General features: G+C 40.7%; 1 protein-coding gene, 1 long non-coding RNA gene and 2 pseudogenes across 5 annotated transcripts; 1 reads left to right on the top strand and 3 right to left on the bottom strand.

Moving 5' to 3' along the window:
* Positions 1-21,104: 21,104 nt before the first annotated feature.
* LOC123332928 lies at positions 21,105-22,796 on the bottom strand. Its single transcript, XR_006550101.2, has 2 exons — positions 22,693-22,796; positions 21,105-22,379 (listed from the first exon to the last, which is right to left on the bottom strand). It is a non-coding gene; the product is annotated as an uncharacterized LOC123332928 (long non-coding RNA).
* Positions 22,744-103,488, top strand: SPIN1 (spindlin 1). 4 transcript variants are annotated; one of them, XM_025282126.3, is made up of 7 exons: positions 22,884-23,024; positions 55,910-56,129; positions 62,820-62,898; positions 77,448-77,496; positions 90,733-90,986; positions 95,729-95,962; positions 99,950-103,488. In XM_025282126.3, the coding sequence occupies exons 2-7, from the start codon at positions 56,124-56,126 to the stop codon at positions 100,147-100,149; spliced, it is 822 nt and encodes a 273-aa protein (XP_025137911.1). In that variant the 5' UTR covers positions 22,884-23,024; positions 55,910-56,123; the 3' UTR covers positions 100,150-103,488. The 4 variants fall into 4 exon arrangements, with proteins under 4 accessions (XP_025137914.1, XP_025137911.1, XP_025137913.1 ...); XM_025282127.3 differs by lacking the exon at positions 22,884-23,024 and adding an exon at positions 25,798-25,986; XM_025282128.3 differs by lacking the exon at positions 62,820-62,898 and having other exon boundaries at positions 22,886-23,024.
* On the bottom strand, positions 37,838-38,317 carry LOC102414820 (annotated as a pseudogene).
* LOC102409980 lies at positions 74,798-75,471 on the bottom strand (annotated as a pseudogene).
* Positions 103,489-135,728: the final 32,240 nt, after the last annotated feature.

Here is a 135,728-nt window from a genome sequence, read left to right as displayed (position 1 = left end):
ACTCCAAGGCCAAACTTGCCTGTTATTCCAGGTATCTCTTGACTTCTTACTGTTGTATTCCAATCCACTATGATGAAAAGGACATCTTTTTTTTGGTGTTCATTTTAGATGGTTTTGTAGGTCTTCACAGAACTGCTCAACTTCAGCTTCTTTGGCATTAGTGGTTGGGACTTAAACTTGGAGTACTGTGATACTGAATGGTTTACCTTGGAAACCAACAGAGATCATTCTGTCATTTTTGAGATTGCACCTAAGTACTGCATTTCAGTTTTAATGTCTGAAAATTAATTTTCTGTTAGGTCCATACCATTACTGTCCCTTATTTCGATAAAGGACAGAAATGGTATTGACCTAACAGAAGCAGAAGATATTAAGAAGAGATGGCAAGAATACACAGAAGAACTGTACAAAAAAGATCTTCACGACCCAGATAATCATGATGGTGTGATCACTGACCTAGAACCAGACAAGCTGGAATGTGAAGTCAAGTGGGCCTTAGAAAGCATCACTACGAACAAAGCTAGTGGAGGTGATGGAATTCCAGCTGAGCTATTCCAAATCCTGAAAGATGATGCTGTGAAAGTGCTGCACTCAATATGCCAGCAAATTTGGAAAACTCAGCAGTGGCCACAGGACTGGAAAAGGTCAGTTTTCATTCCAATCCATAAGAAAGGCAATGCCAAAGAATGCTCAAACTACTGCACAATTGCACTCATCTCACATGCTAGTAAAGTAATGCTCAAAATTCTCCAAGCCAGGCTTCAGCAATATGTGAACCGTGAACTTCCTGATGTTCAAGCTGGTTTTAGAAAAGGCAGAGGAACCAGAGAGCAAATTGCCAACATCCACTGGATCATGGAAAAAGCAAGAGAGTTCCAGAAAAGCATCTATTTCTGCTTTATTGACTATGCCAAAGCCTTTGACTGTGTGGATCACAATAAACTGTGGAAAATTCTCAAAGAGATGGGAATACCAGACCACCTGACCTGCCTCTTGAGAAGCCTATATGCAGGTCAGGAAGCAACAGTTAGAACTGGACATGGAACAACAGACTGGTTCCAAATAGGAAAAGGAGTTCGTCAAGGCTGTATATTGTCACCCTGTTTATTTAACTTCTATGCAGAGTACATCATGAGAAACGCTGGACTGGAGGAAGCACAAGCTGGAATCAAGATTGCCGGGAGAAATATCAATAACCTCAGATATGCAGATGACACCACCCTTATGGCAGAAAGTGAAGAGGAACTCAAAAGCCTCTTGATGAAAGTGAAAGTGGAGAGTGAAAAAGTTGGCTTAAAGCTCAACATTCAGAAAACGAAGATCATGGCATCCGGTCCCACCACTTCATGGGAAATAGATGGGGAAATAGTGGAAACAGTGTCAGACTTTATTTTTCTGGGCTCCAAAATCACTACAGATGGTGACTGCAGCCATGAAATTAAAAGACGCTTACTCCTTGGAAGGAAAGTTATGACCAACCTAGATAGCATATTGAAAAGCAGAGACATTACTTTGCCAACAAAGGTTTGTCTAGTCAAGGCTATGGTTTCTCCTGTGATCATGTATGGATGTGAGAGTTGGACTGTGAAGAAGGCTGAGCGCCAAAGAATTGATGCTTTTGAACTGTGGTGTTGGAGAAGACTCTTGAGAGTCCCTTGGATGGCAAGGAGATCCAACCAGTCCATTCTGAAGGAGATCAGCCCTGGGATCTCTTTGGAAGGAATGATGCTAAAGCTGAAACTCCAGTACTTTGGCCACCTCATGCGAAGAGTTGACCTATTGGAAAAGACTGATGCTGGGAGGGATTGGGGGCAAAAGGAGAAGGGGACAACAGAGGATGAGATGGCTGGATGGCATCACTGACTCGATGGACGTGAGTCTGAGTGAATTCTGGGAATTGGTGATAGACAGGGAGGCCTGGCGTGCTGCGATTCATGGGGTCGCAAAGAGTCGGACACGACTGAGCGACTGATCTGATCTGACTGCATTTCAGACTGTTTTTGTTGACTATGAGGGTTACTCCACTTTTTCTAAGGTATTCTTGCCCACAGTAGTAGATATAATGGTCATTTGAATTAAATTCACCCCTTCCTGTCTATTTTAATTCACTGATTCCTAAAATGTCAATGTTCACTCTTGCCATCTCCTGTTTGACCACTTCCAATTTGCCTTGATTCATGGACCTGACATTCCAGGTTCCTATGTAATATTGCTCTTTAAAGCTTCGGACTTTGCTTCCATCACCAGTCCACATCCACAGCTGGGTGTTGTTTTTGCTTTGGCTCCATCTCTTCATTCTTTCTGGAGTTATTTCTCCACTGATCTCCAGTAGCATATTGGGCACCTACCGACCTGGGGAGTGCATCTTTCAGTGTCATATCTTTGCCTTTTCATACTGGTAAAGCAAATATTGACTTAAAAAAACAAAGTTTGCTCCACAGAGTAGGTAAAATGTGTATGAACAGCTATTCTCAAGGATATCTTTTCTTTGAAAAGAACGAACTTTTCCAATAAGAGAGGTGCTCTGTAGGGTCAATAAGTACCTTCCCTGAACAGTAAAGGGGCAGGTGGAGCTCATTTTATACATTTCAGGCATTCTTTGTATCTTTTACAACATGTATGCATCAACTTTCTGATAAGAAAGTGTTTCAACTAGAAAAACAATTCTTTATCTTTCCTTTGTGCCCAAGGATGACCTATCACTCATGTTGACTTACAAAAATCACACACAATGTGAGATCCATGAGTTGAGTATGTTCAGGGTCTTACTGAAGATTATAGCCTGGGAGACAGTCTTTCAGCTCTGAGAAACTGTTCTGAAGCAGTAGGGGAGAAGCCAGGATATATATGAGGTTTTTGCTGGAAAACAAAACCAAGCAAAAAATGAATCATCATGGAGTTGACATCAGATTACTGCTAATCCTAAAGAATAAACATCTCAAGTTAATGATTTTAGTGCTTTTCTGTATATGAAAAGAAGCAAGAATTTGGGGTCATTGAAAGTTTTCCTTAGATATGCATCTTAGCTATTTAGGGATGGGTACCCAAAGCACAGACTGCTTCCGGTTTTTCTCCATTCTGAATTTCCCCTCAGGTGCACTGTCTTTGAGCAGCTGCAGTGACTAATGTCTTGATCTTTGTAGAACTGGAAGAGCAGGTAACATTTTATTTTCTTTACACTCAGAAGTCTAACTCTTCATCTGCAATGATGGAGGAGGGGTCTGGAGCCTGCTGAGGAGCCTGCTCACTGCTTGGAACATAAAAGGTGAACAAGGGTAATAATGGAATGATTTGTGAATTACTCCTACAAGAAGAGCTTCCAAGGGCCAGTTGATGTGACATTTTTCCTTGAGAACCAGAAATCATCTCTCCTGGAATTAAAAATTCTTCACCTCCTATTAGCACAAGCAGGTAGATTCTTTACTGTCTGAGCCTTCAGGGAAGCTCACCTATTATCTCAGCATTATCATTAGCACAGAGTCACTGCAAATACTCTAGCTGGGTGAACTTATACTGAATTTAATTGACATCCAAGGCAGAGAAGCAAAAGCTACGCTTTGCCAATTTTTTATATATAGATTAGCAGTAGTATATATGGACACACATTAGGAGCACATTCACTCATGGAATACTTGCTCAAAAGGTTTTCAACTTTGAGATCAACTTTGGTTAGACTGATGCTGAAGCTGAAGCTCCAATACTTTGGCCACCTGATGGGAAGAGATGACTCATTGGAAAAGACCTTGATCCTGGGAAAGACTGAAGGCAGAAGTGAAGAGGAAAAGTTAAAACTTGACATAACCTCCTTCTCCTTCTGCCTCTGTAACTCAGCATGCTCCTTACAAAGTCTGGATCATGTAGGTCACATAGTCTCAGAAAGTGGGGACTCACAATACTAGGAACTGGAGCTTATCTCCCTCACCCTTGTCCTGCTCTTTGCAATTGCCCAGCCCCTGCAAACCCACTTAAACATGCCTGTCCATGTATAAAAACTCTGCAACCCCTTTGTTCAGGGCTCAGAGCTTAGAGTGTTAACTCCTCTGGGCCCACTGGCATAATAAACCTGAGTTCTCCAACTGTCTGAGTGTGGTGCTTGGTTTCTCGAGTACTGGTTTCTGCAACATTTCTGGAGGCCCCAGAGAGATTCCAGCCATACAGGCCCCTTGAGCCACCAGACTGGTGGGTCTGCTGGGCTGGAGTGAAGGAACCCAGAGAGGAATGAGGAGGTGCACCACCTGATGGTATTCTGGGTTCTCTTTCGGACCAGTGTTCTGACTCCTGAATGGCCGAGCCCCAACCATACTCATTGGAGGGTCGGACCACCTCACCAGGAATGGCCACAGGATCAGGTAAGGCCCCGGAGCCAGTCCCCAGTTAGGTCCTATCCCAACGGGTAGGAGAAGAAACTGATCATCTTCTTGAAGTTCCCAGGAAGGGAGCATCAGATAGGGAGGCATTGTGACTGATAACTTCCTTGGAGCTCCCAGGACAGGAGCAACAGTTAAGGAAAACTGGAGACTTGGAAGAAAGGAGGCATTGTGATAGCCTCTGAGTGATTGTGATTGTGTGATTGCTGATTGAATAGAGTGAGAGAAATTTTTCTTTTGGAAACTGCAAAACCAATTCTTTTTGCATATGCAATTAAAAACAACTAGCTTGTTAAAAGGCCTGCCTAGGGAAAAGCTTGATGTTAACCCTTTCCATGTCCTTGAAATACACAGCCCACTTTGCCTGAGACCTCAGCCTTGGGCAAATTAGAAGTTCAAGCAAGGAAAAAACAAGGGGGTCAAAGAGATATTTTAAATCTCAAACAGAAAACTATAAGATTTCTGTCTATCTGTCTGGATTTATGTATGTCTCAGTGTATGTCTTTTTCTGATAATATTGTTAAAGTTAAATGAGTTCTAATTTAATTGGCCTAACAATGTAAGCTGGAGAAGGCAATGGCCACCCATTCCAGTACTCTTGCCTGGAAAATCCCATGGATGGAGGAGCCTGGTGGGCTTCAGTCCATGGGGTCGCTGGAAGTCGGGCATGATGGAACAACTTCACTTTCACTTTTCCCTTTCATGCATTGGAGAAGGAAATGGCAACCCACTCCAGTGTTCTTGCCTGGAGAATTCCATGGACGGAGGAGCCTGGTGGGCTGCCGTCTATGGGGTCGCACAGAATCGGACATGACTGAAGTGACTTAGCAGCAGCAGCAGCAGCAACAATGTAAGCACTTACAAAGCAAACAATTCTAAATACAAGAAAAGTTAACCTAAATGAATTTCAGATTCACGTGAACTGGGAAATATTCAATATTAAATATCTAGTATTAATGTTTGTTTGCTAATCTAATAAGGAAAATAGGATGTATGTTTTTAATAAAAAAGGTACAAAAAATAAAATTACATTTTATGAAGGGAAAAGAAAGTAGGTCTGACTTACAGGTGGTTGTTACAAAAAGTGATTAGAAGGTTTGTGGAAAGTGAACCCTGAAAAAAAAGTTTTGTGTATGGTTAGGATTGACTAAGTTTAAAATATGTTTAATTAAGTTTACCTAAATAAGTTTAAAGTAAGCTGGTGCAAAAACTTGAATTTGGCCTTTCTCTCGGTTAAGAGGACATATTTTCTTCAGATGCTGAACTGCTCTTAATAATAGATTTAAGTTTCTTTACCTCTTAATTGATCTGTTCTATATTTACCTTTGAAATCTTTGTTAACTTTGGCAAAGTGAGTAACTCTTATTTCAAAGTAACTTATATGATCCTCCCTGACTGAATGTTATAAACCCTTTTGACATTTATTGACAAAACTTCCAATATAACTTGACTTCTAGCTAACTTTGGGATGCTTCAGAGGGACCCTGAGACATTCCAAAGAGCTATTAAGCTACCTTGGTTCATTGGACATGTTAAATTACATAAGAAGTACTTTTAAAGGGGTGATAAATCTTTTCAGGTTATACTGTATGGTTGATATTACTAATATAGATATCCTAAAATTATGTAAAATTCCTATAGATCTGATATGCCCTGATAGAATATGGTTAATTATAATTCTAGTTATCATATTAAAGTGTTACCTATCACAATGACCAGGTTTCTTTGTCAATTGCAATAGAATCAGATTTTAAACATGCCTTCTATGATTTTACTCTCATGCCTTTAGAAGAATACTGCTAAGAGAACTGCTAGAAGAACTGCTAGTTCTTCAAGATTTATGGAAAAGACTTTCTAAGATTAAACAGATAAACAAATTTTGTTATTAACAGTAAGCTGGTGAGAGGGTAACAGGCAGGAAGGCCTGCTGCTGCTGCTACTGCTGCTAAGTCACTCCAGTCGTGTCCAACTCTGTGCGACCCCATAGCCGGCAGCCCACCAGACTCCCCCATCCCTGGGATTCTCCAGGCAAGAACATTGAAATGGGTTGTCATTTCCTTCTCCAATGCATGAAAGTGAAAGGTGAAAGTGAAGTCGCTCAGTCGTGTCCTACTCTTAGCGACCCCATGGAGTGCAGCCTACCAGGCTCCTCTGTCCATGGGATTTTCCAGGCAAGAGTACTAGAGTGGGTTGCCATTGCCCTCTCTGGGCAGGAAGGCCAGGGGTCTCCAAATGGAGGAAATAGGCTGCAAGTGTCAGACATTTTCCCACTCCAGTACTCTTGCCTGGAAAATCCCATGGATGGAGGGGCCTGGTGGGCTGCAGTCCATGGGGTCGCTAAGAGTCGGACACAACTGAGCGACCTGACTTTCACTTTTCACTTTCATGCATTGGAGAAGGAAATGGCAACCCACTCCAGTGTTCTTGCCTGGAGAATCCCAGGGATGGGGGAGCCTGGTGGGCTGCCGTCTATGGGGTCGCACAGAGTCGGACACGACTGAAGTGACTTAGCAGCAGCAGCAGCAGCAGTCAGACATTTTTATCTCTCTTAAGCGTCAGGAGGAAACAAACTAGTGATATTTTTTTTCCTTCTCTATACAAATTTAAAGGAGGTTTCTCTTAAAATACTGTGTTGCCATAATGACACCTGGTTTCACCTAAAGCTAACTATTCTCAAACCTTGAGTTAACCAATGCATTTTTCTTATGGAAATGTTTGTCTTAAGCTATGTTAATGTACTATGCATTTACCCCAAACTCTGTCTTTAAGTCAGTTCTGCCTAATGGCTCAGAACCTACTTGACAAACCAGTATGTTATACTCAGATATTGTTCCCTTAATCTATGTAAACGAAACTATTTGTATGGTAATCTGCCCTCCTACAAGATTCAGGTCAATCATTTTATGGCCCAGGATGAATCATCCGGTGCCAAGATTATCCCAAAATGCATCTTATGGATGAGGGGCCTGGTGCCATTCTGAGTTTTAAGACATTCCTTTGTTTCATTAACAGACTACTAGATCAGTCCTGGGTGTTCATTGGAAGGACTGATGCTAAAACTGAAACTCCAATACTTTGGCCACCTCATGCAAAGAGTTGACTCATTGGAAAAGACTCTGATGCTGGGAGGGATTGGGGGCAGGAGGAGAAGGAGACGACAGAGGATGAGATGGCTGGATGGTATCACTGACTCACTGGATATGAGTTTGAGTGAACTCTGGGAGTTGGTAATGGACGGGGGGCCTGGTGTGGTGCGATTCATGGGGTCACAAAGAGTCAGACACGACTGAGCGACTGAGCTGAACTGAGTGACTATATAACATCCAGCTGAAGACTAGCAGGGAGGTACGCTTTCTGCCCCTTTCTGATGCCTATGTCAGAAGCTTTCTGTATCTCCTTTATACTTTAATAAAACTTTATTACACAAAAGCTCTGAGCGATCAAGCCTCATCTCTGGCCCCGGATTGAATTCTTCTCCTCGGAGGCCAAGAATCCTGGTGTCTTTTTGTTCAGCAACAACCTTTTACTGGTACCAGACTGGAATTTGGTCTTCTCTCTGTTTAGAGACGAGAACGCAATGGCACCCCACTCCAGTGCTCTTGCCTGGAAAATCCCAAGGATGGGGGAGCCTGATGGGCTGCAGTCCATGGGGTCGCTGAGGGTCAGACACGACTGAGCGACTTCACTTTCACTTTTCACTTTCATGCATGGGAGAAGGAAATGGCAACCCACTCCTGTGTTCTTGCCTGGAGACTCCCTGGGACGGGGGAGCCTGGTGGGCTGCCGTCTGTGGGGTCACACAGAGTCGGACACGACTGAAGTGACTTGGCAGCAGCTGTTTAGAGAACAAAGTCTTCTTAGAATGCAGCTTTCAATAACAGATTATGAATTTCTTTGCCGTTAAGTGATTTTTATTTGTTTTTAAAATCTTTTTGTTACTTTGGTAAAGTATATAAACATTATTTAAGATTATGGTACATGTAGATGAAGCTCATTCTGCTTCTACAAAAAATAACTCCTCATGGTTAGACTTTTGCTATCCTGATGTCCTTTTAAAACATGGCAATAGTCTGCTCCTAAATCAGGAAATTAAAAATGGGTAAACAACAGCTAAAAATCAACGAGCCAGGGCTATGGGAAATCCAAGACTGTTGCTTGGCTTTTCCTAGCTCCCGGACAGACCTCATTTTTATTTGATAGGTTAAAGCCTCCCCTGGCTCCAGTGTTAATACCCTCACAGTGAGTTTTCCAAAAAAGAAAAAAATTACATTTCATTGAATATTAAGTACTAGTTCTGTTCATTAAAGTCTGTGCTTACTAAGACTCACTTCTGAGACAGTTCCTTGTTATGTTATATTACTAAAAGATTTAATTAAGTTATTAAAAGGACACTCTAGGATTGTTTCTAAAGCTTATCTCAGTAAACAATCTTTGAATAAAGGTCAGATGCTCTATGATGTACAACCAGGAGATTAGCACTTGGCTATAATCATTTAACTGAGTCAGATGACCTAGGGTATACCAGGCTATACCTAATAAAAGTTCTTGACTTAAATTCTTGCTTGTGACCTTATTAATATTTGCTGCTGCTGCTGCTGCTGCTAAATCGCTTCAGTCGTGTCTGACTCTGTGCGACCCCATAGACGGCAGCCCACCAGGCTCCCCCGTCCCTGGGATTCTCCAGGCAAGAACGCTGGAGTGGGTTGCCATTTCCTTCTCCAATGCATGAAAGTGAAAATTGAAAGTGAAGTTGCTCAGTCGTGCCCGACTTCCAGCGACTCCATGGACTGCAGCCCACCAGGCTCCTCCGTCCACCGGACTTTCCAGGCAAGAGTATTGGTAGCTATATTCTTTTCTATGTAGGTTGCTTCAGAAGATTATTTCTTACGTTACCAAATGTGTGACGAAGCCTGTGATAAAATGCTAATACGCAGTTCCTTATGAGATCAATAATTGTAATAATGTAACACTAGATATGAAAAGAAGGAATAAGAGGAAATATTTTCCTGGACCAACAGGCTAGTAAGACAGGTATGGTCCCGAGATGTTTGCTACTTACAAGGCCTGGTCTAGTGACAACACATTGAGTGGCTTGTCAATGGAATCTTTGTTAGACCTGGGAAAGACCCTTCCCAGCACTGTGGGACACAATGACCATGAAATGCCCCCAAAACATGGTCAAATATGTGGCTTTGAAGAAGCCCTGCTGACTGGAATTTGGCCCTTGCCAGCTGCCTCTAACAAAGATTAAGTTAAGACCACTATAAGATGTTGACTTTCAACACCCCCTTCAAAGGAGTTCAGGGTGGAGACAAAAAAGTAAGGCACTCTGTGCTCTAGGAAAAACCTGGAAAAACAGGCCTTCGGATAGTCAGAGGTTTTCAGGTAAAGATTTTTATAAGTCCAAATTCTTGCATCTTCTCATGCTTAGAGAAACACTAATGTCATGAACCAATGTCTGGACCTGGTTTTCCTGGCTAGCCACACAACAGCTTTCCTACTTCTATTAATCTTTGGGCCATATATCTAACTTTCTTGTTAAGTTTGTTTCTCCAAGTAGCAGTACGACAAGAATATCCCCCAGCCAAGACCCAGACAATGCTGAAACAAACTGCCTTATCATTCTGTGAACTGTCGTCTCCCTCTGTAAATGCATCCCGAGGTCCTCAGGCTATTCTCCCTTAGAGATCTTATAAGGGAGACCATTCGCAGTGATAGAAAAGCTCAAGAGAGACCACCAACAACCAGCTGACCTGAAAATGTCCCAACACCTCCAGGCCCTGGGAAAAGTCTTCTGTCATATTGCCCGATAAATCTCAGAAAGGACATCCATTCTTTTGGAAAATTGGGTTCATCCCTATCAGCCAGGAGATATGGTATGGGTTAAAGATTAGGAGGAAAAAAAGAAAAAACTTCAGCCAGTTTGGACAGGTCCTCACACAGTTGTCCTGGTAATCCCTACTGCTATTAGAGTTATAGGTGTCATCCCTTGGATCCACCACTCCAGAGTCAAGAAGGCACTAACTTCCTGTGATGAAGACACCTGGAAAGCAATTTGGGTCCCCCAAAACCTTCTCAAGGTCCAGTTCCAAGGACAACAGCCCTCACCCACGAAGGATGCTGAGCCCTGCTCCAGTCACTCCGGAAGCTGACTAGTCAATGCATGGCAGAAGCTTGAGGATACTTCAGCCTTACTCCAGCCACACTCTTGCAGCTGGCTGGTCAATGCACGTTGGAAGCTTGAGGATCTGGCTATCAAAATATTGATAGATTTTCATTGTCAACCCTGGCTTCTATCCCTAATTGGTATTATTGCTGTACTCTTCATTACAGGACCAGCTAGACTCCCTGGCTGAGGTGGTTTTACAGAATAGGAGAGGGCTAGACCTACTGACAGCTGAAAAGGGAGGACTCTGCCTCTTCTTTAAGGAAGAATGCTGCTTTTATGTAAACCAATCAGAAATAGTCAGGGACATAGCCCAACAGCTAAGGGAACAAATCATAAAAAAAGAGAGAGAAATTAGCTAATTCCTAGGGTAACTGGAACAATATCTGAAGCTGAGTATCATGGCTTCTCTCTTTAACCAGTCCTCTCTTCATGTTCTTTGGGGCGCTCTTGTTTGGTCCTCGTATTCTTAATGCTATTATCCAGTTCATAACCTCTCAAATTGAATCCATAATATTACAAATGGTAACAGCTCCATATAGCCCTCTAAACAATGGGGAGCTCTGAATCTCCCACCAAAACATGAGATGATGCTTTCTACAATGAGTGATAGAAGCATCAAGATGGAGGAATGAAGAGGAAAAGTTAAAATTTTACACAACCTCCTGCTCTTTCTGCCTCTGTAACTCAGCTTTCTCCTTGCAAAGTCTGGATCATGTAGGTCACATAGTCTCAGAAAGTGGGGACTCACAATACTAGGAACTGGAGCTTATCTCCCTCACCCTTGTCCTGCTCTTTGCAATTGCCCAGCCCCTGCAAAACCACTTAAACATGCCTGTCCGTGTATAAAAACTCTGCAACCCCTTTGTTCAGGGCTCAGAGCTTAGAGTGTTAACTCCTCTGGGCCCACTGGTGTAATAAACCTGAGTTCTCCAACTCTCCGAGTGTGGTGCTTGGTTTCTTGAGTACTGGTTTCTTCAACAGGAAGAGAAGTGGACAACAGAGGATAAGATGGCTGGATGGCATCACTAACTCATGGACATGAGTTTTGGCAAACTCTGGGAGATGATGAAGGACAGGGAAGCCTGGCATGCTGCAGTCCATGGGGTCACAAAGAGTCAGACACAAGTGAGCAGCTGAACAACAGGATGCCAATGCCCATTGTATGTGTTCCAGACTTTGCTCAGTCCTCTGAATCATCCTCACACCCAGAGGAGGTGCGGAGGGACCCAGCACTTACACAAGGCTGAAGTTGGCAGAAGACTCAGTCCTGAAGGCAAATTGTGAAAACCACTCAGGGTCATTGTTCACATGCATGGTGACTTCACAGATTAAATAGCTTCCATTTTATGCTAATTTTTTCTAATTTACAAAGCAGTGAGCTTTTATGCTCTTAGGCAAATCTGGACAGGAGAAGAGGGGGTTGGGTTCTTTATTATAGCCTCCTAAGCAAGGACATCCTGTCCCATTACTTCATGGCAAATAGAGGGAGAAAAGCTGGAACTGGTGACAGATTTCCTATTCTTGATCTCTAAAATCACTGCGGATGGTGATGGCAACCATGAAATCAGAAGATTAGTTTCTTGGGAGGAAAGCTATGACAAACCTAGACAGTGTGTTGAAAAGCAGAGACATTACTCTGCTGACAAATGTCTGTATAGTCAAGGCTATGATCTTCCCAGTGGCCACGTATGGTTGTGAGAGCTGGATGGTAAAGAAGGGGAGCGCCAAAGAATTAATGCCTTCAAGTTGTGGTGTTGGAGAAGACTCCTGAGAATCCCTTGCTGTCCTGAGACAGCAAGATCTAACCAGTCAGTCTTGAGGGAAATCAACTCTGAATACTCATTGGAAGGACCGATGCTGAAGTTGAAACTCCAGTATTTGGGTCATCTGATGCAAACAGTTGATCCATTGGAAAAGTCCCTGATGCTGGCAAAGATTGAGGGCTGAAGGAGAAGAGGGTGTCAGAGGATGAGAAGGCTGGATGGCATCACCAATGCAATGGACATGAACTTGGGCAAACTTTAGGAGATGGTGAGGGACAGAGAGGCCTGGCATGCTGCAGTCCATGGGGTCTCAAAGAGTTAGACATGACTGAAGAGACTTATTGTGCATGCACACAAGCAAGGTGTACACCCTCGGAACGAGGAAAACCACACACAACACACACACAGCCAAAAGTGGACATTCATAAACACATATAGACCCAGAACAAGTGACCCCCAGGAAAGTTTGTCTTTGATTTCTAGGGAAGTCATCTGTGGATGATAGAATATTTAAACATGATAGACAATGAAAGTGGAAGATTTTGACTATTTGACAATGTCAGCCACATTAAAAACATAGAAAAATATTTAAAGACAAAATAAAATTTATCTTTTCCAGTGCTTAAAGTTATATCTATAATTTTAAGTTTTTAAAGAACAAAAAATGTTTCTGAACATCAAAGGAGAAAGAATGCACTGTTTCAGTATAGGGAAGACCTTTCTAAACATGTTAAAATAAAGAAGCAATATAAGAAAAGAGTGACAAATTTGTTAACATAATTTTTTTTTTTTTTTTTTTTTTGGCTATGGCATGTGGGATATTTGCTCCTGGATTAGAAGTTCTAACTACTGAACTGCCAGGGAAGTCCTCTACATAACATTTTTAAACTATGAAAAATTTCTTGACTGAAAAAATGTACAACCTAAAAGTTAACAATTGTATTGTATTTGGTGACTTCCTGAGGACTTATCCTGGGAAGCAGCCTCTCAGATAGGCAGTAGTGAGGATACATAGGAGTTTTTGCAACAAAAACCAGGTAGCAGAATTAAAGAAAACTAATTAAAGAAAACCAGACATCTCAAGGTAGCACTTTTCTATGTACATGAAGATGCAAGAGTCTGGGCTCATCCAAAGTGTTCCTTTTATGCACACCTTAATTTCTAGTATCCTGCTTTTCTCCATCCATCCTGAATTTCTTAATGGTGAACAATCCTGGGCAGCTGCAGTGGCTGAGGACTTGATGGCTACAACACCCATTATTTGCTGGTATATTGTTCCTTCCCTTAATGAAGGGTTGTTCAGTCACTAAGTTGTGTCTGACTTTGCATCCCCATGGACTGCAGCATGCCAGGCTTCCCTGTCCTTTACTATCTCTCAGAGTTTGCTCAAACGCATGTTCATTGAGTCGGTGATGCCATCCAACCATTCCATCCTCTGTTGCCCCCTTCTCCTCTTGCCCTCAATCTTTCCCAGCATCAAGGGCTTTTCCTGTGAGTCAGCTCTTGGCATCAGGTGACCAAAGTATTGGAGCTTAGCTTCAGCATCAGTCCTTTCAATGAATATTCAGGATTGATTTTTTTTTTTTTAATTTTCTTTAGGATTGATTCGTTTGATCTCCTTTCTGGCCAAGGGACTCTCAAGAGTCTTCTGCAGCACCACAGTTCAAAAGCATACATTCTTCAGCGCTTTTTTTATGGTCCAACTCTCACATCCCTGCATAACTACTGGAAAAAACATATCTTTATCTATATGGACCTTTGTCAGCAAAGTGGTGTCTGCTTTTTAATGAAGGGAAACCTCACTAAAATAGATTTGGGAGGGCAGAAAGGGGAGCTCTCATACATGTACCCCTTGAAGTCAATAAGATCCCACTGGATGAGCAGGAGGAAGACAGATTTTCTTTTTGCCTGGCCATAGCTCAGACAATGAGAGACTGTCACAATTTAGCCAATGAAAGGTTACTATAACTTGAACTCCCAGTTTCCTTTAGTGGACTTTTTATTTACAGCAGCCCATCCCAACTTTTCCTTCTTCTCAACAAAAACTTTCCTTTCTTTGCTGGACTTGCGTGTGTCATAGTTGTATGTCTCAAATTGCACTTGTTTTATAGTCCCAAATAGATTTGCTTCATTGGTAAAATAACTGGCTGTTTTATTGCCTTGGGCTAACAAAGCGTTTGCAGGGGGAAAAAAAATACTACAAACAAAATAAAAACCCAAATTAAAAAAATTGGGTAAAATTAAAAAAAAAAATTGGGTAAAATTTTTGCTACACCTGTAACAAAAGAGTAGTATTCTTCAATGTGCAGAGTTCCTACAAATAAGGAGAAAAATATGACAAAAATCCAAATAGAAGAATTCACCAAGGATATAGACAATTCACAAGAAATAAATATCAAACGATCTTTTTTTTCATTTTTGAACAGCTTTTCCTGAGATTAAATTCATTAACCAGATAATTCAACCATTTCAAGTGTAAAATTTCATGGTTTTTAGTATATTCCCAAAGTTATGATTCTATTATCATAATTACTTTTAGAACATTTTCATTACTCTCAAAAGAAACTCTGCACCCCTTAGTCATCACCCCTCAATCTTCCTATTCCCCAGCTCCAGGCAATAACTAATCTACTTTCTGTCTTTACAGATTTGCCTCTTTGGGACATTTCATATGTAGCACTGCTGCTGTGCTGCTAATTGCTTTAGTCACGTCCAACTTTTTGTTACCGTATGTACTGTAACCCACCAGGCTCCTCTGTCAATGAGAAGCCTGCACATTTCAACTAGAGAGTAGCCTCTGTTCACTGCTACTAGAAAAGGTTTGTACTGCTCACTGCTACTTACAGCAATGAAGACCCAGTGCAGAGAGGAAAAAAAAATCGAGAAGGGTGATTCCTCAAATTTTATTCTTCTTTTTCAGTATTGTTTTGGTTATTTTGGATCCCTTAAATTTGTACGCAAATTTAAGAATCAGCTCTTCAAATTCTGTGAAACAGTCATCAGGATTTTGATAAGGGTTGCATTGAATCTGTATATCAGTTTGGAGAGTACTGCCATCTGTAAACACTCTTCCCATTTGTGAACATGAGATACTTGCAAACTTATCTAGTTCTTTATTTTGTGTGTGTGTGTGTAATAAAGTTTTATTAAAGTATAAAGGAGATAGAGAAAGCTTCTGACATAGGCATCAGAAGGGGGCAGAAAGAGTACCCACTTGCTAGTGTTAACAATGAAGTTATATAATCCAAAGAATGTCTGGAGGTTGTAAAAACCTCACCAGACTTAAAATTTACATTTTAAGATAACAGAATTAGCCAGAAGGTTTAATTCAGAGACTGTCCTCAGGCAGGATACATTATTGTTATATAATCCTAAGGAATGTAGAGAAGGAACAAAAGTTTGTCCTTTCTTCCTCCTTGAGAATTCCAGACCCCTCTCTCCTTGGGGACCCCTAGACTCCTTATCAACCTGCCTAGGAAATGACTCTCTCATTCCCCCCCCCTTTTCTTTTAGGAGAATTATGTTGCCTAGGGAAAAGGGGCGTCATTCTCATTCCATAATTGCTTCTGAGCTGACAAGGGGCATTGTCCCTAAATTGGTGAGGCAACATATTCTCCTAATCCTCATATTGAGGATATCTGATCCAGGGGCCCCAAATAGTAGTTGGAGGAAGCTAGAGCAGTAGCAGGAGTTTGAGCAATCATTTGTAACTTAAAAGGTTTCATGTGGCTAGAAACAAATCTAGTTATACAGTTACAGATGCAGGCAACATAGTCATTAAAACAAAATCAAAATTAAAAGTCACATTATGTCGATAGTTAAAGTGCAACGAGTTGCACCAGTCCATTTTAGGGTTGGTAGATGTCATCAGATGAAGAAGTGGCATCGCATGTGATTGTTGTCGAAGGTATTCACAGACTTGGAGAAAGTCTTTTCCTTGAACTGGAGATGTCCACCTCTGGAAGCCTTCCACTGATGAAGAGGGGAGAGCTCCACAGACCCAGCAGTTAGACCGCCTTACTTGCTTCACGTAGGGCCTGTCATTCATTCACACAAGCACACGGTAGAGTTAGTAAAGCACAGCAGAAAACGTGTTCGCTAACAGAACAAAGAACTAAAGCTCCAAGCATCCTTACCTTGTCCTGAAGGATCCCAGACGAGCCCCCAAGATGAAAGGTTCTTGTTGAATCATGCGAAGACACCGGGATTCTTGGCTCCTGGAGGAGAAGAATTCAATCCGGGGCCAGAGACGAGGCTTGATCACTCAGAGCTTTTGTGTAATAAAGTTTTATTAAAGTATAAAGGAGATACAGAAAGCTTCTGACATAGGCATCAGAAGGGGGCAGAAAGAGTACCCTTAGTTCTTTAATTTCTTTCATCGTTGTTTGGTAATTTTCAGAGTATAAATTTTGTACTTTTGTTAAATTCATTCTTAATTTATTCTTTTGAAATCTATAATAAAAGGAAATTGTTTTCTAAATTCCACTTTTGGTTTGCCCACTGCTACTGTATAGAAATACGATTGATTTTTGTATATTGATTTTATATCCTACAACCTTGCTGAACTTATTTATTTATTTTTTAACTTGTTTATTACTTCCAATAGTTTTTAGTGGATTTCATAGGCTCAAATGACTTTTAAATATATGAAAAGCAAACAATCTCTCTTAAAATAAAATAAATGCAAACAAAAACTATCATGGGATATGGTTTTGTTCACCTACTGCACTGGTAAAGATCTAAAGTGTTCACATCATTATATGAATGTGGTACCTATTAATAGTCATATTATTTATTCAGCAATTTCTCTTCTAGGAGTATATCCAAGAGCAGCTATCTTCCAGTTCACGTGCAGTATCCCTCAGTTCAGTTCAGACGCTCAGTCGTGTCCGACTTTTTGTGACCCTATGAGTCGCAGCACGCCAGGCCTCCCTGTCCAACACCAACTCCCAGAGTTCACTCAAATTCACGTCTATCGAGTTGGTGATGCCATCCAGCCATCTCACCTTCTGTCGTCCCCTTCTCCTCCTGCCCCCAATCCCTCCCAGCATCAGAGTCTTTTCCAATGAGTCAACTCTTCGCATGAGGTGGCCAAAGTATTGGAGTTTCAGCTTTGGCATCATTCCTTCCAAAGAAATCCCAGGGCTGATCTCCTTCAGAATGGACTGGTTGGATCTCCTGGCAGTTCAAGGGACTCTCAAGAGTCTTCTCCAACACCACAGTTCAAAAGCATCAATTCTTTGGTGCTTAGTTTTCTTCACAGTCCAACTCTCACATCTATACATGACTACTGGAAAAACCATAGCCTTGACTAGACGGACCTTTGTTGGCAAAGTAATGTCTCTGCTTTTCAATATGCTATCTAGGTTGGTCATAACTTTCCTTCCAAGGAGTAAGTGTCTTTTAATTTCACGGCTGCAGTTACCATCTGCAGTGATTTTGGAGCCCAGAAAAATAAAGTCTCATACTGTTTCCACTGTTTCCCCATCTATTTCCCATGAAGTGATGGGACCGGATGCCATGATCTTCATTTTCTGAATGCTGAGCTTTAAGCCCACTTTTTCACTCTCCACTTTCACTTTCATCAAGAGGCTTTTGAGTTCCTCTTCACTTTCTGCCATAAGGGTGGTGTCATCTGCATATCTGAGGTGATTGGTATTTCTCCCGGCAATCTTGATTCCAGCTTGTGCTTCTTCCAGCCCAGCATTTCTCATGATGTACTCTGCATAGAAGTTAAATAAGCAGGGTGACAATATACAGCCTTGACATGCTCATTTTCCTATTTGGAACCAGTCAGTTGTTCCATGTCCAGTTCTAACTGTTGCTTCCTGACCTGCATATAGGTTTCTCAAGAGGCAGGTCAGGTGGTCTGGTATTCCCATCTCTTTCAGAATTCTCCACAGTTTATTGTGATCCACACAATCAAAGGGATGCATAAATAGTATTCAGGTGTCATGTGATATATAGGTATGTCACTGTTTGATTCCATTTATATAAAGTTCAAAACCAGGCAAAACTAATCTGTTGAGAGAAATCAGCATGACAACATCATCATATCATTTAATTAAAACTTTTCAGGATATTTCTTTAAATCATAAGGAGTTCTTCCTTCTTAGACTAACCAAAATGCCACCATCATCCCCCTCTTCAATAACATAACTCCCCTCTATCATGGAGTTGGATGCTTGCTCTTTAAAAGTTATTATATTATCCTTTTCATAAGCACTGTATCCAGTTCAAATTCTGTCCCCCGAAATTATTACAGTAGCCTCCTACATGGTCTCCTTTATGTCATAATTCCAACTGTAAATTCTCTTCTAGATAGCACCTGATTGTTTTTAAAAAGTCACCCCACAAACCTGACTGAACATCTTCAATTATTTCCCATGGGATGGAGAAACTCGCTCACATGTGCATAGGTCTGTATAGAGTTTCTGTTGAACCTTGATATAACTCTGTGAGTAGGTAAGAGTTTAAATTCCCCAGTATCTTGGCACTTGGGGCTCTTCCTAAACCCTATGTTAACAAAGCCACATGATCCAGTATTCAGACAAGTCATCTATTCATTTATAATAAATAGTTGTTGAGCCCTTACAGTCCTCTGCAAGGTATAAAGGAAATCAGATATTGGCTCTGGCCTTTGGACTTTATAATGGGGTGGGTGGTGACTTAACAAGTCAGTTCAGTTCAGTTCAGTTGCTCAGTCGTGTCCGACTCTTTGAGACCCCATGAATCGCAGCATGCCAGGCCTCCCTGTCCATCACCAACTCCTGGAGTTAACTCAGACTCACGTTCATCGAGTCAGTGATGCCATCCAGCCATCTCATTCTCTGTCGTCCCCTTCTCCTCCTGCCCCCAATCCCTCCCAGCATCAGAGTCTTTTCCAATGAGTCAACTCTTCGCATGAGGTGGCCAACAGTCACCTCATATGTAGGTAATTACAAGAGAATCAGTGCTACAAAGAAAAATAAACAAGGATGACAGTTAAAGAGAACAGAGGGCAATCTACTTGTGTAGGTGGTCAGAAGAGGCTTCTCTGAGAAGGTATCATTTTGAAGCATATATTTGGCTGCTGTGTAGAGAATGACCTGCAGAAAGGTGGGAATGAGCCAGGGAGGAAGCTGTATAGTTGGCCAGATGGCCGAACTCTCCTCCTGCTGTTTTTTCTTGGAGTCATCCATTCAGTAAATTTTTTTTCAGTACCATGTGATGTTCCCTTCATGAAGTGTAAACATTCTTGTGTATGTAGACCTAGTGTCCCCTCCAGAGGCAAATGCAGTGCCCTGTGCCTGGTAGGGTCCAGTTGATATATGTTGAGCCAGGTAGTGTGAAAGACTCTTCTGGTTCTCTTTTTCATCTAGCAGTGATAGTTTCAAACTGTTGGAAAGAAGCCTGGAAGGGGCATAGTACTCTAACTGATGATTTTCCTGTGGTTTCAGAAGCAAGTTAAGCCAAGAATGAGCATGGAAAGGGAGTACCTTTTGAGAAACAGGATTCTTGAGATGAAAGTGGTCCTCTTTGGTTCTTCAGGTCCCACTTCCAAAGAAAGAGTATTGCAACAATCCGGCTCCCTCCCCACTAATAGGAAGACACTTTAGTGTGTGGTCTACTGAAGCTTCCTGGGAAGCAAGATGGCCAGACCTCTCTATTCAGAATGGGAAAGGAAGGGACTCACAGCCTTCTGGTTGAGGTTGTTGGGGCACCCAGTGGACTGCCTCCAAATGTGCTTCAATGGAACATTAATTATTTTGTTGAAGTTACTTACAGGTTTCCCACGTGGCATTAGTGGTAAAGAACACACCTGACAATGAAGGAGACATAAGAGACTGGGGTTCAATCCCTGGATTGGGAAGATCCCTTGGAGGAGAGCACAGCAACCCACACCAGTATTCTTGCCTGGAGAATCCCATGGACAGAGGGGCCTAGTGGGCTTCAGTCCATAGGGTCGCAAAGAGTCAGACCTGACTGAAGTGACTTAGCATGCATGCACAGTCACGTAAGAAAGGGTCAATGCAAGAGGGACACTCTGACCTTCCCCTCTGTCTCCTTAAAAATAGGAAAAAATCTCCCATGTGAAAATTGCTGAAACCATGCAACTCAGATTGGGACTTGAACTCAGTTTTAACTGAGATCACACACATGGTCTCAGGACTTAATGAAACTCAGGTTCTTGATGTCTCATCACAGAAAGAATTCAGCGAGAGACAAAGTGATGGATAAGAAGTGGATCTACTTAGAAACATTCCACTGACTTGTCAATTTTTACAGGGGTGGGTAATTTCATAAGCTAATGAGTGGGAGGAGTATTTTAGTTCTTTTGGGGAAAGGGTGGGGATTTCCAGGAATTGGGACCACCACCCATTTCTTGACCTTTATGGTTCGCCCTTGAACTGTTATGGCACCTGTGGGTATGTCATTTAGCTTGCTGATGTGTTACAGTGAGCATATAATGAAGCTCAAGGTCTAGTGGAAGTCAACTCATCTGCCATCTTGGACCTATTTGGTTGTGTCCTTGGGCTACCTCATTCTTTCAAAGGTTTCGATACCTTTCTCAGGGTGGCTTAGCAGTAAAGAATTTGCCTCTGAAGGAAATGGCAACCCACTCCAGTACTCTTGCCTGGGACATCCCATGGACAGAGGAGTGTGGGGAGCAACAGTCCATGGAGGGTTGAAAAAGAGTCAGGCAGGACTGAGTGACTGAACAATAAATACCTTTCTTGTACCAGAAGGTACAGAGAGATCCTTATCACCAGAAACAAGGAAATCGGGCTGTAAAGCCTGTATAAACAAACCTTGTTAATTTTAAATTTACTATCCTAAGCCCAAATTCTGTTTAGATTTTTCACTAATTGAGCATCCCAACCCTATCTTGTCAACTCCTCACAAATTTATTTTTTGTCTAAAAAGTATAAAATCTGCCTGCTTTGGCCACCTCATAGATCCAATTTCTATGAGACCTATATGTGCATGCATTCAAATTTGTTTTTCTCCTGCTAATCTGTCCTGTGTCAATTTTGTCATTAGTCCACTGCATAAGAACTCAAGAGGGAAATTTCTCCCTTCCCACTACTGTCTGGGTTATAAACATTGAACATTGTGGACAGTTAATTTCCCGACGCTTTCTCATTGGTAAGTACAGTGACACACTTTTGTATATCTGTATCTAAATTGGTCCTCTAGTTGGCCTGTGAACTTGCAGTTCTTGCCAAGTGTGTCATCTGAGATGAGCACTTTGTTTCAACAGGCACGTATCACTCTTACTTGGAAGAAAAAGGTGCCAGCAAAATCCCACAGAGCAATGCTAAGCGACAATTGGGCTGCAGGTTACGGTGTAGAGAGCGCTTTCCAATAATACGACTGTCATTTGACCCGACAACATTCGGGCAGGCGGTTTATTACGAAGCTTTTCGCATTCTAGGAACCACGTCCGTCAAGTGACTCTCTGGAGGACGCCCGGGTGGTGGTGGGGTTGGGGAAGGGACGGCACCGGGCCAGTGGGGGAGGGAAATGCTGGGCGAGAGTTGAGGGGGTATGAGGACGAGGGGACAGGCGATAGCCAGTCTTGGGACTGAAGCAGATAGAGCTCCAGGATGGCGTGCGGGGTAGGGATTCAGACTCCGGGTACAGCCTGCGGGTATTGCACTCCGAAGGAGTCAAAATTGTTCCGGACTCTTCCTTCCTCTCCCCCTCTTCCTGCAAACAACCAACCTGACACGCAAAGGGCGTCTTGGGTGAAACAGAAGGCAAACAAGTTAGCGAGTGACCGTGAGAATGCCTGGCTCCTGACTTCTGCGGAAGGCCGAGCGAGTTGGCCAGTTTGTGGAGGGGGCGGAATACGGACAAGGAGGGAGTGTGTTGTCAAGCGCTGCAAAGCTCGTCCTCCCCCGCCAGGTAGGGCAGGTGAGTGGGCGAGACCCGAATTTCGGTCGCGGTGGCGCAGTGCGGCGGCGGGGCCCGATTGGGAAGCCCTCAGCGCTGAGTGCTGCGTTTCCTCGGCCACCACAGCTCTGTCAGCGGATGGCCGTGTCACTGTATTCCGCTTCTTCCAAAAGGGCGGCGCGTGCAACGCAGGTCAACTTGCTGCTTAAATTCAAGGACAGGGAGGATCTGTCAGTCGGTGAAAACCCTCCCACCGCGCGAAAACGAAACTTCTAAGGATGCCAGACTTCCGGCGCAATTGGCGCCGTCCCCGGCCCCCCTGCCTCTGGGCCCTTAATGCCGCCTCTCGGAGCGCAGCTGGGACCCAGCCAGGCCCCGCCCCCAGGTGAGAGCCGCGCCTGGCCCCTCCCAGCTTCCAGGCCCCACCCCGGCGCCAGGCCCTAGTCCGCTGTGCTTGGCTACCAGGTGAGTGGTGCCAGGGCCCTCCTTGCTGCACCACCAAGCCCCGCCCCACCTCCAGGCCCTCCTTTAGTCGGTCCCGCCCCGCCGCCAGGTGAGCAGTCTCAAGCCGAGTCCTGCCGCCAGGCCCCGCCCTCTGTCCTCTAGGCCCCGCCCTCCAGCTGGAGCGCCTGCGCAATACGGCCCGTCGGGCCGGGGCCGGGCGGCGCTGCCGGTGCAGTCGGCGGGCGCAGTGCGCGTGCGCCGTGCGGTCGGGGGCGGGCGGCGGCGGCCGCGGAGCGGAGCGGGGGCGGGGCGGCGCCGTCTGGCTCGGTCGGGCCGGGGCGGGATCGCGGCGCGGGACGGCAGGGCCCAAGGGCTGCAGACGGCGGCCTAGGAGGCCAGCAGGTGAGGCCTGTGCAGCGCCGGGGAGCGGGCGCCGCAGCGGGGCCGCGGGCGGGGCGCGTTGAGGGGCGGTGGCGCCCAGGGAGCAGCGGGCCGCGGCGCATTGTCCGGGTGGCGGGCGGCGCCTGTACAGCGCCCCCTGCCGGCCGGGCTTCGGGCGGGGGCCTCGGGCTCGGGCCGCGCGCCTTTGTTCGCCGCCCCCGCCAACATGGCCGCCGCCCCCGGCCCGGCCGGCCAGCCCCGCGCGCTTTGTTCGGGAGGCCTCGGCACTCGAGCGGGCGGGGGGCGCGGGGTGGCTGGGCCCGGGGAGGGGGGGCAATGCGGCGGGCGCTGGCGGGGGGCGGGGCGGGTGAGTGTTGCATAACCCGGCCTGGGCGGGGGAGGAAGGAATGAGACCCTCGGGGCCTGAGGGGGGCGGTGTAGGAGTCCCCTGGGGCGGGGGTGGGGGCTGGACCCCCGGGTGGTGGGAGGGGATGTGAAGGGGGAGGGGAACGGCCCTCGGGGCGTGGGAGGGGCTGGGGCGGAGGGTGGAAGGAGGTGGGGGTGGGAAGGAGGACTGGTCTTCGTAGCTCGAGGGGCGCTGGAACCGGACCACTGAAAGGGGAGGGGGTTCTCCAAGATCGGGACCCTCCGGAGGCCTGGCGTTGCTCTCCTACCCAGGGCTGTGTACCTACGACGGCGTAACCTCCCGGGTGGCTGCCCGGGGTTCTGCAGCAGTGGGCTTGGCGGAGAAGGTGGTTTTTCGGGGATCTCGGTAACCCCCCCCCCCAATTCCCCCGCCCCCTTGGCTGCCTGTCCACGCGCCCTGGGCAGCTCTGCGCGGGACTAGCCGACGGCGGGCGTTTCTGCACACGCACACTCAAACACACACACACACTTTTCTTTTTCATCACGAGTGACCTTGAGCGCATTCCGCAAGCATTTGCTGAGATTAATCGCACGGCGCGGAAACTGCGCAGTGCCTACGGTTTGGCTCTGTTCATCTTTCCTGTTGGGGATGCGTTGTCGACTTTGTCGGATTGAATTTTAGTGATGGCCTCAGCCATAAATGCCACGAAATAAGCACCCCATATCTGTTTACGCAGTTGCTTCACGCTTATTTGCTTTTTTTTTTTTTATGATTTGTGGGTTGGGATTCCTGGTTTTGGAGAGGGTTTTCCATGCACGTTTAAGTAGCAAATACAGATCTGCTGTACGTCAGAAAGCAACCCTCAATGCTTTTAAGTGTTAAAGGATTGCGCTGTATAACATGACTTCTGCCAGAGACGACATACCTCCCCAAATGCGAATTCCTATATAACTTCTGTTGGAATTTTCTGGAAGGAACTCTGCGGTCTGAAGGGATTGATGGAGAGTACAGTAATTGCTTTCTACATACCTTTGTTAGGAAATGAAAACTAAACCTGTACTTGAGGGTGTATATACCAGGACAGATTGAGTCTGTTAACGTTCTTAGAGGTTGTGAACTTTTAAGAGGCTGTGAAATTGCAGATGAGGGTCAAGTGAGATGAGGAAGCTTCTGCCCTTCCCCCAATCCTTGGGTAAGAGGCAAATAACCAAAAAATTGTAGCTAACAATTTATAGAACCTTTATCATCAGACTTGGTTTGTTGTTGAGCAGCTAAGTCGAGTCCGACTCTTTTTGTGACCTCATGGGCTAACCTACCAGGCCTCTGTGTTCATGGGACTTGACTTGATAATTGCATGTAAAGGTCGTTAAATGTTTGTCAGAATCGTCGATAGTAGGTGTGTGTTTCTTGTGAGAAAATAGAATTTCTTTGAGTAGCAAAATGGTTACTTCAAAATTCTGTGAAATGAGTTAAGGAAAGAGACCTTCAGTCAATCTCTATGATTAACTTAGAGGTTTTTTTTTTATTTTTTAAGATTTTAGATGATCCCCAGAGTTTTGATAGTACTGTTTCTTTATTTACTGGTTTAGAACCCAGTCATAATATTTACTTTGTTTTGAGTATATATATGAATTAGCGTTTAAGGTGATATTCTTTGTGACGCTCATGCTAAGAAATGCTACAGGAAAATCAAAGGAGTCCTTGGTCACCTTAGTTTGGGAAACAATGCTATGTTCTTTTCCTTTTCCCCCAGGATAACAATTCACAGTATCCGGTTAGTGGTGCTGAGACATAGTACCAACATTGTTTTCCATATTTGACCTTATATAGTTTGTTGTTTTTAGTGTAGTAACACTCATGAAATCTAGGGACCTTATAGTTTGTTGTTTTTAGTGTAGTAACACTCATGAAATCTAGGTAATGGCGAAATGTTGGTCATTGGTGTCCTTACAGGTAATGGTACCACTCTTGTAAATCATGGAGTGGGAGGTTGATGTGATTTTTGTTTGCCTGTGCATCCTGTGGGAAAGAGTACCTCAGATTTGACTCTTAACGGTATTGATATGATACAATTATGAGCTATTAATTTGAAATCTTAACTAGAAGAAATTTAATTATGCAGTGTTCTCTCTTCCCAATGACTTATCTGATTGTATACAGATAAACTCCATTGGCTGTACTCCTTAATTGTTAGCATTTTTTCCTGTGGTATGTTAGAAACACATAAAAAGGATACTGCTGTTTTGGAAGAATTATGGTGGATTATTGCAGAGATTAAAAATAACAGTGTTGTTGGATATTTCTTTTGAATTAGCAGAATTGTAATTTGTTGAGAAAAATATATGTCATGGAAATACTCCCTTATATTTATTAGATGTTTAATTGTGTGTTTTTTTTTTCTTTCCTTTGAACAAAAAGAAATTGGAAATGGGGAATCCATTGTGAAAAAGATGTGAGCTCTGGAGTTGGACTTGGAGATCGAATGGCCTTCAACTCTGAAGAGTCTGGGTTGAAATCCAACCCCACTCCTTACTGGTCCAAAGCCACATACCTGGTTGATCACATAGCCCTTCTAAGTGCTATTCCTCAACTGTAAACTGGGATGAAGCCTATCATGTAAGGCTATTACAATAGTTAAATGAAATGGATGTGTAGAGTTCCCAGTACAGTTCCTGAAATGCAGCAGCTGGTGCCAGTCATTGTTGATTTCCTTCTTCTTCATGCTTTTGAACTTTGCTATAGTTACTAGCATTCTTTTTTCAACAATAGGTTGCTTAGTTGTGCTTGTCGTCTACTAAATTTTTAATTAAATCTTTATTGGGTGCTTATTTTTTGGCTTTAAAATTGCCATAAGTCAGATGTGGGCATGATACATGAAGATGTGCCCTTAGAGACCTTACAGCTTGGTAGGGAAGATACCCAGGCATGTGGAGAGAAGGTGATGTTCCTGCAGGGTTAAGAATATAGGTTAGAGGAAAGCAGTCTAGATGAAGGAACAACAGGAGCAGAGTCATGAAGACTGTCAGACCATTACAATCAAAAGTTTTCCTGTGTTATCTGTTACTCCCATGTGAGTGATTCCTAGGGCTTCTGGATGTCATAAGTTCCCTGTGTTATTGATCATACAACTGCTGACACACTTAAGTTTGACATGATCAGTCTGTCTAGGAATGAATTTGGGGCCAGATTTTAAATGATTGAACATATCACATTAAGGTGGTTGCTGTTTTATTCAAAGGGTGGTGGTGGTGGACGGGTGCGGGGAGCCATTGAAAGGCATTAAACCTTCTGAAAGATGGATTGAAGGAATCTACCAGTGTTCCAGCTCAAATTTACAAGAGTCTAACCTGTTGAATAAGGATAAAGTAATTTGAAGCAAAAGCAATTTGTCTGGAGACACTAAAATGTTAAATGTGTTGACTTTTTTTGGGGTGGGGTGGTTGATAGAGAAAGGATCAACTCATCATAGATATTGTTTTATCCATATGTTGAGAGAGTAAATAAAGAGACTAATGAAGTATTTGAATACCACTTGAAATGTTTTTAGATTGTAGTAATAAAAGGCAGGACAACTTTTTAAACTTAGATTATATTTGTTTGCTTGTATTTAGTGTTCAGCTTGCTTATAGTTACATCCATATAACTTAGGTTTAATATTTGGTCCTGTCTGCAAATGATCTACATATTTATTTATAGATGGTCTATATAATTACAGACATGTATGTTTATATGACCTCAGTTCAGTCGCTCAGTCCTGTCCATGAATCACAGCACGCCTCCCTGTCCATCACCAACTCCTGGAGTCCACCCAAACCCATGTCCATCGAGTCGGTGATGCCATCCAACCATCTCATCCTCTGTCGTCCCTTTCTCCTCCTGCCCACAATCCCTCCCAGCATCAGGGTCTTTTCCAATGAATCAACTCTTCGCATGAGGTAGCCAAAGTATTGGAGTTTCAGCTTCAGCATCAGTCCTTCCAATGAACACCCAGGACTGATCTCCTTTAGGATGGACTGGTTGGATCTCCTTGCAGTCCAACGGACTCTCAAGAGTCTTCTCCAGCACCACAGTTCAAAAGCATCAACACCACAGTTCAAAAGCATCAATTCTTCGGCGCTCAGCTTTCTTCACAGTCCAACTCTCATCCATACACGACCACGAGAAAAACCCTAGCCTTGACTAGACAGACCTTTGTTGGCAAAGTAATGTCTCTGCTTTTCAATAAGCTATCTAGGTTGGTCATAACTTTCCTTCCAAGGAGTAAGCGTCTTTTAATTTCATGGCTGCAGTCACCATCTGCAGTGATTTTGGAGCCCCCAAAATTAAAGTCTGACACTGTTTCCACTGTTTCTCCATCTATCTGCCATGAAGTGATGGGACCAGATGCCATGATCTTCATTTTCTGAATGTTGAGCTTTAAGCCAACTTTTTCACTCTCCTCTTTCACTTTCATCAAGAGGTTTTTTAGTTCCTCTTCACTTTCTGCCATAAAGGTGGTGTCATCTGCATATCTGCTGCTGCTGCTGCTAAGTTGCTTCAGTTGTGTCTGACTCTGTGCAACCCCATAGATGGCAGCCCACCAGGCTCCCCCGTCCCTGGGATTCTCCAGGCAAGAACACTGGAGTGGGTTGCCATTGCCTTCTCCAGTGCATGAAAGTGAAAAGTGAAAGTGAAGTCGCTCAGTCGTGTCTGACTCTTTAGCGACCCCATGGACTGCAGCCCACCAGGCTCCTCTGTCCATGGGATTTTCCAGGCAAGAGTACTGGAGTGGGGTGCCATTGCCTTCTCCGGCATGTCTGAGGTTATTGATATTTCTCCCGGCAATCTTGATTCCAGCTTGTACTTTTTCCAGCCCAGTGTTTCTTATGATGTACTCTGCATACAAGTTAAATAAGCAGGGTGACAATATACAGCCTTGACATACTCCTTTTCCTATTTGGAACCAGTCAGTTGTTCCATGTCCAGTTCTAACTGCTGCTTCCTGACCTGCATATAGGTTTCTCAAGAGGCAGGTCAGGTGGTCTGGTACTTCCATCTCTTTCAGAATTTTCCACAGTTTATTGTGATCCACACAGTCAAAGGCTTTGGCATAGTCAATAAAGCAGAAATAGGTGTTTTTCTGGAACTCTCTTGCTTTTTCAGTGATCCAGTGGATGTTGGCCATTTGATCTCTGGTTCCTCTGCCTTTTCTAAAACCAGCTTGAACATCTGAAATTCCACAGTTCATGTACTGTTGAAGCCTGGCTTGGAGATTTTTGAGCATTACTTTACTAGCGTATGAGATGAATGCAAATTGTGTGGTAGTTTGAGCATTCTTTGGCATTGCCTTTCTTATGGATTGGAATGACAACTGACCTTTTCCAGTCCTGTGGCCATTGCTGAGCTTTCCAAATTTGCTGGCATATTGAGTGCAGCACTTTCACAGCATCGTCTTTCAGGATTTGAAATAGCTCAATTGGAATTCCATCACCTCCACTAGCTTTTTTCATAGTGATGCTTTCTAAGGCCCACTTGACTTCCCATTCCAGCTTGTCTGGCTCTAGGTGAGTGATCATACCATCGTGATTATCTTAGTTGTGAAGCTCTTTTTTGTACAGTTCTTCTGTGTATTCTTGCAACCTCTTCTTAATATCTTCTGCTAGGTCCATCCCATTTCTGTCCTTTATCGAGCCCATCTTTGCATGAAATGTTCCCTTGGTATCTCCAATTTTCTTGAAGAGATCTCTAGTCTTTCCCATTCTGTTGTTTTCCTCTATTTCTTTGCATTGATCCCTGAGGAAGGCTTTCTTATCCCTTGCTATTCTTTGGAACTCTGCATTCAGATGCTTATATCTTTCCTTTTTTCCTTTGCTTTTTGCTTCTCTTTTCACAGCTATTTGTAAGCCCTCCTCAGGCCTTCATTTTGCTTTTTTGCGTTTCTTTTTCATGGAGATGGTCTTGATCCTTGTCTCCTGTACAATGTCAGGAACCTCTGTCTATCAGATCTAGTCCCTTAAATCTATTTCTCACTTCACTGTAATCATAAGGAATTTGATTTAGGTCATGCCTGAATGGCCTAGTGGTTTCCCCCACTTTCTTCAATTTAAGTCTGTATGACCTACTTATCCGTATATTAACTAATCATATCTAAATTAATATTCCTAGTATGAGTTTTAGGTCTTGACACAAGGCTAAGAATGTTCTTTTCCCTGTGTACAGGGTTGATTTGTTATTGTGTATTTCCTTTTGCTTTCTCTCCTTTAGGATCACTGTGGACCTATGGAATTTTATGTATTGTGTGTCTTAATCAAGTAGTCATCATTCTTTTTCCTCACCTTGTCCTTGTTTGGTCATGGCTTGGTGCTTTCAAACTAGTTTTCTTGCCTTGGATGTGACCCTGTTAACCTTTGAACTGTTTCTTGCTCATGTTACACGATGTCTGAGACTCACTTTGTGCTTTTCCTGCCCCATATCTATCAACCAGTTCTTTCAGCTCTTCTTAGCAGGCAGTGGAGTTTAGATAACAAAATCTAGTGCTGTGTGTCCTTATTGCCATTGAGATGCCCTTGCTGTCATTGGCCAGACTTGGGAAATACTAATGATTTTGTGTTGCTAGTTCCAGTTCACATTTAACTTCATAGGGTTTTTACTTTGAGTTTATCCTTCTCTAATGTTAAAAATTTGCATTCTTATCAACTTTAATTACTTTCCTTTATCCTACAGTATAAGCATAGTAGTTCGAAAACTTTTTAACAGTTGAATGATTGTAGGTTTTCTATTTTATTCCCTTTGTTATAAAAATGTTTACATTCTGAATTATGGAATTATTTGAAGACATTTTCTTTCTGATTTTGTAATCAATTTATTAGTTTGGTTTATTTGAATGAAATCCCTAACATTTAAGGATTGCTTTAATGTTCTTCTAAACGTATTTTTTTCAGTGTGTAAAACATTTATATAGTTCCAGAGTCAAAGCTGCATTATAAAGGTGTGTTCACATTCTGCCTTCTTTTCCTATCTCTAAACTCTTCTCCTCATGCTCTATTTTTATTTCTGGTTTATTTTTCCACTTATTTTTGCAATATAAGGAAACATTTTTTTACCTGCTTTTCTTAAAAAAAGTTTGTATGTGCTTTTGTTTCCAAAAAGCTTGAATACACTGTTGTTTCTTCCTTTTTACCTAATGTATTCTGGAGATCACTTCATATACACTTCTATATTCTTGGTATGTACTCTTTTGTGCTTGTATTTCATTTCCTAAATATATATATAATGTTTATATTCTGCTGTTAAAAAATTATTGCAATGAATAACGTTTGATATATTGTTTTGTATTTGATCAGGTATAGTCATCTCTGCCATTAGGGAGCCTGGCCATTGTTCTTTCCCTCTTCCTGGAATGCTTTTCTGTCCAAATTTCAGTTCTTCTTAGTCTGCTTTCCTTGTCTCAAGCATCACTTTCTGATGAAAGCTGTTTTAATGAAAGTGTTTGTAAATTTTATAATAAAGGTAGAATAGAGAATCTCAATATATCCATCACTTGCTTGCAGTAACCATCAATTTTCTGAAGATTTTGAAGTTTTTTCTTGACTTTCGTCAAGTCCTTACATTAGAGACATTGCTGTCCTTCCCAAGTGCTTATCAAAATTACAGGGTTACATTTGTTCACATGATTTAACGAGTTTTTGTTTTCTCAGAAAGGCTGAGCTTCATGAGAGCAGAGATTCTTAATTGCTTTTGTCCATCAATACTTTTCTGGTCCTTAGCTCAGTTCTTGGGTTCTGAGTGCTCACATCCCCTGGGACCTAGCTAGCATTGTCCAAAGGCAGATTGAGGCTGTGTGGTTAAATGTGTGGTTTTCTCTCCAGGAGTCTGTCAGATAGTCTTATTCAGAGATCTCAGTTAATACAGTGTAGGAGCTGGCGATGCGGCTTGTGTGCCTCATGCTAGAGTTGGAGTCCATAGGACAAGAATTTGAGGAAGAAAGGTGGAAGTGCCTTGGGGGAGAAGACAGACTGGAAGCCACAGCAAGACAGATGGGAAGCTGTGTCAGTTGTGTTGCTTCTGACACTGGTGTGTGGGCATCCAGGAAGAGCTGGGCCCTTGTCTTGGAGCTGACCACACACATTGGCCCAGGAGACAGAGACTCAGGGAGCCTGGGGGAAGGTAGAGAAGCTGTTGCAGCCTCGCATCAGTGAGGCAGATGGGGAGTTAGTGAGTGCAGATGTCCTGCCAGATGTGCCCTCCGTCTGAGGCATGGTAGTCTCTCTGTGGCCCACCCAGTCCTGAAGCAAATACAAGGGAAAGCCTGGGAATGCAGTTTAGCCTAGCCAAGTTAAAACATTACAAAGCAAAATGATGAGCTCAGGGTTTTAAATTCCCAGTGAAGGTTCCCATAAGGGACCTGAAAGTTTCTGTGACTGCCCTAAAACTGCACATTGAATTCCCTGTGAGTAGGTGAGAACTTGGATTGGTTAGGAGTGGAATCCTGAAAATTGGATTAGAGACATATGGTCAGTTTCTGATTTAGCTGGAGATCTTGAAGACCTAAATTCTGTTGGGTTACCTTTGCCAGTAGAAGCAGCCTTTTCATCCCCTGTCTGAACTTAATCTCTGTTTGCCTGAAAAGCCTGCATTTGGCTTCACCTAGAATCCTCCCAGAAGGCCCCAAAGGATGAGGTGCAAAGTGCGATTCATGATGAGGTAGACCTGGGGAATAATTGTGGGAATGGATGTTAAGGGTGTGAGATGATGCTGGCGGGAATGTAAAGTTGGGTTAGGCCAAATTTACTGATGTGGACAGGACACTGACCTGGGATCCGCAGGTGCTGTGGTGACAGCTCCGTCTTGGGCTGGAAGGTCTGTTAAATGGTCTTTTTTATTTAGAAAATTAATCATTGGGTTATAATAGGTAATTTTTGGTGACTCTGGTATTTTTGTATAATCTTAAAAATTTTTCTTTAAATGGACTCAGTTCAATTCAGTTGCTCAGTTGTGTCCGACTCTGCGACCTCATGGACTGTAGCACGCCAGGCCTCCCTGTCCATCACTAACTCCCGGAGTTTACTCAAACTCATGTCCGTTGAGTCGGTGATGCCATCCAACCATCTCACCCTCTGTCATCTCCTTCTCCTCCCGCCTTCAACCATTCACAGCATCAGGGTCTTTTCAAACGAGTCAGTTCTTCACATCAGGTGGCCAAAGTATTGGAGTTTCAGCTTCAACATCAGTCCTTCCAATGAATATTCAGGACTGATTTCCGTTAGGATGGACTGGTTGGATCTCCTTGCAGTCCAAGGGACTCTCAAGAGTCTTCTCCAACACCACAGTTCAAAAGCATCAATTCTTTGGTGCTCAGCTTTCTTTATAGTCCCAACTCTCACATCCATACATGACAACTGGAAAAACCATAGCTTTGACTAGATGGATCTTTGTTGGCAAAGTAATGTCTCTGCTTTTTAATATGCTATCTAGGTTGGTCATAACTTTTCTTCCAAGAAGTAAGCATCTTTTAATTTCATGGCTGCAGTCACCATCTGCAGTGATTTTGCAGCCCAGAAAAATAAAGTCTGACACTGTTGCTCTATCGGTTTGCCATCAAGTGATGGAACCGGATGCCATAATCTTAGTTTTCTGAATGTTAAGCTTTAAGCCAACTTTTTCACTCTCCTCTTTCACTTCATTAAGAGGCTCTAATTCTTCTTTACTTTCTGCCATAAGGGTGGTGTCATCTGCATATCTGAGGTTATTGATATTTCTCCTGGCAATCTTGATTCCAGCTTGTGCTTCCTCTAGCCCAGCATTTCTCATGATGTACTCTGCATATACGTTAAATAAGCAGGGTGACAATATACAGCCTTGACATACTCCTTTTCCTATTTGGAACCATCTGTTGTTCCATGCCCATTTCTAACTGTTGCTTCCTGACCTGCATGCAGATTTTTCAAGAGGCAGGTCAGGTGCTCTGGTACTTCCATCTCTTTCAGAATTTTCCACAGTTTGTTGTGATCCACACAGTCAATGGCTTTGGCATAGTCAGTAAAGCAGAAATAGATGTTTATCTGGAACTCTCTTGCTTTTTTGATGATCCAGCGGATGATGGCAATTTGATCTCTGGTTCCTCTGCCTTTTTTAAAACCAGCTTGAACATCTGAAATTTCACGGATCATGCGGTACTGTTCAAGTCTGGCTTGGAGAATTCTCCAAGCATTACTTTACTAGCGTGTGAGATGAGTGCAATTGTGGGGTAGTTTGAGCATTCTTTGGCCTTGCCTTTCTAAAGTATTGGAATGAAAACTGACCTTTTCCAGTCCTGTGACCACTGCTGAGTTTTCCAAATTTGCTAGCATATTGCATGCAGCATTTTCACAGCATCATCTTTTAGAATTTGAAATAGCTCAACTGGAATTCCATCACCTCCACTAACTTTGTTCATAGTGATGATTCCTAAGGCCCACTTGACTTCACATTCCAGGATGTCTGGCTCTAGGTGAGTAATCACACCATCCTGATTATCTGGGTTGTAAAGATCTTTTTTGTACAGTTCTTCTGTGTATTCTTGCCACCTCTTCTTAGTATCTTCTGCTCCTGTTAGGTCCATGACATGTCTGTCTTTTATTGAGTCCATCTTTGCATGAAATGTTCCCTTGGTATCTAATTTTCTTGAAGAGATCTTTCGTCTTTCCCATTCTGTTGTCTTCCTCTGTTTCTTTGCACTGATCACTGAGGAAGGCTTTCTTATCTCTCCTTGCTGTTCTTTGGAACTCTGCATTCAAATGGATATATCTTTCCTTTTCTCCTTTGCTTTTTTGCTTCTCTTGTTTTCACAGCTATTTGTAAGGCGTCCTCAGACAGCCAGTTTGCCTTTTTGCATTTCTTTTTCTTGGGGATGGTCTTGATCCCTGCCTCCTGTACAGTGCCACAAACCTCTGTCCATAGTTCATCAGGCACTCTATCAGATCTAATCTCATGAATCTTTTAAATGTACTCAGTAAAAGATAAAAGCAATCTTATGTGCTTTCTCTTTATAAATAGTCTTCACCACAAGTTTTAGTCCATAAAGTAGTGTTCACCTAAAATGCATTACCTTTAAATAAATAAATAATTTACATAACTGTGGGACTATAATTTGGTAGAATCTTTTTGGAAAGTGGCTTCACTGAAGAAATATAAATTGCCTATACTCTTTTTATTTTATTATTTTTTAATTGGAGTATAGTTGCTTTACACTGTTGTGTTTCTGCTATGCAAAAGCGTGCCTCAGCTATAACTATGCATACATCCGCTCTCTCTTGAGCCTCCCTCCCATCCCCTGCGTCCCACCCATCTAGGTCATCCCAGAGCTCAAAGACAAGCTTCCTGTGCTCTGCGGAAGCCTCTCAGTAGCTAGCTATTTTACAGATGGTAGTGTGTATATGTCAGCGCGACTCTCTCAATCCACCCCCACCCCCCACCCAAAGTCCATCCTCTATATCTGCATCTTTGTTCCTGTTCTGCAATTTGGTTCCTCAGTACCATTTTTCTAGATTGCATATATATTCCATGTATACATGATATTTGTTTTTCTAACTTCCCTCTGCTGTATGACAGATTCTAGGTTCATCCACATCACTACAAATGACCCAATTTTGTTCCTTTCTATGGCTGCTGAGTAATATTCTATTGTACATATGCACCACGTCTTTATCCATTCATCTGTCAACAGACATCAAAATTGCTTCCACATCCTTGCTGTTGTAAACAGTGCTGCTGTGAACATTGGGGTACATGTGTCCTTTTGAATTATGGTTTTCTCGGGGAGTATGCCCAGTAGTGGGATTGCTGAGTCATATATGGTAGTTTTGAGAGTTGTATTGATGTCTTTACTCAAATGAATACTAAGGTGAAGGTAAGAAGCGGGAGAGAGAGAGGGAGAAAAAGAGGAAGGAATTATTTTTTCCTTTGGCCCTCATCACCCTCAGCATCACCTTTGGGCTTCCCACGTGGCTCTGTGGTAAAGAATCTGCCTACTAAAGTGGGAAACTCAGGAAACACTGGTTTGATCTCTGGGTCAGGAAGATCCTCTGGAGGAGGAAATGGCAACCCACTCGGATATTTTTGCCTGGAAAATTTCATGGATAGAGGAGCCTGGTGGGCTGCAGTCCATGGGGGTGCAAGGAGTCAGGCGCGACTGAGCACACACGGATGATACTTTTATTCTTAGTTATTTAAGGATCTTCCACACTGTTCTCCATAGGGGTTGTATCTGATTAATAGTAAGTAGCCAATTCCTGTTTTGGTTTAAGGACAGTTGACTTTTCAGAGTCTTGCCTTTTTTTTTTTTTTTCAGTGAAATATACTGAAAGTACAGAAGTAATTACAAATCTGTGGTTTGTGACACATTACCCATGCAATTGTTACTCATTTTTGTCATTCATTTCATTCACAAGGTCATGTATAGTTGTGGTTTGTTTATGCATGTAATGATTTACTCATGTATTATCCACGGCTGTTCATTCTCCTGCTGTAAAATATTAGGTTGTTCCCACTTTGAAACTGTTCAGTTCCTCCCAAGGACAAGAAAGGAAGTTCGGATTAGATTTTGCAGTATTGGGAGAAATACTTGTGAGAGAGTGAACAGCCCCTTGCAGGTCTGATGCATGTGGAGGAGGAAGAAATTGAAGAGAATGTCTGGTAACTTGGGACTTAAGTGCTGTTCTAAGAAAGTTTTAGCAAGGCCAGTGACATGTCCTCTAGCCAAAGATGGGACCAGAGGAGTTCCTTGTCCTGCTGAAATGGCCATTCTTTAGCATCCTGCCTATGGCCAGTCATTGGCTAGAACACCCTGTGGGAAGTATTGGTCTGGGGCAAGGGCCGTGATGGATTTAGAACCGAGCAGCTTCCCATATTAAGTCATCCAGGAGGCTCATTTCATGAGTGTCACGGGGCTTGTGTAAGTGGATGTGCTCTGAACATTCAGGTTTCTTGATTGCTTTTCTGTTGGGTAGACTTAGGAGTAGAATTGTTGGGTCTTTTATGCGTATGTTCAGTATTAGATAATGACAAACATCCAGTGTGGGTATACCTATCAGTTTCTTTTCTGGTGAATGCATTCTTGTGACTCCACATCATCACCAGTATTAAGTTTAAATCTTTTCTGAGAGCGTGTGGCAGTGTTTTTGCTTTTAGTTTCTGCCTCCGAAGTTAAGTAGTCATGTGATTTGTCCTGGCCAGTGCAATGTGAGCTGAAGAGACTTGTCACAGGCTTTAAGAGCAGTGGTGAGATTTGCCGTGTTCCCTCCCTTTCGCCAGTGACCGTGTTTACAAGCGGAGCTTCTTGCAGCCCAGGTCTTTTTATGTGTCTAGAGGAAACTGAGAGCTGGGGTGGGGGCGGGCAAGAGTGGAGAAAAGAGGGAGAAGGCAGAAGTGGGAATTTCTTTGGTCTTAAGCAACTAAGATTTTGAGAGTTGTTTGCAATCATAGCATACTCATTAACCTAGCCTGCCAGGTAAACTTTTTTTTTCCTTATTTCCAAATACACTTTTATTTTTAAGGGCAGCTTTAGGTTCACAGCAATACTGAGTAGAAAGTAGAAAGTACAGAGTTCCCTGTACCCCCTGATCCCACACAAGCACAGCCTCTCCTGTTAGCAACATCCTGTACCAGATTGTACATTTGTTAGAGTGGATGAACCTACGTTGACATCATTGTCATCCAAGGTCACATAGGGTTCACTCTTCTTTTTAAAATATACTTGTTTGTTTATTGGGCTGTGCGAGGTTTTAGTTGTGGCATGCAGGACCTTCCATTCTCAGTGATGCGTGCGTGGTCTTTAGTTGTGTCATGCTAACTCTCAGTCGTGGCATGTGGGATCTATCACTAGTTCCCTGACTTGGAACCAAAGCTGGGCCGTGTGTGTTGGGAACATGGAGTATTAGTCACTGGACCACCAGGGTTCACTCTTGGTTTTATATAGTCTGTGAGCCTTTACATTTGTAATGTGTATCCACCATTATAATTACATACAGAATAGTTTCTTTGCTCTAAGAATCTTCTGTATTCTGTGTGCTTTTTTCTGATTGCTGTTTTGATTCCTTTGTGGTCAGAATACTATGGAGAAGGCAATGGCACCCCACTCCAGTACTTTTGCCTAGAAAATCCCATGGACGGAGGAGCCTGGTAGGCTGCAGTCCATGGGGTCGCTAGAGTCGGACACGACTGAGTGATTTCACTTTCACTTTTCACTTTCATGCGTTGGAGAAGGAAATGGCAACCCACTCCAGTGTTCTTGCCTGGAGAATCCCAGGGACGGGTAAGCCTGGTGGGCTGCCGTCAGTGGGGTCGCACAGAGTCGGACACGACTGAAGCGACTTAGCAGCAGCAGCAGCAGAATACTATATAATTAAAAGCTTATGACATTTTTTGAAGCTTGCTTTATGGCCTAACATACAATCTGGTCAGGTTCTTTTTTTTTTTTTTTTTTTTTTAATGATTGGGCTAAGTGGCTTTATTAGAGAAAGCCAAGGTTATGGAGGACTTGAGAGTTGGCACTGTGGCCCTTCTTGCCCAAAGTGGGCACAACACTGACAAAGTGCTGGTTCTACTGCATGGGCTTCTTGGCCCAGTCTGTCTTCTTTTCCTCTTGTTTGGCACCTTTGGAGTCTGACCCTTACTTTCCCAGCAGGGGCCAGGGAACCATGGACCAAGCATGAGGCTGGCTACTTCCAGAGTGCCCAGAACCTCTAACCCACACTGGCCCAGGGTAGCCTCATCCTCTCGGGGCATGCCTGACAGGAGCAGGACTTGATCCTTTGGAGCAGTGCTCTCCAGTGAGACTACATACATGAGCCTTGATCTGGGCGACTGTCTCCTGGCTGCTCACCTGGAGAGTGTGTAGCTCCTGCGCGCTGACAGAGAGCTCCTTTTTGGCAACTAGGTCATGGACGCTGCTGCTGCTACCACAGATGTGGAGTAGTGTGGGTGAGCACATCCTTTCTGCTGCTGTGCGCCATGCCACTGCTCTGATCAGTTTTTGTAGATGACCTGTGTGTGCTTGGAAATAACGTGCTTGAACTTTGTTGGATGCAGTGTTTTATATTTGTTAGTTCAGCTTTGCTAGTTGTGTTAAATTCTTCTTGTCCTTTTATCCCTTTGGTTTGCTGGTTGTATTGGTTATCAAGAGAAATGTATTGGTATGCTTATTTTGCATTTGTCTGTTTCTCCTTAATGATAATTTTTGCTTTATCTATTTTGTGGTTATGTTACTAGGTGCATACATGTTTAGCATTGTATATTTTCCTCACCACTGAGTCTTTTAAAATAATGTGTCCTTTAAGGCAAAAGTAGTATGAGGTAAAGTTCGATTAGCTTAATATTAATGTAATTGCATTATCTTTTCTCTGATTAGTAGGTATAGTGTGTGCCTTTTAATTTTTTTAACTTGTATTTGCAGTCTTTCTGCATACTTTCTATGGATTTTTCTGTTGTCAACAATACATAGCTGGGATTTAAAAAATCTAGTCTGACAATATTTCTTGTAACTGGAGTGTTTGGTCTTGATATTTAACAAAATGACTAACGTGAAAGTGAAGTTGCTCAGTCGTGTCCGACTCTTTGCGACCCCGTGGACTGTAGCCCACCAGGCTCCTCTGTCCATGGGATTCTCCAGACAAGAATACTGGAGTGGGTTGCCATTTCCTTCTCCAGTGGGTTTAAATATGTTCTTGTGTTTTCTGTTTATTGTACCTGTTCTATGTCTTTTCCTCATTTCTTTGGATGTCTTTTTTTTTTTTTTTTTTTTAACTCTGCTAACCTCAAGGTTACTTAAAACGTGGATCTTTGACTTGTCAAAATCTAATGTTTGGTTATTCCCCCCCCTTTGTGGACGCTGAAACTCCATTTATTTTATTTTCACTTATGTAGCTCAGTTGATGCTATTTTAACTGTGTATATTTTATCTTATACATTATTAATTTGTACAGTAATCACCATTTATTTATTGTTTTTAAAAACCCCTCATTTGACTATCTCAGATTTTGGTTGCGGCATGTGGAATCTTTGCTGCCGCAGGTGGGCTCTTCATAACTGCCTGTGGACTTTTTCTCCACTTGGGCATGCAGCCTCACTAGTTCCAGCGAGTGGTGGGATCTTAGTTCAGTGACCAGGGATCAACGCATGTCCCCTGCATTGGAGGGCAAAGTCCTGACCCCTGGGCCTCCAGGGAGTCCCCTAGTACTAGCCATTTACCTTAACCCTTTTCATTGCTCTTCATTCCTTGCTGTAATTCCAGTCAGTCCAATTCCAGTTTCATTTTCCTTCTGCCTGAAGAGCACTCTTTGTTTCTCCCCTGTTGTGTGACTCCTAATAGTGAATTCTATGAGTTTGTGTTAGTTTAAAAATATCTCAAATTGATTTTTCTTTTTGAAGGATATTTTTGATATGTATAGAGTTTTAACTTGTTGGTTTTCTTGTAAGGTGTTGAAAGAAGTTACTGAATTACATTTTCAACTTTTATTTATTTTTTTTTTATTAAGTAAACTGTCAGTTTAGTATTTGCTGTCATGGATAGAATCTTTTTTTACTTCATGCTTTTTATTTATTTATTTGGTCTTTTGTTTTGAACAGTTTTTGTGATTTTTTTTTTTAAATTTATATTTTGTGTGTTTATATTTTGTAATTTTTGTATTTATATTTTGTATTTTATGTATTTTTTAATTTATATTTTGAGTTTACAGGTCTTACTGAATCTATGGTAATGCTTTTTATTCTTTTGAGACGTTTGCAGTCATTGTCTTTTAATGTATTTCTGCTGCCCTGTCTCCCAACCCTCCATGCCATTAAAATACTTGTGAGATTTTCCTGATGTTTTATTTACCCTTTGCATGCTTCATTCTTGATATTTTTTCTGATCTCCCTTTGTTCACTAATTTTTAATGAAATTAGCTTACTGATAATCTGTCCATTGAGTTTACTGTGTTTTTTCACTTCTGGAAAATCTGATTCTGTGGTAGTTTTCTACTAGTTTTATATCTCATTTTTAATCACTTTGAATGTGATAGTTGCAGATGTTTTTTCATTTAGTTATTTATTCCTGTAGCCTTCCTCCCATAACTTACTTTAAAGGATAATTTTGTAACTGCAATAGCCAGCAGCCCAGTTTAGTTCAGTTTAGTCGTGTCCAACTCTTTGCGACCCCATGAATTGCAGCACGCCAGGCCTCCCTGTCCATCACCAACTCCCGGAGTTCACTCAAACTCACGTCCATCGAGTCGGTGATGCTATCCAACCATCTCATCCTCTGTCGTTCCCTTCTCCTCCTTCCCTCAATCTTTCTCAACGTCAGGGTCTTTTCAAATGAGTCAGCTCTTCTTAACAGGTGGCTGATGAGAAGTATTGGAGTTTCAAAACTCAAAGTATTGGCGTTTCAGCTCCAACATCAGTCCCACCAGTGAACACCCAGGACTGATCTCCTTTAGGATGGACTGGTTGGATCCCCTTGCAGTCCAAGAGACTCTCAAGAGTCTTCTCCAACACCACGGTTCAAAAGCATCAATTCTTCGGCGCTCTGCCTTCTTTATAGTCGAACTCTCACATCCATACATGACCATTGGAAAAACCATAGCCTTGACTAGACGGACCTTTGTTGGCAAAGCTTTTTATTATGCTGTCTAGGTAGGTCATAACTTTCCTTCCAAGGAGCAAGTGTTTTTTAATTTCATGGCTGCAGTCACCATCTGCAGTGATTTTGGAGCCAGAAAAATAAAGTCAGACAGTGTGTCCACTGTCTCCCCATCTATTTCCCATGAAGTGATGGGACTGGATGCTATGATCTTCGTTTTCTGAATGTTGAGCTTTAAGCCAACTTTTTCATTCTCCTCTTTCACTTTCATCAAGAGGCTCTTTAAACGTTAGTGGGTCTTGCTTTTTTTGGTTGTTGTTATTTGTTGTTGCAGCTTGTTTTTATTTTGTCTCTTTGTGGTTTAACTTACATGGTTGCACATGTATTAGATTATATTTTTTAAATTGTTTGAGATAATTTGGGCTCTGGGATGGTATTCCTGGAGAGGATTTATGCTTGCTCTGCCAGACATCTGAGGGATTAGGTGGTTTAGGATAATTTTTAAGGTAGAGATGAGTTGCAGCTAGGTCTCTTACCTACCATTCCCTCAGATCCCAAGAGCAGTTCAGGATTTCGTCTTACAAAGAGATGGATATACTAGCCCCCTCCTTCCTTTGGTGGTCCCTGGGTTCTGGCCTTTGGCCCCTCACCTTGCAAAGTTGTTACCTTTAGCTGCCCCAAACACTTGGCTGTTACCCTCAGGAATAAAAGTGGTTGCAAATTTGGGGTTTACCTCTCAAGGCCCTACCTCTGGAAGCACTATCTTCAAATTCTTTGATACCTGCAAGCATGTGATTAGGGTATGTGTCAGTGTATGTGTTCAAGCTTTGGCCTGTGGACATTTTCAGTCATAAACAGTTGTACCTCAGTATCTGCGGGGGATTGATTCTAGAATCCCCTGAAGAAAGCCATGGATGCTCAAGTCTCTTCCATAAAATGACATAGTTTTTGCATGTAACCTCTGCACATCCTCCCATATACTTTGTCATTTCTAGATTATTTATAATACCAAATGCAACATAAGTACTGCATAAATGGTTGCAATTGCAACATAAATGCTGTGTAAGTAGTTACCAGTGCTATGGGGGAACTTTCTGAAATTTTTTTCCCTTGAATATTCTTTATCTAAGGTAGGTTGAATCTGTGGATGTGGAACTTAGATACAGAGGGTGAACAATTTAACAGTCAAGAAAATAATGTAAAAGAACCCCCTTTGTCTCTGTGACACCACTCCAGTGATACCTTCTTAAGTTGGATAACTTCCTGGCTTCTGGTATGCGCAAGATGTTCCAAGCTCTTCATGTATTTCCTCCCCTTTACCTGGAATTAACCGTTCCTATAAGAAACCCTGGTTCCCAATAGTTTTTGTTAGTGTTGTTCTTTCAGATTTTATTTTAATATTCTAGCTTTCAGGTGAGTGGTCTAAATTACCAGTCCATCACCAGTGATGGTAGTCCGTCACTACCAGGACTGTCTGTTCCTTATAGTGATTCCTGTGTGTATCCTTGTAAAGACACACCAAAGATTCGGAGTTGTTTTTTTGCCAGTGGTTTTAGGCAGGAGTGGTTTTGTCATGGGTCTTTTGGCAGTCTGGCAAAACCTATGGATACCTTCTCAGAATGTTTCTGAATATAGTAAGCTAAATACAAGGGAGCAAAGGGGAAATAAATTGAAACATTTAAATAGTTAACTAAAATATTAAAACTTTAATTTAGTAATAGTGCTTTTTTGTTTCTGTATTATGTGGCAGATAAGACATATAGGTAAACAATTTTTATATTTTAAGGTACTGAAATGGTAGTTCTTGATGTTCATCAGAGAGTGAATTGAGGTGGCCTTTGACCTTTCACATTTGTTGTTCGTTGTTCAGTCATTCAGTCGGGTCTGACTCTGCCACCCCATGGACTGTAGCATATTGAGCCATAAATAATTTATGATAGGGAATACAGGAGAGCATTAGAGATCTGTGGGTCAGTGCATATAATCCTAAGATGCTGGCTGCTCAGAGTGAGGCTACACTTTACAGGCTGAAGCATTGTCCTCCATAAAACTGCCCTCACTGCAGACACCAGCAATAAACTTGGGGTCCACAAGCCATCCACATTTCTGACCACCTGGGTTACAAAATCAGGGATTCCCATGACCACCTCAGATTTGAGAATTTACTAGAAGAACTCATAGAACTCAGGAAAATGCTACAGTTTCATTATAGCAGAAAAGGATCCAAATCCCCATGACCACCCAAAAGAAGAAACACACAGGACGAGGTCTATAATAATCTGGGTGGGGATCATCCAGTTTTCTTTGGTGGAGTCAGGAGTATCACTGTCCTGCACATGGATATGTAATGGTGTGTAGGGCTGGAGTATTGCTGACCAGGGAAGCTTGGCTGTCCAAACTGTTTATTGGGGCTTTGTTATGTAAGCATGGCTGATTGAATCATTGGCCGTAAGGTTGAGCTCAATCTTTAGCTTCTCTCCTTGAAAATGACTGCTGTCAGGGGATTCAAAATCCCAATTCTCTAATCCCCTAGTTGATCTTTTTGGTGAGTCATCTTGTTAGCACAAACTGTCTAGGGGATCATAAATCAAAAGCACTCCTGTTACTAAGTACATTCCAAGGATTTAGAAGGTACTTCCTAGGAACTGGGACGAAGGCCAGCCAAACTCTTTGTTTTACAACAGTCACCAATTCTGTTTTCATAGTTTGATGACTAATACCCTGATGGCTCTGGTCATGTCTGTTCTGTGGCAGGGCATGTAACTTAATTTAGAAGTAGTGGATGAGCTTTAAAGCTATTTTGAGATCTGTAACATATGCAGTGGGGGTTGGAAAGATCTGTGATTTCTATTGTTTGAGAAAGTCAGGGATATTCAAATAATATTGTGGTTTCATACACATGATGGAAGTCAAAGGAAAATGAAGATAGAATTTTTCCCTTGTCCAAGTTCATGGTACTTGTGAAGTTTGTCCATGCTTAAGAGCTCTTATATTAGAACTTGGTGTTTAGATGTCTAGTGATTTAGATTGTTTAATGGTTTTGTTTATATTGATAGTTTGGGGCTCTGAAGGCCTTCCAAGTATACTCTTGGTATATACTGTAGCCAAACACTGGGTAGTTAATGATGTTGTGTTCAAATTGCGCCCTTCATTTTATTATTATTTTTTTTAAATTTTATTTTATTTTTTAACTTTACAATATTGTATTGGTTTTGCCATATATCAAAATGAATCCACCACAGGTATACATGTGTTCCCCATCCTGAACCCTTCTCCCTCCTTCCTCCTCCCTCCCCATACCATCCTTCTGGGTCGTCCCAGTGCACCAGCCCCAAGCATCCAGTATCATGCATTGAACCTGGACTGGCAACTTGTTTCATATATGATATTATACATGTTTCAATGCCATTCTCCCAAATCATCCCACCCTCTCCCTCTCCCACAGAGTCCAAAAGACTGTTCTATACATCAGTGTCTCTTTTGCTGTCTCGTACACAGGGTTATTGTTACCATCTTTCTAAATTCCATAAATATGTGTTAGTATACTGTGTTGGTGTTTTTCTTTCTGTCTTACTTCACTCTGTATAATAGGCTCCAGTTTCATCCACCTCATTAGAACTGATTCAAATGTATTCTTTTTAATGGCTGAGTAATACTCCATTGTGTATATGTACCACAGCTTTCTTATCCATTCATCTGCTGATGGACATCTAGGTTGCTTCCATGTCCTGGCTATTATAAACAGTGCTGAGATGAACATTGGGGTACACGTGTCTCTTTCCCTTCTGGTTTCCTCAGTGTGTATGCCCAGCAGTGGGATTGCTGGGTCATAAGGCAGTTCTAGTTCCAGTTTTTTAAGGAATCTCCACACTGTTCTCCACAGTGGCTGTACTAGTTTGCACTCCCACCAACAGTGTTGGAGGGTTCCCTTTTCTCCACACCCTCTCCAGCATTTATTGCTTTTAGACTTTTGGATCGCGGCCATTCTGTCTGGCGTGAAATGGTACCTCATAGTGGTTTTGATTTGGATATCTCTGATAATGAGTGATGTTGAGCATCTTTTCATGTGCTTGTTAGCCATCTGTATGTCTTCTTTGGAGAAATGTCTATTTAGTTCTTTGGTGCATTTTTTGATTGGGTCATTTATTTTTCTGGAGTTGAGCTGTAGGAGTTGCTTGTATATTTTTGAGATGAGTTGTTTGTCAGTTGCTTCATTTGCTATTATTTTCTCCCATTCTGAAGGCTGTCTTTTCACCTTGCTTATAGTTTTCCTTTGTTGTGCAGAAGCTTTTAAGTTTAATTAGGTCCCATTTGTTTATTTTTGCTTTGATTTCCAATATTCTGGGAGGTGGGTCATAGAGGATCCTGCTGTGATGTATGTCGGAGAGTGTTTTGCCTATGTTCTCCTCTAGGAGTTTTATAGTTTCTGGTCTTAGGTTTAGATCTTTAATCCATTGAGCCCTTCATTTTAACCTTTAAGTTTTAGCCAAAGGGATGTCAGCACCGGAGACCTAGAGTGCTGGTTTTACTTGCCATCCATTGAAAGATTTGTGACTGGACTTTCTAGTAAATTCTTTTAGGTACTTAGGAAGGTTCTAAGTTGTAAACCGATGCTTTTTCTTTCCAGATTTATAAAATCTGAAACTATTGACTCTTTTTCTCTCTTACCATTTTATTGTGAAAATTTTCAAACATATAGAAAAGTTGAAACAGGCATTTGAACATTTGTATACTTGCCATCCAGATTTAGGAGTTGCAAATATTTTGCCACCTTTTCTTAATCTATTAAAAAAAAGAAAATCTCATCTTAGAAAATAAGCTACGGACTGTTGAGTACATGTAGTAATCTGTGCTGTTGCCACTAGTTCCAAACTTTGCTGTTCTCTCTCTGCTGTTCCCCATCCCCCAAGCTTTTAAAATGAAATTTCCTCTGCATTGAAAGGTTAAAACTATAGCTTAATTATGCCTGTATGTTCTCCATTGAGATTTCATTTGCTAACATTTTGCTCTACTAATACTTTTTGTTGAACCATTTGAAAGTTGCAGTAAATTGCAGGCATCATAACACTTTTAAGATTTGGGTGTTTTTCTTTGTATCTGCAATATCTTAAGAAAATTATTTTTTGTTTAATGTTTAGGTCCTATTCGGATTTTAGCCATGTGTCATTTTTCATATAAATATTTGTGTTGACATAAATCCCCCCCCCCCCCCCCCCCCCCCACACACACACACTCTGAACCCTCTATGATGACAACTTTAAGACCCTTGTCGGCAGCCTAAACTTCAGCTTACACGTGATGTGTTTGGCCTTTAGTGTTCCTGTGTTTTTTGCATTGGTGTTGAGACTTCTTTGGAACATGGCACTTTTGCTTAAGCAGCTTTAGGAATTTATAAATAGCACTGTTTGGTGATAGCAGCTGGCAGCAAATATTTTGATATGTAACTTCTGCTTTGTGTTTATTACTTAATTTTACATCTGAAAATTTGAAACATTAATTTCTTAACCTTTTGGAGACAACAGCGCTGTGTCATTGATTTTTTTTTTTTTTTTTTTGCCGTGTCCTTTTCCTTTATGGGCACCATCTATGTTTTTAATTTTTGTTTGGTTTGTGGGCCACACCGTGTGGCATGTGGGATCTTAGTTCACCTACCAGAGATTGAACCCATGCCCCCTGCAGTGGAAGTGCAGAATTTTAACCACTGGACCACCAGGGAAGTCCCTGTGTTTATTTTTAAAATAAGAAATATATCTCAGTAATACTTCTTGCAGCCCACTTGCGAGCTGTTTTAATTTCGGTGCCGTAGGTTTTTAATTTCCAAAATGGAACAGCTATAGTGTGTGCGCCTCATGGTGGCTGTATAGGGTCTGAGTTGTTACATGTATATCAGTGAGTGAGACATAGCATGTGCTTGAGGACAAACAACCTTTGAGATGATTATCGAAGAATTTTGAGCTCTAAAACTAAATTCATGACATTTTAAAAGTTGTGTAGCAAAATTGCATACCTGGATAGCTAGCTATATTTAATACAGATGGATTTAACAAAGGGAAATCCAAGATCATCTTTTCTCCAAATTTTATTATAAAAATTTTTATTTATTTATTTTTAAAATTTAAATTGAAGTAGGAATTTGGAGAATAACATTAGTATGTTCTTTGTTTAGATTCAGAAATTAATATTTTGTCATTTTCACTGGATTGTTTGTTGTATGTATTGCTTTCTTCCCCTGAATGTTTGAAATTCACTTGCAGACATTATGTCACCCTACCTGTAGAAATTTCAGTATGCGTTTCTTAAAAATAAGTGTATTCTTGTGCATAACTATAATGTCATCGTGCTTTTAAAGGTTAATGATAATGTCATAATGTGTTATCTATTATATAGTCCCTATTTAAATTTCCCCATTTGTCTTGAGTGTCTTCTACAGCTTTTCCCCCTCCGAACCATTCATTTAGGATTTACTTGTCTGCTTTTAGTCTCTTAATCTAGATCAGTATGTCTACCTTTTTTTCTTATGACATTGAACTTTTATAGAATATAACCCATTTGTGTTGTAGAAGCTTCTTACCTGCTCTAATGCATTGTGTGCTTTGCATTACATCATGTCTGGAAGACTCCGAAGTGTGGTTGGCTCATAATTAGTGGTGTTGAATGGTTTGGTCCCTCCACTGTCAACCACCGTTCATAATCAGTGGGTAATTTGGGGTGATTCTTTGGTACTATGCTCTTTGGTACTATGCAACATTATTCTCTAGAAGCCTTTCGCCTCATGAGGTTAGCAGTCTGCTGGGTTTAATCCTGAATACAGGGCTATCTTTTTTATGGCCATCAAATTAAGCTTCACTTGATAACATTTTCTGTGATATTTGAAAAAAATTGTGACTCCTGCTATCTTAGAAATGAGATTTTGCTATATCATTTCTAAGATAAAATCAGGCAGTTTGGAATAGTAATTGCAACTCAAAAATGGAGAAGGACTTTTGTATTATTAAAAAACCTCCTGTATCCTTTCCTGCTGCAGCTCTTCAATCTGTGTGTTTTACTTTCTGTGAAAGTATTGTAACAAGTTTAACCTGAAAATTTTAATGCAGTGGTAAGCAATAGAAAATCATACAAAGACAAGCTTATATCTGCTAGTGAGAAGGGTGCCTTTAGATCATCAGTAGCCAAATTTTTTATGTTATAGAACCAAGTTGATTTATTAAGTTAGGGAACATTGGTACTTGTGTAGGTTAAAATATTCTTTGGTCTTTGAAGTAGCTTTGTAAAGAATGTCAGAAAAGGAACAGAGTCGTAAGATGTTTTTAAAATTGGAAAATACTACATCCTTTGTTAGGTGCTGTTGAGAATATTTTAGTGGTAAGGGAAATTGATACAGAAGATGGGATTTGCAAAACATATGAAAGGGTTGAATTGAAACAGTTCGTCTGTTACTATAGTAGGAGAAGGTACCGGTCAGCTAATAAATTTGGTAGTGGGAAAATGAGTAGTTCTCTTTTGTTTGCTTCCATCTGACTAGCAAAAAGGAAACTTACCTGCTGAGGGTGGGCATGGTATTGTCAAAAGCTCACTTGAGATATAAGATTATAAGTTTGAAGTTTTTCAGCCATGCTTAATGGCTCAAATTGTGGTTGTAGTAAACAAGAAGTTGGTTTTGGCAGAAAGTGCCAGAGGCAAGCAACGGAGTCACTATGTAGTTGACCATCTGTGGAATCTAAGCTGAGTAATGAGGGCGGTTAGGACCCAAGGAGATAAAAATCAAGCCGTAGTTTGGAGGTGGTGGTTGTGTAAAGTAATTGTTGGCAGTAGGATGGCTGGTGTAAGAAAAGTGCAGTGACTAGAGGTTGTTTTGAGTGTGAGATGCTTAAAATAAAGATTCCAGAGGTATTGGAGTGATTGGTAATGAGAAGCTTGAGGTTGTGACTGTGGAGATAGTTGGCTGGAGTTGGGTAGATTGAAGTTAGAACCAAGGGGGCATTTTGTTCAAAGGATCTTATGTTGCCAAAAATGTAATGGAAAACAAGCAAACCAGGAACAAAATTTTCAAAAATGTGTGCAGATGACTAGAGGGTTAATAGGTAGATAGAGATCTGAAACAAAAAGTTCAGTTTAGTTGCTCTGTTGTGTCCAACTCTTTGCGACCCCATGGACTGCAGCACACCAGGCTTCCCTGTCCATCACTAACTTCCGGAACTTGCCCAAACTCATATACATCGAGTTGGTGATGCCATCCAACCATCTCATCCTCTCTCATCCCCTTTTCCTCCTGCCTTCAATCTTTACCAGCATCAGCGTCTTCTAATGAGTGGACCCTTCGCATCAGGTGACCAAAGTATTGGAGTTTCCGCTTCAGCATCAGTCCTTCCAGTGAATATTCAGGACTGATTCCCTTTATGATTGACTGGTTTGATCTCCTTGCAGTCCACAGGATTCTGAAGAGCGTTCTCCAGCACCACAGTTCAAAAGCATCAATTCTTTTGAAGAAAAAGGGAGGCCTGTTATTACTAGTGAGTGCTGTGGCACGTGCCTCCACAAGAGGGTGTGGGGGGAAAGACAGTGGAGAACACGAACAACCACTTTGGAGGGAGCTACTGGATGGCGTGGACTGCCTTTCAGAAGGCAGTGGAGAGGTTTGGACAATTGGAGGTTAAGGGCTGTAGGGTTCCAGTAGGGAAAGCTACAGCAGCGTGGGAAGAGTTGAATGTGGAAGCTGAGATTTCTGGTGTGAAAGAGGTAGAGCTGTGCAAGGCTTGCATGGCTTTTGGGTGGACTCTTGGGAAAGGTGGATGTCTGTCTTTGTTGTCATGACACCTAGACTGATTTCCTCAGCTCAATGTGGGAGAGCCCCAAGGAACAGCTTGGGAACCTTGCGTGGGGGAAAAGTCACCTTTAGAGAAGGTGCTGCTGCTTCTACAGAGACCAGCCAATTCTGATTCCATGTTGGACCTGTTTCTTCAACTTGCTTTTTCTTAATGTTATTGTGATCTTACTTAATCAGTTCAGTTCAGTTCAGTCATTCAGTTCAGTTCAGTCTCTCAGTCGTGTCTGACTCTTTGCGACCCCATGGACTGCAGCACGCCAGGCCTTCCTGTTCATCACCAACTCCCAGAGCCTACTCAGACTCATGTCCCATTGAGTTGGTGATGCTATCCAAACATCTCATCTTCTGTTGTCCCCTTCTCCTGCCTTCAATCTTTCCCATCATCAGGGTGTTTTCAAATGAGTCAGTTCTTCGCATCAGGTGGCCAGAGTATTGGAGTTTCAGCTTCAGCATCAATTCTTCCAGTGAATACTCAGGATTGATCTTCTTTAGGATGGACTGGTTGGATCTCCTTGCTGTCCAAGGGACTCTCAAGACATCTCCAGCACATTTCAAAAGCATCAGTTCTTTGGTTCTCAGTTTTCTTTATATTCCAACTCTCACATCCATACATGACTATTGGAAAAACCATAGCTTTGACTAGACGGACCTTTGTTGGCAAAGTAATGTCTTTGCTATTTAACATGCTGTCTAGGTTGGTTATAACTTTTCTTCCAAGGAGCAAGCATCTTTTAATTTCATCTGCATATGATGCAGTCATCATATGCAGTGATTTTGGAGCCCCCCAAAATAAAGGCTTTCACTGTTTCTATTGTTTGCCCATCTATTTGCCATGAAGTGATGGGACGGGATCTTTGTTTTCTGAATGTTGAGCTTTAAGCCAACTTTCTCACTCACCTCTTTCACTTTCATCAAGAGGCTATTTAGTTCTTTCGCTTTCTGCTGTAAGGGTGGTGTCATCTGCCTATCTGAGGTTATTGATATTTCTCCCAGCAATCTTGATTCCAGCTTGTGTTTCATTCAGCCCAGATGAACTCTGGATGAACTCTCTTCATGACGTACACTGCATATAAGTTAAATAAGCTGGGTGACAATATACAGCCTTGACATTCTCCTTTCCCGATTTGGAACCAGTCTGTTGTTCCATGTCCAGTTATAACTGTTGCTGCTTGGCCTGCATACAGATTTCTCAGGAGACAGGTCAGATGGTCCGGTATTCCCATCTCTTGAAGAATTTTTTCCACAGTTTGTTGTGATCCACACAGTCAAAATCTTTGGCATAGTCAATAAAGCAGAAATAGATGTTTTTCGGGAACTCTCTTGCTTTTTCGATGATCCAGTGGATGTTGGTAATTTGATCCCTGGTTCCTCTTCATTTTCTAAATCCAGCTTGAACATCTGGAAGTTCATGGTTCACGTGGATGTTGGCAATTTGATCCCTGGTTCTTCTGCCTTCTAAATCCAGCTTGAACATCTGGAAGTTCATGGTTCACGTACTGTTGAAGCCTGGCTTGGTGAATTTTGAGCATTACTTTGCTAGTGTGTGAGATGAGTGCAGTTGTGCGGTAGTTTGAGCATTCTTTGGCACTGCCTTTCTTAGGGATTGGAATGAAAACTGACCTTTTCCAGTCCTGTGGCCACTGCTGAGTTTTCCCAATTAGCTAGCATATTGAGTGCAGCACTTTCACAGCATCATCTTTCAGGATTTGAAATAGCTCCACTGGAATTCCATCACTTCCACTAGCTTTGTTCATAGTGATGCTTCCTAAGGCCCACTTGACTTTGCATTCCAGGATGTCTGGCTCTAGGTGAGTGATCACACCATCATGATTATCTGGGTTGTGAAGATCTTTTTTGTACAGTTCTTCTGGGTATTCTTGTCATCTCTTCTTAATATCTTCTGCTTCTGTTAGGCCCATGCCACTTCTGTCCTTTATTGAGTCCATCTTTGCATGAAATGTTCCTTTGGTATCTCTAATATTGAAGAGATCTCTAGTCTTTCCCATTCTGTTGTTTTCCTTTATTTCTCTGCAGTGATCACTGAGGAAGGCTTTCTTATCTCTCCTTGCTATTCTTTGGAACTGTGCATTCAAATGGATATCTCTCTCCTTTTCTCCTTTGCTTTTTGCTTCTCTTCTTTTCACAGCTATTTGTAAGGCCTTCTCAGACAACCATTTTGCCTTTCAAATCTTACTTAATGGCCTGCCTTAAAGGACCCTGCCTCTCTGCCTCTTGTTCAGTCGCCAAGTACTCTTCGTGACCGCATGAACTGCAGCACACTAGGCTTCCCTGTTTCTCATCATCTCCCAGAGTTTGCCCAAGTTCATGCCCATTGAATCCTTGATGCCATCCAGCCATCTCATCCTCTGTCTCCCTCTTCTTCTTCTTTCCATCTTTCCCAGCATGAGGGTCTTTGCCAATGAGTTAGCTGTTTTGCATTGTGCGTGTGTGCAAAGTCGCTTCATTTGTGTCCAACTCTGTGACCCCATGGACTGTAACCTGCCAGGCTCCTCTGTTCCATGGGTTCTCCGACAAGACTACTGGAGTGGGTTGCCATGCCCTTCTCCAAGGGATCATCCAACCCAGTGATTGAACCCATGTCACCTGCAGCCCTTGTACTGCAGGCAGAATCTTTACCACTGAGCCACTGGGGAAGTAGCCCAGCTCTTTGCATTAGGTGACCAAAGTATTGGAGCTTCAGCTTCAGTCCTTCCAAAGAGTATATTCAGGGTTGATTTCCTTTAAGACTGACTGGTTTGATCTCCTTGCTTTCCAAGGTACTCTCATGGGTCTCCTCCAGCATCACATTTCAAAAGCATCAGTTCTACCTTGCTCTGTTTCTTTAATGTCCAGCTCTAACATCCATACGTGACTACTGGAAAGACCATAGCCTTGATTATATAGACCTTAGTCGGCAAAATGAAGTCCTTGCTTTTTAACACACAAAGTTTGTCATAGCTTTCCTGCTTAGAAGCAGCGGTCTTCTAATTTCATGGCTGCAGTCAACCCATCTGTGATTTTTAGAGCCCAAGAAGAGGAAATCTGTCACTGCCTACACCTTTTCCCCTTCTATTTGCCATGAAGTGATGGGACCGAATGCATCATCTTTGTTTTTTTGATATTGAGTTTTAAGCTGGCTTTTTCACTCTCCTACCTTCACCCTCATCAAGAAGTTCTTTAGTTTCTCTTCAGTTAGAGTGGGATTGTCTGCATATCTGAAGTTTTGATGTTTCTCTTGGACTAGCTTGTGAGTCATTCGGCCCAGCATTTCTCATCGTGTGCTTTGCATATAAGTTAAATAAACAGAGTGACAATAACAGCCTTGTATTCCTTTCTCAATCCTGAACCAGTCAGTTGTTCCATACAGAGTTCTAACTTGATTCTTGACCTGCATACAGATTTCTCAGGAGGCAGGTAATGGTCTGGTATTCCCATCTCTTTAAGAGTTTTCCACAGATTGCTGTGAACCACACAGTCAAAGGCCTTAGTGTAGTCAGTGAAACAGGCAGATGTTTTTCTGGAATTCCCTTGCTTTCTCTATGATCCAGCAAATGTTGGCGATTTGATCTCTGATTCCTCTTCTTTTTCCTAAACCCAGGTTGAACATCTGGAAGTTCTCTGTTCACGTAATGCTGAAGCTTAGCTTGGAGGATTTTGAACGTAACCTTGCTAGAATGGGAGATGAGTGCAACTGTCCTGTTTGACCATTCTTTAGTACTGCTCTTCTTGGGAATTGGGATGAGGATTGACCTTTTCCAGTCCTGTGGCCACTGCTGGGTTTTCCAGATTTGCTGACATATTGAGTGCAGCACTTCACTAGCATCATCTTTTAGGATTTTAAATAGCTCTGCTGGAATTCCATCACTTCCACAAACTTTATTGTTTGCCTGTTAAACTAAAATAAAATGCCTTGCTCAGCTCATAGATAATCTGACCCTACCCATCTGTGAATGGCTGCAAAGAAAAGATTTACACATTCTTTCCAGAGGCTTGGCCATTCCCGGAGGTATTTGCAAGACTGAAAACCCTTTTTACTTTACTTCCTCACTGCCTCCCTCTCTATTCTGCCTTTTGACTGTGGTTCCTCATTGCTTCTCTCTTGGGTTCTATAAAAGAACCTGGCATCCAGACCCAGACAGGATGGTTATTTTGAGACGTTAGTCTGCCATCTCCTTGGTCAGCTGGCTTGTCTCTACCTTGTCTCTTGGATTCACTGCCCTGTTGTGCGGCAAGCAGAATGAGCATGGACTTGGTAGTACTGCTTCCAATTTTTTTTCATTATAGGCATACCTCGTTTTATTGAAAGTTTGTGGCAGCTTGGCATTGGCAGATGATGGTTAGCTTTTTTAGCAATAGAATCTTTTAAAATCAAGATATGTACATAGTTTTCTTCAGGTATAATGCTACTGCATACTTAATAGACAACAGTATAATGTGAACATAACTTTTATATGCATTGGAAACCAAAAAATTCATGTGACTCATTTTATTGTGTCGACTTAAAAACAACATGAGAGTTGTGAGTTAAGTTTTATTTGGGACAGAATGAGGACTGCAGCCAGGGAGACAGCATCTCATACAGCTCTGAGAGACTGCTCCAAAGAGGTAGTGAGGGAAAGTGAATATAAAGATTTTGTGAAGGGGGACTTCAGTGCGATCAAGCTCTTAACCTAATAAGAGGTTTTCTGCTAGTCATGAGGAGCTGATGTCTTCATGAAGGGATTTAGTGCTTTTCTAGATATGAGGACATATAAAGATTGGGGTAATGAAATCAGTTCTTGAAAATATCTAACTGTCTAAAGACCTGTTCTACCAGATTCTGTGGAGCAGAGTGCCTTATTCTCTACCCTGAACTCCCTCAGGGGGTGTTGAAGGTCAACAGCTGCAGCAGCCCAGTGTTCAGTCTCCACAGAGGCAGATGGCAAATGCCCTTGGCAAAAACCAGTTTGTAGTTGACAGTTGACAATAATCGCTTTGTTGTGGTAGTCTGGAACTGAACCCACCATATCTCTGAGGGATGCCCTATAACTTACTGCCACTTGAGATACTATCTCCTTTGCTTACTTACTTGTGTAATGTCTCTCCCCTTCTACCTTAGCTTCAAACAGTAGTCGTTCTGAATATTCATTGAATTATATAGTCCATTTGATTTTAAATTTCCCTTGAGGTTTTCTGAAGTTTTATTTGTGTAGTTAAGAATTTTTTACCAGTTAAAATGATTCCTTTTCCCCTTGTTATTTAGACTTTTAAATTATTTTAACTATTATGTTACATTTTAGTCTCTAGAAAATGCATTCCCTTCAGTTCTTAAACCTGTGAACACATGGCTATAAGTTGTAGATAGGTAACTAATACATGAGAACTGAATGTAGTCAGGTGGTTCAGTTTGTGAACTGAAATTTGTGGGAGATATTTTTGTGTTTTATGAGAATATGTTTCCATAGATGTTTTACTACATGGACTGTAAACTGGACCCAAATTTGGTTTAAAGGATAAACCATTTTTATAAGATGATTTAACTTTTTGCATGGGAATGATTGAAAATTGCTTTAAGGCTCCTCCAGAGTTACTGGATCTTTCCCTCTGGTTCTGGAATCTTGGGAGCAGAAAGGGAACTGCTAGGTCTTACTGACTGTAATCCCTTATCTTGGTTCACCGACCTTCCACCCAGCAGTGGCTCAGGCTTGAAGTGGATTCCAGTGTTGCCTCATCCTCCAGCAGTTGTTCCACTGTGTACCTGCTGCACCTGTTTCTCACTCCTGGTCTTGCTGGGTCTTTTTGTGTCCCGTCAAGAAGATGGGCTGTGCCAGTCTAAATCTTTTTTGACATACCAGTGTCTGCCCTTTTCTGCCAGCAAAATGGATTGGGATACAGCGTGGGAAGCCCAAGGCTGTATAATGTTCAACTGACCGCCAAGGAACTACCCTTTTCTTTGTTGAAGGGTCTAGTACTTCCTTTTCTCTTGCTTCTCTGTGCAGTCCTTGGCACCGAGGACTGAGAAATTAAAGTTAATTGCTTCTGGGCAAAATGCATTTTCACTGATGTTACATTTAAAATAATGTCATGTTTGATGGCTTACTTGGAGAAGTTTGCTCTTGTGTGATGCTCTAGTAATGAACTGTTATTTCACTGTTTTACAGAGTACTTAAGATTTCACGTATTTTTGCTGAACTTGTTAAAAAAAAAAAAAAAGCGCTTGGGATGATGGATTAACAAGAACATTGAAATTCTGTGAAAAGTTTCAAATTGGAGCGTATTGAATTTTCACCCTAGTCCAGCAGCTGTGCTGCTCACTTAAATACAGATGAATGAAGACCCCATTCGGAAAGACACCTGGCCAGCGGTCCAGAGCTGATGCAGGTAGGCAGTGCAGTTCTACACTTACTTTAGTACAATAAATTTGAAACAGTTGTAAAAATGGGGAATGCTCTCATGTAATTCCTAGTGGTTGCTATTCTTAAAGCTTTGTGTGATTTCTAGTATTTTATACATGTGAAAAACACAGGTTTAGGTTTTTGAAAGGTAGGGAATCATATTAATTTTTCCTGTGGTTTTTTGCAGTAAGTTATGGATGTCCAGTAAATTTAGCGAGTGAATTGTAAATACTTAAGAGGTTTCTAGTAAGTAAAGGTTTTATCATTGGTTTTTGAAAGAAGTGAAAGTGAGATGACTAGATGAGTATTAGATTTAGTGAGATTTAGAGTATTTAATAGGAAAAAAGGTAAACTCAGCTTTTTGTGTATTTACTTGAAGGAACTGAAATGTAATGTATGGAAATGAAATGAATATTTAATAGAAATTCTTATTTTTGTGGCATACAGCTGATACTAGAAGTTTAGACTTTGCATGGTTTTTGTCTACCCTAGAAAACTAAAAGGTAAAAATCCTATAGGCTACAGAATAAAATAGGTAAGTAATAAATACATTCTTTTGTTGTTGTTGTTTTTTCACTAAGTTGTGTCTGATTCTTTTTCGACCCCATGGACTGTAGCCCTGCAGACTCCTCTGTCCATGGAATTTCCCAGGCAAGAATACTGGAGTGGGTTGCCATTTTTTTCGTTTAGGGATCTTCCTGACCCAGGGATCAACTTATGTCTCCTGCGTTGGTAGGCAGATTCTTTACCGCTGAGCCATTAGGGAAGCCCAGTGTTCTCTTCTGGACTTTTATTTTTCTCCATTCCAGAAATACATTTGAATATTGAAAACATCTGTCAAATATAAGTGAATCTGAGAATTCAGCTAGCAAAATTACTAGTAATCTTAAAATGGTTGCTGTGTGCTTTAGAATTTATTCTATTTATTCGCTATGGAGTTTGTAATTCCTTTGTAGAGGAGCCACAGGGATTAAGATTTTAAGTTGCTTTTATCTCTTTGATTTTAGTGCCTCTCTTGTAAACATTGATTCAGCTGTTAAATTTGTCTATAAGATTAACTTGCAGTCATGGTGACAGACTGGAGTGTAAGTCAGCTTAGGGTTTACTATTCTGATTCCAACTCTCTCATCAGTTCTATCCTGCTCTTTTTTTATTTACTTCTTAAAATTTTTTAATAATTTGTTTATTTATTTTTGTTTACACTAGGTCTCTGTTACCGCGTACAGGTTCTCCAGTTTCTCGTAGCGGGGGCTGCTCTTTGTGGTGCATTGCCGTGACTTCTTGGTGTCTAAGCACAAGCTTAGACACACTGGCTTCAGCAGTTGCCCCATGCGGGCTCTAGAGCGCAGGCTCAGTTGCCACATGTGGGCTCTAGAGCACAGGTTCAGTTGCCCCATGCGGGCTCTAGAGTGCAGGTTCAGTTGCCACATGTGGGCTCTAGAGCGCAGGTTCAGTTGCCACATGCGGGCTCTAGAGCACAGGTTCAAGTTGCACACAGGCTTAAATTGCTCTGCGACATGTGGAATCTTCTCAGACCAGGGATCAAACTTGTGTCCCCTGCATTGGCAGGCAGATTCTTATCCACTGCACCACCAGGGAAGTCCTGTTCTGCTCTTTTACTAGCTGTGTAAACATTGGTGCATTTTGTATCTTCTTAAGCCTTGTTTTTCCTTATCTAAACAATAGTACTGTTATGTATCTACTGGGGTTATTATGAAGAAATAAATGTGTTTTTGTGTATGAGGTGCTTAGCTATATGCCTAGCTGCTCTGCAAAACGCATTGTTTTTGTTGATCATACTATTTTAACAAAATGTTTATTTCATCTCATTTGGTTCAAAAATTGCTGTCAACAAGTTTTTGTTGATCGGTGAACCCCTCATGTTTCTGTAGCTTGAAATAGTAATTGTACCCCAAGTTTTTTTAGGCACACCATTCTGAATTCATCACTCCTATTTTCTTCATTGATTTAAAGTCATATTCTTAGTTAGGAGAGAGAACTGATTAAAGTGATGTGTAGTATGGTATAAGTAATTGAAGGAGCTAAACCAGGAGATGTTACTGTTAAGGGAGAGATTATCTAATCCTAGCCAATACTTTGATTTTATATTTTCTTATCCTTTGATAATTCTTAGAGCATGTGGCATAGCACTAAAGACAGAATGGGTACTCTGTAAATTCCAGTTGGCCTATTGTTTAATATTTTAATGTGTAAGATCCTGGGGTCATTTATTTTTCACTGTTACGTATTATACTTTTAGGTCAATGATCCCTTTGGTCAGTATTATTTATAAAATTATTTTAATCATTTTTCCTGTTAACATAAATGGAGGCTCTGTTACTTTTAAATCCTTATATCAGTAACAAATGTGCCCATTAACAAATAAAATTCACCTAGAAAGGGGTTTCTTATTTTCATGCATCAAGAAACCTAGACAGACATTCCAGAGCTGCTCTGGATGTGCTGTGGTGGCTCAGATGTGCCCTTAGTCTGGTGCCATCTCAAAACTGAAGCGGGGAGCCTGCACTGTGTAGGGCTCCTAGGATATTTCTCTTCCACTGTGGGCCATTGGATATCTGGACTTACTACTTAAGGCTCCCAGAGCAAGTACCTGAAGAGAAACAGGCACAGATGCATGGTGTCTTCTATTGGGGGTCTTGAAAGTTATATGGGTTCACTTTTGTTGCATTTTGTTCATTGACGCAGTCTCAAAGGTCTGCTCAGGTTCAAGGGAGTGTGCATGTACTCTGCTCTATGGGAGAAGTGTCAGAGAATTATGGTCATGTTTTAAAACCACCACAGTGGGCAAATCCTAATACCTGACAGTGTTTATCATTAGGGCATGTGTAATCAATAAAAATTTGAAAATTGAATATTTGCATTATCTCTATATACATAGTTCAACATAATAGGGATTTCTGTTTTTTAAATAACTTAGATTTATTTGTGTAATTATGTTGCATTTTAATTGGTTTCTACAGTGGTAGTTTATATATATACCTAATGATGTTGAGCCGCAAGTCCTTTTACCTGATAAAATTTTTCATGTTTTCCTCCCATAGAGTTAGCCTCCATTTTTACTAGTTTATCAAATATAAATTTTCTCCCTTTATGACATTTTAATCATACTGATAAGTACAGGGAATGGTAATAATAGATGGATGTGCCTGCTGCTGCTGCTGCTAAGTCGCTTCAGTCGTGTCCGACTCTGTGTGACCCCATAGATGGCAGCCCACCAGGCTCCCCCGTCCCTGGGATTCTCCAGGCATGAACACTGGAGTGGGTTGCCATTTCCTTCTCCAATGCATGAAAGTGAAAAGTGAAAGTGAAGTCGCTCAGTCGTGTCCGACTCTAGCGACCCCATGGACTGCAGCCTTCCAGGCTCCTCCGTCCATGGGATTTTCCAGGCAAGAGTACTGGAGTGGGGTGCCATTGCCTTAATACTCAGATTAACAACTGTTTTTACTATATTCAGATGTTTTTAAAACCTCGATTTTTATGTTTACCAATCAATAGAAATTCATGAGTGAAATGTCAAATAGTGCCAAAGATTTTATCAAAAAGTAGGCATTCTATTCATTTTGATTTTTGCCTTCAGTATTTGTAAATAATGAATATACAGATTTTTCTTTATTAGTTATTGAAACCTGTTGAGGATTCTTTTTCACATAACATCTTTTTCTCTCATTAGCCTTTTTGTTGTTTTTTTTTTTAAATGAAGTCTATTTAATTTTTTAATTGAAATACAGCTAATTTGCAATGTTGAGTTAGTTTCAGGTATACAGCAAAGTGATTCAGTTGTATATGTGTTGCCACTACTGCTGCTAAGTTGCTTCAGTCGTGTCCAACTCTTTGCAACTCTGTAGACTGTAGCCCATGAGGTTCCTCTGTCCATGGGAGTTTCCAGGCAAGAATACTGCAGCGGGTTGCCATTTTCTTCTCTCAGGGATTTTCCCGACCCAGAGATTGAACCTGCGTCTCTTACATCTCCTGCATTGGCAGGCAGGTTCTTTACCACTAGCGCCACCTGCGTATACATGTCTGTTTTTCAGATTCTTTTCCATGATAGGATATTACAAGATATTGAGTATTGTTCCCTCCACTATATGGTAGGTCCTTGTTTACCTGTTCTATGTATGATAATGTGTTTAGGTTAATCAGAAACTCCTAATTTATCCCCTCCCCCCATTATATCTCTTCTGGTAACTATAAGTTTGTCTTCTGTGTCTGTGAGTCTATTTCTGTTGTGTAAATAAGTTCGTTTGTATTATTTTTTTAAATTTCGCATGTAGGTGATAGCATGTGATAGTTTTCCTTGACTGCAGTTAATATGATAATCTCGAGGTCTCTACAGTAGCTGCAGTGCCATTATTTCATGTTTTTATGGCTGAGTAATAGTCTGTTGTATAAGTGTACCACATCTTTATCCATTCATCTGTTGATGGTTACTTCTAGGTCTTAGCTGTTGTAATTAGTGCTGTTATGAACATTGGGATGCATGGATTCCAGTATCATATGGTAGCTCTGTTTTTAGTTTTTACGGAACCTCTGTTCTGTTCTCCATAGTAGCTGTACCAGTTTATGTGCTCCAACCGTGTAGAAGAGTACCACACTCTGTGTAGCATTTATTGTTTATTGACTTTTTAAAGACAGCCATTCTGACTCGTGTCTGTCAGTCAGATACCTCATTGTTTGTACTTTTGATTTGCATTTCTTTAATAATTAGCAATGTTGAGCTTATTTTCATATGCCTGTTACCCATTTGTGTGTCATCTTTGGAGAAATGTCTGTTTAGATCTTCTGTCCTTTTTTGATTGGGTTGTTTGTTTTTTGATACTAAGCTGTATGAAGTTTGTATATTTTGAAAATTAATCTCTGTTGGTAGCATCATTTGCAAATATTTTCTCCCAGTCTGTAGATTGACTTTTTGCTTTGTTATGGTTTTCTTTGCTGTACAAAAATTTTTAAAGTTTAATTAGATACCATTTGTAAAATTTTTGCTTTTATTTCCATTACTGTAAGAGACAGAGCCAGCCACCCCGCCCCCACCTGCTCCCCCCACCTCCCCAAATATTGCTGTGATTTATGTCGGAGTGTTCTGTTTTCCTCTAGGAGTTTTATAATACACAGTCTTACATTTAAGTCTAGTTCCTTTTGAGTTTATTTTTGTATATGGTGTTAAGAGAATGTTCTAATTTCATCCGTTTACATGTAGCTGTCCAGTTTTCCCAGCAGTACTAACTGAAGAGACTGTCTTTTCTCTATTCTGTGTTTTTGCCTCCCCACAAACTCTCAATTGTATATTCTTGCCACTCAGAAACTCAAAGTGTGTGAGTTTATTTCTAGGCTTTCTATCCTGTCCATTGATCTCTATGTCTGTTTTTGTGCCAGTATCATACTGTCTGATTACTGTGTCTCTGTAGTATAATCTGAAGTCAGGGAGCATGATTCCTCAGGTGTGTTCTTTCTCAAGATTGTTCTGGCTATTTGGATTCTTTTGTGCTTCCATACAAATAAAATTTTTTGTTCTAGTTCTATGAAAAATACCATTGGTAATTTGAAAGGAATTGCATTGACTGTAGATTGCTTTGGGTAGTGTGGCCATTTTAACATTATTGGTTCTTCCATTCCAAGAACACAGTATATCATCATTTTCTTTTCATCAGTGTTTTATAGTTTTTGAAGTTCTGGTATTCTGCTTCCTTAGGCTTTATTTATAGATAAATTATCTTTCTTAATGCTTTATTATTATTTTTTGATATTTATTTATTAATTTGGCTCCTGTTCATGGATCACAGCCTTCTCGTGGTGAAGAGGCTTGTGTAACTAGAGATCTCTTCAAGACAACTGGAGATATCAAGGGAATATTTCATGTAAGGAGGGGCATGATAAAGGACAGAAATGGTAAGGACCTATCAGAAGCAGAGTAAGAAGGGTGGCAAGAATACACAGAAGAACTATACAGAAAAGGTCTTAATGACTTGAATAACCACGATTTTGTGGTCACTCACCTAGAGTCAGAAATCCTGGAGTGTAAAGTCAAGTGGGTCTTAGCATTTACTACCAACAAAGCTAGTGGAGAGGTGGTAGAATTCCAGCTGAGCTATTTACAATCCTAGAAGATGATGCTGTTAAAGTGCTGCACTTAATACGTCAGCAAATTTGGAAAACTCAGCAATGGTCACAGCACTGGAAAAGGTCAGTTTTCATTCCAGTTTCAAAGAAAGGCAGTGCCAAAGAGTGTTCAAATTACTGTAGAATTGTACTCATTTCACTTGCTAGCAGGGTTATGCCCAAAATCCTTCAAGCAAGGCTTCAGGAGTTTGTGAACCGAGAACTTCCGAATGTACAGACTGGTTTAAAAAAAGGCAGAGGAACGAGAGATCAGATTGCCAACATTTGTTGGATCATAGAGAAAGCCAGGGAATTCCAGAAAATCATTTACTTCTGCATCATTGACTATGCTAAAGCCTTTGACTTTGTGGATCACAACAAACTGTGGAAAATTCTTAAAGAGATAAGAATACCAGACTACCTTACTTGTCTCCTGAGAAACCTGTATGCAGGTCAAGAAGCAACAATTAGAGTGGGACATGGAACAACTGACTGGTTCCAAATTGGGAAAGGAATATGACAAGCTGTATATTGTCACCCTGTTTATTTAACTTCTATGCAGAGTACATCATGTGAAATGCTGGGCTGGATAACTCACAAGCTGGAGTCAAGATTGCCGAGAGAAATATCAACAACCTCAGGTATGTAGATGATACCACTCTAATGGCAGAAAGTGAAGAGCAACTAAAGAGCTTCTTGGTGAGAGTGAAAGAGAAGAGTAAAAAAGCCGGCTTAAAACTCGATACTCAAGAAACTAAGGTGGTATCCGGTCCCCTCACTTCATGGCAAATAGATGGGGGAAAGTGGAAGCAGTGACAGACTTTATTTTCTTGGGTTCCAAAATCAACGCGGACAGTGACTACAGCCACAAAATTAAGACACTTGCTCCTTGGAAGAAAAGCTGTTTCAACCCTAGACAGTATATTCAAAAGCAGAGACATCGCTTTGCTAACAAAAGTCTGTCTAGTTAAGCTATAGTTTCTCCAGTAGTTATGTATGGATCTGAGAATTGGACCATAAAGAAGGCTGAGTGACGAAGAATTGATGTTTTTTAATTATGGTGCTGGAGAAGACTCTTGAGAGTCCCTTGGACTGCAAGGAAGTGAAAGTGGTCAATCCTAAAGGAAATCAACCCTGAATATTCATTGGAAGGCTTGATGCTGAAGCTCTAGTACTTTGCCTACCTGTTGTGAAGAGCAGACTCATTGGAAAAGACCCTGATGCTGGGAAAGATTGAGGGCACGAGGAGAAGGGGGCGACAGAGGTGAGATAGTTAGATAGCATCACCAACTCAAGGGACATAAATCTGAGCAAATTCCTGGAGACGGTGAACGACTGGGGGCCTGGTGTGCTGCCGTCCTTGGGGTCACAAAGAGTCACTTAGCGACTGAACAGAAACAACAGTGAATTTATTTGGCTGCACCAGGTCTTAGATGTGGCCCACAGGATCTTCGATCTTCATTGCAGCATAGGAGATCTTTTAACTGTGGCATGTGAACCCTTATTTGCAGCATATGGATCTAGTTCCATGAGCAGGGATTGAATGCAGGCCCTCTGCATTGGGAGCATGGACTCTTAGCCACTGAACCCCAGTGAAGTCCTTAGAGTCTTTTTGATGCAGTGATAAATAAACTAGTTTCCTTAATCTCTCTTTCTGATACTTCATTGTTAGTATACAGAAATACAAATGATTTCTGTATATTAATTTTATATCCAGCAACTTTATCAAATTCATTGATGAGCTCTAGTAGTTTTCTGATAACATCTTTTAGGATTTTTTATGTGAAGAAAGCTGAGCGCTGAAGAACTGATGCTTTTGAACAGTGTTTTGGAGAAGACTCTTGAGAGTCCCTTGGACTGCAAGGAGATCCAACCAGTCCATTCTAAAGGGGATCAGTCCTGGGTGTTCTTTGGAAGGACTGATGCTAAAGCTGAAACTCCAGTACTTTGGCCACCTCATGCGAAGAGTTGACTCATTGGAAAAGACTCTGATGCTGGGAGGGATTGGGGGCAGGAGGAGAAGGGGACGACAGAGAATGAGATGGCTGGATGGTATCACCAACTTGATGGGCGTGAGTTTGAGTGAACTCTGGAAGTTGGTGATGGATAGGGAGGCCTGGTGTGCTGCAATTCATGAGGTCGCAAAGAGTCGGACACGACTGAGCAACTGAACTGAACTTACGCATAGCATTATGTCATCTTGACAGTTTTACTACTTCTTTAAACTTCTAAAAAAGCTTTGGCTAGAAATGTATTTATTGTTTCTGTCATGATTACTACATAAATATTGAACATTTGAGCCAAGTAATGCAGTATGGTTACTTTTTTTTGATACATTATGTTTTTCTTGGAGTTTTGTGATTGCTTTATTTTTTTCTATTTGTTTAAGTTTCTTTGCAAGTTGGAGTCTTCTAGAACCTCTAACAGCTTTATGAAACTCCTCTCAATATAATTTCCTGCATGCCGAATGTAATAGATAATCCATCTGTCCTTGTTTTTCTTAAGAGAGTCTTTTTCTAGCACCTTCTGTCATTTTCTATTTTGTTGATTATTGTCTCGATCTGATACAACCTTGTCATCCTTGGAGTTTCTTTTTCCTCTTTTGTATGTTAGATTCTCCTTTTTCTTGGTTGCTGTGCCTTTGTTTCTTAGTGTGTACTCTTGCCTAGCTAAAGCGTGTACATCTTTAAAAGTTTCATGAATAGGCAGTGGATGAATTGATTGTTAGAAAGCTACAGGTGTAATGTATAGTGATTCATTCATATTCTTTTCGGTTCTCAGATTTACTGAAATTGTCTCTTAATAACAATTTTCAAAAATGCACATAAAAAGGGCTTCCTTGGTGGCTCAGTGATAAAGAATCCGCCTGTCAATGCAGGAGACACGGGAAGATCCCACATGCTAAGGGGCGATCAAACCCGTGTGCCACACTATTGAGCCTGTGCTCCACAACAAGAAAAGCCGCTGCAGTGAGAAGTCTGCACTGCAACTAGAGAAAGCCCGGGCAGCCAAAAATAAGTAAATAATACAGTAAAAGTAAATTTAAAAAAAATGCTGAGTATTTTGGAACTTGTGTCTGGATGAGCTTGTTAAAACAGTTTGAGTGTATATAGTTTTTCTTGCCTGTTATTGTTTGGGACAGTTGAAGTGACTGTACTGTTAGGTGAATCATAGAACAGTTTATTTTGTAAATTATGCTTGTTTTTCCTCACTTCAATCAACAAATAGATGTAACTGTAGCTACCTACTGAAGGGTCTTGTTCTGTTTTCCGCTGGAAAATCTGTGATCCTCAGATGGTTGATATGAAGCCATTGTCAATAACAAAGTAATTTTAGTGCCCAGTTAATATATACATACCTACCTGTTCTTCTGTTACTTGCCTTTTCCCCTGAACAGTATGTAGTTGTGACCTCTTCTTAGCAATATATAGAGAAATGGCTCATGGTTCTTTACAACTGAATAGTATCCCATTGTGTAGAAGTACGAAGTTAGTTTGTAGAGTAGTCATTTACTTGGACATTTGTGTTGCTTTTACTCAGCTATTGGAAATAATAACTGCAGTGAATAGCCTTTCCCATTTGTCTTAGCACTGTCATTGGGATAGATTTCTTGAGGTAGCACTGAATCAGATCTCAAGTATATATGTAGTTACGTAAGATGCCATCGCCTTCCCCTGTGTGGGCTTTGCACCGCTTTGCGTTCCTAGCAGCAAGCAGTTTGTCAGTGTTTCTTGCGCAGTCTTGCCAGTGGTGCATGTCACCAGCAGCGTAGGCTTTTCCCATCTGATGGACGAGGAATGGTATCGCTGTAGTTTTAAAGGCCTCTTTGGCCTTTTTCTGTTCAGATAAGAAACCCATTTTTTTCTTCGCTGCTTTCTGAAAGTCTTTTAATGTCAGAGATAGTAACTTTTGTCTGTGTTATGACTAATTTATCTTACATGCTGTTGTGTGGCATCAGCTTCTTGGAGAAAACCTTTTTGCGTCCCTTGTCTCTTGCCCCCATCTGTATGGGTCCCTTAGCCTGCTTCTCAGGAGTTGTGCTGGACTTCTGACATGGTTTCTTGAGTCCTGTGTGTCTACAGTGCTTTTCTCCCAATTTCTGGAGTATCTTCCAATAATTTTGAGAGATTTGTTTAAGCTGTAAAATTTTGAGCCCATACGTGAATGTAAATGCCAGTTGGTATTTTATCTGATTATAGAATTCAAGCTTTGAAGTAATTTTACCTCAGTTTTGAAGGCATCATTTAACTCTTGTTAATCTAGCCTAGTGTTGATGGTCAAAGAATAAGTCTAGTACCTCTTTATTTTTTTATAAAGAATTTTTTAAAAATAGACTATTATTGTAGAGCAATTTCAAGTCACAGCAAAATTGAGCCACAGGTACAATGGTTCCTTATATATCCCGTCTCTTCAGTGTTTCCCAGCAGCAGCATCCCACAGCCACTTGTACTTTTGTTAAATAGATGCGTCTGTTGCAGTGAACATCATCACCCTGAGTCTGTAGTTCACCGCAGTGTTCACTCTTGGTGATGTGTGCTCTGTGGGTCTTGACAAGTAATGACACGAATCCACCGTTGGAGTATCACACAGAGAGGCTTCACGGCCCTAAAATTCCTCTTTGCTGCAGCTATTCATCCCTGCCTCCCCCTTAACCTTTTATTGTCTGACCTTTCATTGTCTCCATAGTTTTTGACTTTTCCAGAATATCATATAGATGGAGTCATAAAATATGTAAACTTACCAGGTTAGTATTATGGGTTTAAGTTTCCTCCATGTCTTTTCATGGCTTGATGGCTCTTTTTTCTTTCAGTACTGAATAATCTGTTGTCTGGATATAGTACCAAGTGTTTATGCATTCACCTACTGAAGGATGTCTTGTTGATTGCTTCCAAGTTTTGGCACTTATGAATAAAAGTCCTATGAACATCCATGTGTAGGCTTTTATATGGATATAAATTTTTACCTCCTTTGGGTAAGTGTCAGGGAGCATAATTTCTGGATCATATGGTAAGAGTTTTGTTAGAAACTGCCAAATATGCATTTCCATCAGCTTTGAATGAGAATTCCAGTTGCTTCACATCCTCTCCAGAGTTTGCTGTTGTCAGTTTCACCATTCTAATAGGTATATTAGTGGTGTCTCATTGTTTTGAGCCTGTATTTCTCAGAGCATCTTTTCATGTGTTTATTTGCCATCTCTGTCTTCTTTAATGAGGTATATATTAAGGTTTTCGGTTCATTTTTTAAAGGATGTTTATAATCAGTTTGTTTTCTTGTTGCAGAATTTTAAAAGTTGTATATATTATAGATAACAGTACTTTATTAGATATGTCTTTCACAAATATTTTCTTAGCATCTTGAAATTGTCTTTCATAGAGCAGAAGTTTTAAATTTTAATTGTCTGACTTATCAGTTATTTTTTTCATGGATTGTGCCTTTGGCATTGTATTGAGTTGGCCAAAATGTTCCTTTGGTTTTAAAGTAAAAATAAAAGACACTTTTTTCATTTTCTTCAAGAACTTTATTGGACAACATAATGTTTTTTGTTCCATTACCGTCTGTGATTTTTTAAGGCAACTTCGTAATTCCTTCTTCCCAAAACTGTATCTTCTTGAGCAAAGAACTGTTCCAGGTGCTTTTTACAGTCTTCCAGGGATTTGAAATTGTTTCCATTAAGAGAATTTTGTAAAGACTAAAATAAATGGAATTTTGAAGGTGCAGTGCTGGTGAAATGGTGTATGAATCAGAAGTTCCCAGCAAAGCTGTTACAGTTTTTGCCTGATCATCAAAGAAACATGTGATCTTGTGTTATCCTGATGAAAAGATTATGTGTTTTCTGTTGACTAATTCTAGATACTTCTTGTCAGGTGGTCTAATTGGGAGCAGTACTTGTTGGAATTGTTTGATTTTCCAGAAGGAGCTCATAATAGAGGACTCCCTTCCAAATCCCACCATATGTACTATATAATCTTTGGATGAAGAGCAGCCTTTGGTGTGGTGGTTCCTTTTGCTTGTCCCACAATCTCTTCCAATTATTATTCAGTGTCTGCTTTTCATCACTCGTCAGTTTGTTTTAAAAACAGAATGTTTTCATTACGTTTAAGTAGAATTGCTTGCAGAAATACCATTTCTTCATGGGGCTTTCCTGGTGATCCAGTGATCAGGAATCCACCTGCCGTTGCAGTGGACACGGGTTTGGTCCCTGGTTTGGAAAGATCCCACACGTTGCAGGACACCTAAGCCTGTTGTGCCACAACTGCTGAAGCCCACATGCCTCGGGCCTGTGCTCTGCAGTAAGAGAAGCCCCCACAATGAGAAGCCCTTGGCATTGCAACTAGAGAGTAGCCCCCATTTGCTGCAACTAGAGAAAGCTGATGTGCAACAGCAAAGACCCAGCACAGCCAAAAATATATATTTTTTTTAATAAGGTTTTTCCCACTTAGGTGAAACCCAAATACCAAAGTGATTAACATAACCAAGCTGGTGCACACGATTTTCAGCACTTGATTTGGATGTTTTGAGTATGTTGGCTGTCTCCCACGTGGTATAACATTGATCTTTCTCAGTTAATGTCTGGGTTTAATGGCTGTCAACTTCAACTGGTCTATCTGATAAGTCACAGCACCTTTTCCATACACTGCACAAATCAATTGTGTTTTCTTGAAATAATAAAGTTTTCTTCTGTCTTCACTATTAAAATGACTGGAAATGGCTACACAAAATTTCACCAATTTTGATAAGGTTTTTTTTTGATGCACACTGAGATGACACCTGTGACAGTACAGTCTAACAGAATTGTTTCAAATGAAGTTCAAGACAGCTAAGCACTACCACAGCCATCTTACAGGAAAACTGAACGGACTTTTTGGCAGACTCAGTATCTAAAATGTGTTCAACATAACCAGGGTTATCTAGATTTTCTCCTATTACTACCTTTTAGGCATTATATTTTATAGTTTTTAATTTTACATTCAGGTATATGATCTGTTACGAGTTCATTTTTGTGATGGATATAAGGTCTGTGTCTAAATTCACTTTTCTGCATGTAGCAGTCCAGTTGTTCCAGCACCATTTGTTGAAAACACTGTCTTCATGTGTATTACCTTTGTTCATTTGTCAAAGGATAGTTGACTGTATTTATGGAGGATCTCTTATGGGCTTTCTATTCTGTTTTTTTTTTTTTTTTATCTATTTGTTCATTCTTTCACCAATTCTTTTACACTGTCATGATTAATGTAGCTGTATAGCGGGTCATGAAGTCCGGTCATGTCCTCCAGTTTTGTTTTTCAACTTCAATATCCTATTGGTTGTGTCTTTTTGCCTCTCCATTAAAAACTCTAGAATCAATTTGTTGATATCCTCAAAATAACTTGCTAGGAATCTGATTGGGATTGCATTTAAAATCTATGGATCAAGTGGGGAAGAGCTGACATCTTGATGATATTGAGTCTTCCTGTCCATGAGCATGGAATATTTATCCATTTAAATGGTTCTTTAATTTCTTTGATCACAGTTTTGTAGTTTACCTCATATATATATTTTGTATGTGGAATCAGTACTGATGTCTTCTTTCATCTTAGAGATTTATCAGTTTGGATCTTTTTGAAGAACCAGGTTTTGATTTTGTTGATTTTTCTCTCTTGACTTGTAATTTAAGTTTTGTTGATTGCTAAGTTTTATAATATCTGCTTACTTTGCATTTAATTTGCTCTTCTTTTTCTGGTTTTCTAAATTGGAAGCGTAGATTTTTGGTTTTAAATCTTTCCTCTTTTCCGATATATGCATTTCATTTAGTCCTATAAATTTTCCTTTAGTTAGTATCAGTCACTCAGTCATGTCCAACTCTTTGCAACCTCATGGACTGTAAACTGCCAGGCTCCTCTGTCTATGGAATTCTTCAGGCAAGAATACTGTAGTGGGTTGCCATTCCCTTTTCCAGGGGATTATCCCCAACCCAGGGATCATCTCCTGCATTGCAGCCAGATACTTTACCATCTGAGCCACCTGGGAAGCCCAAATACCCCTTTAAGCACTGCTTTATCTGAATCCCACAGATTTTAGTAAATTGTACTTTCGTTTTCATTTAGTTCAAAATATTTTTGTCTTAAAATTTCATCTTCGAACCATGTATTTAGAAGTGTGTTATTTAATCTCCAAGTATTTGGGGATTTTCCAGCTGTCTTTCTATTACTGAGTGTAGATCTCATTGTGGTCTGAGGATATTTCTTTTATCCTCTTTTTTTTTTTTTTTTTTTTTTTTTTTTTTAGTTCTACCAGTTTATTGCTACCAACCCGTGACCCTCCACCCTCATGCACACATGCTCAGTCATGTAACCCCATGGACTGCAGCCAGCCAGGCTCCTCTGTCCATAGACTTTTCCAGGCAAGAATACTGGAGTGGGTTGCCATTTCCTTCTCCACTTTTAAATTTGTTAAAGTGTGTTTGATGGTTCACAATATAGGCCCTCTTAATGAATACTCCAAGGGATCTTGAGAAGAAGGTATATTCTTCAGTTGTTGGGTAAAGTGCTATATATATGTCAGTTTTATCCATGTGATTAATGGTAGTATTGGGTTCAGCTATGTCTTTTTCCAGTTTTCTTAAGGCTGAAGCTGTCCATTTCTGATAGAGATAGTGAAGTGTTTTCAACTGTGATAGTGAATTCATCTGTTTCTCCTTGTAGTTCCTATTGGTTTTTGCCTCAACTAGTTTGATGCTCTGTTGTTAGGTACATACACATTAAGGATTGTTATGTCTTGTTGGAGAATTGAGACCATAATTGTTACATAATGCTTTTCTGTATCCCCAGTGAATTTTTTTGCTCTTAAATCTCTCTCTGAAATTGGCAGCTCAGCTGGTAAAGAATCCACCTGCAATGCAGGAAACCTGAGTTCGATCCCTGGGTTGGGAAGATCTCCTGGAGAAGGGAAAGGCTACCCACCCCAGTAGTCTGGCCTGGAGAATTCTGTGGACTGTGTATAGTCCATGGGATCACAAAGAGTCGGATATGACTGAGTGAGTTTCACTTTTACTGGGAAGCCCAAATACCCCTTTAAGGACTTTCTCTTGATCTTTGTTACCTTGGTACCTCTTCTCCATCTGTTTACTTTCACTCTGAATATATCTTTGTTTTTAAAGTGAATTTCTTATAGAAAATCTATAATATGGTATTGCTTTTTCATTCAGTATGACCGTCTCTTTATTGGAGTGCTTACTTAGACCATTGGCATTTAAGGAGATTACTGGATTAATATCTGCCATACTTATTGCTATATTGCCCTTGTTCTTTGTTCATATTTTTGTCTTCTACTCTTTTTCTGCCTTTTACGGTTTTTTTCTTGCTTATTTATTTATGGCTGCACCGTGTTGTCATTGCTGTGCACAGCCAAACTTTCAGTTTCTATGAGTGGGTACTACTTTCCACTTGCAGTCCTCAGACTTCTCATGTGGGGACTTCTCTTGCTGCAGAGCACAGGCACTCAGGCATGCAGGCTTCAGTAGCTGCTGCGGGCTTCAGTAGTTGTGGCACTTGGGCTCTGGAACGAGCAGGCTTCAGTGGTTTTGGTGGATTGGCTCAGTAGTTGTGGCTCACAGGCTTAGTTAGTTGCCCTATGGTATATGTGATCTTCCCAGACAAGGGATAGAACCCATGTCCCCTCTATTGGTAAGCAGATTCTTAACCACTAGACTGTAAGGCAAGTCCCCTTTTATGGTTTTAATTGAGCATTGTACTTGATTCCCTTTACTCTCTTTTCTTACCTTGTCAATTATACTTTTTTAAAAAACTTCTAGCTCTCGAGTTTGCAATATACAACTAATTCTGGTACACTGTCAAATAATGTGGTAGAGCTTCATTGGTAGTGCGAATATCTTGTAACAGCAAAGTATTCTAATTCTTCCACTCTAGTCCTTTGTATTGTTGTCTTTCGCTTACATATGAGCTCCATAATCATCTAGTACATTGTTGCTAATATTACTGTGAACAAAATGTTATCAGTTCAATTAAAAATCAGAAAAATAAAAAGTTTTTATATTACTTTCACTTATTCTATTTCTAATGTTCTTTCTTTATGTAGATCTGAGTTTCAGAGCTATCTTGTTTTTCTTCTCTTTGAATAATTTCTTCTAACATTTTTTGAAGGGCAGATCTCCTGGCAACAGATTCCCTCATCTGTGTTTGAGCAAGTCTGTTTCTCTCACTTTTGAAGGATACTTTTGCAGAATATAAAATTTTAGGTTTTTTCTTTCTTTTCACTATAAATATTTCACTCCAGTATCTTTTTGCTTCCATGCTTTCTGAAGAGAAGTAGGATCTAATTCTTAATTTTGCTTTTTTTTTTAATTGTGGCTTCTTAAGAGGTTTTTTCTTTATCTTTGATTTTTCTCACATTTGAATATGAAAAGCCTATTTAGATTTTATTTTTGTTTCCTTGGCACTTTTCCTGGTTGGTGTTCTCTGCGCATCCTTATCTGTGGTTTGGTGTCTGACATTAATTTGGGGCAAATTGTCATTATTACTTTACATATTTTTTCCTGTTTCTTTCTTATCTTTCTGATATTCTCATTATGTACATATTATACTTATGTTGTTATTTAACAGTTCTTGGATATTCTGTTTTTCCCTGCATCTTTATCTTTTTTTTCTCTTTACTTTTCAGTATTGGAAGTTTCTTTTGACATATCTTCAAGCTCAGAAGTTGTTTCCTTAGCTGAGTCTACTTGGTCTACTAATGAGTCTGTCAAAGCATTCTTCATTTCTCTTTTGGTGTTTTTGATTTCTGCTGTGTCTTAAATCTCTTTGATCTTTAAAAAATATTATTTTGGTTATGCTGGATCTTAGGACTTCCCTGGTGGCTCAGATGGTAAAGTGTCTGCCTACAATGCGGGAGACCCAGGTTCGATCCTTGGGTTGGGAAGATCCTCTGGAGAAGGATGTGGCAACCCTTGCCTGGAAAATACCATGGATGGAGGAGTGTGGTAGGCTACTGTTCATGGGGTCGCAGGCTTTTCATTGCAGTGGCTTCTCTTGTGTGGAGTCCTGACTCTACGCCAGTGGGCTCAGTAGTTGCTATTCCTGGGGTCTGTCTAGAATACAAGCTCGATAGTAGTGGCAATAGGGGCTTAGTTGTTCTACAGTATGTAGGATCTTCCCAGACCAGGGATCAAACCCATATTTCCTGCATTGGCAGTGGATTCTTTAACCACTGAACCATCAGGGAAGCCCATCTGCCATGTCTGTCTGTTTTTTCTTAAACATTCCATTTTTCTGCTTATATTACTCATTTGTTCTTATTTATTGTCTACTTTTTTCATTAGAGCCTCTTTGAGGGTGGAGATATTGATTAATATCCTCTGTACTAAGGAGGAACTTTGAGACCAAAAGTGAAGTGGGCATAAAGTGTGATTATGAAATGTAGTGTGGGTTGACAGGATCATCTGGATGACCATCCATAGGCATTTGCAGCTGCACCTCATACTGCTGAAAGGGCTGCCCACTTCATCAGTGTATGTCAACATGCTGGGTGAAACTGAGGGGGAATGGCTCTCTTAGCATTTGGGATCATGTTTGGCAGTTTTTATCTGTGAAGTAGAATGGACAGTCCTGTACAGACCAACTGACCTTTTTCATTTATCTTTTTAGAATTGTTATGTAACTGCAGAAATTTATGTTTAAAAACTGCATGTCTTAATGTAATGCCAAGGAGAGAACTTTGCGATAACCCAGAAGCCTTCTTCCTCCACCCAGGTGGATTATGTTACTTAGTGTGAATTTTGATCAATATGGTATATATTTTGAAGCATTCTGTAGATATCGATAAGTTGTTGTTTTCTTATTCAAAATATTTGAATTTTCATTGTGACTTTGTGTTTGAAACATGAAGTTTTAAAAGATTGTTTAATTTTCAGATATTGGGGTGTTTACAAATATTTATTTCTAATTTAATTCTGATGTAGTCAGAGGACTTATTTTGTATAGTTTGACATTAAGTGTATTGAGAGTTTGTATTCTGAGTAGCATATGGTGTATCTGGGTTAATGTCCCATGTGAACTTGGAAAAAAGGTTTATTTTGGCATTACTGGATTGACATTCTGTAAATGTCATCTAAGCCTAGTTGGCTGTTTGTGATGTTTAGGTCTTCTATATCCTTTTCTTATATTCTTACCCACTTGTTATATCAATTACTGAGAAGTGTTTATATTTTTAAATATGAGTATGTCCGTTTTTCTTACTCTATCAGTTTTTGCTTTATATATTTCAGTATACTATAATTAGGTTTATATACTTTTAAGATCGTTATAGCTTCCTTTTTTTATTTTTGACTGTGCTACATGACTGTGGGATCTTAGTTCCTTGACCAGATATTGAACTCAGGCCCTCAGTAATGAGAACTGGGAGCCCTAACCACAGGACCACCAGCCCTGTTGTGGCTTCTTTTTTTTTTTTTGTATTTTAAAAATATTTTATTAAAGATCTTTATAGAGCTACATCCAGGCTCCAGACCCAGGGGCCAAGGAAATCTGTCTTGCCTTGGTTTACCGGCTAGGGCATGGCATGCAGCTCTGGCTTCCCATTTTTCTGTTCATGGGGTTGGTAGGCAGCATTTTCATCTCTGGGTTCCAGAGTGTTCCCGTTATCAAGCAAAGGCTTCTTAGGGCCAATCTTACTGGTTGGGTCCCAAGGCAGCATGATCTTTTACCCTGATGCCCAGCACACCCTGTCTGAGCAGCACGTGGTGTGCGGAGGTGTCAACATAGTAGTTAACAGGGTCCCCACTGTGGATCATGCATGGATTTAGCCCTCTATCCTTGGAGTTTCCCAGACACCACAAAAATGAACCTCAGCACACCATAGTAGGCCCTTCGCACAGCAAGGCCTCCTGGGAGTCTGTAATGCCGAGACTCTGCCTGGACAATGGCACACAGATTTCCTGTGGCTACCTTTTCAGCATATAGCCCTACAGTGCACTCAGGGAAGCCACATCTCTTCTGAACCACAACAGTCAATTCCTGGATCCGCCAGCCCTCCTCACCAAGAGCATTCTCTGTCCTTGTGGCCATGATAATGATTTCTGTCCTGGTTGGTGTAACTCGGACCTCAACTCCAGAGTACCCATCTTCAGTTATCTCCTGAGTGAGAAACTCGTTCAGTTCAGCTTTGAAGATGCCATCTTCTTCAAAGACAGACTTTCTCTTCTTGGAAATCTGCACTACCATCTTACCTCCCACACCCCGGAAAGGAAAGAGTGTTGCAGCTTCTTAATTGACCCTGTTATCATTTTGGAATATCCTTTTTGATGCCTGATACCTTTGATTTTAATAATTGTTTCTTCCTTCTTTGTATAGTCTCTTAATTGATGTATTTAAACTATATTTAGTGAAATAATATTGTTGGGGTTGGAAAGATTTTTGCTATACATAGTATTCACAAGTAGATTGTTTTCTTTATCTTAGCAGCACCTTAAAGATTTATTCCACTGTTTTTTCTGGCCAGCATTGTTTCTGACAACAAATCTGGAGCCACTGTTTTGTTTGCCTAAATTTAAGATGTCTTTTATTGTTTGGCTGGTTAAAAGTATTTTCTGTGTCACTGGTTTTCAGAAATTGGTTAGAATGTGCCTTGTGGTTTTTCCCTTTGTTTTTTTATCTTACTTTGGCTTCATTGACCTTGTTGGTTCTATGTTTATGTATTTATCACATCTGAAAACCTTTCTGCCATTATTTTTGTCACTTTTTCTTCACCCCTCTGTCCTCTTTTGTGGAGTCCGTTTCATTTATGCTGGGCCGGTTGCTATTGTTCTAGAAGTCACTGAGGCTGTTTGTGTTCTATTTTGGATATGTTGTGTTACAATGTCTCATATTCACTGCTTTTTTTATTTGTGGGGTCTGATCTGCTATTAACCACATCCAGTGGATTTTTTTTCTTCTTCATTTTGGATCATATATTTTTCATCCCTTTCATTTATTTCTTCTCCTTCCCCCATTCATCTGTTTTAAGTGTTTATGTCTTCCTCTAACTGTTTGAACATAGTTGTTAATCATTCTTTTAGCATCTTTGCTTGCTAATTACATTGTTTCGGTTATAACCTGTTTGCTTATGGGGTTATAGTTTTCTGCTTTCCCACAGACTTAGTACTTGTAGTTGGGGTGTTGGACATCTGAAGTATCCAACCCAGTTGTGGAGCACTGGGTTTTACTGGTACCCTTTAACTGAATATTGGAGCTTTGTTTTGGCAAGCAAGTTCTGGGATGTGTCTGTAGCAGCTTTTCTTCTTAGGGCTGCTTCATCCTCCTGCCAAGGGATTATCTTTATGGTTTTTCCTGATTGTCCTGTGTGTTCAAAGAGGTGGCTAGATGGAGTTTGAACAGCTCTCATGCCTTTGCAAGTTAGTATCTAGCTAAAGACTAAAGACCACCATACCTTTTCCAGATGTTTGGAGCTCCCTGTGAGATCTCTTTCCTTGCCAGCACTCTGACCCACGACTCCCAGCCCACCTCACCTCCTTAGCTTCCATCTGACTCTCAGTGTAGCACAACCTCAGTGTTCTTGGTTACCCTTCATGCACCATTGTCCTCAAATGGTTCTTGGGATGCACTTGGTTGGTATAGGGGCCCTTGTGTGGGTTTTCTGCTCCCTGGTTCCATAGTCCTGTGCTGCCTCTTGTCCTGATGTCTGGATTCAGATGTTTCATATCTCTTGTCCCATTTTCTAGTTGTTTGTGGCAGGAAGATGAGTTCTATACCTATTAGTACTTTATGACTAGGATTGTCACTTTTTTTGGCTGTAGTTTTTATCCATGTGATTTATGTGTGTTTTATGGCCAATTTAGGCAGATAAACTGCTCTTCCTGTCATTTTATCTTCCCAGGACCCCTTATCTTCCGTTTAAAAGATAAGTAAGCAAATGGTTTTCTTACATTTTGGCTGTTGTGGGGTTTTTTTTGTTTTTTTTTTTGGCTACATCTTGTGGCTTGTGGGGTTCTGCAGCATTCCCTAACCAGGAATGGAACCTGGTACCTTTGGCATTGAAAGCAGAGTAGTACAGAGTCCTAACCCTAGGCCACCAGGGAATTCCCTTGTGGTTTATTTTAATTTCATACTTTATATGGCATTTTTTCGTAAGTTAACTTTTTCTTGAGTTTGAACTATTTTTTAATCCAGTTTTCATTGACGTGTACTCACTTCTCTTTTAGGCCATGCTGGTGTATCTGCAAGCATGATGAAGAAAAGGACATCCCACAAGTAAGCGGTTCTGAAACTTGCCTTTTTATTTATTTATTTTTCATTAATTAATTTTAATTGGAGGATAATTACGTTAAACATTGTGATAGTTTTTGCCATACATTGACATGAATTGGTCACGGGTGCACATGTGTCCCCCATCCTGAATCCCACTCCCTCGTTTCTTCCCACCCCGTCTCTGGGATGTCCCAGAGCACCGGCTTTGAGTGCTCTGCTTCATGCATTGAACTTGCACTGGTTATCTGTTTTGCAGAAACTTGCCTTTTTAGATAGCACACTGTGGCCTTTGGTTACATGGGCTGTGAGGTCATCTCTGTGAGGCCCTCTCTTGAACCCTCTGCGCAGCCAGCCTCACATGGAGCCTCGCTGCACACTGGGTAATGGTGTGCTTTCTTGCCCATGTTCATCGAGGACCTAGCTAGCACTCTGCCAGGCACACTCACTTCTTCATAAAATTTTCAAATGAATGAGGATATTGTAATGTAGAGAAAGTGTATTAGTGTTGAAAGATAATTTTAAGTGACAAACGTGGTATGAATCTTAAATTCTGTAGGTACTAGAGTGTAAAAGCAACTTTTTTCCTTCCTGCAGTTTTTTTGTATGTGTATAGTTACGTCCAAAAAGAAAATTTACTATCTTAAACAACAATATCCACTGGTACTGTGGTACTGTGATGGCTACTGCACCATGAAATCCTAACAAATCAACTATGATTGTATGAGTGTTCATCATAAGGTTGTTAAATATGGGAGACCCTCATGGTGACCCTAGCACCTCCCAAGACTGATTATACAATTAACTATTTTCAAATTATTCATATTGAAATGCTTGTGCCTCTTGGTCACCACTCTGTAGTAGCAGAAGAGTGTGAGAGTCCTCTGGGCTGTTATAGAAGGTCTGGATGAATAAAGGTGCCTTTCATTAATTGTAGGTAGTTAAACCAAAATATGTCTCTATTTAAAGGAAAACTTGGATATGTAATGTAAATATATGTGATACTCAGTTTAAGAAATGACTTGAAAAGCAAAAATATGAAGATAGGGCAAGTCCTGAGGTTTGATAAAACATTTCTCAAATTTCACTTATTTGCCCATCATCTTCACAGTTCTGTCATATATAGTGATCTAATAATTTATGTAATATATCTCCACTCATTATCTTTACCATAAGTAGTAAACCATCTCTTGGCATAAATAGAAGGTAATGAAAAAAAAAAACTTAAATACAATGGGAGATGAAAGAAATTACACATTAACTTTGCAAAACTAGCATTGTTCATCTTTTTTCCCCTAAAAAGGAATAAATTCCTATGCATTTGATTTTTGAAGTTCATACATGTGCAGCTAAAGAATCTCTCATCCCATCTGTTACATGATTCGGGAAACGTGATCTAGGGCTTTAATATGAGGTGTGCTTGTCTCACTTAAAGAGTAGAAGTTTTGAACATAGCAAAAAGGAGAAGTTGAAAAGTTACCAGTCATTTTCCTATTTTTTTCTGATGTCAGTGCAAATTTGAGGATGGGTGGGGTGGAAAAAAACTGAAACAGAAGTTTCCGCATATCACAAATGAAAGCTGTTAACTGTTGTCCTTGAATGGGTAAGTGGGGATGATGGGTGGTGGAGAGGCTGGCCTTGGAGTGGGAAGCCCCACTGGCCTAGCTGTGGGCTTTACCAAATCCCTCGTATGCCTAACGCTCAGCTTAACTTGATTAAGTCATGGTGTTGGACTGGAACAGTGAGGTTTTCGCGTTTTCATTACAGATGAAGTGTTTATAGCAAACAGATACAGGAAAACAGAACTTGGAGCCTCGCTCTCTCCTTGCCTGCCTCCACTGTGGCCCTCCAGAGAGTAAGGCGCTCAGACTCCTTGTGTGCAGCCACTGACCCGTGGTCATGCCTCCTCTCGCTTTCCGTGTTGGTACAAGGGGACTGTGCCATAACAACTCGATGTGCACATGCCTCTGCTTGCTTGAGAGAGTCACAGGAACATCCAGGAGACAAGGGCTGGCAGAGCCCATGTCCTGCAAATGGCACCTCCTATCTCCGTGGGTGTGAGAGGATTCTGGTAATCAGGTCCAAAGTGCTTGGAGCAGTGTCTCTGCACCCAGAAATGTTGCATAGCTGAGTCTCGTTCTCATTTTTTGAAGTAAATAGAAACTTTTGTGCTTCTTGTGAGCCAGGGTCCTTGGTGTATTTTGGGAACAAACTGGTGGACATTTCTTTTCTGGCTTCCCAGGAGGTTGTTTGGGAATTATCTCTTCAATGAAGGCACATCTTGAAGGCAGGTGTAGTTGGGGGCAAATAAGGTGGATGTAGCTGTAGTGATTCTTTGTTTTAGTTTTCGAATGTGGATCTGGCTCTTTTTCTTCCTTAATTTGGATAGTCAATAGATTTATATTTCAGGGAGGTGTGACTGGGCTTTGGTATCTTTTCCACTAATGTACATTTGAAAAATGGATCAGGACCTGTTAACACACTGAATTGAGGATTTCTAGGGAATGTTTTCCTTTTTCTAAGACACCAGTACTAGTCACTGACCAAGGCTGTCACTGTGCTCCTTCCCCTCCTCCTCCTCTTGTCCCTGGGGTAGTCTCATTCATGACATCCCTTGTCAAGTAGGGACCTTGAATCCTTCTGTGTGAAGAGAGTTTGAGTCTGTGGTCATCACATCTAAGAAATAGCTAGGATACAGCAACAGGACAGTATGATTCTGGAACCTATAGTAACTATTGATACCACGTCCTGTTTCCTGAACTGTATGTTTTATTGTCTCGTATATGAAAAATATTTCTGTCACAAGCACACAGACCTAGATCACAGTTGGAGCAAGCATCTAAATGAACCATGGTATTGACAATGATAAACTGGTCAAATGTGGAATACTTTTTAATCAATTTGCCAGTAGCTCTGTTACTCACACCAGTGAAAGTGAATAGTGCTTTGGAAAACCCTTGAGGCATTTGGATGCTTGCCATGGACATCTCTGAATACTCTGTGTGCACAGTGTGTAGACAAAATAATGAAAAGGCCAGAGTGATTTGGATAGAAAACTTGACTTTCTCCATCCTGTTTTTTTATTGTCAGTTTAAGCTGGGAATGCCAGTTTCAGCTGTAGAACTCTTAACAAGCAACAGGTGCTAGAGAAGCAGTTTTTTTCTATTTGCTGCTGTGCATCTTGCAAAAAGAATTATTTTGACTTAGTTTCTTTTGAAATCTGCTGGAACACAGTAAGGAAGCTGTTTTTATCTCACAGTATTAAAAAAATAAAAAAATCAGGAAAGAGATCAGTTAATTCATACACCAAAGTATGCAGTATATGGCTGTCATTACTAGTTTATTATAGGAGAATTATAATAGTTAAAAATGTAAGAAGTACGGTGCCTTTAAATATTGACTATAAAAGTAAGATATTTACTGATGAGAAATGGTACTCAAGTCATTAAGGGAGTCTAGATAAAGGGTGAAAGGCCTTCTAGCACAGATTTTGTTTCTTAAATCGACATATAATTATGTTCTAGGTGTATAACATAGTGTTTCACAACCCTTAAAGATTATACTCCATTTACACTTATTATAAAATATTGGCTAGATTCCTTATACGCTACAGTATATTCTTGTTTGTTTTATACACAGGAGTTTATACTTAATCTCCTGTTTCTGTTTTGCCCCTCCACCTTCCCTTTCCTTACTGGTAACCACTAGTTTGTTCTCAGGAATTCTTTTCTTGATGACAGAATAATTGGAATGGTACTTTCAGTACCATTATTTAAAGTACTGAGCAAAGTACAAAAGTGTTTTCTATAGTCTTGGTTTTCCTTTTTGGGAACTTGGATGTATAGAAGTTACTGTTTATTCTGGATCAGTTCTGCTACCAAAGGTGTGGTACCTAGGTCAGCAGCGCACTTGGAAGCTTGTTAGAAAGTCTTTGGTTCTTCTTCAGACCTGCAGAATAGAATGGAACCCAGAGTTTCTGGAACAGGGCTTGGGTAACTGTTTTCAGAAACTGTAGGAGATTTGATGTATGCCTGAGTTTGAGAAGCACTGGCCTAAACCATCATCAGAACTGATATCTTAAAGCACATCAGATAACAAAGTCAAGTTGTTTGGAAATTAATTACACAATTATAGCAATGAAAGGTGATTGGATGCTGTATACTTGGTCACCATTTACTCCCATTGAAACTATAGGAAAAGCTGTTTATAGCTTATGGAGATGACAAGGAAAGTGATTATAGATGTTTAATTCTGGTTTCTCTACTTTTATCCTTGAATTGTTTGGATCCTGACACAATACAGCCTTTTATTTGCCCTTGGCGCTATAATTCCATGTGTCCTCAGTTGAATGAGATGTGTTGGTATTTGTTTATAATGTTGCTGTTTGTTTATTGACTACCTGGTAAGTGATAGTTAAGAATACTTTAGACTTTTTTCCCCAAGAAAATGCCAGACACTAAGGCTATTAAAAATAACATATCCAAGGAGAACATACAAAGCAAAATCACCATATTCCAGAAACTCTCATTTTAAATTTAAAAAAGTTAGTTGCTTTAAATTGTTAATCTTACATCCCTTTTTGTACTGGCTTGTGGGATCTTAGTTCTCCAACCAGAGACTGAAACTCAGCCTTCAGTTGTGAAAGTTTAAAGTCCTAACCACTGGACCACCAGGGAACTCCCTGAGCTGTTCTTTTTAAAAATATGTTTACTTTCTGTTCTGTTTTGTTTATTTTTGGCTGCACTGGATCTTTGTTGCTGCAACATGGACTTTCTCTAGCAGGGAGCGGGGCTACTCTCTAGTTGTGGTACACAGACTTCTCATTGCAGCGGCTTTGCTTGTAGATCGTGGGCTCTAGAGCACGAGGGCTTCAGCAGTTGCAGCACACGGGCTCAGTAGTTACAACATGTAGGCTCTAGAGTGGGGGCTCAGTAGTTGTGATGCAGGGGCGTAATTGCTCCATGGCATGTGGGATCTTCCGGACCAGGGGTCAAGCCAGTGTCCCCTGAATTACAAGGCAGGTTCTTAACCACAGTGGGACCATCATGGAAGCCCTATACTGTTGTTAGATTGAACTACCTAGAGATATGACCATCTAAGTGTGTTTTTTATCTTCTTGTATCTTCTGCCAGTTATCTGACATGTTCTTATTCTTTACTTTTATATATACTATTTCAACTCATGTAAGTAAGCTTTAATTTTTATTAAAATTTTTCTTACTGACTTTTGAATCTGAATTAGTGATTAGAATTTAAAAAATTTGTTTAATATGTAATTTTTAACTTCTCTAGTATGGAAAATTTCAAATACACAGAAAAATAAAGTAGTAAATATTTTTTCACTCTTAACATTCATAATTACTAGTTTAACATATTTAAAAATATTTTAAAACAATACTTGTAAACTTTGGCTGTAAGGGTATTAAGTTTGGACATTCAGGGAGCAGTAATTGGAAAGCTTGGCTTACGATTTTTAGAAGTATTGTATTATTCTAATTACTGTTTTTGTCTTCAGTATTCATTGAGGCATCCGTTCATTCTTTTCTTTTTTCTTTTTCTTTTTTTTGGGGCTGCACGTTGCTGTGCAGCTCCTAGTTCCTCAAACTCGTGCCCCCTGCAGTGGAAGCTCGGAGTCCCAACCACTGGACCTCCAGGAAGTCCCATCTGTTCATTCTTTCCTGCCTCTACCTTTTCAATCAAATTAGGTTGTTCATTAAATAAATTTGGCAAAAATGGTATCTATATTAGATCTTTAATTCTTCTTTTAGAATTAGTGAAATGGTATTCTAAAATTGAAATTACTCTTGACTAAAAAGGCAACAGAAATAAAATTTGGAATTTATAATGCTAATATGTATAAATCTATTTTTATATATAGTTTCTTGCAGAATTAGGAATCCATTGCATTAATTTAAGCATAATTACAAATTGTATTTTATCTGCCTATAAAAGTAAAGTACTTAAATCATAAAAAAATTTGAAGATAACAAGTGACTGCAGGGAAAGGCAGCTTAATTATTTTTGATCCACCTTCATCCAGAGATTATGCCTATCAATAATTTAATGTATGTTTTAAAAGTTTTTTTTTCCTACATATCTGTTTGGATGATTGTGTGTATTTTTAAAATGTCTTTATATTATTTCTGTGATTTTAATAGCTATGTAGTTATTCATCATATAGATAAGTATTACTTACTAAATCAGTGAGACCTATTGAACTTCATATTCAGTTTCCCGTGGTACAAACACTGCTCAGAACATACTGTTTGCTGTAGTTTTGTGCTTGTCCATTGTTTTCTTTTGATCAATTCATAGATATGAAATCACTGAGACAATGGATGCCAGATTGTTTGTTCACTAGGAGGGTTGTATTTATTCTATAAGCAGATAGAAAATAGTACTTCACCGTAATTTACATTAAGTTTGCAGTTTTTGTTACTGATATAGAAAGATCATCCCACCAACAGATCAGAACACTGAGAAATCTCTGCAGGATACACAGCAGACAGGAATAGATTTATATCAATATAAAAACTAAGCTAATCTAAGGAACTCTCAACAACTTTGAGTTGAAAAACAAGACCTCCAAAAAGTTGAATGTTCACACTAGACCCTAGCATCTATTCAGGTTAGAGACAGCACAGGCTGGCTTCAGTTACCTTTGTCATTACGGTGAGAAACCAGCTGCATTAGGCAGTAGGTGTTCACCTTATCTCCCCTGGCTTGAAGTTGCCACACAGTCTCAGCTGCTCTGAAATTACCTGGGTCCTGGCTGCTTTATCAGAACCTATACTTCATACTGAGACCTCAGAGACCCTGACTTGGCCTGAAGAAACACATCTCAGCTACGGATACCACTTATATCTTTCCTTGCATCTGAAAATATGGACACCAAGAATCATCAGGCACCTGAGGAACTCTGACAGCACCAAAGAAAGTCATACATAGAACAGGAGAGTTAACCTTGCTCTCCTGCAGGTGTGAAGAACGCTGCCACTCAGATGGCAGCAGATGCAACGAAAACAAGGCTGAACCCAGAAGTTCATAAGGAATCCAGAAAAGTGAAAATTATCCTCATATCAGGTGTTGCACTCATTACAAAGAAAAATCATTTAAGATAAAGAAATGATCAATTCATATAAATCAAAATGTTAGGTAAGATATTCAATAGATAGGCTGAAATTCAAGCCTATTTTACCTAATTCAAGAAATTGACCAAGTCCTAGTGAGGGATACTTAGAAACATGTCACAAGTCCTAGGGACATTTCAGAATCTAGTAACAAACAAAATTCTAAAAGCAGCTTGAAGAGCGAGATGGATTACCCTCAAAGGAGCAAGGATCAGATTGGCATCTGGTATCTGTGACTCTGGAAGATAAAAGACAATGAAAATACCTTTTTGCAGTAAAGGTACTGAAGGCAAAGGGAATTTGAGCCTGCCTTGCATACCTAGGCAAGTCAAGGAGGAGAACAAAATAACAGTATTTTGAGGCTTGCAAGAATTTGTAGTTTGCATTTGTGAACCCTGTCTGACTACCAGAGAATATATCTAGAAAGACCAAATATACATGAGAAAAAAATAAATGCTGCAAAAATTTGTTGCAAAAAGCAACAAAAATCCTCTTTGTTTGCTACTAAATAAGGGAATGTTTTTTAAAAATTATTTTTAAGATAGTAGCAACCTGTAGGCAAGTCAGGAAGCAACAGTTAGAACTGGGCATGGAACAACAGACTGGTTCCAAATAGGAGGAGTACGTCAAGGCTGTATATTGTCACCCTGCTTATTTAACTTATATGCAGAGTACATTATGAGAAACGCTGGGCTGGAAGAAGCACAAGCTGGAATCAAGAGTGCCAGGAGAAATATCAATAACCTCAGATACGCAGATGACACCACCCTTATGGCAGAAAGCGAAGAAGAACTAAAGAGTCTTTTTGATGAAAGTGAAAGAGGAGAGTGAAAAGGTTGGCTTAAAGCTCAGCATTCAGAAAGCGAAGATCATGGCATCCACTCCCATCACTTCATAGCAAATAGATAGGGAAACTGGAAACAGTGGCTGACTTTGTTTTTTGGGGGCTCCAAAATCACTGCAGATGGTGATTGCAGCCATGAAATTAAAAGATGCTTACTCCTTGAAAGGAAAGTTATGACCAACATAGACAGCATATTCAAAAGCAGAGACATTACTTTGCCAACAAAGGTCCATCTAGTCAAGGCTATGGTTTTTCCAGTAGTCATGTATGGATGTGAAAGTTGGACTATAAAGAAAGCTGAGTGCCGAAGAATTGATGCTTTTGAACTGTGGTGTTGGAGAAGACTCTTGAGAGTCCCTTGGACTGCAAGGAGATCCAAACAGTCCATCCTAAAGGAGATCAGTCCTGGGTGTTCATTGGAAGGACTGATGTTGAAGCTGAAACTCCAATACTTTGGCCACCTGATGCAAAGAGCTGACTCATTTGAAAATACCCTGATGCTGGGAAAGACTGAGGGCAGGAGGAGAATGGGACGACAGAAGATGAGATGGTTGGATGGCATCATCGACTAAATGGACATGAGTTTGGGTAAATTCTGGGAGTTGGTGATGAAAGGGAGGCCTGGCGTGCTATGTGGTTCATGGGGTCGCAGAGTCGGATATGACTGAGCGACTGAACTGAACTGAGCAAAATTAATAACAATTTGGAACAAAAGACTAAATTTCTGATAGTGTGGTGAAAGTGGCCAGGAAAGGGTTACTAAGGTGCTAAGATGTTTGTTTAAAAAATTTTTTTCCTTCCTTTACTAAGAATTTTTTTTGTTATTTAATTTTTTGGGGTTATTTTTCGTCTTACTTTGGTTTTTTTTTCTTACTTTGGTTTTAATTGTGTACTTTAGTAGAAAATTGTAAGCTTAATAAGTAGGTTATTTATTTATTTATTTGTATTTTTTGACCGCACCATATGGCTTGCAGGAAGTTCCCCAAACCAGGGAGTAATCCAGGCATATTATTATCACATATTATGTAACAAAAGTTAATGATTAAAATTCCCTTAAAGAAAGTGAGAAAATAAAATCCATGCAAAAAAGGAAGGGTCATGTTTCTTCAGAATTAAAGGATATAGGAACCACTCTGAATAGGGCTGCTTGCTAGATTGATTTGAGTCCCTGGTGTTGTTCGGAAGAGGGAGGAGAGTCTCATGTACTTCCACTGGAGGTGACCGGGATGAAAATGCTTGTTCTGAAATATGATTAAAGAGAGCATCGTGCGTCTCCCTCTTCAGAAGCCACTGCACGTTACAGAAGAAGGCCACTAGTGAGTGTAGGAAGGATGAGTGGCTGAACTGCTCTGAGTCTTTCAGTTGCCCTTTTCTGCTCTCAGTTGCTAAGTGTACTTTGGTTTTGTTGAGAATCATGGTAGTAGAAAATTTCATGCCTCTGAATCTAGGATAGAATCTTTTCTGTTTGTAGTCAGTGTTTTCCAGAGAAACAGCACCAATGTTGTGTGCACAGAGATTGGAGATCAGATCCAGGGAAGAGCTGATATTAATACCTTCAGCTGATTGGATGAGACTCACCTATGTAATGCAAGGCAATCTATCTGCTGATATACATGTTAGTTTTATGTAGAAAAATATCTTCACAGAAAACATTTAGAGTAATGTTTGACTAGGTATCTTAGTATTGTGGCCCAGCCAACTTGACACATTAAAATTAATCATCACACTGGTAAAGATACTATATTTGCTTATAATTTTGGTAGTAATAATAGAATGTCTTTGAATTATAAAATGGTGCATATGACTGAATTCTTTCTTCAGTGAGTTTTGGGGACCAACCTCTGCCTTTGCTTTGAAGAAAACCTGATCCTGTACACAGGATGAATCACAAGGACTTTTTCCTAAAGATCAAAAGAAGATAGGTAATTGTCTATTTGAAGAAAAATGTAATGCTCGAAAAGATACCTGTATTCTAAAGAAGAAATGTAATCACCTTCACAGCCGTATATCCCCACAGAGGGCCAGTTGGATGTAGAGGCCCATTTTCAGGGATTATGAAGAGGTCTTGAGTTCACTTTTAGGTTTGAGTATTATTAGTAGTTACAAGTTACTGATAGTATGTTATTAAGTCTTTTCTCTCCACTAAGTTTTATACTGCAGTCTTTTAAAATTAACCGATCTTTATTTACTTTAGTTATATAGATTGGTTCCTTACTATGAACAGTCTATTGAATTAGCTCCCGCTTCTCTGCTTTCTCTCCATTTAATATAAGGTACTCTGTTCCAAATCATACTCTTTTGTTTAGCAAATTTCTTGTACTTTACAGGTATTCTTCTTTCCCTCCCCTTTTCGGAGTGGTGTTAACTCGGTTGTCAGAGCAGATAATAGTTACATATTGCTGTATTTCTCTTTTTCTCTATGTTTGTTCTGCAGTAAAAGATGCTCACTTTTACTTACTATCAGCTTAAAAGATGCTTACTGTCAGCTCTGTGCTGAAAGCTTTCTAAGCATTCTTGATTATCTGAAACTGTCCTATACAGTGGTATCTGGGTGGATTGATTCTAGGGCCCTTGACACCATACCAAAATCCACGGATGCTCAAGTCCATTATATAAAATGGCCTAGTATTTGCACATAACCTACACACATCCTCCTATATACATCAGATCGTCTCTAGATTATTCATAATACCTAACACAGAGTAAATACTGTGTAAATGGTTGTAAAAACAATGTAGATGATATGTAAATTGTTGCCTGCCTGTGGCAAATTCAAGCTTTGCTTTTTGGAACTTTGTTTTTCTGTCCACATTTGGTTGAATCAGGATGTGGAACCCATAGATATGAATGGCCAACTGTTAACTTCTTCAGGAAGCATCTGTAAGAACAATATTCCTCAAGTTCTTATTTGTCCACAGTTTTATCTGTGTACTTTACTTGGAGGATAATATAGAATTCTTGGCCGACTATGAAATCACCAGCTCACATTTTCTTTCCTGAGAACTTGAAGGTTCATGACTGGTGGCGCACAGGGTCACTGTCACATTGTGATTTGCTTTTCCTTACAGGTGATGCAATTCTTTTGCTTGGATGCCAGGAGATGTTATTTTCCTTAAAGTTTGTTTGTTTTACTGGATGTCTTAGCGTCAGTAGTTCTGTGTCCGTTTTACCAGGGATGTGTTTGTACATTTCAGTCTTTCAGGATATTTTTCTTGAATTATTTTAGTATTTTTTCTGTTCTTCTGATTTTAGCTGTTGGGTGATTCTGTTATATAGAAGTTGGAATTTCATATCTGTTCCCATCTGTCTCTTTTTTTATTATCTATTTTCCTTAAATGGACATGAATTTGAGCAAACTCTGGGAGATACTGGAGGACAGAGGAGTCTAATGTGCTGCAGTCCGTGGGATTGCGGAGTTGGACACGACTTAATGACTGAAAAACAACAGTTTTCCTTAAATGCTCCTTGGTGTCAATTTCTTCCATCTTCCTCTAGTCTGGTCTTCATTTCTGCAAAGATTTCAAATTGCTGCTTGTTTCTTGACTGTGTCTGATTTTTCTTGCCTCTTCTCTCGTGTGGCTGCCTCTCATCTGGGCTCTTCTGTTTCTGACGTAAGTTCCTCTTTCATGGCCTTTGTGTGTGCATAATGTTAGGTGATAGTTTCCGTCTACCTTGGGGCATATTCTTGGGTTTGCTTCCGTTGCCCGTTGTTGCCACCATGGTCCTCTGCTGAGACTCTTGTACATGGGAAGGGGTGACACTATACCAGGAGAGCTGTCTGTGCTGCAGAGCTCTTCAGTATTCCCATGGCACACTTAATACACTTCTGTGTGTTCTCCTCTGTATTACCTGTTGAGATCTGCCTAGCACCTGAACCTCATCTTTCCTTTATCCCCGGGCCTAATCCTATTCAGGATGTTATTCTCAGCTTATGGCCTCAGTGCATGGTTCTGCCTTTCCTGGAAGGCCTTTTGGCTGGGTGTGTGCAAAGCCTTAAGTGCTGGGCAGACACAGCGTCTTCTGGTCTCATGGTCTCACAATCCTGTATGTAATCCTGTGAATCCTTTTACAGTCCGACTGGAGAAGTTTTCCTTCTGAGATGTTCCCCAAATGGTGTTCCCTCTCTTGCTTAGGTAAAGGATTGTGTCAACTGATTATAGGCCTTATTAATGCAGCTTTAATGGTTTGCTGTATAACCTGTTTTCTCTGTTTCACAAACCCACGAAGTTTACCAAGCTGGTCTACTTCAAATATATACAATTGTAATTTTAAATATTATATCCTATAATAAACTACTTGTTTTTTTTTAAGGTACATTTGTATTTATTCCATTTATTCACCACTTTTATGGTTTACCAGATGAGAGCTTTATGCCTATATGTAGCAGAAAAGCAATTCTTTTCTGCTCTCTAAATTTTTTCATTGTTGGCATATAGCAGCATCCATGTGCCAGCATGGCTTTGGCCTTCAGCTTTCATTCAAGCCAAGTCTTGTCCCTTGTCTTTGGATTGCTCCATGAAATGAAGGTTTTTTTCCTCCTAACATCAAGAGCCAGGTGTATTATTTGTAAACATTGTATGTAGGTTTTTCAATTGTTTGGAACTGATGTATGTCGCTTGAATAATTTTCAATATTGCATTATTTGCTACAGATTTAAAGGTTGAAGATTATGTGCTTTCTAGAGAAGTAATGATGGTATAAATGCATGAATATAAGCCAGCTTGGACTTAGTTTAAGAAAAAGTTAAATGTCTAGTTTATTCTTATTGTTTAAGCCAGTGGGAATAAAGTTATGTGGGCATAAGAATGGTTGAAATTGAATAGTTACACATTTCGTTTTGACAAGAAATGGATTTCTGTTTCATAAGGCCATATGCACGTGCATTTATTTCATGTAGTCAGTGCTTGTCTTTCTTTGATTAATTTGGATAACTGTAAGTTGATTTAATTAAAAGAAATTCAGAAAGCTGAAAAGGTGATGCTTAATTTTAGGGCTTAGTTGCTACGGGCTAGTCCTGGTTTTTCTGCCTCCACACTTAAGGTGCACAGGAAGCTCCTGTTGCTTGAAACGGGCCCCCTGTGAGCCACCGCTGCATGGCTGTGGGACCGGGAGATGGCTGGCCAGAGCCACGTGAACCCTGGGTGTGGCAGCGTTAGCCTGCACAGGACCAGGGTCGTTTCTGATGAGAGCAGGCTAGCTAGCAGTAGTTGTGTTGGTAGGAGTGCATACTTTGAGAAGATACCTTATATGTGTATATGTGTGAATACAGAAAACATCGGAGCAGTGTGGGACCAAGCAAGCCTGTTTCCCAGCCCCGGCGGAACATCGTAGGCTGCAGGATTCAGCATGGGTGGAAGGAAGGGAACGGCCCTGTCACCCAGTGGAAAGGAACCGTTCTGGACCAGGTGCCTGTAAACCCTTCTTTGTATCTTATAAAATACGATGGATTTGACTGTGTTTATGGACTAGAACTTAATAAAGATGAAAGAGTTTCTGCGCTTGAAGTCCTCCCTGATAGAGTTGGTAAGTTCTCTTTACTATTTGTGCATTATATGCTTTAAAAAGGATTTCTGAAATGGATGCTTTTTGATTATTTGCATTACTGGTATTTGTCTTTTTATTGGAGAATAAGCACTTCTGATACATATTTAAATCAGTCACCTAAGACCATGAAAACTTCTGAACAGATGTCCTGAAACCACAGTTCAAAGGAACTGTGAGGGATATAAAGATGTATAAAATTGTTCCCTAAGAAGTTGACAATCTAATAATTTCTAATATGATTATTTCCCACATTTTGCTCACAGTTTATCTGGACTCTGATGGGTAAGAGTATTTCTCATTAGCTCAAATATTCAGTGTACTTATTTCATCATACAGTAACTAAGAAAAATTTCATGTGTTTATTTTAGAATCTTTTAGGTGAAGTGTATTTTTCATTGTGTATTATTATAAAAGTGATCATTGCACTTTCAGCCAAAATTTAAACAACCAATGCATGTGAATTTTATTATATTTTTAAGGGTTTGTTTTGCAAGGTTTGTGGGAAATGAATGGCTTTTTTTCTTTTTTTTTTAATGACAGCCTCAGTTTATTTTTTATATACACAAATGGTCATAAGAGCTATGAATGACTTTAAATGTCATATGAATCAGTTTTGCCTTGCATACCTTAGGCATAATGACTGGTTTTATTTTTAAGAATAAAGTAAAATTGAGTTTTTTTTTTTAAGATCAATAGACTACTCCCAAATGAATGTTCTTTTCTTCAGAGTATTTGCATTTTTACAGTGATGCTGCCATTGCCTGAATCTGGTTTATGTTTTTGTAATTGTCCTTTAAAAGCCTGTATTTTTACAAATATAGCTTCAGCAGTTCTGTACTTGGAGGATAGAATTTTGGAATCAGATTGTCAAGGGAAGCAGCTTACCCAGTCCCCTGTCCCTTTGCTTTTATCCTTGTGTTCCTGGGACAATGCTTCCCCATCAGGTTAAGTTTAGCAGAGCAGCAAGTTACTTTTTAATCTTTGCTTTAGATAGCAGATGTTGTCTTTACTCATCCTATATAAATACAGTTCTGTTTTCACAGAAGTCTTTTTTAAATTTGTGTTTTTAACTACAGGTGACTAATTGTGTAATAGTAAATCTTTGGCATTTTAAACTTTATCTCTTTTAAGTGTGACTGAACACATTGTTCCTTGTGAGGCATGTCCTCTTTCCTCTTGATCTTGAGAGCAGTCCATTTCCCACATCAGAAACTAACATGGAAGAATCTTCCCTTCAGGGCTTAAAAAGTATCTTCACCTTTGTATCAATTATTTGTGCTCATTAATTATCATAATTCTTTTTCTGACCCCTTCAAGGGCAAGACTGCTAGCTTATTTGAGATTTTACTGAATTCTGCCACATGACCTGTGTTGGTTCTTTTGTCATCATAGAGCAGAAAAAAACTTAGCTTGATTTATAAAAAAAAAAACTGATTTTACCAAACCAAGATATCCAGAAATATATGAGTGTCTCTGGTGATGAGATTTAAGGGTTTCTTAATGTTTTTCTTTCTAGTTCTGGGCCATTTCAGTTTGCATCAATAGACATGGATTGCTTTTCTAAGGAAAAAAAAAACAATTTTTAAAAGGAAATCCAAAGGCCTATTTGCAAAGCAGCAGTATGTTATATGCCTAATATAATTATCAGTTAATTATAGTATTCCCTGTGATACTTTATTCTGAAAAGTTATTTGGGCTTCATTTATATTCCATGTAGAAAGAAAATGGTTTTTCCTAATTTGTGTTAGGCAGTACATTTAAGTTAGTTTTGTTTTCCTTAACCTTAAGCTAAAGGTGAGAGAAAGTGACATCTCAGAGTACTGATTGCCAGAGCGTGGTCTGGGGACTGTTGCGGTTCCCTGAAGCATATTCATGAGCCTTATGAGATCAAAATTCATAGTAATCTTAAGGTATAATTTGCCTTTATCACTCTCATCCTTTCACAGTTATATACTGAGGTTTCCAAAGATCTGCATAGCTCAGTGAATATATTTTTGATACGAACAGAGTGCATGATGTTACCAAATCATGTATTGGTGAAAGATCCATTCAAAGACCAACAGGTTTTTTTTGGTTGTGGTAAAAAACACAAAACATTAAATTTACTACCATAACTGTTTTTAAGTGTACAGTTCAGAGGTATTAAGTATATTCACATTGTTACGGAATAGATTTCCAAATTTTTTTATTTTGCAATTCTTTCCTCATTAAACAACTCATTTCCCCCTCCCACCAGCCCCTGTACCCACCATCCTGTTTCTGTGAATTTGCTAACTTTAGGTACATCATAAGTAGAATCATGTTGTCTTGCTTTTTTGTGACTAGGTTCTTTCCCTTAGCATAACGTCCTCAAGGTTCATTCATGTTGTAGCACGTGACTTCCTTCTTAAGGCTGAGTAATATTCCATTGTATGTGTATACCACATTTTTTCCCCATTCATCCCTGATTGGACTCTTGGTGGGTTCCTTCTATCAGGGCTATTGTAAATAGTGCTGCTATGACATGGGTGTACAAATATGTCTAAAAGCCCTGCTTTCAGTTCTTTTGGGCTTACCCTGAAGTGGAATCATACAGCAGTTTTGTTTTGAGGTGCCTGTATACATACTGTTTTTCCATAGTGTTCATTAACATTTTACAGTCCCACCAATAGTGCATAAGGATTTCAATTTCTCATCTTCACCAATATTTGTTATTTTCTATTGGTTTTGATTTGAATTTTTTTTGATGATTAGTGATGCTAAGCATCTTTTTATATGCTTTTTGACCATTCATATGTCATCTTTGCAGAAATACCTATTCCTTTGCCCACATTTTTGATTGGATTATTTCAATTTGTTTTGTTTGTTGCAGAGTTATAGGAATTCTTTATGTATTCTTCAGACGAATTTTAATTTAAAAGTTTGACAGAAGGTTATTGATAATGATTTCAGATTCTACAGTGCAGTTAACCTTTAAGGAAAGCCAAGACTTGCTGAGTTTTGGTGTGATATCAGAGGAGAATATCTAGAATTATTTGAAAAGATGAATAAAATACTCTTTTTCAACAGCATATCTTTGTGATTTTAAAAGTCAACTAAAAGTACATGCAAAAAAGATTGAATATTGAAACAGATATGAGTCTAGCTAGCTGCCTGTTTCTAAAGCTAGATATATATTAAAATTTTGTTAGAAAATAGTTATTTTTCCTTAATGTATTTCTGTGGGTATCTTAAAATATCTTTAGATACATCATTTATAATTTTAAAAATAGTTGATACTGATATTTATCGTACATATAAACAAATACTCAAAAATTTTAGGAGTCCTGAGATCAGAAAGTTTGATACCTTCTGGTTTGGAGAAACTGGTGGGATTTTGCTTTAGTGTTGTGCAGCAGAGAATCTGTTATTTTTGGTAATTATTGCACATGTAAACAAAACTACCATTTGTGTTTATTAGAGTGTCTTTCTGATAAAATTGAATAGCAGTATCTTTAAACAAAAATAGAAGCTCTCATGAATGAGATAGAAGTGCCTTTTTTTTCCTTAAAGAATTATCTGAAATATGAAGAATGGACAAATCTTAACATCAATAGGCTCCTCCATAATTATCCCAGTGTTAAAAGAGAAAAGAAGCTTGTCATTTTTCACCTGTGTTCCTAACGACAATCTAGAACAACCTGCTTTTCCTCTGAAATAATTAATTCACACAGCAGTGTTGAACCCCTATGATCACAGTGGGATCGTATGATGGGATGATATATCATCATCATATGATAGGATGATCATATGATCATCATATGATCATCCCAGCCCCTACGATGGGAAAGGCCTCTGCTGTCATCACTGTGCAGTCTAAAAACAAGTAAACAAACATGTAAAACAAGATGATTATAGATAGTGGTGAATGTCCTTAAGAAATAAAACTCAAGTGACCGAGTGGTGGGGTGCTTTTCATAACATGGTCCTGGAGAGCCTCAGGGAGGACACCTGCTCAGGACGAGCCAGCCCCTGAGGATGTGGGGGTTGTGGTCAGCCCAAGGGCATCCCAGAAAAAGATGCCTATGCTGCTGAGGTGTATGTAGGCAGTAGGAGGAAGGTGACAGAACAGGAGGGCAGAGGACCAGCAGGGAATGAAGGCTGATGGGCTTTGGCTGTGGAGAAACAGATTGTTATTCAGATGATGAAAGGAAAATGCTGGAGTATTTTAAGCAAATGATTGACATAATCTGGTGTAACTGCCACAAATACCACTCTGATTACTGTAAAAAATAGATTGTAGGGGCCAGAGTAAAAACCTATGCCTTGAAGCTTAATATCTTGATTTTAATAAATGACCATTTTGTAAATGTAAAGGAAGGTGGGTAAAAGTTTTATAGGGACAATACTAATTTTGGAACTTTTCTGTAAGTCTATAATTATTAATAATTTAAAATAATTATTGTAACCAAAATACTTTATACCTTGAATAAACAACTAAAATTTTTAATTAAGTACAGTACCAAGAGAGATGAATTCAGAGAAAGAAAAACAGATTCTCTCAGTAACATGACTTCGGGGCATAGTAGTTCCGTGGAATCCATCCTGGGCTGGGTCAATAATGTGAATTTGGTGGTTGTCCTTTGTACAGCCCTCCACATGATTCTGAAGCCTGATAGTGTATTTCAGAATCATTTCTTTGAATAAGTTCAGTCTTCACAGTGCATATTTTGTAAACCATTGTTTGCTTTTTTTGTCCCTAGCAACATCTCGAATCAGTGATGCGCACCTAGCCGACACAATGATTGGCAAAGCAGTGGAGCACATGTTTGAGACAGAGGATGGCTCTAAAGACGAGTGGAGGGGAATGGTCTTAGCACGCGCCCCTATCATGAACACATGGTTTTACATCACCTATGAGAAAGATCCTGTCTTATACATGTACCAGCTCTTAGATGATTATAAAGAAGGCGACCTTCGCATTATGCCCGATTCTAGTAAGTATAAATCAACAGCTTTTACTTTTGATACTTCAAAAGGAATTTGAATTTCAAAACAAGGTCTTTGATTAATTCTTATGGAGATACATTTACAATTGTTAATTATTAGGGATAAGTGATTGTTTTAGTTAGGTTGTATAATTAATTATTCACCCTCTTGTCAAGAATATTTTCCTTTCCCTGTTCTGAACTTTGGGTTTTTATATGAATAGAATATATAATATAGGGTCCTTTGTAACTGGCTTCTTTCACTCAGCTTAGTGTTTTCAAGACTCATCCATGTTGTAGTGTGTGTCCATACTTCATTTCTTTTAATGCCCAAATACAACTCCATTGAATAGATACACTATATTTTGTGTATTCGTTTGTCTCTGAACTTGCCTTTTTGAATCTAGATATCCTGGTGGTAGTAAAATGATACCTCATTGTGATTTTGGTTTTCATATTTTTGATGACTAAAGTTGTCAAGTATCTTTTCTTGTATTACTGGCCTTTGGTGTGTCTTGTTTTGAGAAATCTATTCATGGCCTTGGCCTGTAGTTTCAGTTACGTTGTCTTTTTGTTACTGAGTTAGAGTCAGTAGTCTAGGTACAAGTCTCTTGTCAGATACATGACTTGCAGATACTTTCTCTTATTGTCAGAGTTGTCGTTGTACTTTCTTGATAGCCTTCTTTAAGTACAAAAGTTTTTAATTTTATGACATCCAAATTGTCTATTTTTCCTTCTGTTGCCCATGCTTTTGGAGTCATATCTAATAATCCCTTGCCAAGTCCAAGGTTATAAAGATTTATACCTCATGTCTTCTAGAAGCCTTGAATATGTTGGTCTTTAACTCTTACTTGGATTTTTGATACATTTTGAGTTAATTTTTGTTTATGATGTGATGTCAGGTCCAACTTCATTCTTTTAAGTTTTAAAATCAATAAGTGTGAATCTTCCTCCTTTTCTTTCAGAATTGTTTTAGCTGGTCTTTGCAATTTCATATAAATTTTAGAATCAGCTTGTCGGTTTCTGCAAAGAAGTCAGCTGAGATTGTGTTAGATATTACGTTGAATCTCTTGGTCAGTTTGGCATGAGAGTATTTCCATCTTAACAATGTTAAGCTATTGATCCATGAGCGTGGGGTGTTTTTTCATTCATTGAGATTTTTTTCTGTGAATAATGTTTTGTAAGTTTTGCACTTTTTACATGTATTTTCTAAGTTTTGCACTTTTTACATGTATTCCTAAGTATTTCATTCTTTTTGATGCTGTTGTGACTAGAATTATTTTCTTAATTCCAGTTTTAGGTGAGCCTTTTTTTTTTTTTTTTTTTTTTTTTAACTACTCAATAGCTTTTCCTCAAGCACATGAAGTCTTGGCCTTAGACAAATGTGTCCGATAGACAGTGGATATATGAGCAGTGTGCTATCCTCTCCTCATTTTTGTGTCTTTTTTTTTTTTAAGCTCTCCCTGTGAACATGCTGCTCAGTAAACCCACTCATGGTCATCTGGCCCTGACTTCTGCCTTCTTAGAGTTTTTTTTTTTTTTTTTTTTTTTAGTTTGTGTGTATCTGTTACAAATGTATAGTGGAAAGTGTTTATATAGGCAAGAATTTAGTAATGAGAACATTCCTTAAAAGCTTTTCTCCAACCTATATGAAATTTTTAACGTTTTTGTAGAGAAATGTCTAAAGCAGGTACTGTTGGCTTGGTAATAGAAGTTATGGGGTCACTCGCGCATTACCCATTGCCTGCACCGACCATGTCTGTATCCTCTCGCTCCTTTCTTCTGAACGGTATGCAAGTTTATTTGCTGTTAGAATCTGTGATGATGTTCTGATACAAAGAGCTCCATGGTGGCCTTTGTTTGACTCTCTTGCTTCTTCATTCATGGTTGCTATAAAACGTATGGCAGTCATGTATATGGGATTTCTTCATCCACATGAGGTGCCGTGAAAGTGTGGTAGGGTATGATGCTGCTACTTGATGGAAGAGCGCTATTGAAGAAGAGTTCAGCTTAGATTTCCTCTTTACTCCTCCAGAACTGATAACATGCTCATGTGGATTATTTGTATTATGTGAGATCAGAATTGCAGGTTCCGTATTATATCATTCAGTGAGAGCATTTATTATAATCAAAGAGCAAACTGCTGTTAATGTAAATTCAAGGTATGGTCCAGACCAAGATACATGTGGAAATTAAAAGGCGCACTGCTAACTAGTGTGTCAGGATGACTGGCATAAGCATGGACAACCGGGATACCTGGTCATCCTGCTTGAAGGCTCTCTGTTGCTCCATAGGAAAGGGTTCCAGTTTCTCAGGACCAGTAAGGGGTTTCTTAAAATAGAAATGTAACTGCCTGGTGCCATCCCCTTGCCAACCGCCTCTCCCCTTCGTACATTGTTTCTTTGTTATTGATAGTGATAATTTGCTCTCATTTTTATGTGTTTTCCTAGAATTTACAGAGTTCTTGTTAGGTCGTAGGGTGAGCAATGTTGTCCAACACTCAGATTTTCTTAGGGACTTTTAAAAAAAGTTCAGGTGCCCCATCCGTCCTCCGAGATATCAGTTGAGTTCACCTAGCACCTATTTTTATAGCATGAGAAATCTCTTTTATTTTGAAACTGGATTAGGAGGACCATGTGTAATGAAACAAAGTTGAGGGAGAAAAGCTTTAAGGAGTCCCAAGATAAGGCAGGGATTCTTAGGCATTTTAAGTGTGTAGTACATTCTCAGTAATCCCAGTAGGCATTGTCTGCTTTAAAATCATTTCAAAGTAAAGCAAGACTTTGTTTCACTAAAAGGAATTAGATTTATTATGTATTTTTGGCTGCATCAGGTCTTAGTTGTGGCATTCGAGATCTTCCTTGTGAAATGCGCAGGCTTCTCTCTGGTTGTGGTGTGCAAGCTCCAGAGCCTGTGGTCTCTAGTTGCAGCAGCCATGTGCTTTAGTTGGCCTATGACTTGTGGGATCTTTGTTACCCGACCAGAGATCAAACCTGCATTCCTTGCATTGGAAGATGGATTCTCAACCACTGGACCACCAGGGAAATCACCAGTGCAGACTTATTTTTAAGAAGTTATAAAACGCAACAATTGTAAATCAACCTCGTGGTTCACAGGTTAAAGCATCTGCCTGCAATGTGGGAAACCTGGGTTCGATCCCTGGGTCGGGAAGATCCCCTGGAGAAGGAAATGGCAACCCACCCCGGTAGTCTTGCCTGGAGAACCCCATGGACTGAGGAGCCTGGTGGGCTATAGTCCACAGGGTCACAAAGAGTTGGACACAACTGAGCAACTTCACTCACTCACTTATATGTCAATAAAATTTTTTTTTTTTTTAAGAAAGATATTATTATAGTTGACAACTGAACAACTTGGGGGTTGAGGCGGGGAACTGATCCCTCTGAGCAGTTGAAAATTTGCATGTAACTTATGGGCAGCCCTTCATTTCTGTGGTTCCTCTGTATCCATGAATTCAACCAACTGCAGATCTGTTTACTGTTGGAAGAAATCCCGGTATAAGTGGACCCATACAGTTCAAACTCCTGTTATTCAAGGGTGAACTGTATTTAGTTTTTTCTTGACCTTTTCTTTCTTTTAGTCCTTATTACTTCATTAGGTAACTATAGCTATAATTAAATATGAGCCAGAGGAATTTCTGGTTATGATTTTTGAAATTGTTTACATATCTAGATTTTTGTAAATAAAGTTCTGTTGGCACACAGTCACACCATTCATTTATGTGTCATCGGTGTCATCACAGATGTATCATCACAAAGAGATACAGCTGAGTAGTTGGTACAGAGACCATATGGCTTCAAGCCTGAAATATTTATTTGTTTGGCCATTGAAGAAAAAGTTCGCTGACTTTTGGTCTAGAAAATCAAAATGAGTGCAAGATACTAAAAACATTTTTAAAAATTATTAAAATATGTGAGTTGGTGTGTATCTAAAAACTGACTCTAAATTCTTTTTTTTTCCTCCCCTCTTTAAATATAGATGATTCACCTCCAGCAGAAAGGGAACCGGGAGAAGTTGTGGACAGCCTGGTGGGCAAACAAGTGGAATATGCCAAAGAAGATGGCTCTAAAAGGACTGGCATGGTCATTCATCAAGTAGAAGCCAAACCATCTGTCTATTTCATCAAGTTTGATGATGATTTCCATATTTATGTCTACGATTTGGTGAAAACATCCTAGATGTCATCACGAACTTTACCAAATTTGTGGAACTATTAAATGTATAATTTGTAGACATAAAGACTTGATTGCTTTCCAGTTTAATGAAAGCTTAAATGTCCCTGCGAACCCACAATCTCTGCCAGCAGAACTGGTTTTGTTCTGAATCGTACAGATTTATGTGAACACAAAGCATTTTGTGTAAGGAACTCCTTCCTCTTAAAAGAAGTCTGTCTGTTTGGAAGGGAGTTACAGGCAAGTCTGGTAAAAATTAAGCTAGTATCATAGTCATTTAAAACCGTAATAGATCTTATCCACTTTCCCCTTCACTCTTAACACTTATTCTGCTGCCACAATGCAAGCATAGTTTGGTTGCATTTTTGTTACTGCCTTTTTTTTTTTTTTTTTTAAAGATATATATGTATGTATATCTCTACCTATCTATATCTGTGTGTATACATATATAATATATATACACACACACACACAGATCTGTGTACACACACACACACACACACACACACACACTTCATTGGCAGTTCTTTGTGGATTGAGGTAGGAGTTAAGTAATTTTCTCCAGTTTAACAGGAGTGCTTGACTTTATATCACTGCTGTTTATTTAAAAATTAAATCTGGGCACAGGAAGAACATGGGGACATTCAGCTTGTGTTGAAAGTCAGAAGTTCAGAGCACCATTTCAATCCAGAGGGTTTAAACTGTAAATTCAAACATGAATCACTTGTGGATATTTAATGACCCACATTAGAATTTACAAAACAATTAGAAATCTAGGTAAAAGGCTGCCTTTAATTCTAAGCTTTGTACATTTTTTGTTTACATTTTTTTTAATCTTAAATACTTTTTTTAAAGCAAAGCCCAGGTACTTGGTCCACATTGTGTAATACAGGTGTGTTTTGGATGATGCATTTGGTCCACTATTTGTACAAATTAGTACTAGTCTGGGTTTTAGTACATGGATTTAAAAGGCAACAGTATATCAGTGGTTTATGTGTATTTGGTAGGTTCCTGGAAGAACATAGTACTTTTATATTAGAAATGTAAGAATGGCATTGTTGTCTTTTACCAAGTTCTCTCGGATCCCTTTGTTATTATTACTGTTATTACTGGTGTATGATTATGGTCAGAAGGCTTTTCCCCCTCAAAGAATATCTAGACAATTAACAGCTTAAATTCCTGACACCTTTTTTGGTGCTGTGTGTTCTTGCTCACGGTGTGCTGATAATGTGGATTCATTCCATGTGGTGGGTCCTGCCACATCAGGGTCGGTCACCTGCGCTGGCTTGTGGGTGTGACTGATAGCAGCCCTTAGCTGTTGAAACCTTCCCTGCAAGGTTATTTGAACTCAAATAGAACTGCAAAAGTGGTTCGTTTAGCAGCAAAACATCAGCCTATCACTTTGTTTTAGATGATCCCTGGCAGTTTGAAAGCTGGCTGGGAGAAAGATGGTTTGTGAAACCATCTTTCAACCTTGTAGAGGTTGAAAATCTTACCTAAGATTTGGGCAGAAAGCTTAAATACATAGGCTGGCAATCAAGCACCAGGTCTGTGACCCCTCTCATAGCTGTTCTTGATGTTAGTTTCAAGGCCATGCTGTACGTGGTTGGTATGATGCCCATTTTCGCTCTCAGGAAGGCTTTGCCTTGTTGTGCTGGGGTACGGTAACCTTGTGCACCATGTAAATCCAGCACCTGGTTCTCTGCAGTGTGCCCTCACCCAGGGTGGTCAGGGTGAGCTTCTCCATGCAGTGAGTATCTAGGTCTTAGGTGTTCCTTCTGTGGTTGAAACAAGTGTCACACTACAGAGCTGTCATCTGTTCTGCTGGTGGCTCTTGTAAGAGTTCCTGCATGTGAATCTCGAGGCTGAGCCCAGCTCCCCGAATCCAAGAGGACACGAATGGCCAAGAGAGTGGTGTCCAGTGTGCACTGCGTGAACAGGACACAGTGGCTGTAGGCTGAAAAACAAAGTCCTTTGGTGGTATCTTGAGGGTTGGATCAGTTGAAACAATTCTTGCATTACTTAATGACTTGCATTGTGGTTTTTCTGCAAGTACCTTTAGGAACTTTTAATATACCACATGATCTGCCACTGTCTAGATAAATGCGACATGTGATTTGTTATCATTATTTTAATCATTGTTCCATTTATTGCCTTTAGGGTTGAAGGAAGGGGAAGGGGTTTTATGTTGTTATTTTCCCTTTTTTTTTTTTTTTTTTCATTCTTTTTCTTTTGGTGGCTTAAACCACACTTCCTGATGCCGTGACTAACTCTGCTTCCCAGCTGAGTATTTCAGGCTTCGTTTAGGCTCATGTTTCAGATCTGCATGCGTTGCTTGCATTTTCCTGGTATCGGAATGTTGGTTCCTTGTTCTAGGAATACAACATTAATTTCCAAAATTATCATGGGACTTGTGACAACACAAGACATGAATCTCTGTATAAAATGTATTGGCCTTTCTCATTGACCTGCTATAGTATTATTGTGTCGTGTGTGTGCGTGTGTGATGTCTGGCTGCCACGTAAAGCTTCAAAGGAAGACCTTAAAAGCAGACCATCCTTTTTTGCATGCTCTATTCTAAGTAGAATGTTCAATGTAACTAACTAAAATTGCATGTTAAATATATTTAGGTTTTTTGTTTTCTATCTTTGTTTTTATTTGTTTTCAGTTTCTGTATATTTGCTTAACTGTGCTGTTTTAGTGGTTGTAGGATATAAATGCACTGGTGAAGCAAATGTAGTGCCAACGGAAGGTGATTTTCCTGTTGTGTATGTCTTGCAGCATTTGAAGGGACTGTGCATTCTTAAAACAATCACAGTTGCTTCTAAACCAGATTTCATTTCTATTATTGTTTTACGTGCCAAACCCCGAAGTGCATTGGGCTTGAATCTCTGAACGCTGTGGACCCATTAGAAGACTGTTTTGATTGTCACAAATTGTAGTGCCTGAAAACATTATTAAGCTGATTGTCTTAAAAAAAAGAAAGTTCTCCAAAGACAAAACAGGAATAATTATTATAACAGAAAACAATTATGGTTGAAATGTCTGTGGTTCCTTGGAAATGCTGCGCTTTTTGTATTTTCCATCATTAGTGCAGTTGAACGAATGTGTATAGTTCAGAGGTCTTCGTGTTCGCATTTTAAAATTAGGTAAATGACCTCATCTTTCAAGCTTGAATTCATTTTTAATTTTAATTTTATTTTATACAATGTGTAGACAGTTCCCTGTTCTCTGCATTTAGAAGTATAAACAATATAAAGCTGTTAATTCTGTAAGTAATTTTTATAATTATGATGTAACTCTATCCTATCCTTAAAACATTTAAAATAAACCCTTTATGTGCAACTTTTGACTGCAAATTTTGTGCTTATGAGCAGACTGTGATGTGTTAAACCTGCTTCTGTGAAAAGATTTTTTGAAGTTTGACTTGAAGATTTTAAGTAACCTTTTTCCCTCTTTTCACCAATGTAAATGTCAGGCATACATATAGGAACAAAAAGAAGTAGAATTTTTATTTGAATGGTAATTACTACTACCTAAAAAGAAAAGGGGCAATAATCAGTAGCCCCAATATATTATATAGTCCAAAGTATTAAACTTTGTGATTAGAAATTAAGAAATTTCAATTTATCATAAAATTTTAAATTTAAAAAGAATTTTTAAATAGGATAAAATAATGTGTTTTATACTTTCATATCTTTTCTTGCTGTAATTGCATATTGCTTTTATTAATACTTAAATACCAATTAGATTCTGTAGTGAAAAATCTTCATTTTAAGCACCAAGGCATATAAGTACTGAAACTGTATGTACTGTTTTATCTTCCTGGATAATTTTATCAGAGGAAAAAGTAGAATTTATGGTATTCCTACACTTAAATTAGATTTTTTTTTTTTTTTAATGTTACCCTGTTTGGCCCAAGGATCTGTGGTTAAAGGTGACGGGACAGGTCTTCCTGCTGGCAGAGTGGCGGGAGAGGCTTGGTGTGGCAGCCACAAGGGCCACTGCCAAGGCCATGGCCAGGGGGATGCAGGGTCACCTCTCAGGCTCTGGTGGGAGGAGCCACAGACAGATACAGGAAGGAGATGGACCTGGAAGCATAGGGTTCACCCTGAGCGAGATCTTATAGTCTTCTTGGAAGTAATCACTCATTGCAATAACTGAAGGTACAGCTCTGGAAATATTTTTTCCCCAAAATAACAAGGCAGGCTTAGTCTAAAAGTGGGCGGTTGCTGACTGATACTTGTAAACTGAAGAACTGCTTCTAAAGCAGTCACCACTGTAGGAGAATTGCAGGGGTGGGCTTACTTTCCATTGTTTCTTCATTTGGTACTGTCAGCTCTGTGATAATAAAAGCATTTGACACTAATAAAGCACTAGCAAAAGTGCTTAATAAGTACCTCACCAAGCACTTTCCACCCATTTCTTTTAATGCTTTTTGTTTTGGTTGTGTGTTTTGTTTTGCTGTTGGCGTGTGTGTGTGTGTGTGTGTGTGTGTGTGTGTGTGTGTGTGTGTATGTTGCCATGCCACACAGCGTGTGGGATCTTAATTCCCCAACCAGAGATTGAACCTATCCCCCCTGAAGTGGAAGCACTGAATCTGAATTGCTCAACTGCCAGGGAATGCCCTTCATTTCATTCTTAATCCTGTGAAGAAGGCATGATGTTTTTTCATGTTGTGCTGATGTAAAAGAGATGAGGGTGGGGTCCCTTGTACAGGATTACAGAAGCGAATGAAACTCAGACCCCCAACACTGTGCCAAGGCTCAAGCTGCTTCATTCTTGCATCAGAATTAAATTACTTCAGTGGAGTGATTAAGTCACTATAATGTAGAAAGCTATATCTCTTTATAGTGAGAATTATAACCCAAAATGATAGCTAATAAAAGATACAAAAATATCTATTATTTAGAGAGAGATTATATGGGAAATATTTTAAGAATTTCCAACACAAGGATGTACTATTTTATATTTTCAAGACACTTCAAACATCATTAAATTAATACTCCTATTAAACCTGGACTCCTATCTAATTAGAGTAATTAGTTTTTCATTCATATATATATATATAGTTCTTTGGTTGCTGAATTTATATGTAGTTCTCAAGTTCTTAGGCTGCTGAATTTCAGAAGATTAAATGAGTCTGTAAACTGTTTCTCCAGACATTCTTAGATAGTCTCTGTCCTTACATTGTCCATAAAACTCATAGGTTTTGGTAACTCAGTGGCAGATGGTTTTGGGGTACTGCCTTGGCACATTATTTTGCTTAAAATGACATTGCATTCTTTCTGCTTAATTTTTATGTGAAGGGCACTGGACCAGGTGGTGTTTTGACACCAGTCAGCTCTAGTGATAGCAACCCGGAAGTTTGGGGCCTTTCCATGCATTTCTTTTTTGTGTTGGCTGTTAACAGTAGGTGAGTAGGCTGCCATGTGTGCTGTTAGGCACGTGCCTGCTTCTGTTTTCATCTCCATCATCCTCCATTACTTTCAGCTTACGCCTTGAAAATTCATCCTCTGGGAAAACATAAGAGCTTGAAGTACCATGTGAACTACCTGGAAATCCTTTACAGGATTGGCATATTACATAGGGCTTTTGAATTCTGTGTCTTCATGTTGGAACCAGAGCAGATCATGATGTGAAAAGTAGAGAAGGAAGACTGTTTTAAACCCTTGACATTAACATAAAGAGTTAACAACTGAACTGAAGATCAAAATCCAGCATTCTAAATTGTCTTCAAATATTGATTGTGAAAGTAGCTTTAAAGCTTTTGCCTTGCATTTGTCTCCTAAAGGATCTATAAGAAATCTGGACGTGACTGCTAGTACACTGTGCACTTTCCCACTAGAAAAGCAAGGAGAGTAGTCCCTGGTGACCCAGGCTTTTCTCACAGGAGTTAGACTTTGTGGTGGACTCTCTGTGTGCCTGATTTATGGGGGACCTATTTTGAGCAAAGTACTGCTTCGTGTCCTGTAGTATCATGGCTAAGTAGTTTTAACCACTGAATTTGTCTTTATTCCAAATCTGATCTGTCACACTAGAAGGACAAGGTTGTGGTCGTTTTCAGACCAGTCCAGCAGAGGAGAGCAGTGAAAAACGTCTCAAGGGATGGAGTCCACGGTCTGCATTGTCCTACAACCAGAATCACTGCTTCTGATCAGTTTGTAAGGGGGAGATCACACAGAGCACAGGAATCTTAACACCCATTACTGGATGTCTCTTGAATTCACAAGCATTTGTTTAAAAAAAAAAAAAAAAAAAAGGCTGTGTCACTGACCCTTTTTAAAAATTTGATAATTGTGGTTTTTTAAAAAGGGCCATGCTCTGCTCAGATTACATGTGGTAGACCAGTGGAGGATTTTTTTCTGCTACTGCTCTGCATATTATATGTATCAGCTCAGGCTGCTGTAACAAACACCACAGACCCCGGGGCTTAATAAACAATAGTCATTTGTTCTCTCAGTTCTGGAAGCTGAAAGTCCATGGTTGAGATGTCAGCAGGCTGGTTTCTTCTGAGGCCTTAATTTTTGGCTTGCAGACATGTTCTCTCCTTCCATCTTCACATGGTGTTCCCTTTGTCCATGTCCTGATCTTTTCTTGTAAAAACGTCAGTCACATTGGATTAGGGTCCACTGTTAACCACCTCATTTAACCTTAACTGCTTATTTAAAGGGTTTCCCTCGTGGCTCAGACTGTAAAGAATCGGCCTATAATGCAGGAGACCCAGGTTTGATCCCTGGGTCGGAAAGTTCCCGAGAGGGCAGTGGCAACCCACTCCAGTATTCTTGCCTGGAAAATTCCATGGCCTATTTAAAGACCCTGTCTCCAAATACAGTCACACTTTGAGGTGCCAGGTAAATTTTGAGGGAATGCCATTCAATTCCGTAGCACCATGTTGGATTTTCTTATTGTTAAACTTACAATGGAAAAGAAATCTTATTGGGAGGGCATTATTTTTGACAGTCTACTAATTTAAAAATTAATACTAATTCTGGTTTTATATAATAGAGATGGATAAATTCAGTGTACTAAAAAGAGCATTAAAAGAAGAACCAAATCTGAGTTCTAGTCGCTCACTTTCTACTGGTGTGAACTTCGGCAGATTACTTAGCCTTTGTACCTTCTTTTCCTCATCTAGTTAGGCAGAATCCTGCCCTACACACTGAAGATGCCTGTGAGTTTCCGATGATGCAAACCTGAGCCTGATGCAGGAAGGACGAGTCCCTTTTGTGCTGGGATTTCATTGAGTGGCAGAGCCTCACACAGGCAGTGGCTCTGTCCTTTCAGGCATTGCCATGTTTTGCTTTGATTTTATAATCTTTGAGATCCTAAGTTTAGTTTCACTTATATAACGTCAGTTGGGAAGATTTCCGTTTTTATGTTTTTTCAGAACACTAGCATCTCCCAGCATATGTAAAAATTGTTATAAAAAGCACTGCTGAAGGGTTAGTGGCTGTTCCGTGTTTTCCATTTTATTGTGACTGAGAGGTAGACTATGAAGGTAATCTTGATGGATAAAGCTTTACTTATGTTCTCACATTGTCATAGGGTTCATGAACATTGAACTGCCTCCTCAGTGCTTTTGTTAAACGTGGTGCTAGAGGTTTGCGGTGTCAGCCGGGAGCCCGGTTCAGAGTAATTTAAACAGCGTCCACTCTCAGAATGATTTGCCGCCTATGAGGGGAGATGTGTCTTTAAACCAGGATAGTTAGGCTCCATGAAATGTAACTGTTACGTGCAATAGAGTAAGGACCACTATCCTCCCTCCCACCCCAGGCGAGGCCTTGGTTCACTGTGTCTTCAATCACCACCGTTGCTTTTTCTCTAATATGGTCTGAAATCGGTCCCTCTTTGGAGAGGTTTTAAAAGTTAATTATGTTTCTGCATGGTCGCGGGGGTGGTGTGGAGATTTATGGGTATTAAAATTCACCTTAGTGTTTGACATCCCATCATTAATTTCTGGTATGGATTTTTAACATTGGGTCTCTTACACTCTAAGTAATGCCAACAGCTTTATTTAAACTGCAACAGAATTTCATTTTCTTTTCATGGGTGCTAAAAGAAATGACCCTCAAGATTGTGAGAATGGTAGCTGGCAGCTGGTACATAACTGTGCCATTGCCTGTGTTCTTCTGTGGGGCACCTGGGAAGTGGTTGAGGGTGTGTTTTGTCCTTCTGAGAGAGTGAAGACAGCAGGCTGCTTTCTTCTAAAGGGTTAACGTTTAGGGAACATTCTAGACCTTTGGTCTAGAAGTTATAACTGGAGGTGAGGGTTTATACAGACTTGAGAGTGAAATTTCAAATGTTGCTATGTTGTGTTTATTATAACCTGTCGTAAGTCAGTTCTAAACTAATTCAGCTTTAATACTCTTCAGATAGTAGTAGAAATATACGTTTGCCTGTAGTATATTTTGTAAATGTGGATAATATACAAATAATTTCATAAGATACCTAAAATACTGTATAGAACAAAACAGGTATACATTGTTACTTTGCCCTTGAAAATTCTCCACCCTTCAGTGCATTTTTAAGTCTCCTGTGGAAAATTGCTCTTTTTAAAAAAAAATTTTTTTTTAATTAATTTTGATTGGAGGATAATTACTTTACAATATTGTGATGGTTTTTGCCATACATCAGCATGCATCAGCCACAGGTATACATGTTTCCCCCCATCCTGAACCTACTTCCTTTCCCACCCTATCCCTCTGGGTTGTCTTGTCTCTTTTCAGATGATATAAATTGATACAGTGTACTGCCACCTCAGAGAGACACTTCTCTGATATGACTCCTAAAACTTGTGATCACTGTTACATGGTTAAATTCACCAGTGCATGAGTTTTATGGTGGTTATAAGTTGGGACTTTGGGGGACACTGTGGTTCAGCAGCTGGACCTTACAATGTAAATTCACAAGGCCTAACAGAATTAGCATTGGGCAGATATCTGCACTCTGCTCTCTGTTCTGTTTGAAAATATCTCTGTGCTGTTTCTTTCTTTGCATGATTTTTTTTTTTAAACATCTCTGAACTTCTCATTTGTTTATACAGAATAAGTTATGATTTCCCGTTCGTTAGGAAAGGGTAACTTTTTTTTTTTTGCAAAAATACCTCAGAATAAGTGACCTTATTTAAACTATGACATTTAAACTAGTAGAGTAATTTGGATAGCAATTAGCTTGTATCTGTTCTAAGTATTACTACATCTCAGGCTTCCCACTGCTCACCTGGTTCAGCAAGTTGCCTTATGTCAACGATTACCTTGGCTGATGAACATGAAGTTTATGAAGGTGTTGTTCCTAACCAGTGTCATCCCTACTAGGCTGTGCCCCATGGAGTAGCTTCCAACTGCCATATAAGCATTTTAGTTCTCTGTGACACTAAAGAAGGGTGTGGTGTAACTTTTAGGATGAGAAAACAAAATGCAAATTGCAGCATGTTCTCAGTCAGAAGTCTCCCAGCCAACCACCATTGGCCAACAGACTGCTAATGCATTGCAATCCGCTAGGGCTGTTACTGCCCAGCCTCCTCCAGCCAAGGGCTTTCTGCGAGGTAGCAGGACAAACTCGTGTTCCTTGTTCCAGCAGGATTTGTTTGGCTGTGGTCAGGACCTGCCTGGTTGGGTTGTCATACCTGTGCTTCTCAGGTTTTACACACCCTTTATAATTTTATCGTGAGGTGCAAAGTTAGATTTCAAGTTACTTACCATTACTATCAGAAAAATCCAAAATCTTTCCCTCAGTTTCTGTGTCTTTGTAATTTAAAATATTCTAAAATTGTTTGTCATTTGTTTCCATAGTGCTTAAAACCGTTCTGATTTCACACGGAATAAGGGTAAAAGGCATGATTTTTTGTCTAGATGCCATCTTACTACAGTAGCTCTGTTTTCTTACCTCTCTCTCCTTTGGAGAAAAGACCAACTTTACCTGCATTATCTTTCTGATCTGGGAGAATTTACTGGATTTCAAAACATTTTAAATATTTTGAGGAGAGAAACTATTAAAATGGGACCTTTGTGTACCCGTTTTTTAAAATATTTTCATTATACTGTAGAAAGCATCCTAGGTTTGACGTAGTTTTTATGCTCCTTTAGCACTGAACTGAATTAGAAATTTTTCAAAATTTATTTGAAGCTTTTACTCTGAGACTGATTGTTAATTTTCCCAAGAAAATTAAGTTTGTTTTGTACCTAACCATATTAACAAAATTCCTTTGCACTTTGTAGAAACCATAGTTTCCATAAATTAGATGTACCTTTATTTTTATTTTTCAGGGTCATGTTAATATAATTTTGTGCTTAATTTATTTACTTTTTATGATCTTTAAAGGCGAGATTTTAAGATTCTTGTGTCACAGATTTTTTCAGATAGTGAAGTCCTATCTAGTTCCTTGGGAAGTACTATCCAGAGTATCCTTTTGAAAGAGTTCTGGTGTGAGTTATTTTGAGCAGAAAATCCCCCCAAAAGGGAAGTATATGAAAGTATGGTACTGGAAAAAGGAGTAAGCTAATACAGTGCCTAGGTTACTTTTATGTGTTAGAAGAAACACTCTGAGCAGATCCATCTCAGGTTCACCCGAGAGTCCCATCTTTAAATGGCTCTCCACCTCAGGCTGCCTGCCAGCTCCCGAGTGCCTGACAAATGTGTGTGAAGCTGCGTGCTTGGGCAGAGGCCCACAGTGGAGTCGGGAGGGCCTCCATTAGGCCTCTCGCTGCCCGCAGGGCATGTCCATAACACTGTGACTGTGTCACTAAGGGTCGGTGCTCTCACCTGTCATCCCTCACTGCATCCGTCAAGTCGAGGGAGCAGCCCAGGCCTCAAGGGCCAGTGGTGAGTGCAGTCCCTGGTAAAGAGATTGTGTCCTGTCTGCGGGACATTGAGATGGCACTCACATCTCAGGTCACAATATCCACCTACCCCCAACTTCTTCCTGGAAGGAGGAGTAGCGAGATAATTGCTCTCTTTGCACAAAGATCAGTTGTGTAACCACTGTCTCAGTTGCACTCCTATTGTGAATGGTCAGGAGGCCCTGGAAGAAAATGGTCATAGACAAAATGCATCAAGTGCAAATCCCAAGTGACCATAGTGGACTTACAGCTTTGAGAGACGGTCCTCCCTGACTGTTAATGGAGAATGTGTGTGATGGTGGGTTTGTTGTGGCAGCTATGCACACTTCACATTTTTCAATGTGGGAATTCTTTCTCTGAGTGGTGCCTGTGAAGGCCAGTGAGGATCTAATAGCTCCCTTTCACCTTAGTACCACACATTGGTGACCAGGATTGCAGAGAAAAGAGCAGCTACCCAGCCCCAGGTTGCCTGTTGGAGCTGATGGCTAAGCAGGTACACTTACTGTGATGAAATGTTGGCTGATGCAACCATTTTCTCTCACACAAATTAGTCCCGAGTCTCTTAGTGCTTTTATTTCCCTAGCCCTAGAGTGAAAACCACAATCACAGAAAACTAACCAAAATGATCACATGGATCACAGCCTTGTAAAACTCAATGAAACTACGAGCCATTCTTTGTAGAGCCACCAAAGATAGATGGGTCATGCTGCAGAGATCTGACAAAACGGGGTCCACTGGAGAACGGAATGGCAAACTACTTCAGCATTCTTGCCTTGAGAAGGCCATGAACAGTATGAAGAGGTGAAAATATATGACACTGAGAGATGAATCCCCCCAGCTAGGTAGGCGTCCACTATGCTACTGGGAAAGAGTGGAGAAGTAGCTTCAGAAGAAATGAAGAGGCTGAGCAAAAGCAGAAATGATGCAGTTGTGGATGTGTCTGGTGGTGGAAGTAAAGTCTGATGCTGTAAGGAATAATAATATTGCATGGAAACCTGGAATGTTAGGTCCACGAATCAAGGTAAATTGGAAATGGTCAAACAGGAGATGGGAAGAGTGAGCATCAACATTTTAGAAATCAGTGAACTAAAAAGGATGGGGCTGGGTGAGTTTAATTCAAATGACAATTATATATACAGCTGTGGGCAAGAATCCCTTGGAAGATTGGACTAGCCCTCATAGTCCGCAAAAGAGTATCAAGTGCAGTATTTCCATGCAGTCTCAAGAGTGACAAAAAGATCTCGGTTGTTTCCAAGGCAAAACCAACATGACAGTTAGCCAAGTCTATGTCCCAACCACTAATGCTGAAAAAGTTGAAATTGAACAGTTCTGTGAAGACCGACAAGATCATCTAGAACTAACACAAAAAAAGATATCCTTTTTATCATAGGGGACTTCACTGCAAAAGTAGAAAGTCAAGAGACCTGGAATAATAGGCAAATTTGGCCTTGGAGTACAAGATGAAACTGGGCGAAGGCTAATAGTTTTGCCAAGAGAATGCGCTGGTCATAGGAAACACTCTCTTTCAACAATAGAAGGGACGACCCTACACATGGAAATCACCAGATGGTTCATTCCAAAATCAGATTGATTATATTCTTTGTAGCTGAAGATGGAGAAGCTGTATACAATAGGCAAAAACAAGACTAGGAGCTGACTATGGTTCAGATCATGAGCTCCTTATTGCAATATTGAGACTTCAAGTAGAGACAACCACTAGGCAATTCAAGTGTGACCTTAATCAAATTCCTTATGATTACACAGTGGAGGTGATGAATAGATTCAAGGGATTAAATCTGATAGAGTGCCTGAAGAACTATGGACAGAGGTTCGTGACATTGTATAGGAAGTGTTGACCAAAACCATTCCCAAGCAAAAGAAATGCAAAAAGGCCAAATGGTTGTCTGAGGAGGCCTTACAAATAGCTGAGAAAAGAACAGAAGTGAAAGGCAAAGGGGAAAAAGATATACCCATCTGAATGCAGAGTTCCAAAGAATAGCAAGGAGTGATAAGAAAGCATTCCTCATTAATCAATGCAGAGAAATAGAGGAAAATAATAGAATGGGACAGACTAGAGATCTCTTAAATTAGAGATACCAAGGGAACATTTCATGCAAAAATGGGCACAATAAAGGACAGAATCAATGTGGGCCTAATAGAAGCAGAAGATACTAAGAAGAGGTGGCAAGAATATACAGAGGAGCTATAAAAAAAGTCTTAACGAACCAGATAACCACAATGGTGTGATCACTCACCTAAGAGCTCTCAGACATCCGGGAATGTGAAGTCAAGTGGGCCTTAGGGAAGCATTACTAGGAACAAAACTAGTAGAAGTGAAGGAATTTCAGCTGAGCTATTTCAAATCTAAAAAGATGATGCTGTGAAAGTGCCGCACTCAATATGCCAGCAAATTTGGAAACTTAGTAGTGGCCGCAGGACAAGAAAAGGGCAGTTTTTATTCCAATCCTAAAGAAGGGCAATGCCAAAGAATGTTAAAACCACACAGTTGCGCTCATTTCACATCACATGTTAGCAAGGTAATGATCAAAATCATTTAAGCTAGGTTTCAACAGTACGAGAAGTGAGAACTTCCAGATGTACAAGCTAGGTTTAGAGAAGGCAGAGGAACCAGAGATCAAATTGACATCTGTTAGATAACAGAGAAAGCAAAGGAATTCCAGAAAAACACCTATTTCTGCTTCATTGACTATGCTAAATTCTTTGTGTGGATCACAACAAACTCTGGAAAATTCTTCAAGAGATGGGAATAGTGGACCACCTTACCTGTCTCCTGAGAAACCTATATATAGCAGGTCAAAAAGCAACAGAACTGGACATGGAACAACAGACTGGTTCCAACTTGGGAAAGGAATACAACGAGGCTGTATATTGTCACCCTGTTTAATTTCTATGTTGAGTACATCTTGCAAATTGCCACGCTGGATGAAGCACAAGCTGGAATTAAGATAACCGGGAGAAATATCAACAACCTCAGATATGCAAATGACACCACCCCTACGGCTGAAAGCGAAGAGGAACTAAAGATCCTCTTAATGAAGGTGAAAGAGGAGAGTGAAAAGGCTGGCTTAATACCCAACATTCAAAAAACTAAGATCGTGGCATCCAGTCACATTATTTCATGGCAAATAAAAGGGAAAAAAGTGGAAACAGTGGCAGACTTATTTTCTTGGGGTCCAAAATCACTGTGGATGGTGATTGCAGCCATGAAATGAAAAGATACTCACTCCTTGGAAGGAAAGCTATGACAAACCTAGTCAGCGTTTTAAAAAGCAGAGACAAAACTTTGCTGACAAAGGTCCATCTAATCAAAGCTATGGCTTTTACAGTAGTCATGTATAGATGTGAGAGTTGGACCATAATTCAAAGTCCAAGAGTTGGTGAAGGCGTTTCAGAGTCAGACATGTTAGCAACTGAACAACAACGATTTCTTCAGCTGAGCGCCAAAGAATTGATGCTTTCGAATTGTGGTGCTGGAGAAGATTCTTGAGAGTCCCTTCAAAAGCAAGGAGATCAAACCAATCATCGCTAATAGAAATCAACCCTGAATCATTCCAGTCATTCATCATTGGAAGGACTGATGCTGAAGCTGAATCTCCTATACTTTGGTCACCAGATGCGAAGAACTGAGTCATTGGAAAAGATCCTGATACTGGGAAGGATGGAGGGCAAGAGGAGAAGGTGGCAGCAGAGGATGAGATGGTTGGATGGCATCATCAACTCAGTGGACATGTGTTTGAGCAAGCTCTGGGAGGTAGTGAAGGACAGGGGAGGCTGCCGTGGTGAAGTTCATGGGGTTGCAAAGAGTTAGACATGACAGCAACTGAACAGTTTCTGCATGTGCTACTTTATGAGGTTTCTCCATATCAGTTTCCAGTTGCTGTCATTGCAAGGGAATTCCTCCACAGTCATAACTGGGAACACCTTGCTATTCCTCTTGGGCATTTTGCACGTTCTTTGCAGTCTGCCCCTGCATCCTGGTGTTTCCACGGCCTGGATGTTTTACTCAATAAGTTAGTGGTCGGCTAATGCCACCCACAGCCTTGACCTCAAGGGCAGTGACCGCCAGTTCCTCATTTCTTCTCAGGTTTGGGTGTGCTTCCTCCTTCAAGATCCAGACAAGAAAGACAGCTGCATCCAGATGCAAAGGGAAGAGAGCCACCTTCCACGTTCCAGTGGGACTTCCGGTCCATTCTTTGTTGTTACTGTTACTCAGTCCCTGCGTCATGTCTGCCTCCGTGTGACCCCATGAACTGCAGCATGCCACGTTTATGGGAGATCACCTCTAGCTTCTGCTGACTGCACTTTGCCATGAGAACTTTTAGCGTGCACCATGTGTCCCAAAATGTGTCGTGTTTCATGAAAACCGAAGCTCTAAGTAGAATGCCCACACTCTAATGAAGACAAATGTTCATGCTTAGGAACTGGTTGCCATCTTTCACAGCATAGGAACATAAGACTTTGAGTCCAAGGGAAAAGGCAGCCAGGTGATACCCATCTCTGTTCTTACGGCAGCCTTGGCCTTGGCCTGTGCTTTGTTTTATGGCCCATGTCTCAGAAGCCTCTGATGCTAGTCATTTCAAAGCTGCTTTATTTCATGTCTGTGTAAATGTATTCGTCTCTCTGAATATCAGTGATACTCTTGTCTAAATTATGTACAAAAGAGTAAAACCTAATATCAGTCCTAGGTTATAATGTCTTTAATTATATAATGTATTTTGGAGAGGTTGTTCACCACAACAATGAATTAATGGTTAATGAGTAACTCATTAACCTCCATCCTTCTCTCCGTCTGGGACCCACAGCAGTTGTGGATTGGAAGGCCTCCTCCAGGGGTGTGTCATGACTTCGCAATAAGTTGAAATTGTCTTTTAAAATCCACAAATCCACATTTAATAATTTCTAAGGAAGTCCTTAGAAATACGGTTGCCTGGTGTTTGCTACTATGAAATGGGATTTACTGGTGCATCTTTGAATGAGAGATGAAAGTCTCTCAAGAATAAAAGGTGTTTTTTTCCAAGGGGCACACCACACAGCATGTGGGGTCTTAGTTAACCTGTGCCCTCTGTGGTTTAAGTGCAGAGTCTTAACTGCTGGACTGCTGGGGAATTCCCTAAAAGGTGGTTTGGATTTGTGGATGAAGGACCTAGAAAGAGAAGCATGCAACCCGTGGCTTGTGGAGGATTCTGGTGGAGAGACGTTATGGACCTTTAGTTATCACTTACCCCTCAACCGCTGATGGCTACCAACACAACGGTGAGCAATAAACACTTTCCAAGGGAGTAACAAGCAACTCAGACCTCACCAGGGTAAAGCAGCTGAAATCAGGGTAAAGTCTTCTGAAATGACCTTGCATTTCCGAAGAACATTCTTGGAAGAATCCAAGATGGAGAGAAATCCTGGGTAGGACAGGAATGTTGCAAGCATTTCAGAGTCAGATTTCCTCAGGCCTTTAAGGGATCAGAGTACTGCTGTTCAGTCACTCAGACATGTAATACTCTTTGCGACCCTATGGACTGCAGCACACCAGGCTTCTCTCTCCTTCACTATCTCCCAGAGTTTGCTCAGTCATGTCCATTGAGTCAGTAATGCCATCCAACCATCTCGTCCTCTGTCGTCTGCTGCTTCTCCCACCTTCAATCTTTCCCAGCATCAGGGTGTTTTCCTATGAGTTGGCTCTCCGCCTCAGGTTGCCAAAGTATTGGAGTTTCAGCTTCAGCATCAGTCCTTCAAATGAATATTCGAGTTGATTTCCTTTAGGATTTACTGGTTTGATCTCCTTGCTGTCCAAGAGACTCTCAAAAGTCTTCTCCAACACCACAGTTCAAAAGCATCAATTCTTCAGCGCTCAGCCTTCTTTATGGTCCAACTCTCACATCTGTATGTGACTACTGGGAAAACCATAGCTTTGACTATATGGACCTTTGTCAGGAAAGTAATGTCTCTGCTTCTTAATACACTGTCTAGGTTTGTCATAGCTTTTCTTCCAAGGAGCAAACATCTTTTAATTTCATGGCTCTCCCACAGTGATTTTGGAACCCAAGAAAATGTAAGTCTGTCACTGTTTCCATTGTTTCCCATCTATTTGCCATGAAGTGATGGGACCAATGCCATGATCTTAATTTTTTGAATGTTGGGTTGTAAGTCAGCTTTTTTACTCTCCTCTTTCATCAAGAGGCTCTTTAGTTCCTCTTCACTTTCTGAAACAAGGGTGGTGTCATCTGCATATCTGGGTTGTTGATATTTCTCCCAATAATCTTGATTCCAGCTTGTGCTTCATCTAGCCTGGCATTTCGCATGATGTACTCTGCATACTAATTAAATCAGCAGGGTGACAGTATGCAGCCTTGACGTACTTCTTTCCAAATTTGGAACCAGTCCGTTGTTCCATGTCCAGTTCTAACTGTTGCTTCTTGACCGGTATCCAGGTTTCTGTATCTCATATCAGAGACAAATCAGGACTCCAAGGAGAAGCATGTGTGTCTGCATGAAGACACTTTGCAGAAACTTGAGCCCATGTGTAGGCTGTGTCTCCCCAAAATTACTGTGTTAAATCCTGATGCTCCATGTGATGGTATTAGGTGGGACTTTTGGGAGGTGATTAGGGCATGAAGGAAGAGCCCCTGATGGGATTGGTGACCTTACAAAAGAGACCCTAGAGATCTCCCTTGCCCCTTCCTGTATGTGATGGCGGACAGCAGTAAGTCATCTGTCTATGAACCAGGAAGCCGGTCCTCCTGCTGGTGCCTAGATCTTGGACTTATAGCCTCCAGAACTGTGAGCAGTTCTTGTGTATAAGCCACCCAGTGTTTGGTTTTCTGTCACAGCATCCCAAGTAGACCAAGACCCAGTAGTTACTCAGATGTATCAGGCGGCAAAACACCACGTGTGTATCTGCTGGGAAACTGGTTGCTTTGTGTGTATGTTTCATATATGAGATATAAAAATCTTACAGTAACTTCTTCAAGGTTAGGCACTATCATCATTTTACAGATGGGGCCACTTGAGTGTCTGAGTAGTAAGACTCATACCTGTGCTATAGAAAGCTGAGCTTGCACTGAGCAGCTTAGACAAGGCTGTCCAGTTAACCTTGGGGGATGAGGGACATATTCTGTCTCTGCTGCCCAATGTGCTAGCTGCATGTGGTTTCTAAGCACCCAGAATAGTCCTTGGAGCTTCGGAACTGAATTTTTAATTTTATTTCATTGTAATATAAATAGCTACATGTGGCCTGTAGCTGCTCTGGCAGATAGTGCGGATAAGGCCTTAGCATAACCTAACCCGGGTGGTTATCTGTCTCATTGCTGTTCTGTAAACTGTACAAGTAAGTCTTGATACCATGTATTCCTCAGTAGATAGGGTGCATTCTGGGCCGAGAGGAGCAACCCCACATCCAAGGAGTGGCAGCTGCATGGGCGCAGGAAGGCCGAGAGGAGCTACTCCACGTTCAAGGTCAGGAGGGGCACTGTGAGGAGATACCCCCTGTCCAAGGTAAGGAGCAGCAAACCACTGCAGTATTCTTGCCTTGCGAACCCCATGAACAGTATGAAAAGGCAAAATGATAGGATACTGAAAGAGGAACCCCCTGGGTCGGTAAGTGCCCAATATGCTACTGGAGATCAGTGGAGAATAACTCCAGAAAGAATGAAGGGATGGAGCCAAAGCAAAAACAATACCCAGTTGTGGATGTGACTGGTGATAGAAGCAAGGTCCGATGCTGTAAAGAGCAATATTGCATAGGAAACTGGAATGTCAGGTCCATGAATCAAGGCAAATTGGAAGTGGTTAAACAGGAGATGGCAAGAGTGAACGTTGACATTCTAGGAATCAGCGAACTAAAATGGACTGGAATGGGTGAATTTAACTCAGATGACCATTATATCTACTACTGTGGGCAGGAATCCCTTAGAAGAAATGGAGTAACTATCATGGTCAACAAAAGAGTCCGAAATGCAGCATTTGGTTGCAATATCAAAAACAACAGAATGATCTCTGTTTGTTTCCAAGGCAAACCATTCAATATCATGGTGATTCAAGCCTGTGCCCCAACCGGTAACGCTGAAGAAGCTGAAGTTGAACGGTTCTATGAAGAACTACAAGACCTTTTAGAACTAACACCCAGAAAAGATATCCTTTTCATTATAGGGGACTGGAATGCAAAAGTAGAAAGTCAAGAAACACCTGGCTGCTAAGTCACGACAGTCATGTCTGACTCTGTGCAACCCCATAGACGGCAGCCCACCAGGCTCCCCCATCCCTGGGATTCTCCAGGCAAGAACACTGGAGTGGGTTGCCATTTCCTTCTCCAGTGAATGAAAGTGAAAAGTGAAAGTGAAGTCGCTCAGTTATGTCTGACTCTTCAGGACCCCATGACTGTAGCCTACCAGGCTCCTCTGTCTATGGGATTTCCCAGGCAAGAGTACTGGAGTGGGTTGCCATTGCTTCTCCGAAGAAACACCTGCAGTAACAGGCAAATTTGGCCTTGGAATATGGAATGAAGCAGGGCAAAGGCTAATAGAGTTTTGCCAAGAGAATGCACTGGTCATAGCAAACACCCTCTTCCAACAACACAAGAGAAGACTCTACACATGGACATCACCAGATGGTCAACACCAAAACCAGATGGATTATATTCTTTGCAGCCAAAGATGGAGAAGCTCTATACAGTCAGCAAAAACAAGACCGGGAGCTGACTGTGGCTCAGATCATGAACTCCTTATTGCCAAATTCAGACTTAAATTGAAGAAAGTAGGGAAAGCCACTAGACCATTCAGGTATGACCTAAATCAAATCCCTTATGATTATACAGTGGAAGTGAGAAATAGATTTAAGGGACTAGATCTGATAGACAGAGTGCCTGATGAACTATGGATGGAGGTTCATGACATTGTACAGGAGACAGGGTTCAAGACCATCCCCATGGAAAAGAAATGCAAAAAAGCAAAATGGCTGTCTGAGGAGGCCTTACAAATAGCTGTGAAAAGAAGAGAAGCGAAAAGCAAAGGAGAAAAGGAAAGATATAAGCATCTGAATGCAGAGTTCCAAAGAATTGCAAGAAGAGATAAGAAAACATTCCTCAGCGATCAGTGCAAAGAAATAGAGGAAAACAACAGAATGGGAAAGACTAGAGATCTCTTCAAGAAAATTGGAGATACCAAGGGAACATTTTATGCAAAGATGGGCTCAATAAAGGACAGAAATGGTATGGACCTAACAGAAGAAGAAGATATTAAGAAGAAGTGGCAAGAATACACAGAAGAAGTGTACAAAAAAGAGCTTCATGACCAAGAGAATCATGATGATGTAATCACTCACCTAAAGCCAGACATCCTGGAATGTGAAGTCAAGTGGGCCTTAGAAAGCATCACTACGAACAAAGCTAGTGGAGGTGATGGAATTCCAGTTGAGCTATTCCAAATCCTGAAAGATGATGCTGTGAAAGTGCTGCACTCAATATGCCAGCAAATTTGGAAAACTCAGCAGTGGCCACAGGACTGGAAAAGGTCAGTTTTCATTCCAATCCCTAAGAAAGGCAATGCCAAAGAATGCTCAAACTACTGCACAATTGCACTAATCTCACACACTAGTAAAGTGATGCTCAAAATTCTCCAAGCCAGACTTCAGCAATACGTGAACCATGTACTTCCAGATGTTCAAGCTGGTTTTAGAAAAGGCAGAAGAACCAGAGATCAAATGGCCAACATCCACTGGATCATCAAAAAAGCAAGAGAGTTCCAGAAAAACATCTATTTCTGCTTTATTGACTATGCCAAAGCCTTTGACTGTGTGGATCATAATAAACTGTGGAAAATTCTGAAAGAGATGGAAATACCAGACCACCTGACCTGCCTCTTGAGAAACCTATATGCAGGTCAGGAAGCAACAGTTAGAACTGGACATGGAACAACAGACTGGTTCCAAATAGGAAAAGGAGTATGTCAAGGCTGTATATTGTCACCCTGATTATTTAACTTCTATGCAGAGTACATCATGAGAAACGCTGGGTTGAAAGAAGCACAAGCTAGAATCAAGATTTCCTGGAGAAATATCAGTAACCTCAGATATGCAGATGACACCACCCTTATGGCAGAAAGTGAAGAGGAACTAAAAAGCCTCTTGATGAAAGTGAAAGTGGAGAGTGAAAAAGTTGGCTTAAAACTCAACATTCAGAAAACGAAGATCATGGCATCTGGTCCCATCACTTCATGGGAAATAGATGGGGAAACAGTGGAAACAGTGTCAGACTTTATTTTTTTGGGCTCCAAAATCACTGCAGATGATGACTGCAGCCATGAAGTTAAAAGACGCTTACTCCTTGGAAGGAAAGTTATGACCAACCTAGATAGCACATTAAGAAGCAGAGATATTACCTTGCCAACAAAGGTTCATCTAGTCTAGGCTATGGTTTTTCCAGTGGTCATGTATGGATGTGAGAGTTGGACTGTGAAGAAAGCTGAGCGCCAAAGAATTGATGCTTTTGAACTGTGGTGTTGGAGAAGACTCTTGAGAGTCCCTTGGACTGCAAGGAGATCCAACCAGTCCATCCTAAAGGAGATCAGTCCTGGGTGTTCATTGGAAGGACTGATGCTGAAGCTCAAACTCCAGTACTTTGGCTACCTCATGCGAAGATTTGCCTCATTGAAAAAGACTCTGATGCTGAGAGGGATTGGGGGCAGGAGGAGAAGGGGACGACAGAGGATGAGATGGCTGGATGGCATCACCGACTCGATGGACATGAGTTTGGATAAACTTTGGGAGTTGGTGATGGACAGGGAGGCTTGGTGCTGTGGTTCATGGGGTTGCAAAGAGTCAGACATGACTGAGCAACTGAACTGAACTGACATGGTCCAGAGGTTGAAGGTGGACTTGCTGGGACAGGGCGTTTAAGCAGAGGCCTGAAGCGGGAGGAGGACTAGTGAACTGAAGAAAGGCAGAAGAAACAGCATGTGCAAAGGCCCTGGGGTGAGGAAGCACATGGCTTGTTATGGTAGAGAAACTGGAGGGTGGGCAGTGAGGGTGGCAAAGAAGGAGAGATGGGCGGGATGAAGTTTGGTCTCAACAACCATCTCAGGCAATATTTTAATAGTCAGTGTTAGTGTACTCAGGCCAGAGGGGGCCAGTGAGAGCTACACCTGCTTGTGTCCTGTATCCTCTAACACGCTCTCACACTTTGTATTTCTGTTTTAATTCTCTCAGACTTATTTGTAAGATCAGCTCTTATCAATAAAGACTTTCTAATTTCCTCATGGGGGCTTACCTGGTGGCTCAGTGGTAAAGAATCTGCCTGCCAATGCAGGAGATACAGGAGACTCAGGTTCGATTCCTGGATTGGGAAGATCCCCTGGAGGAGGAAATGCAACCCACTCCACTGTTGTTGCCTGGAAAAGTCCATGGACAGAGGAAGCTGCCAGTCTAGGGTTCATAGGGTCACAAAGAGTCAGACAGGGCTAATGACCATGAGCATGAACTTCCTCATGCCAAATATTTGTGATCTGTCAGAGAGCCCTCCATGCATTTTTAGTTCATTCAAGGGTGTTACAGGGATTTCCATTTGTAGTTACAATTGAGGTCTATGGGGCTGCGCATTGGCTTCTGAAAGCAATAGTCCTCTCTGACAGAGTCGATGCCTGTGGACCAGATCTCTGTAGCAGAGAAGGCAAGGGGGTAGTACACAGAGCCCTGTGTTTTAGGGGATCCTCTGTAAGCAAAGCAACAACACAATATATATTCTGTTCTGGCAAAACAAGTTTGGGTGCCAGGACAGTAGGTCGAGGTCCTGTGTATGTGTGTGTGTGTGTGTGAGAGAGAGAGAGAGAGCGCGTGTGCACAAGTGAGCAGTGGCAGGGGTTACAGGGAAAGGACAGTCAGAGTGCCAGCTGTTCACCATGTGCTTTTAGAGGCTTGAAGGACGCTGTACATGGGGAGCCTGCAGACAGTTGACACAGGTACCTTGAGCTAATGGTTTCCATTATTGTACATGAGGAATCTCTCAGTGGAAACTAACCATCACTTAGCAAGAAATCATTTCAGCTCTTCATGTCCTAACAGGCGACTCATCTCTGCCTTCATGCCCTGTCACGCAGATTCAGATCTCCACCTTTAAAATGGGCTCATTATGCCCTTTAGGACCTCTTTAAGGGGCTGTCACAGGGAGTGAGTGTGACCTCCACCAGAGTGACCCCAGGAACAGGCAAAGGCACTGCAGGTCTGACTAGACGCACCTGTCAAATCTTGATTCTGAACTGCCTTGTCTCCCTGAGATTCCATCACATTCAGTAGGAAAAGTATCTGGCATGATACAAGATAGAAATTTTAGACAAAGTACCACCTAAGGTATTTTCCACAACAGCGACAGAAAACATTGGCTCAGACAGGAATGGGTCATCTCCCATAACTGAAGGCTCTCAGAAGGGGAGGTGTGATGAGGCGTAGTACATCAGGGTCGCCTCTGTCTTCTCCATCATCAGTTTTACCCATAAAACTGCATCAGTCTGACAGCAAGACGGGTGCTGCTGTCCCAGGTATCATGTCCACTCCCCGTCCGAGGACCTAAGTCTGTTAAGGGACAGTAGGACCCTGGGCGAGAGGATTAGGACATAGGCGAGAAAGTCCACACAGACAGGTACTTTCCAGGGGATCCCCCTTGCCTGCTGGGAGGCCAGACAGAGGGGTCGGAGTGGTCAGGACCCTGCTCTCAGGATGCACGCCAGCTTACCAACAATCAGGGCAGAGACAGATGGACTGCTACCTTGCTGCACTTCCCAGCCCGAAATGCATACCAGATGGGCTTCTAGTACCAGCAGCACCTAGGCACTGAATCTGGGGTGGATGGGCCCTGGAAGAAGACTCAGTCTAGCTGCACAGAGACGGCCTGGGGTCTGGGGTGTGATATGGTTTGAACCTTAAAGCCCATCGTTAGCGTGGGAATGACAAGTGTGGTCCTCCACTGGAGCCCACTGTCAGTGCATTAACAGTGGGGCACAGGTCCAGCAGAAGCAGGGGTGCTGGCGTGCACATCTGGGTGGTGCCTCTGAAACACACGTCTTACATGGACAGCCCCTGGGGAGGAATATGCAGCAGTTCCTTTCCTGGGAGGAGTGCTCTGGTTCTGCCCACTCCTTACCACAGTTTGGAGCTGGATCTGGGATGACCAGGTCCTGGGAGAGACCTACTATAGAGGTGGCCAGGTCCCATGTGGCAGCACAACTACCCAACTACCTTCGTCCCTGTAGCCACAGTGCCCTGGCCCCCAGCACCAGCCCAGGACGAGGTGTAGGATAAACACAATGGGGGAAAGGATGTGACCTTGGGCTGCTTCCACATGACCATGGACTACAGCACAGGTGGTGAATGGGTTCACTGTGACCACAGGGACCTCGGTTGCTTCAGCACTCACCTCCTTTGGGACAGAGCATGCAGTCAAAGGCAACAGAATGTTATTTAATCCATCCATCAGGGCTTCTACTCCAACAACAGGGGAGCAGACCCTGCCCCTGACAGGGCTGTGATGGCTATGGAACAGAGAGGAGCCCCTGCCCAATAACCAGTGCTGGCTCTGGATATCACAACATTAATTACACCCACTGTCGAGTGGATAGGGCTTCCCAGATGGCTCAGAGGTAAATAATCCATGTGCAGTGTAGGTGACGCAGGAGACACAGGTTCGATCCTTGAGTTGGCAAGATCCCCCTGGAGGAGGAAATGGCAACCCACTCCAGTATACTTGCCTGAAAAACCCCATGGACAGGAGCCTGGTGGACTATAGTCCTTGAGGTTGCAAAAAGTCGAACATGACTGAGCAGCTGAGCACAGCACATCACGTGGGAAACAGCCAGCACACACTGACAAAAGACACCCGTATCAATACTGGACTCACACACTCCACACAGAGGAGCTCCCACAGAAAAACACCTCTTCAAGGACCATAAAAGGTAATTTTCCACTAAAGTTATACAGGCAGAGATAGTGAAGTAAAATGAAAAATCAGAGGAATCACTCTCAATTAAAAGAACAAGAAAAATCCCATGAAAGAACAAATAATGAAACAGACCTCAACAGTCTACAAGACACTGAGCTCAAAAAAGAGGTAATAAAAAGGCTAAAGGAAATAAAGATTTTAAATAGAAATGCAGATCACTCTAACAAGAAACTAGAAACTGTAAAAAGGAACCAATCAAAATTAGACAACTCAATTGCTGAGATAAAAACCAATCTAGAACACTGATGTATAGAACAGTCTTATGGACTCTGTGGGAGAGGGAGAGGGCGGGAAGATTTGGGAGAATGGCATTGAAACATGTAAAATATCATGTATGAAATGAATTGCCAGTCCAGGTTCGATGCACGATACTGGATGCTAGGGGCTGGTGCACTGGGATGACCCAGAGGGATGGAATGGGGGAGGGAGGAGGGAGGAGGGTTCAGGATGGGGAACACATGTATACCTGTGGCGGATTCATTTTGATATTTGGCAAAACTAATACAGTTATGTAAAGTTTAAAAATAAAATAAAATTAAAACAAAACAAAACAAAACCAATCTAGAAGCAGTTAATACCAAACTAAGTAACACAGAAGAACAAGTAAGTGATCTGGAAAATAGGATAATGGAAATCACCCAATCAGAACAGCACACAGAAAGGCAAATGAAAACAAATGAAAGCAACATACGAGATTTGTGGGATAATATAAAGCATGAAAAATAAAGGTACCAGAAGGAGAAAAGAGAGAGAAAGGGATCAAAAATGTATTTGAAGAAATGATGGCTGAAAAATTCCCAAACTTCAAGAAGGAAATAGATATTCAGGTGCAGGAAGTACAGAGGGTCCCAAATAAGATGAATCCAAACAGACCCACACTAAGACATAAATATTATAATTAAAATAAAGAGTTGATATAATTAAAGAGAGGATTCTAAAGGCAGCAGAAGCAGGGACAGAGGATGAGATAGTTGGATGGCATCACCAACTCAGTGAACACAAGTTTGAGCAAACTCCAAGAGATAGTGAGGGGCAAGGAAACCTGATGTGCTACAGTTCATGGGGTTGCAAAGAGTTGGACATGACTTAATGACTGAACAAAGGTAGCAAGAGAACCTTCAAAAGGCTATCAGCTGATTTCTCTGCAGAAATTTTGCAGGCCAGAATGGAGTGGCGTGATATATTCAAAGTCCTGAAAGAGGAAAACCCACAACCAAGGATACCTTACCCAGGAAGATAAACATTTTGAATAGAGAGAAAGAATTTCTCAGAAAAGCAAAAGCCAGAAGAATGTAACAGTACTAAACCTATTCTAAAAGAAATATTGAAAGGTGTTTTCTAAATAGAAAAGGAGCAAGAATCCATAGAAAAGGGAAAATCACAATAGGAAAGGCAAATATATGAAACTATTGAAGATCACTTTTAAAAGTCAGTTGTTTAGGCACTAAGTTGTGTTGAACTCTTTTGCAACCCCATGGACTGTAGCCCACCAAGCTCCACTATCCATGGGATTTCCCAGGCAAGAATACTAGAGTGGGTTGCCATATCCTTCTTCAGGAGATCTTCCCAACCCAGGGATCAAACCCAGGTCTCCTGCATTGGGAGATGAATTCTTTACTACTGAGTCACCAGTTGTTCAGTCACTCAGTCGTGTCTGACTCTTTGTGACCCCATGAACGGCAGCGTGCCAGGCTTCCCTGTCCTTCACCATCTTCCTGAATTTGCTCCAACTCATGTCCATTGAGTCGGTGATGCCATCCAACCATCTCATCCTCTGTCCGCTTCTCTTCCTGCCCTTAATCCTTCCCAGTATCAGGGTCTTTTCCAGTGATTTGGCTCTTCACATCAGGTGGCCAAAGTATTGGAGCTTCAGCTTCAGCATCAGTTCATTCAATGAATATTCACGGTTGATTTCCTTTAGGATGGACTGGTTTGATCTCCTTGCTGTCCAAGGGACTCTCAAGAGTCTTCTCCAGTACCACAGTTCGAAAGCATCAATTCTTTGGCACTCAGCCTTCTTTATGTTCCAGCTGTTACATTGGAAAAAATCATACCTTTGGCTATCTGGAACTTTGTCAGCAAAGTATGTCTCTGCTTCTTAATACACTGCCTAGGTTTGTCATAGCTTTTCTTCCAAGTAACAATGTCTTTTAACTTTATGGCTTCAGTCACTGTCCACAGTGATTTTGGAGTCTAAGAAAATAAAATCTGTCACTGTTTCCATTTTTTCTTCTATTTGCTATGAAGTGATGGGACCAGACACCATGATCTTAGTTTTTTGAATGTTGAGTTTTAAGCCAGGTTTTTCACTCTTCTCTTTTACCTTCATCAAGAGGCTCTTTAGTCCCTCTTGCTTTCTGCCACTAGAATGCTATCATCTGCATATCTGAGGTTGTTGGTGTTTCTCCCCACAACCTTGATTCCAGCTTTGATTTATCCAACCCAGCATTTCACATGATGTATTCTGCATAGAAGTTAAATAAGCAGGGTGACAATATACAGCCTTGTTATACTCCTTTCCCAAAATTTGAACCAGTCCTTTGCTCCATGTCCAGTTCTAACTGTTGCTTATTGTCCTGCATACAGATTTCTCAGGAGGCAGGTAAGGTGGTCTGTTATTCCCATCTCTTGAAGAATTTTCCAAAGTTTGTTGTGATCCACACAGTCAAAGGCTTTTGCATAGTCAATGAAGCAGAAATAGATGTTTTTCCAGAATTCCCTTGCTTTCTCTATGATCCAACGAATATTGGCAAATTTTATCTCTGGTTCTACTGCCTTTTCTAAATCCACTTTGTACATCTGGAAGTTCTCTGTACATCAGAAAGTATATTGGTCTCCTGAGAAACCTGTATGCAAGTCAAGCACATGTATACCTGTGGCAGATTCATTTTGATGTTTGGCAAAACTAATACAATTATGTAAAGTTTAAAAATAAAAAAAAAAAAAAAAAAAAAAGAAGCAACAGTTAGAACCTTACATGGAACAACAGACTGTTTGAAAATTGGGGAAGGTATACATCAGGGTTATATACTGTCACCCTGCTTATTTAACTTCTACACAGTACATCATTCGAAATGCCAGGCTGGATGAATCACAAGCTGGAATCAAGATTGCTGGGAAAAATATCAACAAGTCCACATATGCAGATGATACCACTCTAATGACAGAAAGCAAGAGGAACTAAACATCCTCTTGATGAAGGTGAAAGAGAAGAGTAAAAAAGCTGGCCTGAAACTCAACATTAAAAAAAGTAAGATCATGGCATCTGGTTCCATCAGTTCAGTTCAGTCGCTCAGTCGTGTCCGACTCTTTGCGACCCCATGAATCGCAGCACGCCAGGACTCCCTGTCCATCACCAACTCCTGGAGTTCACTCAGACTCACGTCCATCGAGTCAGTGATGCCATCCAGCCATCTCATCCTCTGTCGTCCCCTTCCCCTCCTGCCCCCAATCCCTCCCAGCATCAGAGTCTTTTCCAATGAGTCAACTCTTCGCATGAGGTGGCCTAAGTATTGGAGTTTCAGCTTCAGCATCATTCCCTCCAAAGAAATCCCAGGGCTGATCTCCTTCAGAATGGACTGGTGGGATCTCCTTGCAGTCCAAGGGACTCTCAAGAGTCTTCTCCAACACCACAGTTCAAAAACATCAATTCTTCGGCACTCAGCCTTCTTCACAGTCCAACTCTCACATCCATACATGACCACAGGAAAAACCATAGCCTTGACTAGATGGACCTTTGTTGGCAAAGTAATGTCTCTGCTTTTGAATATGCTATCTAGGTTGGTCATAACTTTCCTTCCAAGGAGTAAGCGTCTTTTAATTTCCTGGCTGCAGTCACCATCTGCAGTGATTTTGGAGCAAAAAAATAAAGTCTGACACTGTTTTCATCACTTCATGGCAAATAAAACAGGAAAAATGGAAACAGTGACAGACTTTATTTTCTTGGGCTCCAAAATCACTGCAGACAGAAACCGCAGCCATTATTGCAGAAATTATTAATAAAAGATGTTTGCTTCTTGGAAGGAAAACTATGACAAACCTAGACAGTGTATTAAAAAGCAGAGACATCACTTTGCTGACAAAGATCCATCTAGTTAAAGCTATTGTTTTTCCAGTAGTCACATGTAGATGTGAAAGTTGGACTATAAAGAAGGCTGAGCACCGAAGAATTGATGCTTTCTAATTGTGATGTTAGAGAAGACTCTTGAGAGTCCTTTGGACTGGAAGGAGATCAAACCAGTCAATCCTAAAGGAAATTAACCCTGAATATTCATTGAATGAACTGATGCTGAAGCTGAAACTCCAATACTTTGGCCACCTGATGTGAAGAACTGACTCATTTGAAAAGACCCTAATGCTGGGAAAGATTGAGGGCAGGCAGAGAAAGGGGTGACAGAGGATGAGATGGTTGGATGGCATCACTGACTCAATGGACATGACTTTGAGCAAACTCTGGGAGATAGTGAAGGGCAGGGAAGCCTGGTGTGCTGCAGTCCATGGGGTCCTAAAGAGTCAGACATGACTAGTAGTTTGTAGAGGTGGCTCAGCTGGAGAAATATGCCCAGAGAGGCCAGTACTCCCTGCAGGGGGCAGTCACATTTGTAGAGTTCACTGTCTAACCAGGGCACTGTCTTAGGCCAACACTTGTAGCAACTGCAAGGCTTACCGTGCCAGCAAACTGAAAGGCAGATGCATGTCATTCTTTTTTTTTTAAGGAGAGTAGTTTACAACTGCTGCATGTGTGCATGCATGCTTAGTCGCTTCAGTTGTGTCCTAATCTGCAACCCCATGGACTGTAGCAGGCCAGGCTGCTCTGCCGACAGGCAACCATTGTCAGAGTCTGGTTACTGCACTAGGTTAGTAATTCTCATTCCTGCACAAGTTAAAGGGAGCAAGTTGGAAACTGTATTTTTAGTTTTGTATCCATTGCCCTACCCATGTCCAGTATTCTATGGCTGGTCTGAGACTGCCTCCAAGAGCTGTCAGACTCCTTTTCCTCAGCGGACCCCGAGAACTGCCTTCTGCATGTGTCAGAATGGGGCTGTTGAGTGCACTGAGCCCCCAGATCACGTTTGTTCTAACAGTGGGTGGCATCCTCCCATCTCCGTGTGACCTAGGGGAAGAAGAATGAGCACGTTGGGTCCCTGGAGGGCCTGGAAAGATAGGAAGAAAGTGTCCTGCCCTTGCAAGCAGACCCTGAGCCAGCAGCACCCCAGGACACTTCTGTCCCCTTCCTGGGAAGGGAGAGAGGCCTGCAGGATATTCCTGGTCTGCAGCAAGGCTGTGTCGTGGCCTACATGGGGATGTTTATCTTAAGCTGTATCTTTATTTTATGTGATTTTACAAATCCCTTTTTTTCTTTACAGTAAAAACTTAAAGAAGCACACAGATGAGATAAGAAAAATCCATGGAGGAGCCAAAAAGAACACCAGAAGCTAAGCGTTTATGGAGAGATGCCAGATGCTGTTGCCTCTACATGTCAGAAGTTGGGATGGAAAAATTCTACATAAAGAATACTTGCCTTTGTCTTTGACCTTTTAGTTAAGAATTGAAGAGTTTTCCTTGGTGGGGATACCATTGGCTTCTGGATATGATTGCTTTGTGCTTGGTGTTGATAAAAATGTGAGCAGGCCTGGAAGTTGTATGGTTTTCTCATTATCCAAATGCTAGCTCCTTGAGGCCACCAAGTTTGGTCTGATGCGGAGCCTCCTCTATAGATGGATGTGAGAATGAAGTAAGATCAAATATTATAGCTGTGTTCATGCTTCCTGTTTACTCCCACCCAGCTTATGAAACTTCCTGCCAAAGTCAGGCCAACTGCTCTCCTAACATGTCTGAAAGAACCCTCAGGACAGATGTGAGAGACTGGAGAGATGGGGATTCTTAGAATGCTAAACGTGAGAGCTGGAAATACCTCCTTCCATCTCTGCCCAAACTGGACAGCTCTTTATTAACTCATTATTAACTGGGGGATTTTTGCAGAAAGTAATGCCTGTGGCCAGCGATTTTTATTTTGCCTGGCCGAAAATTAATTCTGTTACTTCACTAACACTCTGTGGGTTCTTGCATTCAATTGTTACACCTGATACACCTATAAAGTCTTCTCCAGCACCAGGAGTTTCATTTTCACTTTCCATATAAGAATCAATCACTGAAGCTTTTTGTCTTTTTGTTGGTCTAATACTCACATCATCTGAATCAGAACTAAGTTCTGAAGAACTATCATCTTCTGAGACACTGGTATATATGTCTCTCAGACAATCAGAGAAAGTATCTGGATAAAATTCACTGAAACATTCTTCTTCACTCAAAATTTTGCAATGCATCATGTTTGAAAATTTTATGGTAATTAACTTATGTTTATAATATGCACAAAGTTGGAACAAAAACCCAACAGAGCAAAACGTGAATGATAATGACAATCATAAGTTGTATAATAGTCAATGTTAAGCTCCAACAGCTTCACACAGTGATGTTAATTGTATCATTCTGTCAAAACATATTGTCATGTCTCAGGTCAGTAATGTGCTAAGTCACCAGCAGTCTCACAGCCCAGTCATCTTCCTCCCTCCTTGCTCCAGAAGGGACTTAAATCAACCAATAGAAATAGACAAGTTAAAAAAAGACAACATGAAACTGGAAAGAGAAAATGAGGGTGGGGAAGTCTGGCTGGGCACATGGGCTGATCTGAGCCTGAGTCCCCAGGGAAAGGGCCCTGACTTTTGGGGTTCCCCAAAGCTGGATCCCCATCTGTGCTGTCAATCAGTGTAGGGCCCCTGAGTTCTGCTTGGCCATTGAGGCCCCCGTGCTCCTGGGGAGTTGCAGCTTTTCTTTCTGTGTTTCCCTGTGCATTGAACTATTTCCAAATCCTATTTAGATTAGTTATCGTGAAATAAAAAGACCGACAATCACCAAACACACTGGAAGTGAAGAAAGTGCCCTCAATGGGCAGCATAGCCTGGACTGGATGTGAAGGCCCGCCCAGGAGCAGAGCAGAGCTAGAGGTGCTGCCGGCAGGTGGATGCTGAGGTCAGGCTCATGGGGCCTGGGAATGGGGTGGGAAGCCCAGAAAGTCCACCTCCATTGTAAATTTAATGTGAAGCGATTAAGAAGTGGTTTTAAAGCAATCAATGTCATCTACACTAGGTGTATTTTGTAACTTCACATAATTCTGTAAAATATGGTTTACTTTTCCTGGACAATCACACAGACATTAAAGGTTTATGTACAGGTGGGAGCAGCAGAGACAGGTGGATCTCTTTGCAGTCAAAGGAGAGGCATCACAGCAGCAAAATGTGTCTTTGGAAAAGAGAGTGCAGTTAAACTCACTCTTGTTTCTGTTTCTTCGGTTTGATTAGTGGAATTGGCTTGCGTCATCATGATTAGCCCTGGATCGTCAATAGTCTCTATTCTTTAGCTCCTCCGATCAGCACAAGAGAAGGGATTTCCAGCATTACTTTCAAAAATGAATTCTTCTGTAGCATGAAACAGACACTAGCACTGACCTTGAAGACCCCAGACTTCTCAGACTTCTGTTCTCAGGACCCTTTGTAGTCTCATAAATGATTGAGGAGCCAAAGACCTTTTATTCATGTATGGTGAATGTGTTACTGTTTACTGTATTAGAACTTAAAAATAATAAAAATTTTTATGTGCATGCTGCATGCTAAGTTGCTTCAGTCATGTCCAACTCTTTGCGACCCTACAGACTGTAGCCCGCCAGGCTCTTCTGTCTTTTGAAATCTCCAGACAAGAATATTGGAGTGGGTTGCCATGCCCTCCTCCAGGGGAGATTCCTGACCCAGGGATCGAACCCGAGTCTCCTGCATTGGCAGGTGGGTTCCTTAGCACTAGCGCCATCTAAAATAACACCAGTAAACCCATTACATGTTAATTCACATATTTTTTTAAAAAATGATGTTTTACCAGTAATTATTTTGTTTGGAGAAGAGTGTCACTGTGTGCCTTTTTGCAAATCTCTTTAATGGCTGGCTTAATAAAAGATAGCTGGATTATAATATCTACTTCTGCATCCAATCTTCTGTAATGGGTTTTATTTTTCATTTTATTTATTTTTGGCTGCATTGAGTCTTCGTTGCTGCACACAGGCTTTCTCTAGTTGCTCTGTGCAGGCTTCTCATTGCTGCAGTTTCTCTTGTTATGGAGCATGGGCTCTAGGCGTGTGGGCTTCAGTAACTGCAGCATGTGGTTCAGCAGTTGGTGCTTGAGGGTTCTAGGGCACAGACTCAGTAGTTGTGGCCCATGGACTTAGTTGCTTTGCTGCATACTATGGCATATGGGATTTTCCCAGATTAGGGATCGAACCCAGGTCTCCTGCATTGGCAGGCAGATTCTTTACCACTGAGCCACCAGGGAAGCCTGATAGGTTGTTTTGATTGAAATATACGAAGAAAATCCAACCTCACTTAGATCTGTAGTTTTAAAAGAGAAGAGAATTTTAAGAGCCTTTCAGATAGTTGTGAATCCTTCTTTGATATGACGTCAACACTTGACTAGTGGTAGCTTCTTAAAGGTTAGCTGCAATATGCAATCTGAAATCATATCAGTGGACTTTTTGTCCTCCATTAAAATAAAATCAGAGTATCTTGCACTTTGAACAGATTTTTCAATCTGTGCATGGTTTTGTACCAAAATGCATTGGCCGTTTGGAAAATATTGGTTCACTGAGGTACATGGAACTTCCAAATGTTGATCTAATTATTATAGAACATGAAACAAATCACAGTTGTTAATATCACCACCCACCTCTCAAGTATTTTAATGATTGAAAGGCTCTTGAGCTCATGGTTCTTGGTATAAGCTTTTCAAAATTTCAATTTTTCCTTGAAAGATTGAATGGTATCACAGGCAACAAAAAATGTCAGTCGTTTTTCTTGAATCGACAGGCTCCATTTATTCATTTCTGAGAAAACATCTGCCAAATACCCAAGTCTAAATATTCAGTTTGTCTGCTAATTGTTCTTTCAGGAAGAAATGATGTTCCATGAAAAAGTGGCTAGTTTGGCTTGCTATTCAAACAATTGCACAAGAGTTTTTCCTCAAGAAAACCATAGTGTTTTGGGATGCAACAAAAGTCCTTTTTGTGAACTTTCCATTTTGTCATACAGAATACAAAAGACTTGTACTCAGAGATTGAGAGTTAATAAATTAATAACTCATAGCATCATCATGAGTGAAACTGGCCTTTTTTTTTAAAGTGTGTGAATGCGTGTGAGGGAGGAATATGATCTACAGTACAGTCTGGTGCTGCTGGCTTGATTCAGGTTGTGCCAGCAGTTTTACCCATTGTTTCTTTTGTACCATTTGGACAAATGTCAATACAATGAACGTGAATACCATTTTAGTGTTATTAAAATGTTTCTACCCTGTAAGCCATCTGAAAGGTTCTTGGGTTACACAGTATTCTGCAGAACATACTTTGAAAACTCCTAAGATAGGTGTTTTCTTTTTTCTTTCTTTCATTTTACTTTTTCTCTTTTTGATTTTTATTTCTTCTTCCAGTTTTGTTGAGATATGTTACAGCACTGTATAAATTTAAGGTGTACAGTGTAATGATTGGACTTACATACATCATGAAATGATCATCACAATAAGTTTAGTAGTATGCTTCATCTCATATAGATACAAAATTAAAGAAAGAAAAAATTTTCATTGTTATGAGAACTCTTAGAATTTACTTTCTTAATGACTTTCATATATAACATGTTAATTGCTCAGTTGTGTCTGACTCTTTGTGACCCCATGGACTGTAGCCTGCCAGACTCCTCTGTCTGTGGAATTCTCCAGGCAAGAATACTGGCGTGGGTAGCCATTCCCTTTTCCAGGGGATCTCCCCAATCCAGGGACTGAACCCATGTTTCTTGCCTTGCAGGCAGATTCTTTTTGGTCTGAGCCACCAGGGAAGTCCCATCATATATAACATACAACAATATTAATTAGTGGTTTATTTTTCTTATAAGCCATCTTGCCAGCCTTCTGGAGATAGGTAAGCTCCAGATAGGGGGTTCTGCTTATTCCTTTTGTATCACTGAAAGAAGATTCCAGGAAAAGCCTTACTTCCCACTGGTCAGGCCTGCAGGAGGCTCAGAAAGGAAGCATTTGGGTTTTCATACTTCTTGGGTGGTTGGGGGGAATGGCAGCAGAGAGAATGGAGGATGGGGTTAGTGAGGGGAAGCCTCAGTGCCTGAACAAGGAAAGTATTTCTGGGCTTCACCATTTCTCATTTTAATAAAACAAAAGTCCACATTTCTGATTTTACAGTTTCTTTTTTAAAGAGAGGAGCCACATATATTGCTTTGTTTCTGCGATACCTTATAAGACTTTTTGGAGGACTGAATAAGATAACACAAAATAGGAAATGCACATAACACAGTGCCTGGCACATATCATGGATTAAATGCCATCATTATCACATATACCAGGCATCCAGGGCCCTGCCTGAGCTGGCACAATCAGCCTTCCACCATCCTCTCCATCCACCCTCCTGACAAATGTCCACCCAAGCCAAATTGAGATACTTGCCATTTCCTCTCCCCAGTCTGCTTGAGTTCAACTCCCACCACCTCTTTCTTGGGCTCCTGTCTCTACAAAGTCTCTACAAAGTCTCCTCCTTGAAATAACTGTCCTTCCTCTAGACTCATGTTATGGGCTGAATCATATCCTGCAAGGAATATATATCGATGTCCTGATCTCCAGAACTTCAGAATGTGACCTTATTTGGAAATAGG

Source organism: Bubalus bubalis, chromosome 3 (genome assembly GCF_019923935.1).
Source record: "Bubalus bubalis isolate 160015118507 breed Murrah chromosome 3, NDDB_SH_1, whole genome shotgun sequence".
Lineage (NCBI taxonomy): Eukaryota > Metazoa > Chordata > Mammalia > Artiodactyla > Bovidae > Bubalus > Bubalus bubalis.
This window is presented reverse-complemented; position numbering and strand designations above follow the sequence as displayed.

What these genes read in the sequence shown, in the direction of transcription:
- SPIN1 (XM_025282126.3), top strand. An exon ending in AGAAATATCAACAACCTCAG is followed by an intron (nt 62,899 to 77,447) that starts GTATGTAGATGA and finishes CTTCTCTTTTAG; the next exon opens with GCCATGCTGGTGTATCTGCA. An exon ending in AAGAAAAGGACATCCCACAA is followed by an intron (nt 77,497 to 90,732) that starts GTAAGCGGTTCT and finishes GTGTGAATACAG; the next exon opens with AAAACATCGGAGCAGTGTGG.